Here is a 109,196-nt window from a genome sequence, read left to right as displayed (position 1 = left end):
TAAGAGAATACCTTTTGGAACTTTAATTCCTTAAGCATGCAAACCAAAAGTCTACAATAAAATTTCTTACTTTTTAACCGAATTCTGCCCCATTACCCTGGCTAAGATAATATGTTCCCACCCTACTTACAGATCGCAATTTCTGCAGCTGATTGTGGGCTTTGCTTGCAGTGAAATTCCCCACCCATACGGTGAAATCTTTTCCTGCACCCATCCGGTAAACTCTTTGGTTTTTTGCTCTAGGTGAAGTCTTCTTCTCTAGACTTTTGTCATTGAGGCGCCAGATGTGAATTCCCACATCCCGCGTGTTTAGGGTTCAGGTTCTCGAAGAGGGGCCGCAAACAAATGAAAGAAGAGATGAGACAAGAATCAATAATTTGGAAATATTGGGGGACCAGGCGGGAGCCCAGCTCAAGAGGAAGGACTCCGCTTGGGCTCTGGACTCGCCATCCTTTTATTCAATTTTGAGATACACCTATAGCCCATAGGCAGGAAATTTCCAGTAACAGGCAGACCATCTTATAGGTCAGTAAATAGTGGAAAGATTTACTCTGAGACTATTTGGTCAGGAAATAGCCTGAGCCCCCATTGTCTGCACTAATCAATTGGTGCATAGCTCTTTCGGGATCCTTGTTAACACTTCTCTGAGAGTGAAGACAATGGATGGCTTCCTGAAGTGAGATCAAGTGATACTTGGCTTTCTCTGACTGACTTATTTCACTTGGAATGATGCTCTCTAGGTCCCTCTATGCTATGTGAAAGGGTGAAGATTCTTCCTTTTTTACTGCTGCATAGTATTCCATGGTATAAATGTTCCACAGGTTTCAAAAATATACATATTTTTACTGATTTCAGAGAAGAACGAAAGGGAGGGAGAGAGAGAGAGAAACATCAATGATGAGAGAGAATCATTGATCAACTGCCTCCTGTTCACTCCCTACTTGGAATCAAGCCTGCAACCTTGGCATGTGCCGTCGGCTTGAATCGAACCTGGGACCCTTCAGAGTGCAGGGTGACGCTCTATCCACTGAGCCAAACCGGCTAGGGCTGTGTCACAGCTTTTTAATCCACTCATGTACTGATGGACACTTGGGCTGTTCCCACATCTTTGCTATTGTGAATTGTGCTGCTATGAACATGACGGCATATACATTCTATCTCATTGTTTGAGGTTTCTTACGATATATTCCTAGAAGTGGAATCACTGGGTCAAATGGCAGTTCCATACTAAATTTCTTGAGGAAAGTCCAGACTGATTTCCACAATGGCTTCGCCAGTTTGCATTCCCACCAGCAGTGAACTAGGGTTCCCTTTTTCCCACATCCTCCCCAGCACTTGTCCTTTGTTGATTTGCTGATGGCAGCCATTCTGACAGTGGTGGGGTGATACCTAATTGTTGCTTTAATTTGCATCTCTCTGATGATCAGTCACTTTGAGCATTTTTCATGTGTCTCTGGGCCATCTTATCCACACTGCAGCCCAGGCAGAGCTGACACTTCCAGTGGCATCAGAAGCATATGCTCTTAAGTATGAGTGTCTGTTTAGTGACATTAACTTTGTATAATGGATTCAATGGAGGCAGGTTAGAGACTTGAGCAAACTCCCCAGCTACATATGGCCTGATGGAGAGACATTCCCAAAAGTCCTGAATGAAGAAACAATGCCTGCCATTCCGAAAGAGCTGGTCCTGAAGAAAGATATGCAAAACCAGCAGCTAAAGGAAGCCACGCAGGTGCATGACAAACAAACTTGCCCTGGAAATCACCTCCCCTTAAGGCCCTGGAGGGCCTGAGTATACTTGGTGTGTTCTTGGGGTATTTGCCCCTAAATCCATTCCTGGAGTTCCCTGAGGAAAGAACAGGATCCTGCTCTTGGAGCCTAGGAACTACATTACCCAGAAGGCCACGCATGGAATGCCACCAGGCTGAGCCAATGGAGGCTCAGAAAACGCGGTTTCCTTTGTCCATTTCTGTGGGCGGGACTAGTCCTCCGGGCGGGTTTTGTCTTCTCTCAGGTCTGTCAGGCGGTCAGGAGCTGCTGGTCGCAGGGTCCCTAGGAGAAGGCAGGAGAGGGGTGTTCCCCGCCTCACAGCCCATGGGGGGCGCCTGCAGGGCGCTCACAGCTCACACTTGGGGTTGAAGCTCCCAGTCGCTCCCTGGACCGCGCCGGGCCTCGGACCGGCACCGCCATTCCCTGGGCGGCTGCTGCCCCCGCCGCTCCCGCCCCGCTCGGACCCCAGAGAGCAATGGCGGCGCCCGCGCTGAGGAGCTTCGCTGAGGTGAGTTCCTGTCCCCCGGGCCCTCACCGCCTCCTCACTCCGAACAGGACCGCCCGGGTGCGGGCGCCTGTCCGGTCCTGCAGCTCAGTCCGCGTGGAGGACCGTGAGGAAGGCGGAGGGAGAGAGGAGCGTGGTGGCTTCTGAGGCACAGCCAGTGCAGGGCGGAGAGGACAGGGCTGACTGGCATCTGAGGTTCCCTGAGGGTGTGGGCTGTGAGGATTGGCGGACAGATCAGAGGCTGCAGGGAGGACGTCACAGCCTCATTGGGGCTTTCCCGGCTGTGGGGTCCCTCAGGGGCCGGGGGTGGTCCTGGACCCGGCTGGGAGACAAGCTTCTCTACATGCCATGTGCCAAGTTCATGGGTGAGTCCAGCGAGGTCCAGTGGCATTGGAGCAGGAAGGGAGCAGAGCTGAGGGAGTGAACCTGGGACTGAAGATGGGAAGAGGTTAAAGGTTACCCAGTGGTGTGCACATCTGGAGGAAGTGTGAGCTGATGGTCCCCGGGACCTGGTGTGGGGACTTAAAGGTGAAGCATAAACCCAGGCTTGGCTCTGTCTTGGAGGCATGATCTAGGGGACTGCAGTGGGATTGCTTGGCAGGAAGGTTGGGGCCCTGCAGGCATCGCCCAGACCTTAAATGGCATTGCTCTCTCCCCTCCCCTCCCCCAATCCTTCCCACCCAACCCAGCTGCTCTGCTGAGGGCAATCCCAGTGAGTAATGGGACTGTGATGAGAGAGCAGCCTGCACTGGCATTAGGGCCTGGTGTCCACACTAACCGGGTGCCCTGGAGGAGGTTGAGGGGGGGAAGGTGTGTAAGGAGTAGGAGTGGGGGTTCTCAGAGAGACAGTTCTGGTTTCAATGGTCTCCATTCTGACAGGTTGGCGTGACCTTTGAGGACATTGCCCTGTACTTCTCCAATGAGGAATGGAGCCTCCTTGATGAGGGTCAGAGACAGCTGTACCTGAATGTGATGCTGGAGAACTTTGAACTTGTATCCTCGCTGGGTAAGACCCTCACTCTCACCAGTGACCTGGACTTGGCTTTGTGATTTCCCAGGCCCCATCCCCCAGGGTGTGCTGTGTCCTCCCATGTAGACTGTGGTTCTGCTTGATTTTCCATTTTCCTGGGTAGTTGGTGTCCTGGGGAGGTTTGGTCTGTTTCCACTACTCCCTTCTATTCCTGAAGTCCCAATTCTCCCCGCTGTACTACGTTCACAGGGAAGGACTTGGTAGGGTTGCATGAAGTCTGAGGGATTCCACCTTGATTAGTGAGGAAAGCATCTATAGTAATAAAAGTGTAATGTGCTAATTAGACTGAACAGCCAAACGACCTTCTGGACGAATGACGTCCTTCCAGACAAAGCCACCAAGGCTGAGGCAGAGATTGTTAGGGGTGATCAGGCAGGCAGGCAGGTGAGCAGTTAACATGTTAAGTGCCCAACCTGTTTTGTGGTCTGGAGGGAAAGTATAGTGTCACTCACCAGTGACTGACATGGTGCTTAAACCTTTGTACTCGCTTGCTTTTTCCTCGATTCCTTTATTCTACTCGGGATTTAATTTTTTAAATACCCCAGATTTTACAAAGCGCGGCAGTAGAGTAAAAAACTGGAGTTTCTTTTCCTACAAACTTATTTATTTGATTTTTTTATATTTGAAATTATTGATACATTCAATACAATTCAACATACGAGCTGCTACCGATGCTAACCGTGTCGAGTCACACTCGACATCCGAGTGCAAAAGGTTAATGTGTTAAGGGCGTTCAAGCAGGCAGGCAGAGTGGTTAGGATCCAGTGGTCCTGGATTGGGAGAGATAGCAGGTCATGCTGCGGTCCCCTTTCCCCGTTCATATTTCTGTGCATCTGATCTCTAGTTTTCTATATTCCTGTTAGTCATTTGTATCTATTTTTTAAAATATATTTTATTGATTTTTTTACAGAGAGGAAGGGAGAGCAAGAGAGAGAGTTAGAAACATCAATGAGAGAGAAACATCAATCAGCTGCCTCCTGCACACCCTCCACTGGGAATTTGCCCACAGCCAAGGTACATGCCCCTGACCAGAATAGAATCTGGGACCCTTTAGTCCCCAGGCCGATGCTCTATCCACTGAGCCAAATCAGTTAGGGTTGTATCTATTTTTTGAAGAATTGTCTCTACATACTTATTCTGTTTATTAACTGTATTTTTTGGTGAAAGAGTCTTTTGACTTTCTTGTACATTTTTTAAAATATATTTTATTGATTTTTTACAGAGAGGAAGAGAGAGGGATAGACAGTTAGAAACATCGATGAGAGAGAAACATCGATCAGCTGCCTCTTGCACACCCCCTATTGGGGATGTGCCCACAACCAAGGTACATGCCCTTTGACCGGAATCGAACCTGGGACCCTTGAGTCCGCAGGCCGACGCTCTATCCACTGAGCCAAACCGGTTTCGGCCTACTTTCTTGTACATTTTATATATTAATTGCTTACTACATACAGGAGCACCTATGTTTTTCATGTGCTTAATTGCGTTCTCAGATATTGCTCCCGCACATCTACTTTTCTACACAAAGTCCATGTTTTTGGCATCCCTGTTTCAGCAGGTCTAGTGCCACCATGTTTCTGGCATGCTCAGATGCTTGTTACTAGTGCTTAGCAGTAAAGTGATAATACTGAAGTTATATAGAGTTTGCTTTTGAGACAGAGTTATTGCATTGTTATTAGCCTGCAATATAGTATTCACATATCTTTATTATTTTCTGGGAATTCCAACTATTTGTGTGAATTTCCTTCCATATCAGCATTACGCGCTTTATTGTGCTGAGCAGAACCGAATCCACAATATCTCCAAGTTTTTTCTTCATACGATTTTCAAGTATTTTCTCCCATCCTCTAGATTGCCTTTCATTTTCTTTTGCTTATTGTTGTGCTGGGAAGAAGCTTCTTTTTCTTTATTTGTTGCAGTCTGGACTGTTTATTTCTCTCTTTTTTTTCATTCTTTTATTAAGGTATTATATGTGTACATATCTTACCTTTCCCCCCGCACTCCCATACATGCCCTTACCCCCCAGTGTTTTGCATCCATTGGTTATGCTTATATGCATGCATACAAGTCCTTAGGTTGAACTCTTATCTCCCCTACCTCTCCCTAACCTTCCTGCTATAATTTGACAGTCTGTTTGATGCTTTACTGCCTCTGTATCTATCTTTTTGTTCATCAGTTTATAATGTTCTTTATTATCCATAAACGAGTGAGATCATGTGGTATTTTTCTTTCATTGACTGGCCAATTTCACTTAGCATAATGTTCTCCAGTTCCATCCAGGGTGCTGCAAATGGTAAGCATTCCTTCTTTTTTATGGCAGCATAGTATTCCACTGTGTAGATGTACCATAGTTTTCTGATCCAGTCATCTGCTGACGGGCACCTAGGCTGTTTCCAAATCTTAGCTATTGTAAATTGTGCTGCTATGAACATAGGGGTGCATATATCCTCTCTGATTGGTGTTTCCAGTTTCTTAGGATATATTCCTAGGAGTGGGATTACTGGGTCAAATGGGAGTTCCATTTTTATTTTTTTTGAGGAAACTCCATACTGTTCTCTACAGTGGCTGCATCAGTCTGCATTCCCACCAGCAGTGCATGAGGGTTCCTTTTTCTCTGCATACTCTCTTACACTTGTCGTTTGTTGATTTGTTGATAATAGCCATTCTGACAGGTGTGACATGATACCGCATTGTCGTTTTGATTTGCATCTCTCGCATAATTAGGGACTTTCAGCATGTTTTCAGGTGTCTCTTGGCCTTCCTTCTGTCTTTCGAAAAGATTTTATTTAGGTCCTTTGCCCATTTTTTATTGGATCATTTATCTTCCTTTTATTAAGTTGTATAAATTGCCTGTAGATGTTGGAGATTAAACCTTTATCAGTGATAACATTTGCAAATATGTTCTCCCATACAGTGGGCTTTCTTGTTGTTTTGTTGATCGTTTCTTTTGCCGTACAAAAGCTTTTCATTTTGATGTAGTCCCATTTGTTTATTTTCTCTTTAGCTTCCATTGCTCTAGGAGCAATATCAGTGAAGAAGTTCTTTCGGCATATGTCTGAGATTTTGCTGCCTGTGGATTCCTTTAGTATTTTTATGGTTTCCCGTCTTATGTTTAAGTTCTGTATCCATTTTGAGTTTATTTTTGTGTATGGTGTAAGTTGGTGATCTAGTTTCATTTTTTTGCATATTTCTGACCATTTTTCCCTACACCATTTATTGAAGAGACTGTCTTGACTCCATTGTATGTTCATGCCTCCTTTGTCAAATATTAATTGAGCATAGTGGTTTGAGTCGATATCTGGATTCTCAATTCTATTCCATTGGTCTATATGTCTGTTCTTGTGCCAGTAACAGGCTGTTTTGAGAACAGTTGCTTTGTAATACAGCTTGAAATCTGGTATTGAGATCCCTCCTAATTTATTCTTCTTTCTCAGGATTGCTGTGGCTATTCGGGGTCTTTTTTTATTCTAGATGAATTTTTGGAGAGTTCTTTCTAGGTCTGTGAAATATGCCATTGGTATTTTAATGGGGAGTGCATTGAATCTATAGATTGCTTTGGGTAGTATGGACATTTTAATGATGTTGATTCTACCAATCCATGAACATGGTATGTTCTTCCATCTGTTTACGTCTTCCTCTATCTCTTTTTTCTGTGTCCTGTAGTTTTCTGCGTATAGGTCTTTTACCTCCTTGGTTAAGTTTATTCCTAGGTATCTTAATTTATTTGGTGGTAAATGGGATTGCAATGGTAAATGGGATTGCGTTTTTAGTCTCTCTTTCTGTAAGTTCACTATTGGTGTATAGAAAGGCCATAGATTTTTTGGCGTTAATTTTGTATCCTGCTACATTGTCTAATTCATTTATCAAGTCTGTTAGTTTTTTTATGGAGTCTTTCAGGGTTTTTATGTACAATATCATGTCATCTGCAAATAAGGACAGCTTTACTTCTTCTTTTCCAATTTGGATGCCTTTTATTTCTTCTTCTTGTCTGATCGCAATGGCTAATACTCCCAGTACTATGTCGAACAGGAGTGGTGAGAGTGGGCATCCCTGTCTTGTTCCTGTTCTTAGGGGAAATAGTTTTAGTTTTTGCCCATTGAGTATGATGTTAGCTGTGGGTTTATCATATATAGCTTTTATTATGTTGAGGTATGATCCTTCTATTCCCACCTTGTTGAGAGTTTTTATCAAGAAAGGGTTTTTTGATTTTGTCAAATGCTTTTTCTGCATCAATTGCTATGACTATGTGATTTTTATCTCTCAGTTTGTTTATGTGATGTATCATGTTTATTGATTTGCGGATATTGTACCATCCTTGCATCCCCAGGATAAATCTTACTTGGTCATGGTGTATGATCTTTCTGATGTACTGCTGGATCCGATTTGCTAGAATTTTGTTGAGGATTTTGGCATCTATGTTCATGAGGGATATTGGCCTGTAATTCTCTTTCATTGTGTTGTCTTTATTTGGTTTTAGTATTAGGGTGATGCTGGCTTCATAGAAGGAGTTTGGAAGTGTTCCTTCCTCTTGAATTCTTTGGAATAGTCTGAGGAGGATAGGTTTTAGTTCTTCCTTGAATGTTTGGTAAAACTCCCCTGTGAAGCCTTCTGGCCCCGGGCTTTTGTTTGCCAGAAGCTTTTTGATGACTGCTTCAATTTCTTCCATAGTTATTGGCCTATTGAGCTGTTTAGATTCTTCCTGATTGAGTTTTGGAAAGTTATCTTTTTCTAGGAATATGTCCATTACCTCTAGGTTGTCCAGTTTGTTGGAATAAATTTTTCATAGTATTTTTTAACAATCCTTTGTATTTCTGTGTGGTCTGTTGTTATTTCACCTCTTTCATTTCTGATTTTGTTTATTTGGGTCCTCTCTCTTTGCTTCTTGGTGAGCCCGGCTAGAGGCTCATCAATCTTGTTTATCCTTTCAAAGAACCAGCTCTTGGTTTTGTTGATCTTTTTTTTTTTTTTTTTTTGGCTCTATGTCGTTTATCTCCGTTATGATCTTTATTATTTTCTTCCTTCTGCTTACACTGGGCTTTTGTTATTGCTCTCTTTCTAACTCTTTGAGTTGTAGGGTTAGGTAGTTTATTACCATTGTTTCTTGTTTTTTGCAGTACGCTTGTAGAGCTATGAACTTCCCTCTCAAGACTGCTTTCGCTGTGTCCCATAGATTTTGGATTGTTGTGTTTTCATTGTCATTTGTTGCCATGATTTTTATTTCTTCCTTGATCTCTCTGGTAACCCAGTCATTGTTTAATAGCATGCTGTTTAGTCTCCATGTGTTTGATTTTTGTGGATTGTTTTAATTGTAGTTGATTTCCAGTTTTATGCCACTGTGATCTGAGAAGATGCTTGGTATGATTTCTATCTTATTGAATTTGAAGAGACTTTGCCTATGTCCCAACATATGGTCTGTCTTTGAAAATGACCCATATGCACTTGAGAAGAATGTATATTCTGTGGCTTTGGGGTGAAATGTTCTGAAGATGTCAATTAATTCCACCTGGTCTAATGATTCATTTAGGATTGATGTTTCTTTGCTGATTTTTTGTTTAGAGGATTTGTCCAATGGTGATAATGGGTTATTAAAGTCTCCTACCATGAGTGTATTGCTGTCAATCTCTCCTTGATATCCTCCAGGAGTTTTTTTTATGTATTTGGGTGCTCCTGTATTGGGTGCGTATATGTTTACCAGAGTTATTTCTTCTTGTTGGATTGCTCCCTTTAGTATTACGAAGTGGACTTTCTTATCTCTTGTTATGTCCTTCACTTTGAGATCTAATTTGTCAGATACCCCAGCTTTTTTTGTATTGATACCCCAGCTTTTTTTTCAATTCCATTCGCCTGGAAAACCTTTTTCCATCCCTTCACCCTCAGTCTGTGTGCTTCTTTTTTTCTGAGGTGGGTTTCTTATAGACAGCAGATATATGGGTTTGTGTTCTTATCCAGTCCGTTACCCTGTGTCTTTTGATTGGGGCATTTAAACCATTTACATTTAAAGTTATTATTGATAGGTACTTATTTGTCACCATTTTTATTCTTTACCCCTGTGTTCCTTCTTTACTTCCTTTTTTTTTTTTTTTTTTTTTTTACAGCTGACCCTTTGGCATTTCTTGCATTGCTGGTTTGGTGGTGATAAATTCCCTTAGTCCTTTTTTGTCTGTGAAGCTCCTGATTTCACCTTCAACTTTGATTGATAGCCTTGCTGGGTACAGTATTCTTGGATTCAGACCCTTCCTTTGCATGACTTTGTATATTTCATTCCATTTCCTTCTGGTCTAATGAGTTTCTGTTGAGAAATCAGTTGCTAGTCTGATGGGGGTTCCTTTGTATGTAACTTTCTGTCTCTCTTTGGCCACTTTTAAGATTCTTACTTTGTCGTTGGTTTTTGCCAATTTAATTATAATGTGCCTTGGCGTCGGTCTTTTGGGGTTCATTTTTCTTGGGACTCTGTGAGCTTCTTGGATTTGTGTGGGTTTTTTCTTCCCTATATCAGGGAATTTTTCTGTCATTATTTCTTCAAACAGGTTTTCTATTTTTTGCTCAGTTTCCTCTCCTTCTGGAACTCCTATTATGCGGATGTTGTTTTGTTTTGTGTTGTCCCAACGTTCCCTTAGGCTCTCCTCCTGCTTTTTAAATTTTTTTTCTAGAAGCTGCTCTAATTGGGTATTTTTTCCCACCTTGTCTTCTAGTTCACTGATGCAGTCCTCTGCTTCTTCTAGTCTACTCTTGATGCTTTCTATTGAGTTCTTTACAGCAGCCATGTCATTTTTCATTTCTTCTTGGTTCTTCTTCATTTCCTCTTGGTTCTTACTCATATTGTCGAATTTGTCTTCCATTCTTTTCAGTCATCTTACGACCCTTTCTCTGAATTCTTTCTCTCACATGTTGCTTGCCTCATTTCGTTTACTTCCTTTTCTGGTGATGCCTGCTTTTCTTTCATATGTGGGCTGTTTCTTTGTCTCCCCATGGTCTCTCTTCTCTGGATGTCTGGTTATATAGTTTTCTCTTTCTTCTTATCCCAGGCGAAATCTGACCTTTTCGTGGTGGGGTGTAGAGCTCCTCTGAATCTGTGTGTTTGCGTCAAGTGGGGACCAGTGTTCTCTTAATTCTTTTTCTTCTTTGATCTTCACCTGAATACTGAAAATATTTCATTCCTTTTTTTCTTTTTTAGAGAGAGAAAGAAAAACATCAATTGATTGCCTCCCACATGTGCACCTAATGAGAGCAGGACCGGACCTGCAACCCAGGTACCTGTCCTTGACTGGGAATCGAACCCCTGGCCCTCCAGTGCACAACCCGGCACTCTCACCAGTGAGCCACATTGATTGGGGCTATTTATTGATTCTTTAAATTATTATTTATATATATATTTGCTATATATTTCAGGAAGGAAGAGGAGAGAGAGAGAGAGAAACATAAATGATGATCACTTGCCTTTTGCACGACCCCCACTGGTGATTGAGCCTGCCACCACTGCAGATAGCCTGACATGGAATTGTATTGTGACCTCCTAGTTCATGGATTGATGCTCAATCATTGAACCATGATAGCCATCCTTTATTTATTGATTTTAGAGGCAGGAAGGGAGGCAGACAAAGAGAGAGAGAGAAACATTAATCTGCTGTTCTACACATCTATGCATTCACTGGCTCTCCCCTACATGTGCTCTGATGGGGAATTGAACCTATAATCTTGTTGCATAGAGACCACACATTCACCAGCTGAGACACTTGGCCAGAGTTCTGAATTTTTTTTATTAATTTCAGGGGCTTATAGTGGGATCTTGACAAATTTCCCTATGGAGGGTCATGTCATCTGCTAACATCTCTTATGGTGCATTGGCTTCGTAGTGACAGGTGTAATATCTTTTCTTTCATTTCTTTTTGAACTTATTTGAGGCTTGGTTTTTTGTTTTTTGTTTGTATTTTTGTTTTTCTAGTGGAGCTAAAGGTTTGAAAAGTTTTGTATCTTTTAAAAATATACCTTTTTGATATTCCTTTCTTTTGTCTTGTCTCCCTTTTATTCATGTTTGTTCTAATATTTATTGTTTCATTTCTTTTCAACTTTTGGGTTTATAGTTTCCAGAGGTGCCAGGTTACATTCTTTGAGATCTTTTGTGACAATGATGGCATTTATCCCTATAAAATGTCCTCTTAGATTTACATATTCTGAATGTTATACCTAAGCTTTGGTAGGTTGTCTTGTTATTTACTTTGTCTCTAGACTTTTTTGAGTTCTGTTTTGTGTTTGGCTACCTTGAAATTATTAGGTATTTATTTATTACTAGAGGCCCAGTGCACGGATTTGTTCACTGGTTGAGGATGTTGCTTGCGGAGATTGGCTCACTGTTGGAGGACCGCTCATCCTGGTCAGCCGAGTGGCTGTGGACCCACCCTCTGAGCACCTTCTGAATGAGGAAATTAATCTGAGCTGATATTTTGGGGTGATGTCGTGGGTAAAGGCATGTTCTGTGTCCTTGAGGAACCTGACAGAGAGTTTTGCACCCCAAAGCCACTCAGTTAATGTCCTTGATATGTGAGGCTAGGTCGATGACAACATCGGGGATGTTCAGAGCAGGATCCTCACCTATCAGGACAACCTCCCCAGGGGGTCCACAATTATGTCCCCTCTTGCCATCCACCTATAACAGCTCCCTGCACTCTTTCTAGTACATACCTTAGAGGGCCTGCATCAGCTGGTAGGGTCAGGTCTTAGTCTCAGCTATTTGATGGGTGCAGAGACTCGGCCTCACCCTGGGCCTGCTAACAGCTGCTCCTGCTATGGGAACGCACTGACCACCAGGGGATCTGCCCCCTGGTGGTCAGTGCCCATCATAGCAATGGGTCAACTGATCGTCCTGCTCCTTCCACCATTAGGTCTCAGGGCTTTTACATATATAGATTCCTTTCACATATAGAGGGAGAGAGAGAGAGAGAGAGAGAAACATCTGTGTGAGGGAGAACCATCAACCGGCTGCCTTCTGGACACACCATAACTGGAAATGGAACCCACATATTGATATGTGCCCTGACTGGGTATCAAATACAAGACCCTTGGATACACAGGACGATGTTCCAGCAATCTGTGAGCGACACTGCCCAGGGCATTCTGTGGTTTTTAAAAACAAAAATTTCCAGCGTTTTTTGAAGAACAGGCTACAGAGCAGAAGCACAGTGGCTGCTAGAGGTAACTCTCACCCTTTACTTTACCATATGTATCTTTACATATGTTTGTTCACCCAGTTTCCTGTCATCCTTTCTATTTAGTTCTTCTTTATTTGGTGTTCCATAATTCTTTTTATTTATAGTCTTGTTCCCATACTCTGTGGGGGGTTTTTTGTTCATGGATTTCTGTCTACTTTCTGGGATGGGGAATAGTTCTCTTAGCTCTGATTCTGCCATCTTGCTTATGTCACTCTCAGAGATCTTTTTCCTGTGATCTCATTTGTGCTTTGTTGTCCTACCACAGTGCTGATGATCCATCTTTTCAGTATTTCTTTTAAGATTTGTATCATTGCCTGGCCGGCTTAGCTCAGTGGTTGAACATTGAACTGTGAAACAGAAGGTCACGGGTTTGATTCCCGGTCAGGGGTTGCGGGCCTTATCCCTAGTTGGGGGCATGCAGGAGGCAGACAATCAATGATTCTCTCTCATCATTGATATTTCTATCTCTCTCTCTCCCTTTCTCTGAAATCAATAGAAATATGTTTTAAAAAAGATTTGCATCATTTATTCCACCAAATGGTTCAACTGGGATGTTAGAGGCAGAATCCTTTTTGCATCACAGAAGAAACATGTCTTTATTGATGACAGGGTGGACCTAGAGGAGATCTTTCCTTGGTAAAGGGCTGTGGGGGTGGTTTTCACCCCTGGCCTTTGTTACATTCATAACTAGGAATCTATTTTATTCAACAGTGTTTTGTTATCATTGCCCACTCCTCACCCAATTCTATTACTTCTTGCTTAATATTGACATTTTGCCAAGGACTCAGTTTTAATACTGATAATTCTTTTTTTTTTTTTTTTTTTTTTTAAATATATTTTATTGATTTTTTACAGAGAGGAAGAGAGAGGGATAGAGAGTTAGAAACATCGATGAGAGAGAGAGACATCGATCAGCTGCCTCCTGCACAACCCCCACTGGGGATGTGCCTGCAACCAAGGTACATGCCCTTGACCGGAATCGAACCTGGGACCTTTCAGTCCGAAGGCCGACGCTCTATCCACTGAGCCAAACCGGTTTCGGCTAATACTGATAATTCTATTCAGATTCCCAGCCTATGGATAACCTAATCTCTCTAAACTTTGCACCTCTACCTCTTTCACGCATCTCTCTTTGTTGCAGTCTAATGTTGATCCATGCCTCTAGGACCTTAGAGTACACATGCATTATTATACTGACACTAAACATCTTGTGCTCTAATACAATTGATTTTTATGTGTTTGCGCACACTGAAATTATCCTACACAGACTCACATTAAAGGTCCTAAAGGAAAACATTTTTGGAGGAACAACTAGAACACATTGCCTCTTTTCTTTGTGTCTCATTGTATGCTTCTGTCCCCCCTTGCTGAGATATTCATCATCCACTGACCTTTGGGGCCACATTATGTATAACATCCATTTCCTCAGAGTCTAACTTACTCGTCTTAAAAATCATTCAATGGAATCATATCCAGTTATGATAGATAAACACTTGTGAAGATATTCTGTTTTTATCAGGTCAACATGTACTTCACCAGCGTTTCCTTTTCTTCAGGTTGCTGCTGTGGAGCAGATAATGTGGAGGAACCTACTGAACAGAACGTTTCTGTAAGAATGAAACAGGCAAGGAATCCCAAGGTAGCCTTGTCTACCCAGAAAGACCACCCCTGTGAGAGTTGTGGACTAGTCTTGGGAAACATTTTCCACTTGGTGGAGGAGCAGGGAACACAACACGGACAGTTACTGTTGAGGTGTGGGGCATGTGCACAAGGATTTTATTTCAGTGCACAATTACACCAGCAGTATGTGAGAGAGACTTTCATTAGAGGTGTACAAAGGATCTCACTTGCAAACAGCTGCAATTTCAATGTGTCCCAGAATTGTTTCACATGCGGGGAGGTTGGGCAGGATGTCCTTACTGGGTCAGGACCTCTTCACCTAAAGGCTACTCAGACCAGGGTCAGTCCAAATGCTATTTCAACATGTGGGATGACGTTTCAAAGGAGAAGAAATTATTACATCAGAAAAGAATGTAAGAAAGACATTAGTTGTAACCTCATGTTTATTCAGGAAAAGGATGTCCAAGCAGGAAGTCGTTGTTTTGTGTGCTCTGAATGTGGGAAAGGTTTTACCAGTAGAAATGGCCTCCGTTATCATCTGAGAGTTCACAGTGGAGAAAGACCTTATGAGTGCCGTGAATGTGGGAAATCTTTTCCCAGGAGCACTGACCTTCGTCGTCATCAGAGAGTTCACACAGGAGAAAAGCCTTATCAGTGCAGGGAATGTGGGAAAGCTTTTAGCAATAGTAATAGCCTAGGTGATCATCAAGTTTTGCACACTGGAGAAAGGCCTCATAAGTGTAGTGAATGTGGGAAAGCTTTTGCCAGTAGTAATGGCCTCCATTATCATCAGAGAGTTCATACTGGAGAAAGGCCTTATGAGTGCAGTGAATGTGGGAAATCTTTTACCAAGAGCACTGCACTTCGTCGTCATCAGAGAGTTCACACGGGAGAAAAGCCTTATCAGTGCAGGGAATGTGGGAAATCTTTTGCCAGTAGCACTTCCCTTCATTATCACCAAAATGTTCACACTGGAGAAAGGCCTTATGAGTGTAGTGAATGTGGGAAATCTTTTCCCAGTAGCACTGCCCTTCATTATCACCAAAATGTTCACACTGGAGAAAGACGATATCAGTGCAGTGAATGTGGGAAGTCTTTTACCAATATCAGTAACCTTCGTTTTCATCAGAGAGGTCACACTGGAGAAAAGCCTTATAAATGCAGTGAATGTGGGAAATGTTTTAACAGTAGCACTGTGCTTCATTCGCATCAGAGAATTCACACTGGAGAAAAGCCTTATAAATGCAGTGAATGTGGGAAATCTTTTACAACTAGGAATGGCCTTCGTTATCATCAACATTTTCACTCGGGAAAAAGGCCTTATCAGTGCAGTGAATGTCAGAAATCATTTAACACTAGTAGTGAGCATCGTTGTCATCAGAGAGTTCACACTAGAGAAAAGCCTTACAAATGCAATAAGTGTGGGATATCATTTATCAGTAGCACTGCCCTTCGTCGTCATCAGAGATTTCACACTGGAGAAAAGCCTTATAAATGCAGCGAATGTGGCAAATGTTTTACAAGAATTGATAGCCTTCATTGTCACCAGAGATTTCACAGTGGAGAAAGTCCTTATGAGTGCAATGAATGTGGGAAATCTTTTACCAGGAGCAGTAGCCTCCGTAATCATCAAAGTTTACACACTGGAGAAAGGCCTTATGAGTGCAGTGAATGTGGAAAGACTTTTACCACTAGCACTGAACTTTTTCGTCATCAGAGAGGTCACAATGGAGAAAAGCCTTATAAATGCAGTGAATGTGGGAAATATTTTACAAGGATTGATAGCCTTCTAATTCACCAGAGATTTCACACTGGAGAAAGTCCTTATGAGTGCAGTGAATGTGGGAAATCTTTTACCAGGAACAGTAGCCTCCGTAATCATCAAAGTTTTCACACTCGAGAAAGGCCTTATGAGTGCAATGATTGTGGGAAATCATTTACCACCCGCACTGACCTTTCTCGTCATCAGAGAGTTCACACTGGTGAAAGGCCTTATGAGTGCACTGAATGTGCAAAATCTTTTACCACTAACACTCACCTTCATACTCATCAGAGAGTTCATACAGGAGAAAAGCCTTATAAATGCAATGAATGTGAAAAATCTTTTACCAGTAGCAGTGACCTTCGTTGTCATCAGAGAATTCACACTGGAGAAAAGCCTTATAAATGCAGTGAATGTGGGAAATCTTTTACCAGTAGCACTGTGCTTCATTGTCATCAGAGAATTCACACTGGAGAAAAGCCTTATAAATGTGGTGAATGTAAGAAATATTTTACCTGGAGCACTGCCCTTCATCGTCATCAAAAGGTTCATACTGGAGAAAAGCCTTATCAATGCAGTGAATGTGGGAAATCTTTCAAAAGTAGCAATGGTCTCCAATATCATCAGAGAGTTCACCTAGGAGAAAGCCATTATGAGTACAATTAACGTGAGATATTTCTCAGCCAAATTTCTAAATTTGCTCTGCACATATGAGTCCAAATGTGAGAAATTTCTTAGATGTATAGGAAATGTAGTTTTTTAGTTAGGAATTAAAAATAGTATAAGAAATTTTGTGAAGGCCCTTTTGTCGGGATTGTATCTCATACATTTAATCACCCACATTATGTAAACTCCCCATAAATGTTTTTCCTGTTGTGTTTGTTTTTATGTTGGAACCATATGTATCTATGTTGCACTTTTCTATATACAGAGACATGTTGCCACATTTATAAGATCTATATTTCTGTTGCTGAAGCTATTTCTCCTGAATTACTTATAAGGTCCCTACAGATGGCATCAATCACCATCCTCATGTGGCCAGGGAACCTAAAGCTGTTGTCTAATTTGTTGAAGAAAATTAGGAACACCTAAGCTTTTGATTCTTAATTTTTTTCCCTCTCACCAGTTGGCACGAAGCACTGATTAGTGGTGGCCACAGAAAACATAGTATTGCAGAGGGACTGCCATTCTCAAGGTCAGTCTTTCCCAAGATGCCAGTGATGAATTTATTGAGTACATAAGTTATCAATGCAAGAATTGCCAGTCTCATGTCTCTTTGCTTTGTAAAATAATGAAGGCTTTTTCCTAAGGCTTCTTTTTTTAAAAAAATATATTTTTAAGAGGAAGGGAGAGGGAGAGAGAGATAGAAACATCAATGATGAGAGAGAATCATTGATCAGCTGCCTTCTGCACACCCCCTACTGGGGATAGAGCCCGCAACCTGGGCATGCGCCCTTGGCTGGAATTGAACCCGGGACCTTTCAACTCACAGTCCGACGCTCTATCCACTGGGCCAAACCAGCTAGGGCTTCCTAAGGCTTCTTGAATCTTGGGTATTCTATTTATTCTGTGGGTTATCTTATAAGGAGATCTGGCCTCTTCCAAGCATGATGAGGTGAAAAACTTTTATGGGGTCTCAAACATTCTTTGCTTTTCAGGGAACAATATGGTGAAGAAATTAGCTCAGCATTGTTTGCCAAATTTACATTACTGGCTATATTTTTCTTTGAAATAGTGTGTCCTCTGTAGTCATCATGTGAAGATGGATGTTTGGAGACACAGAGATCACTCCACAGAGGGGTAGCTGTGACAACCTCAAATATGTCTTCTAGCATCATGAATTTTTTTCTTGTTTTCAAGGGATGCCCATACTACAGAGAGGAAGGGAGACGGATAGAGAGCTAGAAACATTGATGAGAGAGAAACATTGACCAGCTGCCTCCTGCACACCCCCTACCGGGGATGTGCCCGAAACCAAGGTACATGCCCTTGACCGGAATCGAACCCGGGACCCCCCAGTCCGCAGGCCGATGCTCTATCCACTGAGCCAAACTGGTTTCGGCATGCCAGTACTCTTGAAGGTAATCTCTTGCCCAGGTCTTGTAGAGGGCCATGTGCCCTAATGCCTACAATTCCATGGGTGATGGTCACTGATTGGAAATCCATCACAAGCCCTGGCTGGTTTGGCTCAGTGGATAGAGCATCAGCCTGCGGACTGAGGAATCCCAGGTTCGATTCCGTTCAAGGGCATGTACCTTGGTTGCTGGCACATCCCCAGTGGGGGGTGTGCAGGAGGCAGCTGATCAATGTTTCTCTCTCGATGTTTCTGACTCTATCCCTCTCCCTTCCTCTCTGTAAAAAATCAATAAAAAATATATTATTAAAAAAAAAAAAAAAGAAATCCATCACAATTAGGGGAAACCCTTTCACTGCAGAAACACTGACCTAATGAGTTTTTCTGGGGATTGCAGCCCATTCAATGGAATGTTCCTCATCTAAATGTTCATCCAGGAATGTTTCTAAGAAAAAGACTACAGGAGCGGGATGTACACAGATGTGAAGATCTCCAGGCATGTTTATCTTCTCTGAACACTGAGGACACAGTCATTGTCATTGAATATAATCGAGAGGTGTTGTAGCCTTATGTATCTTCTCAGATGTTCACCTTAGAGCCATTGTTGAGCTGGCAGAAAAGGAAGAATAAAGGCAAAGGGTGTCTAGTCCAGGGATATGGCTTTTGTGACCCAACTAGCATTCTTGTTGGTTTGGGTGAAAGTTCTTCATTTTTTTTTCTGTCATTTTCTGTCACTGAGGCAAAACTCTCGCCCCGAGGGCATAAGAAAGTGGATTGAATATAGATTTGCCAAACCTATTTTTCCAATATATTTGAACTTACACATTTTTTAATTCTGAACCATTTTTTAAAGCTATAATGAGTAAAATACATGTTTAGTATTTCGTAAATCTTCATGTGTACATGAAACTGAAACCGTCATTATAGTCAAAATACTGACCAAATCTGTTACTGTGTAATCACTTTATGACCTCTTTTAATCTGTCCCTGTTCTTCACAGCTTTCCTTGTACCATAAATTTACATTCCATTCTAATAGAGAAATTTGCTTTTTCTAAGTAGTTTCCTGCTTTAATTTATGTTTCATAAATATTTGGAGTTTCATTAAAGATATATTAGTAATTCATCTTTTTTTTCTCTTAAATGTTCTTACCTTTGAGTATATCACCAATAGCTTACCTATTTTTATGACTATTTGGTTCTTTCTATTAATTTGGTGTAAACATTTCTGTATAATTTTTTATATGGATATCAGTTTTATTTACCTTCGTCAACAATTCAGTGCATAATCTGAGTCATTGAGTATTTGAATGTTTAAATTGACAAAGATTAGCATATTGTGGTCTAAAGGGAATATACTATCATGGATGTTATGGTTCAGTTGTTTGGCTGTGATCCCATGTACAGAAGGGTTGCCGGTTAAATTGCTTGTCATGTCCCTGGGTTGTGGGCTAACTGCCCGGAGTGGGGTATTCAGGAAATGGCTGGCCTATGTTGCACTCTTGCATCGTGTTTCTCTCGCTCACCCTTCTTCTCTCCAAAAATTAATAAAATTGCCCGTCTGGCATGGCTCAGTCATTGAGCTTTAACCTATGAACTAGGTGGTCATGGGTCGATTCCAGGCCTGGGTACATTCATGAGTTGCCTGCCCAAACTGAGTGTGGGGTGTTCAGGAGGCAGCCAGTCAATGCTTCTCTCTCATCATTGGTGCTTCTATCTTCCTTCCTTTCTGAAGTTAGTGTGTGTGTGTGTGTGTGTGTGTGTGTGTGTGTGTGTGTGTAAACTATTCCTTAAAAATAAACTATTCCTTAAAAATCAATAAACTATTCCTTAAAATTCAATAAACTATTCCTTAAAAATAAAAATAAACTGATTTTACCTTTTGGCATTTTCCACCAGTGTATGAGGTATTCACATGCTCCACATCCTAGAGCAGCACTTGCCAACTGGTGGTTCGCGAACCACTGGTGATACTTGAGGCCTGAAAGGTTAGCGACTGCTGTCCTAGAATATATTTTCTTTGGTCAATCATTCTTTATTTAAAAACTAGTGGCCCGATGCACCAAATTATTAATATCCCTGTTTGCCCTTTCTCTATAATAGAAGTATCAGAGGTGAAAGAAAATTAGTCAAGTATGCATGAAAATAATACATAAATTGATTAATAAATAAACAATAACAACATGATATAACAACAGACATGATAGAAAAACAAAGCATGATATAAAAACAATATTGATAAAAACGATGACTGATAAATTAACTAAATTTATGCTAACACTGACGCCAGTTTAAAATGAGGACAAATCAATTCCTGGAATCAACAACCTCTCCTCCGCAGATCCTGTTAATACTTCAGCTTCGATTATGTTAGGTCGCAATCCTTTGATAATAAATCTGGTACCATTACAAAGATCCCATTTACTATTAAGATTTCTCAGTAGCGTGATGTTTGCACCTACTTTCAATTCTAATTTATGACATAGCAATGCCAAAGGAGTAATACTTTGAAGAAATTCGCTGGGAAATTTTTTTTCCCCCCGGCATCATCCATTGAACCTAGTATTGTTGATTACACTGTCATCTCTGAGTCTTTTTTTTCTTTCTTTCTGGGACTTTTATTTCTTTAAAATAATTCGTACAAATGGTTACAGTCACGAACATGATTTTAACCAAAATACTGCTAGCCTACCACGTCAGCAGGACTGCACCACACAGGCCAGACGCAGTGCCTCACACCCCAGGGCAGCGAGGCAGCGTTGAAGGCCGGGCACTGCGTGCTCCCGCCTCCCGCTCTTTCGCGGTGCCGTCTTCATTTGGAACGGGGTTCATGCCAAAATTAGGAAAAACAGCCTTGTTTTTTTTTCTCTAAATTATTCTAAAAATTAGACAAGCGGATAGAAAAAACAATGCACTATGGCGTAGAATGAAAAACGGGAAGGATTCATAGTCCTGAGAAGTTTGCCAACGGCCTTGCACTGCTGACGCCCCTCTGTCTGATGGTGACAGCTAAGCAAACAAATCCTTGGTGATGTTCTAAAGGCTGCACACAGACAAGGACATTCATGATAGAATTAACTGCTAACTTCTTTTGCTTAACGAGGACGCAAAACACGGGGCAGCACGGGCCCTCAGGACGGGACTAGTCAATGGGGAGGCCGGCGCCACCTCCCGCTGCTGAGCGCCCGGACAGTCTCTGGAGTGCCACCACCACCCAAGGGCGCCTGTCCGAGGCCTGGCCACCGGCACCCGGCACCAAGGCTGCAGAGCTCCGCCCGCGCTACAACTGGTCACTCGAATGATCTCTATCCGCCTCGGGCTTGACTGTTTGGCCGGGAGAAGGGGCATGGGGCGGGTGGGACACCAGTGGGACGGACATGACGCTGGGGACAATGCCTTCCACGGCAGCAGGGATGCCGCTGGGAACCACACCCACCACGCCCGGGGGGTACCTGTAGGCGGCCCCGTTGAGCTCGGGGTGCACGATGGCCAGGTCCATGCAGGCCCAGGGGACTTGTTGATGCAGTTCTCCAGGCTGTCGGGACCCGGCCTGTGATGGCTCTCCGGATCTCCCAGGCCTCTTACTCACGCATCTCGATGGACGCCTGCTCGCTGTACCAGGCCCCGTGGAGGGTGCAGATCAGGTTGTGGGCATCCTTCCGGGGGCCCTGGCTGAAGCTGAAGGGCTCCAATTTGTGCACGTCCAGGGCTGCGCCACGGATCCGCCCCTCCAGGGCCTGGGCCAGCGCCGTCTCCACCAGGCCACCCCGGCTGTGTTCACCAGGAAGGCCCCTTGTGGCATCTGCTTGACGGTGAAGTCGTTGACCAGGTGGTGGTTGTGCTCGTTGAGGCCGCAGTGCAGGCTCACGCAGTCGCTGTGGAACAGCAGGTCCTGCAGGGTGCTCACCCTCTGCAGCCCCAGGGCCCGCTCGGTGCCATCCGGCAGGTAGGGGTCGTAGAAGAGCACGTTGAAGCCAAAGGCCTTGGCCCTCAGCGCCACCGCCTGCCTGATGACGACGCGACCTAGTCCGATAATGCCCAAGGTCTCCCCACGGATCTTGGTGGCTCCGGAAGCCACTTCCCGTATCTGCTCCACGACGCTCTGGATGTGAGTGCCTTCCCACAGCGCCTGGTGCAGCCAGGTGGTCCTGCGGTACAGGTTGAGGATGTGGCACATGGTGGAGTCGGCAGTCTCCTCCACGGACGCTGCCGGCACATTACAGACAGCGATGCCTAAGTCCCCAGCCGACTTGATGTCGATGTTGTCAAAGCCGCTGCCAATCCAGACAGTGATCCAGAGGGCTTTGAACTTGTCCAGGTCCTCCCGGGTCAGCATGATGGTGTGGTACGTGAGCGCACCCACCGCCTCGTTCAGCACCTTCTCATGGATCTCCTGGGTGGACTGCGCGTCACAGAAGGCCACCGTGGCCACGTCCTTCAGGATGGGCATCTCCACCCTGTAGTCCCGGCCGTCCAGCAGCGCCACCAGGGGCCCGTTCGTGATCGGGGTTCGGGACGCTTGACATTGCCTAACATGGGCTCGGCTTCCATGACCATGAATTCGACTTTTCAACACGGTTTATCTTCGAATCCCCAGGCAGACCTGCGTCCTGTCACTGGATCCTCATCCCACGTCTTTAATTGTCTCGAACCAAAGCTCTTAGGCTCCGGGTTCACAGCAGCCACTGGTGCCCACGCCAGGCTCAGAGTCTGACGAGCATCAGGCCCTTGTTGAGCTGCCCATTGAAAGGCGCGGGCGGCCGCGGGCCCCATGAGTCCGGCGCGCTCTGCCTCGAGCTGGGCGCCTGGGGCGGCCTGGGCTCCGTCCTCTGCTCACTCGCCTGCGCCCCGGCACCGCCATCCCAGCTGGTGCGGCTCCACCTGGCGGGCGGGTGGGCGGGCGGGGACAGGCACCTCATCTCTGAGTCTTAAAGCAAGATTCGTTCCCCAGCCTTTTTCACCATTTGGGAAAAGTATAGGATACGTCATTGCATCCGATGTAGGAAACAGGATACTGATTTGTTTCATTACTGGCATTCGGATTATTGGGATCTGGTTTACAATGAATGAGCAAGTCCCTTTCAAAAGGCAGTCCTCCATCTTCGTTTCTGAATATGATGGCAACTATGGTTACACGGTGATAATTATATCTACCTGAATCACTATTATGATCGGATTTAATTGCCATTGTTACTTCCATGTCACGCCGCTGCTCTCTTTCAGCTTCAGAATGTCAACAAAAACAACCAAATTCGCAATCGACAATGACAGATGGAAACACACGGTTACAATAGGCACCAGGAGTGATTTATATGTATTGCGCATGCCCGAACCACCTTAGGCTTTTATAGATTTGGAATAAACTTGCCTAATTAGACCTGCTCTCTGATGTAGCTCAACTTTTTACAGCCCAGTGAAGCACCCCAATCTCTCTTACAGGTAATTGTCAGCAACACAGCAGTAAATATCAACACGAAGTACATTATTATTGTAGATCACATAGGGAGAACAAAGGGTAAAATATTTAACTTCAGCAGTGTTTGACTATATTCTGTGCAGAGGAAAAACCTGAAGTCATTTTCAAGGTCCACCAATACTTACTTCTTTTCAGTCGGGTCAAGTTTCTAAGCTTTCTAAATCTACGTTTTCTGGCTAATGAAAAGAAAATAGGATGCCACTGAGTGTGCTACCTACCTACTCCAGGATTTCTGTGAGGATCAAATGAGATGAGGCACAGGAAAACACTTCACAGACATTTGGTTACAATGTAATGTGTTTCCACCTGAGGCTAGTCGTTGCTAGGGAAAGGAAGGCAGGTGTTACTACTGGATGTCATTACCCAGATAGTTTAACACTTAGCATATTGACATCTTATATGGATAGATATATAAATAGATATTCTATAATTTTTTCGTTCTACCTCAATGTTGTTTGTATTTTATGGAGGAATTTATGGGGAGCTATTTCTCAGAAGTCCATTTGTTGAATCTCTATCTTTATTAAAATATCTTATATGTTCTGCCTAAGTTTTGGCAAATTTCTTTACACACACACACACACACACACACACACACACACACACACACTGAGTGGCCAGATTATTTTGATCTCTGAACGCATAATAATCTGGCCACTCAAGTATATATTAGAGGCCTGGTACATGAAATCGTGAATGGGTGGGTTCTAGCCAGCATGGCCAGGGGGAGGGGACATGGGTGGCTGGCCGGTCTGCCTTCTGGTCGAACTCCTATTCAAGGGGACAATTTGCATATTAGCCTTTTATTATATAGGATATACACTGAGTGGCCAGATTATTATGTGTTCAGAGATCATAATAATCTGGCCACTCGGTGTATGTGTGTGTATACACACACACACACACACACACACACACACACACACACATACATCTACACTAATAAACATGCAAAGATGGCGGTTAATTTGCATACGCGGAGGGAGGGAGGAGTAAAGACTGAAGACAGCATAGAAGGAAGAGGGAGGGAAAGCGGAAAGCAAGGCAGCTGCGGGAGGGAAAGCGAGGGCGGGGTGGGCGGTGGAAAAGTGCGGGGCAGCAGCCCAGGGGAAAGCACAGGGCAGCGGTGGCAGGAGGGAAAGCGCAGGGGGGGCGGCTGCTGCGGGAGAGAAAGCATAGGGTGGGGGGCAGAGATGGCAGGAGGGAAGGGAAGCACCTGGCAGCTGTGGGAGGAAAAGCGTGGGGTGGAGGGTCGGGGGCAGAGATGGCAGGGAAAGCACGGGATGGAGGGGGAAGGAGGTGTGGCCGTGGCGGGAGGGAAGCCCGCCGGAAGCCCTGTTCTTGCAGGAATCTTCCTGCAACGGGCCCCTAGCATACCATAGTTTTCTATACTCTCATCAATTGTTGGGCACTTCGTAAAGATTCTTTCCAGATCTTTACTATTGCAAATTGTGCTGCTATGAACAGAGGGGTGCACACCTTCCATTGAAAGTTTCAGGTGTCTTAGGATATATTCCTAAAGGAGAATCACTGGATCATATGGCAGTTCCATACTAAATTTTTTAGGAAAGTCCATATGGATTTCCGTAATGGCTGCACCAGTTTGCATTCCCACCAGCAGTGTACTGGGGTTCCCTTTTTCCCACATCCTCCCCAGCACTTGTCCTTTGTAGATTTGTTGATGGCAGCCGTTCTGACAGTGGTGGGGTGATACCTAATTGTTGCATTAATTTGCATCTCTCTGGTGATCAGTCACTTTGAGCATTTTTCCACATGTCTCTTGGCCATCTTATCCACACTGCAGCCCAGGCACAGCTGACACTTCCAGTGGCATCAGAAGCAGATGCTCTTAAGAATGAGAGTCTGTTTTGTGACATTAACTTTGTATAATGGGCAGGTTAGATCGAGTTAGAGACTTGAGCAACCTCCCCCAGCTACATGTGGCCTGAAGGAGACACATGCTAAAGTCTTGAATGAAGAAACAATGCCTGCCCTTCAGAAAGAGCAGGTCCTAAATAAAGATATGCAAAACCAGCCACGCAGGTGCAGGAGAAACAAACTTGCCCCAGACATCACCTCCCCTGAAGGCGCTAGAGGACCCTGAGTATACTTGGTGTGTTCTTGGGCTATAACCCCCTAAATCCTGTCCTTGAGTCAACTGAGAAACACCTGACCCTGACCTTGGAGCGGAAAAACTACATTACCCACAAGGCCACGCATGGAATGCCACAGGCTCAGCCAATGGGGGCTCAGATAAGGCATTTTGGTTTGAACGCTTCTATAGGGCGGGACCAGTAGTCCTCTTGGCGGGAATTTGTTTTCTGATATTTTTGTCTCAGGCGGTCAGGAGTTCCTGGCCTCAGAGTCTGGTGGAGGAGTGGAGAGTGGTTGTTCCCCGCCTCACAGCCTCTGGTCGGAGCCTCCCGTGGTGCTCACAGCTCACACTGGGGATTGAAGCTCGGAGTCACCGCCCGGACCCACGCCAGGGCCGGGACAGGCACCGCCATTCCTGCAGCGGCTTCTACTCCGGCCGCTCCCCCCCGCTGGGTCCACAGAGAGCAATGGCTGCGCCCGCGCTGAGGAGCTTCGCTGAGGTGAGTTGAGTCCCCCGGCCCTCACCGTCTCCTTTCACAGACACGACAGCCCGGGTGCGGACGCCTGTCACGTCCTGCAGCTCATTCCGCGTGGAGGACCGTGAGGAAGGCGGAGGGGAGAGGAGCGTTGTGGCTTCTGAGGCACAGCCAGTGCAGGGCGGAGAGGACAGGGCTGACTGGCATGTGAGGTTCCCTGAGGGTGTGGGCTGTGAGGATTGGCGGACAGATCAGAGGCTGCAGGGAGGACGTCACAGCCTCATTGGGGCTTTCCCGGCTGTGGGGTCCCTCAGAGGCCGGGGTGGTCCTGGATCCGGCTGGGAGACAAGCTCCCTGTGGATGCCTTGTGCCAAGTTCATGGGTGAGTCCAGCGAGATCCTGTGGCATTGGAGCAGGAAGGGGGCAGAGCTGAGGGAGTGAACCTGGGTCTAAACATGGGAAGGGGTTAAAGATTACCCAGTGGTGTGCACATCTGGAGGAAGTGTGAGCTGATGGTCCCGGGTCCTGGTGTGGGGACCTAAATGTGAAGCATAAACCCAGGCTTGGCTGTGTCTTGGAGGCATGATCTGGGAGACTGAGGTGGAATTGCTTGGCAGGAAGGCTGGGGCCCTGCAGGCATCGCCCAGACCTTAAATGGCATTGCTCTCTCCCCTCCCCTCCCCCAATCCTTCCCACCCAACCCAGCTGCTCTGCTGAGGGCAATCCCAGTGAGTAATGGGACTGTGATGAGAGAGCAGCCTGCACTGGCATTAGGGCCTGGTGTCCACACTAACCGGTGCCCTGGAGGAGGTTGGGGGGGGGGGGGGGGGGAAAGGTGTGTCAGGAGTAGGAGTGAGGGTTCTCAGAGAGAAACTCTGGTGTCAATTGTCTCCATTTTGACAGGTTGGCGTGACCTTTGGGGACATTGCCCTGTACTTCTCCAGGGAGGAATGGAGCCTCCTTGATGAGGGTCAGAGACAGCTGTACCTGAATGTGATGCTGGAGAACTTTGAACTTGTATCCTCCCTGGGTAAGACCCTCACTCTCACAGTGACCTGGACTTGGCTTTGGGATTTCCCAGGCCCCATCCCCCAGGTGTGCTGTGTCCTCCCATGTAGACTGTGGTTCTGCTTGATTTTCCATTTTCCTGGGTAGTTGCTGTCCTGGGGAGGGTGGGTCTGTATTTGCTGCTCCCTTCTATTCCTGAAGTCCCAGTTCTCCCCGCTGTACTAAGTTCACAGGGAAGGACTTGTGGTTGGTAGTGTTGCAGGAAGCCTGAGGGATTCCACCTTGGTTAGTGAGGAAAGCATTTTCTGTATTCCTGTTGGTCATTTGTACCTATTTTTTGAAGAATTGTTTCTATATCCTTATCCTGGTTAATAACTGTATTTTTTTGGTTCAACATTCTTTTGACTACCTTGTATATATTATATATTAATTGCTTACCACATACAGGAACACACATTTTTGCATGTGCTTAAATGCGCTTTGCAGATATTGCTTTCTCACACCCTCTTTTCTAGAAAATCCGTGTTTTTGGCAACCCAGCATTCAGCAGGTCTAGTGCCATCATTTTCTAGTAAGCTCAGATGCTTGTTACTAGTGCTTAGCAATAAAGTATTTTTCATGAAGTTATATCGAGTTTACTTTTGAGACAGTCATTGCATTGTTATTAGCCTGCAGTATGGTATTAACATACTTTTATTATTCACTGGGAACTCTATTTGTGTGAATTTCTGTCTATATCGCAATATTCACTTTATTATGCTGATCAGAACTGAATCCACAATCTCCAATCGATTCCTTCATATAGTTTGCAAGTATTCTGTTCTCTAGATTTCCTTTCATTTCATTTTGTTTGTTTTTTTCTGTTGTGCTGTGAAGACGCTGTTTTTCTTTATTTGTTGCAGTGTGGACTGTTTATTTTTTCTTTTTTTGTGTGGTGATTGTTGTCACATTCAGACAATCCTGTTTAAAATAAAGCTCCAAAACTTTTTCTCTATGTTGTCCTGAGGAGTTTTACGTTTAGCGCTGATATTTAATTCTGTCCTTCAGGTTGAGTTCCAATTTATCAGTGGTGTCCAGTATTGTTGTGTTTACATGTGAGTATTGATTTCAGCAGCACCATTCATTGAAGAAACTATCTTTCCCTTCTTCTGTGTCTTGCAGCTTTGACAAAGATTGCTTGAAAGCATGTGCCTGGGTTTATTTCTATGTTTTCTCTTTTGTTCTGTTTATGTATGTGTCTGTGTTTCTCTAGCAACACACTGTTTGCTTGCTTTCTCTTTGTACTAAATTGAAGTCACGAAGTGTGATGCCACCAGCTTTCTTCTCACTCACAATTGTTTTTTAATTCTTTAATGTTTAAAGTATTATATATCGTCTTACATATATTGAGCAATGGCGGGGGAGAGGGCGGTATCCCTCAGACCAGCCTGCACCCTCTCTAATCTGGGCCCCTTTGGGGGATGTCCGACTGCCAGTTTTAGCCCGAATCCGGGACTGCTGGTTCCAAACCACTCGCCTGCCTTCCTTCCTGATTGCCCCTAACTGCTTCTGCCTGCCAGCCTTATCTCCCTCTAACTACTCCCCTGCCAGCTTGATTGACGCCTAACTGCTCTCCAACGGGCCCGATCACCACCAACTGCCCTCCCTTGCCAGCCTAGTCGACCCCAACTCCCTCCCCTGCAGGCCTGTCACCCCAAATGCCCTCCCCTGCCAGCCCAGTCGTCCCTATGTGCCCTCCCCAGCTGGACTGGTCGCCCCTAATGACACTCCCCTGCAGGCCTGGTTACTACTGCTGCCCACACCTGAATGCCTGATTACCTCTAAATGCCCTCCACTGCTGGCCAGATTGCCCCCAAATGCCCTCCTCTGTGGTTTTGGTCACCCCTAACTGCCCTCCCCTGCCGGCCTGGTCCCTCCTAACTGCCCTCCCCTGTAGACCTGGTTGCCCCCAACTACCCTCCCCTGCAGACCTGGTCGCCCCCAACTGCCCTCCCCTGCGGGCCTGGTCTCCCCCAACTGCCCTCCCCTGCAGGCCTGATCCCCCCAACTGCCCTCCCCTGAAGGCTTGGTCACTCTCAACTGCCCTTCCCTACAGGCCTGGTCCCCCCGAAACTGGTATTTCCTGCAGGCCTGGTCACCTCCAACTGCCCTGCTCTGTGGGCCAATTTAGTTCTGATTGGTGAGTTTATATGCCAGTCAGTTCCAAAAGCTCCGCCTCCTAAGCAGCCATTGGCTCCTCACATTCTCTCAGATTTGGTTCTGATTGGTTGGTTTGTGCCAGTCAGCATCTCTGGGCCTATCAACGGGGCCTGATGAGAAAGGCGGGGCTGATCAGCAGCCCCACTGGAAGCCTGGAGAGAAATGCAGGCAAGGCTGTTGGCCAGGCCAGGAGAGAAAAAGAGGCAAGTTCTGATCAACAGGTGCCACAGAGGCTACGGATTAGACCCTGCCTCTCTCTTTCTGCAGGCCTCTCTCCTGGCCTGATCTGCAGCACCTTAGGCAGTCAGCGCTGGGTTAGGGTGTCAGCAGCAGCGCCAGTCAGTTCTGGGTCGCCTTGGCAACCCAGCATTGACTTCTGATCCGGTCTAACCTTCAGTCATAGGCGGACAATACAACTCCGTGTCTTTATGGTATAGATTATATATGTCTCCTTTTTACCCCATTGAGCACAAATGAGTGAGACCATGTGATATTTATCTTTCTCCGACAGGCTTATTTCGCCTAGCATAATGCTCTTCAGGTCCATCAATGCTGTTCCAAATAGTAACACTTCCTTTTTTACAGCAATGTAGTATTACATTGTGTAGTAGATCTTCCACAGTTTTTTTTTTTTAAATATTTTTATGGATTTTAGAGAGGAAGAGAGAGGGAGAGAGAGATAGAAACATCAATGGTGAGAGATAATCGTTCATCGGCTGCCTCCTGCACTCTCTCTACTGGGGATCGAGCTCACAACCCGGCAAGTGCCGTTGGCCGGAATCGAACCTGGATCCCTTCAGTCTGCAGGCAGATGCTTTATCAACTGAGCCAAACCGGCTAGGGCTGTTTAGTAGTTTGTTTGTTTTTTTTTTTAATATATTTTATTGAATTTTACAGAGAGGAAGGGAGAGGGAGAGTTAGAAACATCGATGAGAGAGAAACATCGATCAGCTGCCTCCTGCACACCCCCCACCGGGTATGTGCCCGAACCAAGGTACATGCCCTTGACCAGAATTGAACCTGGGACCTTTCAGTCTGTAGGCCGACACTCTATCCACTGAGCCAAACAGTTTTCGGCTGTTTAGTAGTTTTTTTTTTTGTTTGTTTTGTTTTATTTAGTAGTTTTTTGATGAAGGCTTTCAGGTTTTCTATGTACAATATTATACCATCTGCAAATAATGACAGTTCTACATCTTCTTTTCAATTTGGATGCCTTCCATTTCTTCTTGTTGTCTGATTTCTATGGCTAGCACTTCCAGTATTATATCAAACAGGAGTGGTGAAAGTTGGCATCCCTGTCTTGTTCCTGTTCTTAGCGAAAATGGTTTTAGTTTTTGCCCATTGAGATTGATGTTGACTGTAGGTTTGTCATATAAGGCTTTTATTATGTTGAGGTATGATCCCTGTATTCTCACTTTGATGAGAGTTTTTAACAAGATAGGGTTTTGGGCCCTAACTAGTTTGTCTCAGTGGATAGAGTATCAGCCTGCGGACTGAAAGGTCCCAGGTTTGATTCCGGTCAAGGGCATGTACCTTGGTTGCAGGCACATCCCCAATAGGAGGTGTGCAGGAGGCAGCTGATTGATGTTTCTCTCTCATTGATGTTTCTAACTCTCTCTCTTTTTTAAAAAAAAAATATTTTATTGATTTTTTACAGAGAGGAAGGGAGAGGGATAGAGAGTTAGAAACATCGATGAGAGAGAAACATCGATCAGCTGCCTCCTGAACACCCCCTACTGGGGATGTGCCCGCAACCAATGTACATGCCCTTAACCGGAATCAAACCTGGGACCCTTCAATCCTCAGGCTGACACTCTATCCACTGACCAAACTGGTTTCGGCTGATGTTTCTAACTCTCTATCCTTCTCCCTTCCTCTCTGTAAAAAAAATCAATAAAATATATATATCTATATTTTTATTTATTTTTTATTTTTTTTTAAAAAGAAAGGGTCTTGGATTTTGTCAAATGCTTATTCTTCATCAATTGATATGATTACGTGATTTTTGTGTTTCAGTTTGTTTATGTGATGTATCATGTTTATTGATTTGCAGATATTGTGCCATCCTTTCATCCCCAGAATAAATCCCACTTGGTCATGGTGTATGACCTTTCTAATGTAATGCTGGATCATATTTGCTAGAATTTTGTTGAGGATTTTAGCATGTAATGGGGTCACTGTGACTACAGTGGGAGAGCTGCTGTGCAGGAGACACCCCTATGGAGCAGGACTTGCTTCAGTTAGGCTTTGGTGCTCATGGGGTCTGCCCCAAGTGACTGTGCGCTTATGGATGTGAAGAGTTGTAAGCTGGTATGGTATCACACTGACCACTCGATATACTGGCTCTTGGGTTTCCAGAGAGTTGTAAAGTCAGCCTCTGTCTGGAGCCATCCAGCAGGATCTACAGAGAGATCTGCAGATTCTCCTCTCTGTATCGGGTATGGAAGTGCCCTGATGAGACCCAGCTGTGAAGCAAGAAGGTTAGTTATGGTGCCTCCTGTTGGCCCTTTATTGATAGGCTTGGGGGTCCCTCACCCAACTACAACTTGTTTGACAGGTTTTAGCCTGAGCAAGGACAGGCCATTCATATACCAAAACTGCTGCACACAGCTTGGGTGGGGTTGTAAATTGGATGGGGAATCACCAGGGCAGAGCAAACAGAAATCCTTATCAGTCAGGCCTGCAAGCCCCTCCATTTGGGAGAAAGCCGCCCCTGAGTTCCTGCCCCGATGCCAGTCAGTCCAGTGTCTCCTCATGTGTGTCTTTTTTTTTTTTTTAATATATTTTATTGATTTTTCACAGAGAGGAAGGGAGAGGAATAGAGAGTTAGAAACATCAATGAGAGAGAAACATCAAACAGCTGCCTCTTGCACACTCCCTACTGGGGATGTGCCTGCAACCAAGGTATATGCCCTTGACCGGAATCGAACCTGGGACCCTTGAGTCCGCAGGCTGATGCTCTATCCACTGAGCCAAACCAGTTAGGGCCTCATGTATGCCTTGACCCGTCCCCCTGCCAAGGCTGGCCTGGCCCTGGAGGTCAGAGGTAGCTGGAGCTTGTAAGTTCAGTTTGTGCTGCTGACAATGTAAGAGGACCAGTTGGGTCTCCTGTAGTCTCTATGTCACTCAGCCCCAGTCCGCACTGGTTTTTACAGCTTGTAGTTCTTACTGCCCACAGGACTTCTTTTCCCAGCTCTGGGATCCTGGGGTGGGCAACTTATGTGGTACTGGGACCCCTTGCTCCTTCAGATGACCTCTGTAGAGATGACCTTCCTCCCAATTAAAAAAGTGGCCCAAATGGGTACCGGACCCGCACCTTCCGTGCCTCCACACCTCCTACCAGTCTCAGTGTACTGTCTTCTTTACTTCTCTAGTCATAAGACTTACATTCAGCCAGCTTTCCAGCGGTTCTGGCTGATGGTTGTTCTGTATTTTCGTTGTAATTTTGATGTAGTTGTGGGAGGCAGTGAGTATAGGCCTTTGCCTACACCGTCATCTTAGATCTGCACTCCTGTAACTTTTCTGAATTAAATTCTTTATTCTTCTTTTATGTTCACCTGAATAGTGAGAATATTTTTTCCATTGATTTATTTTTCTTAGAGAGAGAGAGAAAGGGAGAGGCAGAGAGAGAGAAACATCAATTGGTTGCCTTCCACATGTGCCCCCACTAAGAGGTGGGATTGAACCTGAAACCCACATACCTTACTGGGAATCGAACTCATGACCTTCCAGCGTACATGCAGGCACTCTCAGCACTGAGTGACATGGGCCAGGGCTATTTATTTATTATTTGAATTATATATTTATTTATTTTTAAAATATACTTTATTGATTTAAAAGAGGAAAAGAAAGAGAGAAAGATAGAAACATGAATAGTGTTGACCAGCTTCCTCCTACACACCCCTCACTGGAGATCAGGCCGACCCTCTCTGCCTGTCTCCTGACAAGGAATGGAATTGTGATCTGCTAGGTCATGGGTCAATGCTCAATCACTGAGCCGTACCGGGCAGCCTTTATTTATTGATTTTAGAGACAGGAAGAGAAACAGAAAGAGAGGGAAACATTGATCTGCTGTTCTCCCCATCTAAGCATTTATTGGCTGTCCCCTACATGTGCCCTGATGGGGGATGAAACACAACCATGGTGCATCGGGACCACACACTCAACAAGTGAGCTACCTGGCCAGGGCTCTGCATTTGTTTATTAATTTCAGAAGCACATATGGGATCTTGACAGATTTCTATATCGTGGGTCATGTCATCTCCTAATATCAACATCTTTTCTGATGCTTTGTGGTTCATAGTGGTAGGTGTAATATCTTACCTTTCATTTCTTCTTTCATTTATTCGAGGCTTTTAAAAAATATATATTTTATTTATTTTTTAAAATATATATTTTATTGATTTTTTACAGAGAGGAGAGAGGGAGAGAGTTAGAAACATCGATTAGAGAGAAACATCGATCAGCTGCCTCCTGCACACCCTCTACCGGGGATGTGCCCGCAATCAGGGTACATGCCCTTGACCGGAATAGAACCTGGGACCCTTCAGTCAGCAGGCCAACGCTCTATCCACTGAGCCAAACTGGTCAGAGCTATTTTATTGATTTTTTACGGAGAGGAAGGGAGAAGGATAGAGAGTTAGAAACATCGATCAGCCGTCTCTTGCACACCCCCCACCGGGGGTGTGCCTCCAGCCAAGGCACATACATTCCTTTGACCCAAATCGAACCTGGGACTCTTCAGTCTGCAGGCCGACACTACATCCACTGAGCCAAACCTGCCAGCGCTGAGGCTTATTTTTGCTTTAGTATAGCTCAAGGTTTCCCTATTTCTGTATTTTTTAGAAAAGTACCTGTTAGGTGTTCCTTATTTTGTCTTATCTCGCTTTTATTGATTCTTATTCAAATATTTATTATTTCATTCCTTTGCCACCTTTGGGTTTACTTTCTTGTTTTGTTTCTAGATCCCTGAGATGGCACATTAGTTTTTTTCGCATCTTTTTTCATAATGTAGTCTTTTATCCCTATAAAATTTCCTCTTAAAATTGCATTTTCTGAATTTTATACATGATTTTTGATAGGTTGTGTTATTTACTTTGTCTCTAGGCTTTTTTGAATTCTGTTTTGTGTTTAGATACCTTGAAATTCTTATTTATTTATTTATTATTGTTTTCAGATAGAGAGGAAGAGAGATGGAAAGAGAAAGGTAGATTGAGAAACATTAGTGTGGGGGGAAACATCAAATGGCTGTCTTCTGCACACAAGCTAACTGGAATTGGAACCCACATACTGATATGTGTCTTGACTGGGAATTGAATCCTCAACACTTTGGTACACAGGACAATGCTCCAACCAACTCAGCCATACTGGCTAAGGCATTTCCTGTTTTCGTTTGTTTTTTTTTTGGGGGGGGGGGTTAAAATATTTTAAAATATATTTTTATTGATTTTAGAGAGGAAGGAGAGATAGAAACATCAGTGTTGAGAAAGAATTATTGATCGGCTGCCTCCTACAATCCTCTCACTGGGGACCGAGCCCAGACATGTGCACTTAACCGAAATCGAACCTGGGACCCTTCAGTTCGCAAGCCAACGCTCTATCCAATGAGCCAAACCGGCCACGACCATTCCGTGGTTTTTAAACACAAAAATTTCTAGTATTTTTTGAAGAACAGGCTACTGCCCTGACCGGTTTGGCTCAGTGGATAGAGTGTCAGCCTGCGAACTGAAGGGTCCCAGGTTCGATTCCGGTCAAGGGCATGTACCTTAATTGTGGGCACATCCCCAGTGGGGGATGTGCAGGAGGCAGCTGATCGATGTCTCTCTCTCATCGATGTTTCTAACTCTCTGTCCCTCTCCCTTCCTCTCTGTAAAAAATCAACAAAATATATTGAAAAAAAGAACAGGCTACCATGGTCAGTGACAGCAGAAGCACAGTGGCTGCTGGTGGTAACTCTGACCCTTGTTTTTGACTGTAGGTATCTTCAAATATGTTTGTTCAACCAGTCTTTTCCAGTCATCCTTTCTGTACAGTTTTCCTTTATTTGTGTTCTGCAATACTGTTTGTCTTCATGGTACTCTTACTCCCATTTCCTATGGGGTTTTTGTTCATGGCTAGCTGTCTACTTACACTGAGGTGGGGAAAGATGCTCATATCTCTGATCCTGCCATCTTGCTGGTGTCACTCACATAGGACTTTTGTCTGTGATCTCATTTGTCCTTTGTTGTTCTACCACAGTGTTGACCATCCATCTTTTCTGTTTTTCTTTGAAGATTTGCATCGTTTATTCCATGCAATGGCTCAAATGGGATTTAAGGAGAAGAATCATTTGTGCATCACAGAAGAAACACGACTTTATGAATAACACAGTGGTCCCACAGCCGGTCTTGCCTTGGTGAAGGGTCATTGGGGGAGAATTCTCGGCTGGCCTTTGTTACTCTCATAGCTAGAAACCCATTGTTCTCTTACATTTGCTTATTTCTCACCGAATTATGCTTGTTTGTGCTTCTTGTTGATACTTTGCCAACTACTCAGTTCTAATAGTGATCATTTCTACTCAGATTCTCTGCTCATGGATAACCTTAACCTCTATGGACTTGCACCTCTGCCTCTTTCACAGGTCTCTCTTTACTGCAAACCAACGTTGGTCCGTGCCTGCAGCACCTTGGAAGTGCACATGGGTTATTATATTGATGTTGAACATCATGTGCTCCAATACAATTAATTTTTATGGCTTTGAGCAGACTCACATGGTCAGCATGTAAGGTCCTCAAGGAAGCCGTTTGTGCAAGAACATTGAGTAGAGCCTCACTCTCTTCTTTGTATCTTATCCTTTGCTTCTGTCCCTCTCTTGGTGAGATTTTCATCATCAACTGACTTTTGGGGCCACGTTATTTATAACAGCAATTTTCTCTGTGTCTAACTCACTCATCTTGAAAATCTTTCTATGGAATCATAGAAATGACAGATAAACATTTGTGGTGAAGATATTCTGTTTTCATAAGATCAACATGTCTTCACCAGCATTTCCTTTTGTTCAGGTTGCTGCTGTGGAGCAGAGAATGTGGAGGCACCGACTGAACAGAAGGCTTGTGTAAGAGTGTCACAGGCAAGGAATCTCAAGTTATCCTTGTCTTCCCAGAAGAGCCACCCTTGTGAGAGTTGTGAGCTGGTCTTGGGAAACATTTTCCACGTGTTGGAGGGGCAGGGACAGATACTGTTGAGGTGCGGGGCATGTGCACAATGGTTTTACTTTATAGTAAAATTTCACCAGCAGCCTGTGAGAGAGAAGACTTTCATTAGAGATGTGGACAGGATCTCACGTGCAAACAGCTGCAATTTCAATGTGTCCCAGAATCTTTTCACATGCGGGGAGGTTGGGCAGGGTGTCCTTACTGGGCCAGGACATCTCCACCTAAAGGCTACTCAGACCAGGGACAGTCCAAATGCTATTTCAACACGTGGGATGACGTTTCAAAGGAGAAAAAATTATTACACCAGAAAAGAATGTAACAAAGACATTAGTTGCAACCAAAATTTTATTCCGGAAAAGGATGTCCATGCAGGAAGTTGGTGTTTTGTGTGCTCTGAATATGGAAAATATTTTACCAAAATTTCTAGCTGTCATTATCAACAGCGAAGTCACACTGGAGAAAGACCTTATCAGTGCCTTGAATATGGGGAAGCTGTTAGCAGTGGTAACAGCCTAGGTGATCAGCAAGCTTTGCACACTGGAGAAAGGCCTTATGAGCACAGTGAGTGTGGAAAAACTTTTACCAGTAGCTGTGCCCTCCATTATGATCAGAGAGTGTACACAGGACAAAGGCCTTATGAGTACAATAAGTGTGGGATATCTTTTAACAATAGCAGCAACCTTCATTGTCTTCAGAGAGTTCATACTGGAGAAAAGCCTTATAAATGTAGTGAATGTGGAAAGTGTTATACAAGTAGCACTGATCTCCAATATCATCAGAGAGTGCACTCTGGAGAAAGGCCTTATGAGTGCAGTGAATGTGGAAAATCTTTTAACACTCAGTCTCAACTTCATAATCATCAGAGAGTTCATACAGGAGAAAAGCCTTATAAATGCGGTGACTGTGGGAAATCTTTTATACATAGGCCTTCCCTTCATGATCATCAGAGACTTCATACAGGTGAAAAGCCTTATAAATGCAGTGAATGTGGGAAATCTTTCACCTACAGGTCTGGCCTTCGTTGTCATCAGAGAGTTCATTCAGGAGAAAAGCCTTATAAATGCAGTGAATGTGGAAAATCTTTTGCAAGGATATATGGTCTCCAATATCATCAGAGAATTCACACTGGAGAAAAGCCTTATAAATGTAGTGAATGTGAAATGTCTTTTACAAGTGGCTCAGGTCTCCAATCTCATCAGAGAGTGCACACTGGAGAAAGGCCTTATGAGTGCAATGAATGTGGAAAATCTTTTAAAACTAAGCCTCAACTTTATCATCATCAGAGACTTCATACAGGAGAAAAGCCTTATAAATGCAGTGAATGTGGGAAATCTTTTACACGTACTCGTGGCCTTCGTAAGCATCAGAGACTTCATACAGCTGAAAAGCCTTAAAATGCAGTGAATGTGGGAAATCTTTTAGAAGTGGCACTCATCTCCAATATCCTCAGAGAGGGCACATGAGTGAAAGGCTTTATGAGTGCAATGAATGTGGAAAATCTTTTAACACTCATTCTCAACTTCATAATCATCAGAGAGTTCATACAGGAGAAAAGCCTTATAAAGGCAGTGAATGTGGAAAATCTTTTAAAAGTAGGAGTGGTTTCCATTATCATAAGAGAGTTCACACTGGAGAAAGCCATTATGAGTGCCATTAATGTGCGGTATGTCTCAGGCATATTTCTAAATTCGCTCTCCACATAAGAGTCCAAATGTGAAAAATTTCTTAGATGTGTAGGAAATGAAGTTTCTTAGATAGGACTTAACAATAATACAAGAAAATTTGTGAATCCTAATTTTTCCGAGTTGTATCTCATACATGTACTCACCTATATTATGTAAAGTTTCCGTAAGTGTTTTTGCTGTTGTGTGTGTTTGCTTTTATGTTGGAACACTATGTAATTATGTTGACTTTCTAACATACAGAGATGTCTTGCCAGATCTATGTCACTGCATATTTCTGTTGCTGAAGGTATTTCACCGGAACCACCTATAAGGCCCCTGAAGATGGCATCAATCACCATTCTCATGTGCCCAGGGAAGCTAACTCTGTTTAATTTGTTGAAGAAAATTAGGAATACCTGAGCCCTTAGTTCTTACTTGTTTCCCTGTCATGAGTTGCCATATAGGACTGATTGCTGTTCGCCCCAGTAAACATAATGTTGCAGAGGGACTGCCATTTTTAGGAACACACTTTTATTATTTTCCCCTATTAACCCGTATTGTGTCAGTTTAAGTATGAGGCCAACCAAAGAACCTAGAAAAGAAGAAGGAAATATTATTATTTTTTTAAAAATATATTTTATTGATTTTTTACAGAGAGGAAGAGAGAGGGATAGAGAGTTAGAAAAATCTATGAGAGAGAAACATCGATCAGCTGCCTCTTGCACACCCCTTACTGGGGATGTGCCCGCAACCAAGGTACATGCCCTTGACCGGAATTGAACCTGGGACCTTCCAGTCCACAGGCCAACGCTCTATCCACTGAGCCAAACCGGTTTTGGCAGGAAATACTATTTTGCCTTTACAATGTCATTGCCCTCATCTTTCACAGTCACTCCCCTTAACTCCTTAGAAGAAAGGAATTGGCCTGTGATGCGGGCTGTGGAAGATTTCAGACATGCAGGAAGCCATGCAGAGAGGAAGTTTACTTCACTTTCCAAGAGAGGAAAGGGCCAAGTACTGCTAGTCACTACAGGGTTAGGAAGGAAGTGTGGCTTCTGCTTTTCAGCAGTGGCTGTTGCTCGGGGATCAGGAATGGAGGGGCCTTGGGCTGGGCTGAAGTTGTGTAGCTATGAGGGGCTGTCTTTGAAAGTTACCATTTGTTTGCTTTCCAGGAGACAGTATTCCAGATGTACTGGGGAGGTGTCTTATCAGTATTTTCCCCAAGCCTATGAAATATGTCTAAAGCAAAAGCTATGAGGAGGTCAAAAGAAGCTTGTTAGAAGAGATGGAGGGAAGGAAACTTTCTACTAACTAGAGACCCCTTGGTCCAAAATATCCTGGAGGTGTAATCACAGCAGGAAGGAGGGGTATGTAAGACTGGAGCATTAAGAGGAGCTTATCTTGTTCAGGGGTTTGAACAGAGGGTCTGTTTGAATGAGAGGAGCCAACAATCTTGGGGTTTAATTAACAGGTGCTTATAAATTGTGGAAGGCCACATCAACAAAAAAGAAAGACATTTTCCTTGTCCTTACAAATACCTCCATCCCATTTAGAACCTAAGGCTTTGTTGACCTGAAGAGTGACTCCTTCTAGGAGACCCAGTAAAGGGACACCAGCAATACTGGGGGCATTGTGTTCAGGAGGACGTCAGCAATGGGTCTCGGAGTTAATAAACCACTCATTGAATTTTCTCCTCAACCCACGGGTTTTAACTCCCCAGTACGGACAAAAATGATGGCACACAGTAAACCAAGAAATCTCAGGGAGCCTGGCATGGCATAGCCAATCTTGCAAACTCATAGGCTAAAAATAACCATATAGGATGCTTTGAAATAAAACCTAGTCACTTTGGTAGTAATGTTCTAGCCTTTGGTTATTGTTTTTTTTGTTTGTTTGTTTTTGCAAAGGGCAAATTTTACCATATTGAGCCTGTCTGTTTTCTTTTTGCATCTGGGATAACATACCTTTGGATTTTCAGGGACATTTCAGACTCCTAAGAACACAATCTCCAAACACAGAAGACCACAGAGCCCCAATTATTATTGTTATGGGGTTAAATATTAACTGTTAACTAATTCATAAACTTAAAAAGAAGTTTATGTCTATTTTTTTTCCTTTTTATCCAATCCCAGAGATGTCCCTCCTTTGCTCTGCCCCCCAATTTATCACCAGTGAATGTCATGTAACCCCCTATGTCTTCTTCTTTGAGTCTAATGTATAATGAAGGTGCAAAACTGCCATTCTCCCAAGCATTACTCAAACTGTTGTTATTTTCCTTCCTGGCAAATGTCGTAGACTTGGGTCAAATAATCTTAGAAAACTTCTCCCCAGGTGTGGACATTTCTTACAATATCACCAAAATCAACTGTTTCATGTGAGGCAGGAGAAAGTTACATGGAGGGGTATCAGCATTTCCAGAGTCTCAACTGACCGAAGACAGATTTATAAACACAAATTTAGGGCAGACCCAGAACACAGCGAGCTAGAGCTTTCCCATTGCATTCAGAGAACAGAAGAAAATGCTCAACGCTCAGATGACTTTCTTGTGTGTGTGTGTGTGTGTGTGTGTGTGTGTGTGTGTGTGTGTGTTATATTCACCCGAGGCTGTTTTTCCTTTTTTTTTTTTTTTTTTTTACCCTCTCATTCCTTCCCTTTGAGATTCTTCCCTGGGTTCCATCCTTCCATGTCTCTGAATCCACTCCATTCACTTTATTTTGTTAATTAGATTCCATATATGAGTGAGATCAAGTGATACTTGTCGCCGAAACCGGTTTGGCTCAGTGGATAGAGCGTCGGTCTGCGGACTGAAAGGTCCCAGGTTCGATTCCGGTCAAGGGCATGTACATTGGTTGCGGGCACATCCCCGGTGGGGGGTGTGCAGGAGGCAGCTGGTCGATGTATCTCTCTCATCGATGTTTCTAGCTCTCTATCCCTCTCCCTTTCTCTCTGTGAAAAATCAATAAAATATATTTTAAAAAAAAAAGTGATACTTGTCTTTACTGACTGACTTATTTCACTTGGTATGATGCTCTCCAGGTTCCTCCTTGCTGTCTGAAAGGGTAAAGATTCTTCTTTTTTACTGCTGCATAGAATTCCATGGTATAAATGTTCCACAGGTTTTTAAAAATACATATATTTTTATTGATTTCAGAGAAGAACGAAAGGGAGAAAGAGAGAGAAACATCAATGATGAGAGAGAATCATTGATCAACTGCCTCCTGTGCAGTCCCTACTGGAAATGAAGCCTGCAACCTGGGCATGTGCTGTTGGCCTGAACCAAACCTGGGATCCTTCAGAGTGCAGGGTGACACTCTATCCACTGAGCCAAACCGGGTAGGGCTGTGGCACAGCTTTTTAATCCACTCATCTACTGATGGACACTTGGGCTGTTCCCACATCTTTGCTATTGAAAATTGTGCTGCTATGAAAATAATGGCACATACATTCTATCTCATTGTTTGAGGTTTCTTACAATATATTCCTAGAAGTGGAATCACTGGGTCAAATGGCAGTTCCATACTAAATTTTTTAGGAAAGTCCATACGGATTTCCATAATGGCTGCACCAGTTTGCATTCCCACCAGCAGTGTACTGGGGTTCCCTTTTTCCCACATCCTCCCCTGCACTTGTCCTTTGTTGATTTGCTGATGGCAGCCATTCTGACAGCGGTGGGGTGATACCTAATTGTTGCTTTAATTTGCATCTCTCTGATGATCAGTCACTTTGAGCATTTTTCATGTGTCTCTGGGCCATCTTGTCCACACGGCAGCCCAGGCAGAGCTGACACTGTGGATGGCATCAGAAGCAGATGCTCTTAAGGATGAGGGTCTGTTTTTTGACATTAACTTTGAATAATGGATTCAATGGAGGCAGGTTAGATCGAGTTAGAGACTTGAGCAACCTCCCCCAGCTACATTTGGCCTGAAGGAGACACATGCCTATTGTCCTGAATGAAGAAACAATGCCTGCCCTTCAGAAAGAGCAGGTCCTGAAGAAAGATATGCAAAACCAGCAGCTAAAGGAAGCCAGCAGGTGCAGGAGAAACAAACTTGCCCCAGAAATCACCTCCCCTGAAGGCGCTGGATGCCTGAGTACACTTGGTGTGTTCTTGGGCTATTTGTCCTCAAAACCAATCCTGGAGTCAGCTCTGAAGAAATGCAGAATTCCGGACTTGGAGCCTAGAAACTACATTACCCAGAAGGCCTTGTACGGAATGCCACCAGGCTGAGCCAATGGAGGCTCAGAAAAGACAGTTTCCTTTGTCCATTTCTGTGGGCGGGACTAGTCCTCCGGGCGGGTTTTGTCTTCTGTCAAGTCTGTCAGGCGGTCGGGAGCTCCAGGTCGCAGGGTCCCGAGGAGAAGGCAGGAGAGGGGTGTTCCCCGCCTCACAGCCCATGGGGGGTGCCCGCAGGGCGCTCACAGCCCACACTTGGGGTTGAAGCTCCCAGTCGCTCCCTGGACCGCGCCGGGCCTCGGACCGGCACCGCCATTCCCTGGGCGGCTGCTGCCCCCGCCGCTCCCGCCCCGCTCGGCCCCCAGAGAGCAATGGCGGCGCCCGCGCTGAGGAGCTTCGCTGAGGTGAGTTCCTGTCCCCCGGGCCTCACCGCCTCCTCACACCGAACAGGACCGCCCGGGTGCGGGCGCCTGTCACGTCCTGCAGCTCAGTCCGCGTGGAGGACCGTGAGGAAGGCGGAGGGGAGAGGAGCGTTGTGGCTTCTGAGGCACAGCCAGTGCAGGGCGGAGAGGACAGGGCTGACTGGCATCTGAGGTTCCCTGAGGGTGTGGGCTGTGAGGATTGGCGGACAGATCAGAGGCTGCAGGGAGGACGGCACAGCCTCATTGGGGCTTTCCCGGCTGTGGGGTCCCTCAGGGGCCGGGGGTGGTGCTGGACCCGGCTGGGAGACAAGCTTCTTCTCTACATGCCATGTGCCAAGTTCATGGGTGAGTCCAGCGAGATCCAGTGGCATTGGAGCAGGAAGGGGGCAGAGCTGAGGGAGTGAACCTGGGACTGAAGATGGGAAGAGGTTAAAGGTTACCCAGTGGTGTGCACATCTGGAGGAAGTGTGAGCTGATGGTCCCCGGGACCTGGTGTGGGGACTTAAAGGCGAAGCATAAACCCAGGCTTGGCTGTGTCTTGGAGGCATGATCTAGGGGACTGCAGTGGAATTGCTTGGCAGGAAGGCTGGGGCCCTGCAGGCATCGCCCAGACCTTAAATGGCATTGCTCTCTCCCCTCCCCTCCCCCAATCCTTCCCGCCCAACCCAGCTGCTCTGCTGAGGGCAATCCCAGTGAGTAATGGGACTGTGATGAGAGAGCAGCCTGCACTGGCATTAAGCCCTGGTGTCCACACTAACCGGGTGCCCTGGAGGAGGTTGAGGGGGGGAAGGTGTGTCAGGAGCAGGAGTGGGGCTTCTCAGAAAGGCAGCTCTGGTTTCAGTTGTCTCCATTCTGACAGGTTGGCGTGACCTTTGAGGACATTGCCCTGTACTTCTCCAGGGAGGAATGGAGCCTCCTTGATGAGGGTCAGAGACAGCTGTACCTGAATGTGATGCTGGAGAACTTTGAACTTGTATCCTCGCTGGGTAAGACCCTCACTGTCACCAGTGACCTGGACTTGGCTTTGTGATTTCCCAGGCCTCATCCCCCAGGGTGTGCTGTGTCCTCCCATGTAGACTGTGGTTCTGCTTGATTTTCCAGGTTCCTGGGTAGTTGCTGTCCTGGGGAGGGTGGGTCTGTTTCCCCTGCTCCCTTCTATTTCTGAAGTCCCAGTTCTCCCCGCTGTACTACGTTCACAGGGAAGGACTTGTGATTAGTAATGTTGCAGGAAGCCTGAGGGATTTGACCTTGATTAGTGAGGAAACCATTTTTTATGGCTTTTTTTTTTTAGTACATATTTTTGTAAGAATTATCTCTACATCTTTAACCTGTTCGTTAACTGTATTTTTTGGTTGAAGACTCTTTGGAATATCCTGTATATTTAATATATTAATTGCTTAAGACATACAGGAACACATATTTTTGCATGTGCTCAATTTCAATTTGCAGATATTGCTCCCTCACACTCGCTTTTCTACAAAGTCCATGTTTCTAGGAAGCTGTGATGTTTGTTACTAGTGCTTAGCAAATAAATATTGTTAATGAAGTTATATCAAGTTTGCTTTTGAGACAGAGTCATTGCATTGTTATTAGCCTGCAGTATAGTATGAACATACCTTTATTATTCCCTGGGAACTCCCAACTATTTGTGTGAATTTCTGTCCATATCACAATATTCTCTTTATTGTGCTAATCAGAACCTAATCCACAGTATCTCCAAGGGATTCCTTCATATGATTTGGGATTATTTTCGCTAATCCTCTAGATTGCCTTTCATTTCATTTTGTTTATTGCTGTGTTCTGTGAAGAAGCTTTTCTTCATTTGTTTCAATCTGGACTGTTAGTTTTTTCTGTTTTTTAAAAATATATTTTACTGAATTTTTACAGAGAGGAAGAGAGAGGGATAGAGAGTTAGAAACATCCATGAGAGAGAAACATTGATCAGCTGCCTCTTGCACACCCCCTACTGGGGATGTGCCTGCAACCCAGGTATATGCCCTTGACTGGAATTGAACCTGGGACCCTTCAGTCCACAGTCCTGTGCTCTGTCCACTGAGCCAACCCTGTTATGGATGTTTTTTTCTATTTTGTCTGGTGGTTGGTGTCATACCCAGAAACTCCTGTCCAAAACAAATCTCCAAAACTTTTTCTCTCGTTTGTCCTGAAGAGGGTTAAGTTTTAGGGCTGACATTCAATTCTGTCATGCAGGTTGAGTTACATTTTATCAGCAATGTCCAGTATTGTTGTGTTTACATGTGAGTATTGATTTCAGCAGCACCATTCATTGAAGAAACTATCTTTCCCTTCTTCTGTGCCTTGCAGCTTTGTCAGAGATTACTTGAAAGTATGTGCCTGGGTTTATTTCTGTGTTTTCTGTTCTGTTCTGTTGATGTATGTGTCTGTGTTTCTCCAGCAACACACTGTTTCTTGCTTTCTCTTTGTAATAAGTAGAAGTCAGGAAGTTTATGCCACCAGTTTTGTTTTCATTCAAGATTGCTTTTGCTGTTTGAGTTTTTTAATTCCCTACATTTGAAGATTCTCTTTTCATTTTCTTTGTAAAATACCATAGGAATTATCCTCAGGATTGCATTTAATCGATAAATTGTGTTGTGTACATAGATATTTTCAATATATTTCTTTTTTAAAATTCTTTATTGTTTAAAGTATTACATATTGTATTACATATGTCTCCTTTTCCCCCCCATTGACCACAAATGACTGATATCATGTGATATTTATCTTTCTCTGGCTGGCTTATTTAGCTTAGTAAAATGTTCCCCGGTCCATCCATGCTGTTGGAAATAGTAAGAGGTCCTTCTCTTTTATAGCAGAGTAGTATTCCATTGTGTAGTTGTACCACAGCTTTTTATTTATTTATTTATTTTTATTTTAAAAAAATTTTTAAAATATACTTTATTGATTTTTACAGAGAGGAAGGGAGAGGGACAGAGAGCTAGAAATGTCGATGAGAGAGAAACATCGACCAGCTGCCTCCTGCACACCCCGCACCGGGGATGTGCCCGCAACCAAGGTACATGCCCCCGACCGGAATCGAACCTGGGACCTTCCAGTCCGCAGGCCGACGCTCTATCCACTGAGCCAAACCGGTTTCGGCGTGTACCACAGCTTTTTAATCCACTCATCTGCTGATGGGCACTTAGGTTGTTTCCAAATCTTAGCTATGTTAAATTGTGCAGCTATGAACATAGGGGTGCATATGTCCATTCTGATTGATGTTTCCGATTTCTTTCTTCTTTTTTTTTTTTTTAATATATTTTATTGATTTCTTACAGAGAGGAAGGGAGAGGGATAGAGAGCTAGAAACATCGATGAGAGAGAAACATTGACCAGCTGCCTCCTGCACACCCCCCACTGGGGATGTGCCCGCAACCAAGGTACATGCCCTTGACCGGAATCGAACCTGGGACCTTTCAGTCTGCAGGCTGACGCTCTATCCACTGAGCCATACCAGTTGGGGCAGTATTTCTGATTTGGGGGATATTTTCCTACAAGTGGGATCACTGGGTCAAATGTGAGTTCCATTTTTAATTTTTTGAGGAAACTTTATACTATTTTTTACAGTGGCTGAACCTGTCTGCATTCCCACCTGCCATGCACAAGGGTCTCTTTCTCCACATCCTCGCCAGCACTTGTTTGTTGATTTGTTGACAGGTGTGAGATGGTACCGCATTGTCATTTTGTTTTGTTTTGTTTTTATAATTTTTTAAAATGTATTTTATTGATTTTTTACAGAGAGGAAAGGAGAGGGATAGTTAGAAACATCGATGAGAGAGAAGCATCGATCAGCTGCCTCCTGCACACCCCCTACTGGGGATGTGCCTGCAACCAAGGTACATGCCCTTGACCGGAATCAAACCTGGGACCCTTCAGTCCCCAGGCTGACGCTCTATCCATTGAGCCAAACCAGCTAGGGCAGGCATTGTCATTTGATTTGCATCTCTCAGATGATTAGTGACTTTGAGCATGTTTTCATATGTCTCTTGGCCTTCCGTATGTCCTCTTTCAAAAGTGTCTATTTAATTCCTTTGACCATGTTTTGATTGCATTGTTTATCTTTTTATTAAGATGTCTGAGTTCCCCGTAAATTTTGGAGAGTAAACCCTAATCAGATATAACTTTGGCAAATAAGTTCTCCCATGCTGTGGGCTTTGTTGATGGTTTCTTTGCCTATGCAGAAGCTTTTTATATTGATGTAAGTGCCATTTGTTTATTTTTCCCTTAGTTTGCATTGCCCTAGATGCTGCCTTGGTAAAGACATTGCTAGGACGTATGTCTGATATTTTGCTGCCTGTGGATTCTTCTAAGATTTTTATGGTTTCCCATCTTATGTTTAAGTCCTTTATCCATTTTGAGTTTACTTTTGTATATGTTGTAAGTTGGTGGTCTAGTTTCATTTTTTTGCATGTATCTGTCCATTTTCCCCAACACTGTTTATTGAAGATACTTTTTTTATTTCTTTATTGATTAAGGTATTACATATATGCTCTTATTGCCCCATTGCCCCCCACCCCGCGACTCATGCCCTAACCCCCCTGTTGTCTGTGTCCATTGGTCAGGCTTATATGCATGCATACAAGTCCTTTGGTTGATCTCTTCCCCTTACCCCCACCCTCCCCTACCTTCCCTCTGAGGTTTGATGGTCTGATCGATGTTTCTCTGACTCTGGACCTGTTTTTGTTCATCAGTTTATGTTGTTCATTATATTCCATAAATGAGTGAGATCATGTGTTATTTATCTTTCACTGAGTGGCTTATTTCGCTTAGCATAATGCTCTCCAATTCCATCCATGCTGTTGCAAATGGTAAGAACTCCTTTTTTACTGCAGCGTAGTATTCCATTGTGTAGATGTACCACAGTTTTTTAATACACTCATCTGCTTATGGGCACTTAGGCTGTTTCCAAATCTTAGCTATGGTAAATTGTGCTGCTATGAACATAGGGGTGCATATATCTTTTCTATTTGGTGTTTCTGGATTCTTGGGATATATTCCTAGATGTGGGATCACTGGGTCAAATGGGAGTTCCATTTTTACTTTTTTGGGGAAACTCCATACTGTTCTCCACAGTGGCTGAACCAGTCTGCATTCCCACCAGCAGTGCACGAGGATTCCTTTTTCTCTGTATCCTCGCCAGTACTTGTCGTTTTGTTGATTTGTTGATAACAGCCATTCTGACAGGTGTGAGATGGTACTGCATTGTGGTTTTGATTTGCATCTTTTGAGCATGTTTTCAGGTGTCTCTTGGCCTTCCTTCTATCTTCTTTCAAAAAGTATCTATTTAGGTCCCTTGCTTAATTTTTAATTGGATTGTTTATCTTCCTTTTATTAAGTTGTATGAGTTCCCTGTAAACGCTGGAGATTAAACCCTTATCGGTGATAACATTGACAAATATGTTCTCCCATGCAGTGGGCTTTCTTGTTGTTTTGTTGATGGTTGATCATTTCTTTTGCTGTGGAAAACCTTTTTTTTTTTCTTTTTTCTTTTTTTTTTCTTTTTTTATGTAGTACCATTGGTTTATTTTCTCTTTAGTTTCCATTGCTCTAGGAGCAGTATCAGTGAAGAAATTGCTTCTACATATGTCTGAGATTTTGTTGCCTGTGGATTCCTCTAGTATTTTTATGGTTTCCCATGTTATATTTAAGTTCTTTATCCATTTTGAGTTTATTTTTGTATATGTTGTAAGTTGGTGGTCTAGTTTCATTTTCTTTTGCATGTATCTGTCCAATTTTCTCAACACCATTTATTGAAGAGACTGTCTTGACTCCATTGTATGCTGTTGCCTCCTTTGTCAAATATTGAGCATAATGGCTTGTGTTGATTTCTGGGTTGTGTGTTCTGTTGCATTGTTCTATATGTCTATTGTTGTGCCAGTACCAGGCATTTTTGTAATATGGCTTGGTATCTGGTATTGAGATTCCTCCAACTTTGTTCTTCTTTCTCAAGATTGCTGCAGCTATTCGTTTTTTTTTTTTTTTTTTTTATTCCATACGGGTTTTTGGAGAGTTTGTTCTAGGTCTGTGAAATATGCCGTTGATATTTTAATGGGGAGTGCATTGAATCTATAGATTGCTTTGGGTAGTGTGGACATTTTAATGATGTTGATTCTACCAATTCATGAACATGTTATATTCTTCCATTTGTTTATGTCTTCTATCTCTTTTTTCAACTTCCTGTAGTTTTCAGAGTATAGGTCTTTTACCTCCTTAGTTAAGTTTATTCATAGGTATCCTAATTTTTTTTTTTGCAATGGTAGATAAGATTGTGGGTTTTTTTGGGTTTTGTTTTGTTTTTTCTTTTTTCTCTCTTTCTGTGAGTTGATTACGAGTATATAAAAAAGCCATAGATTTCTGGGTGTTAATTTTGTATCCTGCTACATTGCTGAATGCATTTATTATATTTAGTAGCTTTTTGATGGAGTCTTTATGGTTTTTGTTGCACAATATCATGTCATCTGTGAATAATGATAGTTTTACTTCTTTCCAATCTGGTTGCCTTTCATTTCTTGTTCTTGTCTGATCACTATGGCTAGCACTTCCTGTACTATGTCAAACAGGAGTGGTGAAAGTGGGCGTCCCTGCCTTGTTCCTGTTGTTAGGGAAAATGGTTTTAGTTTTTGCCCATTGAGTCTGATGTTGGTTGTAGGTTTGTCATATAAGGCTTTTATTATGTTGAGGTATGATCGATCCTTTTGCTCCCACTTTGCTGAGAGTTTTTATCAAGAAAGGGTGTTGGGCCGAAACCGGTTTGGCTCAGTGGATAGAGCGTCGGCCAGCGGACTGAAAGGTCCCGTGTTGGATTTCTATCAAGGGCAGGTTCCTTGGTTGTGGGCACATCCCCAGTGGGGGGTGTGCAGGAGGCAGCTGATTGATGTTTCTCTCTCATTGATGTTTCTAATTCTCTCTCTTCCTCTCTGTAAAAAATCAATGAAATATACAAAAAAAGAAAAGAAAGGGTGTTGTGTTTTGTCAAATGCTTTTTCTGCATCAATTGATATGATTATGTGATTTTTGCTTTCACTTTGTTTATGTGGTGTATCATGTGATTTTTGGTAGTGTACCATCCTTGCATCCCCAGAATAAATCCCATTTGGTCATGGTGTATGACCTTTCTAATGTAATGCTGGAATTGATTTGCCCAAATTTTATTGAGGATTTTAGCATCTATCCGGGCCATTGTGACCTAGTAGGAGAGCTGCAGTGTAGGACTCTCTTTTGTGGGGCTTTGGTGCTCAGTGAGTCTGCCCCTTGAGTGTGTCGCTTATGGATGTGAAGTGTTGTAAGCTGCAATGGTATGACATTCAGCACTGGGTACACTGGCTCTAGGGTCTTTAGGGAGATATAAAGTCAGCCCCTGCCTGGAACCACCCAGCAGGATCCACAGAGCATTCTGCAGATTCTCCTCTCTGTATCGTGTTTGGATTGCCCCGATGAGGCCCAGCAGTAAAGCAAGGAAGGCTAGTGCTGGTGCCAGGTCTTGGGCCTTTTATTGATAGTTGGGGCTCCCTGACCCAACTGCAACTTGTTTGAAAGGTTTTACCTGAGCAAGGACAGGCCATGCATATACAAAAGCTGCTGCACACAGCTTGGGTGGGGTTGTAATAAAATGGGTGAGGTGTCAGGGAATCACTAGGGCGGAGCAAACAGAAATGACTGTGATTCAGGCCTGGGACTCTTGAGGTTCCAGCATAGGACCAATGATCTGTGAGAGAACCTCCATCTGGGAGGAACCGCCCTTGAGTTCCTGCCCCAATTCCAGTCAATCTAGTTTCTCCTTGTTGGTATCTGGGACCCTGCTGAGCCTAGCCTGGCACTGGAGCTTGGAGGAAGCGGGAACTTGTAACTTCAGTTCCTGGTGCTGGCATTACAAGAAGAGCAGCTGGATCTCCTGCAGCCTCTGTGTTACTGAGCCCCAATCCGCACTGGTTTTTACAGCCAGTAGTTCTCACTGCCCACAGGACTTCTTTCTCCAGCTCTGGGATCCTGGTCTGGGCTTCTTGTGTGGTACTGGGACCCCTTGCTCCTCCAGGTGACCTCTGCAGAGACTACCTCCCTCCCAATTAAAAAAGTGGCCCACATGGGTACAGGACCAGCATCTTCAGTGCCTCCGCACCTCCTACCAGTCTCAGTGTGCTGTCTTCTTTACTTCTCTAGTCAGTCCTAAGACTTCCATTCATCCAGTTGTCTAGCAATTCTGGCTGATGGTTGTTCTGTATTTTAGTTGTAATTTTGATGTGGTTGTGGGAGGCAGCGAGTATAGGCTTTTGCCTACACCGCCATTTTGAATCTCTTCTCCGGTAACTTTTCTGAATTCAATTCTTTATTCTTCTTTTATCTTCACCTGAATAATGAGAATATTTTTTCCATTGATTTATTTTTTTTTTCTGAGAGAGAGAAAGGGAGAGGGGGAGAGAGGGAGAGAGAGAGAGAGAGAGAGAGAGAGAGAGAGAGAGAGAGAGAGAGGAGAGAGAGAGAGAGACCAATTGGTTGCCTCCCACATGTGCCCTTGCTGGAGAGGGTGTCGAACCTGAAACCCACATACCTGCCCCTGACTGGGAAACAGATCCATGAGCTTCCAGTATATAGGGAGGCACTCTCAGTAGTGATTGACACAGACCAGGGCAATTTATTTATTCTTTCAGTTATTTATTTATTTTAAAAATATATTTTATTGATTTCAGAGAGGAAGGGAAGGAGAGAGAGATAGAAACATGAATAATGAGAGAGAGTCATTTATCATTGCTTCTTGCGTGCCCCGTAAGGGATATTGGGCCGGCAACCTGTGCATGTCCCCTGGCAAGGAATGTAATTGTGATCTCCTAAGTCATGTGCCAATGCTCAATCACTGAGCCATACTGGGCAGCCTTTATTTATTTATTTTAGAGGCAGGAAGGGAGACAGAGAAATAGAGGGAAACATTGATCTGCTGTTCTCCCCATCTAAGCATTTATTGGCTGTCCCCTACATGTGCCCTGGTGAGCAATCAAACTGATAACCATGATGCATCAGGACCACACACTCAACAAGATAGTTACCTGGCCAGGGCTCCAAATTTGTTTATTAATTTCAGAAGCTCATATGGGATCTTGACAAATTTCTCTAATGGAGGGTTATCTCATCTCCTAATAGCATCTCTTATGATGTTTTACAGTTCATAGTGTCAGTTGTAATGTCTTACCTTTTATTTCTTTGAGGTTTGTTTGTTTGGTTTTGTAATTTTGCTTCAGGCTAGCTCAAGATTTGCCAATTTTTGTATTTTTTAGAAAAGTACCTGTTAGGTATTATTTTATTTTGTCTTGTCTCACTTTTATTGATGCTTATTCAAATATTTATTGTTTCATTACTTTGCCATCTTTGGGTTTACTTTCTTGTTTTATCTCCACATTTCTGAGATGGAAGGTTAGATTTTTTGAGATCTTTTTTCATAATGCAGGCATTTATCCCTATAAAATTTCCTCTTAAAATTGCATTTTCTCAATTTTATACATGATTTTTGGTAGGTTGTCTTTTCATTTACTTTGTCTTTAGACTTTTTTGAGTTTGTTTTGTGTTTGGCTACCATGATATTCTTATCTATTTATTTATGATTGGTCTCAGATAGAGTGGACGAGAGATGGAGAGAGAGACAGTGAGCGGGGGGCGGGGAGAAACATCAATGTGAGGGAGAAACATCTATCAGCTGCCTTCTGCACACAAGCTAACTGGAAATGGAACCCACATACTGATATGTGCCTTGACTGGGAAATGAATCCTCGACCCTTTGGTACACGGGACGATGCTCCCACCAACTTAGCTATACTGGCCAAGGCATTCTGTGGTTTCTAAACACAAAAATTTCCAGTATTTTTGGAAGAAAAGTCTACTATGGTCAATGATAACAGAAGCACAATGGCTGCTGGACGTAACTCTGACCCTTGTTTTTGACTGCAGGTATCTTCAAATATGTTTGTTCCCCCAGTCTTTCCAGTAATCCTTTCTGTACAGTTCTCCTTTATTTGTGTCTGTAATCCTGTTTCTCTTCATGGTACTCTTATTCCCATTTCCTATGGCGTTTTTGTTCATGAATAGCTGTCTACTTCCACTGGGATGGGGAAGGTGCTCATATCTCTGATCCTGCCATCTTGCTGATGTCACTCACATAGGTCTTTTGTCTGTGATCTCATTTGTCCTTTGTTGTTCTACAACAGTGTTGACCATCCATCGTTTCTGTTTTTCTTTGAAGATTTGCATCATTTATCCCATGCAATGGCTCAAATGGAATTTTAAGGGAAAGAATCATTTGTGCATCACAGAAGAAACACAACTTTATGAATTGCACTGAGGACCCACAGGCAGTCTTGCCTTGGTGAAGGGTCATTGTGGGGAGGAAATATTTGGTAAAATATTTCCCACACCCAGAGTACACAAAACATTGACTTCCAACATGGATATCCTTTTCCTGAATAAATGTGTGGAGGCAACTGATGTCTTTCGTACATGCTTTTCTGGTGTAACAATTTCTTCGCCTTTGAAACGTCATCCCACGTGTCGAAATAGCATTAGGACTGTCCCTGGTCTTTCATTAGAAGTGTAAAAAGAATCTCACTTGCAAACAGCTGGCCTTTGTTACATTCATAGCTAGAAACCTAGTGTTTTGTTATAGTTGCCCATTCCTTACCCAATTATGTTTTTTTGTGCTTATTGTTGATACTTTGCCAATTACTCAGTTCTAATAGTGATCATATCTACTCAATTTTCCATCCCACAGATAACCTTAACCTCTCTGGACTTTGTACCTCTGCCTCTTTCATAAGTCTCTCTTTACTGCACTCCAACGTTCGTACATACCTGCAGCACCTTGCAGTGCACTCTCATTATTATATTGACGTTGAACTTCATGTTCTCTAATACAATTACTTTTTATGGCTTTGAACAACTTTACATTATTCTACACAGACTCACATGGTCAGCATGTAAGGTCCTAAAGGAAGCCGTTTGTGCAGGAACAATGAGTAGAGCCTTCTTCTCTTCTTTGTGTCCCATCCTGTGCTTCTGTCCCTCTCTTGGTGAGCTTTTCATCATCGACTGACCTTTGGTGCCACGTAATGTATAGCATCCATTTCCTCAGAGTTTACTTCACTTGTCTTAAAAATTTTTGTATTGAATCAGGCCTAGTCAGGACAGATAAACATTTGTTAAGAAGATATTCTGTTTTTGTAAGGTCAATATGTCCTTCACCAATGTTTCCTTTTGTTCAGGTTGCTTTTGTGGAACAGAGACAGTGGAGACATCGATGGAAGAGAAGGTTTCTGTAAGAGTGTCACAGGCAAGGAATCCCAAGTTAGTCTTGTCTTCCCAGAAGAACCAACCCTGTGAGAGTTGTGGGCCAGTCTTGGGAAACATTTTCAACTTGATGGAAGAGCAGGGAACCCAACATGGACAGATACTGTTGAGGTGTGGGGCATGTGCAAAATGGTCTTATTTCAGTCCAAAATTTCACCAGCAGCATGAGAAAGAGACTTTCATTAGAAGTGTAAAAAGAATCTCACTTGGAAACAGCTGTAGTCTCTATATGTCCCAGAATCATTTCACATGCAGGGAGGTTGGGCAGGGTGTCCTTACCGGGTCAGGACATCTCCACCTAAAGGCTACTCAGATCAGGGACAGTCCTAATGCTATTTCGACACGTGGGATGACGTTTCAAAGGCGAAGAAATTGTTACACCAGAAAAGCATGTACGAAAGACATTAGTTGCCTCCACACTTTTATTCAGGAAAAGGATATCCATGTTGGAAGTCAATGTTTTGTGTACTCTGGGTGTGGAAAATATTTTACCAAATTTTCTAGCTCGCATTATCAACAGCGACATGACACTGGAGAAAGGCCATATCAGTGCAGTGAATTTGGGAAATCTTTTTGCAGTAGTAACAGCCTAGATGATCACCAAGCTTCGCCCACTGGAAAAGGTCCTTATGAGCACAGTGAATGTGGAAAAGCTTTTACCAGTAGCTGTGCCCTCCATTATGATCAGAAAGTTCACACAGGAGAAAGGCCTTATGAGTACAATGAATGTGGGAAATCTTTACCTGATAGCAGTAAGCTTCATTGTCATGAGAAGGTACTTTGTGATCATCAGAGAGTTCATACGGGAGAAAAGCCTTATAAATGCAGTGAATGTGGGAAATCTTTTATCACTACCACTAAACTTCGTGATCATCAGAGAGTTCATACAGGAGAAAAGCCTTATAAATGCAGTGACTGTGGAACGTCTTTTACCTGGAGCAGTGATCTTCGTCGTCATCAGAGAGTTCATACAGGGGAAAATACTTATAAATGCAGTGACTGTGGAAAGTCTTTTACAAGAAGCACTCGTCTCAAATATCATCAGAGAGTTCACACAGGAGAAAAGCCTTATCAATGCAGTGAATGTGGGAAATGTTTTACCTGTAGTACTAACCTTCATAGTCATCAGAGAGTTCACACTGCAGAAAAGCCTTATAAATGCAGTGAATGTGGGAAATCTTTTACCTGGATGGCTAGCCTTCGTACTCATCAGAGAGTTCACATTGGAGAACAGCCTTATAAATGCAGTGAATGTGGGAAATCTTTTATCACTACCACTAAACTTCGTTATCATCAGAGAGTTCATACGGGAGAAAAGCCTTATAAATGCAGTGAATGTGGGAAATCTTTTACCACTAACACCAATCTTCGTAAGCATCAGAGATTTCATACAGGAGAAAAGCCTTATAAATGCAGTGACTGTGGAATGTCTTTTACCTGGAGCAGTGATCTTTGTCGTCATCAGAAAGTTCATACAGGAGAAAAGCTTTATCAATGCAGTGAATGTGGGAAATGTTTTACCTGTAGTACTAGCCTTCATACTCATCAGAGAGTTCACACTGGAGAAAAGCCTTATAAATGCAGTGAATGTGGGGAATCTTTTACCTGGAGCTCTACCCTTCGCACTCATCAGAGAGTTCACATTGGAGAACAGCCTTATAAATGCAGTGAATGTGGGAAATCTTTTATCACTACCACTCAACTTCATGATCATGAGAGAGTTCATACGGGAGAAAAGCCTTATAAATGCAGTGAATGTGGGAAATCTTTTACCACTAACACCAATCTTCGTAGTCATCAGAGAGTTCACACAGGAGAAAAGCCTTATAAATGCAGTGATTGTGGAACGTCTTTTACCTGGAGCACTGGTCTTCGTCGTCATCAGAAAGTTCACACAGGAGAAAAGCCTTATCAATGCAGTGAATGTGGAAAATGTTTTACCTGTAGTACTAACTGTTATACTCATCAGAGAGCTCACATTGGAGAACAGCCTGTTAAATGCAGTGAATGTGGGAAATCTTTTCCAAGTAGCAACAGTCTTCAGTATCATCAGAGAGCTCAAAATGGAGAAAGGCGTTATGAGTGCAATTAATGTGCGATATCTCTCAGTCTAATTTGTAAATTACCTCTGCACAAGAGTCTGGATGTGAAAAGGTTCTTAGACGTGTAGGAAATGTATTTTGTTAGTTAGGATTTAACAATTGTATAAGATAATCAGTGAAGTCTCATTAGTCTGAGTTATATCTCGTACATTTAATCACCTACATTATGTAACGTTCCGGCAACTGTTTTTGCTGTTCTGTTTGTTTCTTTTAATTTTGGAACACTATGTATCTACGTTGCACTTTCTAACATACAGAGATGTCCTGCCAGATCTATGTCACTGCATATTTCTGTCGCTGAAGGTATTTCTCCTGGTCCACAGGAGATGGCATCAATCACCATCCTTACGTGCCCAGGGAAGCTAACTCTGTTGTCTAATTTGTTGAAGAAAATTAGGAATACCTGAGCCCTTAGCTCTTACTTGTTTCCCTGTCAAAGTTGTCACATAGGACTGATTACTGTTGGCGCCAGTAAATATAATGGTGGAGAGTAATTGCCATTTTGAGGGACACACTTTCCCTAGTTGCTAATGATGAATTTATTGAGTGCCTAAGTCATCAACTGGAGAACTGCCAGTCTCAGATCTCGTTCTTTGCAAAATAATGACGGCTTTTTCCTAAGATTTCTTTAATGTTGGGTGTTCTACAGACTCTTTGGGTTAATTTATAAGAAGATCTGGGCTCTCCAAGCATGATGAGGTGAAAAACATTTATGGGGTCTCAAAAATTTTTCCCTTGAGGGAAGACTATGGTGCAGAAATTAGCTCAGCAATTTTAGCCAAATTTATAACTTTCCTGTAATTTTCTTGAAAACACTGTGGACTCTAGTCCTCATGTGAAGATGGATGCTTTGAGACACAGAGATCACTCCAAAGAGGGGGTAGCTGTGACAACCTCAAGTATGTCTCCTAGAAGGGTGAATTTTTTTCATGTTTTCAAGGGATGCTAAGACATTTGAAGGGAACCTCCTGCCCAGGTCTTGCAGAGGGCAATGTGCCCCAGTGCCTTCAATTCCATGGATGATGGTCACTGGTTGGAAAACCATTGCAGTGAGGGGAACCTCTTTCACTGCAGAAACACTGACCTAATTGTTGTGGGACCAGACTGTAGCCCATTAGATGGAATGGTCTTCATCTAAACCTGCACCCAGAAATTTTTTTGATGAAAAGACTACAGGAGCGGTGTGTGCACAGATCTGAGGGACTCCAGGCATGTTTATCTTCTGTGGAGTGGTCATTGTCATTGAATATAATGAAGAGGTTTTGTGGGTTCCTGTAGCTTCTCAGATGTTCTCATCAGAGTCATTGGTGCTCTGGCAGCAGAACAAAGATGAAGATAAAGACTGTCTTTTGACCAGAGATGTGGCTTTGTGACCCAGTCAGCATTCCAGTGGGTTTGGGTGAAAGTTCTTCATTGCTTGTTACATTTTCTGTCACTGAAGGCATAAGTATGGAGATTGAATATAGAGTTGCCAAACCTGTTGTTCCGAAATAGGTGAACGTACATTTCATCTTGAACCATTTTTAACAGCTGTAATGAGAAAATTTCATGTGTTCAGTATAGTGTTTCATAAATAACCACATTGTCATGAAAGTGAAACCATCATTATACTCACAGTACTGACCATATCTGCCAATGTGTAGTTGCTTTATGACCGTTTAATCTGTTTCTGTTCCTCACAGCTTTCCTAGTAACCATGGATTTACATTCCATTTTAATAGAGAACTTTGCTTTTTCTAAATATTTTTCTGCTTAAATTTATATTTCACCCTAACCAGTTTGACTCAGTGGATAGAGCGTTGGCCTGTGGACTCAAAGGTCCCAGGTTTGATTCTGGTCAAGGGCATGTACCTTGGTTGCAGGCACATCCCCAGTAGGGAGTGTGTAGGAGGCAGCTGATCGATGTTTCTCTCTCATCGATGTTTCTAAGTTTCTATCCCTCTCCCTTCCTCTCTGTAAAAAATCAATAAAACCAATTTATATTTCATAAATTCTTGGAGATTTATTAAAGATATATTAGCAACTCATCTTTTTTTTTGATAGATAATATTCTTTTTGTTGTTGTTAATTAATCCTCACTCGTGGATAACATTCCATTTATTTATTTATTTTGAGAGTGGAAGAGAGAGGGAAAGACAGAGAGAAACATCAATGTCAGGGAAACACATGGATTGGTTGCCTCCTGCATGAGCCGTTATCATGCCCCAGGCCATGCATAACCAAGGTATGTGCCTTTGACCGGAATCGAATCCGGAACCCTTTGGTCCGCAGTCCTATGCTCTATCCATAGCCAAACTGGCTGGATATTCTTATCTTAGAATACATCACCTTCATGTCCATTTTAATAAATATTTGGTTATTTCTAATAAAGCTGGTACAAACATTCCTGTATAATTCTTTATATGGATATAAATGTTATTTACCTTTGTCACAATTTCAGGACATAATCTGAGCTTTTGGATGGATGAATGTTTAAATTTACCGAGATTAGCAAATTGTGATCTAAATAGAATATACCAGCAGGGCCGGTGTGGCTCAGTGCTTGGGCATCATCTCGTACAGCACAGGTTGTGGATTTGATTGCTGGTGGGGATATGTGCCTGGCTTGTGGGCTAGATCCACAGATTTGGGTGTACGCTAGGTGGCTGGCTGATATGCTACTCTTCCATCAATGTTTCCCTCTTCTCTCTCTAAAAATTAGTAAAGTATCCTTTAAAAGTAAAATATAAAGCTTAACTGATTGTACTTTTCTTTTTTGCATTTTTTCAGCAGTGTATGAAGGATTCACATTCTCCATATCCTAGAGAATATTTTATTTGGGCAATTATTATTTATTTAAACATTTTTTGGTAAGTTTATCGTGCTACCTCACTGTTTGATTATATTTTTTCTAGAAATTTATGTTTCGTTGTTTCTCAGATGTATATTTGCTGTGTCTGTATCTTTGTTAAAACCACTGATCATATGTCCTGCCTAATGTGCTATGAGTTTTGGCAATTTTCTTTAACAAAAAGACAATGGAATAACAAAGATGGATGTTGGAATTTCACTCATTTTGTGCCTTTTTTTGATTTAGGGAATAAATATTTTTTTGGATTGGAATAATGTGTTTTAATATTTTATATCTTTAAAAATATGTATTTTTAGAGCTTTTCAAAAGGTAAAAGATTATGCAATATGTAGAGAAACTAGAGTATGAGAATTTTTTAAAAAATTTTTTTATTAATTTCAGAGAGGAAGGGAGAGGGAGAGATAGAAACATCAATGAGAGAGAAGCATTGATAGGCTACCTCCTGCATGCTGCTACTGGGAATGGATCCCTCAACCTAGGCATGTGCCCTGACCAGAAATCGAATGGGGGATCTTTCTGTGCATGTGCTGATGCTTAACCACTGAGCCCACCAGCTGGGAATTTTGTAGTTTTTAAATGCTGTGCACAGTGCAGTGAGCACTTTTAAATTTAACCCGCACTACTAACATTCTCCACCACCTTCAGAAGAGCAGCCTTAGGAAACATTCTCAGGACAGGAACCCTTCATTGCCCCAGTGCCAACAAGCACCTTTGTTTTTAAGGGCTTTTGAGAAAGAACTGGGGCCTTTCTGAACCCGCTGACCCACCTGCAGGGAGGCAGTGCTGTGGGCACTAAGGTCTCCATGTTGGGCCTCCAACCTGGAGTCTCCAGGAGACTCACTACAGCTCCCTGCAGCTCAGTTGGTTAATGTGACATGAAGGTGATCACCATACTTCCCTAGGACTCTGAGGATCAATAAAAGTGCGAAACAGTACTTGCCTGTGGCAGCATTCCAGGGTTTCCTTTTTGAGCATTTTATTTTCTAATTCTCACAAAACCCTGGGAAGTCTGAACTAATAACGAACTGTTGGGAACATCCTCAATTACAGAAATGAAGATGATTTTCCAAATTTACTTAACAAACAGTGCCGGGCAGAACTGCAGACCCTGAGCGATGGGTGAGTGATGACTGACACACGTTTATGTGGAAGAGAGGGCTAAGGGTCTGCCTGGCCATAGGAGCCAAACAGCCCCGTTCGCCTGCCTCCTTAGGCTTTTATTGTAACAACAGCTGAACTAAAATTAACTATTAGAGACTATCAGTCCGGTAAGCATCCTTGAGAAGATCCATGCATCTGCAGTGTCCTTTAAGCGAGGACATCTCAAGACTAAGCATAAAGGTTTTGGTAAACACCTGGGGGCTCTCACGTACACAGACTGCTTACCCACACCTCCCCCTATTTTGTTTTGCTGGATGTAGAAGACAGAGGGAGGCGGCGAACTTTCTGCTTGGAATGTCAGGGTCCTTCCTCAGAGTGCTTTTACTTCTCAAGTTCTGATTTTGTAGACTATAAGAAAAACAAAAAGAAAGAAAAAAGAATTATGACACCAATGGTTAGTCCTATTAAGAAGACAGGTGCTTGCTGAAACCGGTTTGGCTCAATGGATAGAGTGTCAGTCTGCGGACTGAAAGGTCCCAGGTTCGATTCGGGTCAAGGGCATGTACCTTGGTTGTGGGCACATCCCCAATAGGGGCTGTGCAGGAGGCAGCTGGTCGATGTTTCTCTCTCATCGATGTTTCTAGCTCTCTGTCCCTCTCCCTTCCTCTCTGTGGAAAATCAATAAAATATAATTTAAAAAAAAGAAAAAAGAAGAAGACAGGTGCTTGCCAGCAGTAAATCCTAGCAAGTGTAGGGAACAGGTTTATAACAGGGAAGAGGATAGGGTGAGAAATGTAGCTACATGCAGACCTGGGGGCCTGTAGACATGAGCTATTATTATTAGTTACCAGGCAATGAGACGATGAGATGATGTTTTGACTTCTGGTGGGTTGGTCTGACACTGCTTATTGGTTCTGCTTGAATCACCTCCCTAATTACTTCGCACAGGCCTTGAAACTTTAAGAAAAAATTAACCCTCTACTCACATATGGAAATCTTAACTCTTTATTCACATAAGTATATGTGTTCTAAGATTTAAAATATTATGATTAGCCCTATCCGGTTTGGCTCAGTGGATAGAGTGTCATGCTGTGAACTGAAAGGTCCTAGGTTTGATTCCGGTCAAGGGCACATACCTGGGTTGTGGGCTCATCCCCAGAGAGGGACTTGCAGGAGGCAGCCAGTCCATGAATCTCTCCCATTGTGGATGCTTCTATCTCTGTCTCCCTCTTCCTTCCTCTCTGAAATCAATAAAAATATATTTAAAAAATAAATAAATAAAATATATTATTTTTTATTTTTTTACTCCCCTCTCCTTGCCCCTATGATTATTTTTTTAGATTAATTCAAGTGATCTGTAAGATATATTAATCAGTATACTTGCAATTTTCTTTTTTAAATTTAAAGATTTCTCTTTATAACCCTTTTATGACTTTCACAAACATTCTAACAACTTTCTCTTTTTTAAAATATATTTTATTGATTTCTTTATAGAAAGGAAGGGAGAGGGATAGAGAGTTAGAAACATCGATGAGAGAAAAACATCAATCAGCTGCTTCCTGCACACCTCCCACTGGGGATGTGCCCACAACCAAGGCACATGCCCCTGACTGGAATCGAACCTGGGACCCTTCAGTCCGCAGGTCGACACTCTTATCCACTGAGCCAAACCAGCCAGTTTTTTTCTGAAACTGCTTCCTGCTGACAATTGCTTGGAGCCCAGAGATCCTTGTTCTCTGTCAGTAGGACGATGAGGTCTGGCCATAGAAGGAGATGGCAATGGTGCCTAGAGGTGGTATTCCCTGGGTGCAAGTGGGGCTTGTAACCTGGTGGAGACAAAGTGTGCTATAAAATTTAGTGTAGGTGGCCCTAACCGGTTTGGCTCAGTGGATAGAGCATTGGCCTGCAGACTGAAGGGTCCCAGGTTTGATTCCGGTCAAGGGCATGTACCTTGGTTGTGGGCACATCCCCAGTAGGGGGTATGCAGGAGGCAGCTGATCGATGTCTCTCTCTCATCGATATTCCTGACTCTCTGTCCCTCTCCCTTCCTCTCTGTAAAAAATCAATCAAATATGTTTAAAAAAATAAAAATAAAATAAAATTTAGTGTGGGTGGGCTCAAGATGGCGGCGTAGATAAACATCTAAACTGCTGCTGTCCACAACAATTTCAAAACTACAACTAAAAGACGAAACGTTTATCACCCAGAACCACGGGAAAGCTGGCTGAGTGGAAGCTCTACAACTAGACGGAGCACTCAGGGCACAAACGCTGAAAAACTGAGGTACGGGGGCGCACGCGCGATATGGGCTGGTGCCGGAGCCTGGGTGGCAGCGTGCGTTGCTTTCTTCAACCCGAAGAAGAGACAAGCACCAGTCTCTCTGAAATCCAGTTTCCTGGGGGAAGCTGGACTGTCTGCCATCAGGTCGGAAAGTGAGGGTGGCTTGCTTGCAGAGCTGCAAGCAAGAATAATTGTATGCTGTGCTGGGGTGCGAGACGCGGGACGCAGGTCGGAGAGGCAGAGAGGGCTCTGCCAGCCATCGCTGTTTGCCGCGCCCTAGCAGAGTGACGCCCTGAGACTCCGCCCCGCACAACCTACAAACACACCCAAGCTCCAAGCAGCGGCTTTTGCATATGAAAGGCCTTCTCTAGTGCAGTTTAACCTAGCAAACATGCAACCCCGTACAGACAGCTCCAAAGCCTCCAAGCTCCAAGCAGGGAGGAGAGGACTGTGGTTCTCGCTGTAGCGCCTGCAGGGTGGCCTCAGACAGTAGCTGAACTGCACCCCATTGGAGATCCAGAAGCCAGTGTACCTAGTGGTCAGTGTGAGACACCAGATTTCAACTCCTCACATCCATAAGTGACACATTCGGGAGGCAGACTCAGTGAGCACCAAAGCCCCACTGAAACAAGGCCTGTTCCATAAGCGTGTTCAGGTTGCTGCTGTGGAGCAGAGAATGTGGAGGCACCAAAAAAACAGAATGTTTCTGTAAGAGTGTCACAGGCAAGGAATCTGAAGTTAGCCTTGTCTTCCCAGAAGAACCACCCCTGTGAGAGCTGTGTTGCTGCCCATATTTTCCTCAGAAATACTGTGGATTCTAGTCCTCATGTGAAGGTGGATACTTGGAGACACAGAGATTACTTCAAAGAGGCGGTAGCTGTCACAACCTCAAGTTTGTGTTGGAGCAGCATGAATTTTTTCTTTAAAAAAATGTATTTTATTGATTTTTTTACAGAGAGGAAGGGAGAGGGATAGAGAGCTAGAAACATCGATGAGAACAAAACATCGCTCAGTTACCCCCTGCGCACACCCTACTGGGGATATGCCCGCAATCAAGGTACATGCCCCTGACTGGAATCGAACCTGGGACCCTTCAGTCCAAAGGCCGACGCTCTATCCACTGAGCCAAACCGGTCAGGGCCATGTTAAATTTTTTTATGAAAGTTCATACTGATTTCCATAATGGCTACACCACTTTGCATTCCCAGCAGTAGTGTACTCCGGTTTCCTTTTTCCCACATCCTCACCAGCACTTGTCCTTTGTTGATTTGTTGGTGGCAGCCATTCTGACAGTGGTGGGGTGATACCGAATTGTTGCTTTAACTTACATCTCTCTGGTGATCAGTGACTTTCAGCATTTTTTCACATGTCTCTTGGCCATCTTATCCACACTGCAGCCCAGTCAGAGCTGATACTTTGGATGGCATCAGAAGCAGATGCTTTAAGTATGAGTGTCTGTTTTTTGACATTAACTTTGTTTAATGGATTCAGTGGAGACAGTTTAGATCGAGTTAAACAAGAGTTAGACAATTGAGAAACCACTGCAAGCTACATTTGGCCTGAAGGAGACACTTGCCAAAGGTCCTGAATGAAGAAACAAAGCCTGCCATTCAGGAAGAGCAGGTCTTGAAAGATATGCAAAACCAGCAGCTAAAGGAAGCCAGCAGGTGCAGGAGAAACAAACTTGCCCTGGAAATCACCTCCCGTGAAGGCTCTAGAGGACACTTAGTTTACTTGGTGTTTTCTTGGGCTATCAGCTCCTTAATCCACTCTCATAACTCCCTCCTGGCCTTGGAGCCTACGAACTACAATACCCAGAAGGCCACGCATGGAATGCCACGAGGCTGAGCCAATGGGGGCTCATAAAAGGCATTTCCGGTTGTCCGCTGCTGTAGGGCGGGATCGGTAGTCCTCCTGGAGATCTATTCCGTCCGCAGACGTTTGTCTGCGGCGGCCAGGTTTCCCTAGTCGCGGCGTCCGGTGGAGAAGGTGGAGAGTGGTGTTCCCCGCCTCACAGCCTCTGGTCGGAGCCTCCCGTGGTGCTCACAGCTCACACTGGGGATTGAAGCTCGGAGTCGCCGCCCGGACCCACGCCAGGGCCGGGACAGAGACCGCCATTCCTGCAGCGGCTTCTACTCCGGCCGCTCCCGCCCCGCTCGGCCCACAGAGTACAATGGCGGCGCCCGCGCTGAGGAGCTTCGCTGAGGTGAGTTCCGGTCCCCCAGCCCCTCACCGCCTCCTCACACCGAACAGGACAGCCTGGGTGAGGCATCTGTCAGGTCCTGCAGCTCAGTTTTGCGTGGAGGACCGTGAGGAAGGCAGAGGGGAGAGAGGAGCGTTGTTTCTTCTGAGGCACAGCCAGTGCAGGGCAGGGTGTGTGACAGAAAACTGAAGAACCAAGAAACACTTAGAGAGATGGAGTTCCATTTATTATTAGTACGCGCAGGCCCAGAGGAAAATGTGTCTCAAATTCTGGACCCCAACAATGAGGAACTGTCCCTATGTATATGTTTTTACTTTCTTTTTAAAAAATATTTTAAAAAATATATTTTATTGATTTTTTACAGGGAGGAAGGGGGAGGGATAGAGAGTTAGAATCATCGATGAGAGAGAAACATTGATCAGCTGCCTCCTGCACACTCCCCATTGGGGACTTGCCTGCAACCAAGGTACATGCCCTTGACCAGAATCGAACCTGGGACTCTTCAGTCAGCAGGCAGTTCTCTATCCAGTGAGCCAAACCGGTTTGGGCTGTTTTTACCTTCTTTATCTCCCAAATATGGGGTGTATCCGGTCCCCTTTGCAAGTTCTTAAGGAGCCCCTATGTGCTGGGGACTTAAGAAATCAACCAAAGGCCTGGCCTGGTGCCAGCACTGATAACTTCGTCCTGGAAAAGTTTAATGGCCTCTCTGAAGTGGGAATAGTCTTATTTTCCTTATTATTTAAGCAAGCAAGCATTTCCAGAAGCCAAATAGCAAGGTTAAAATTTCCAACAGCAGTTTTTATATAAGATGGATGCTTCAAGTGGACAGGGGTGACTTGCATCTGAGGTTCCCTGAGGGTGTGGGCTGTGAGGATTGGCGGACAGATCAGAGGCTGCAGGGAGGACGTCACAGCCTCATTGGGGCTTTCCCGGCTGTGGGGTCCATCATGGGCCGGGGGTGGTCCTGGATCCGGCTGGAAGACAAGCTTCTCTACATGCCATGTGCCAAGTTCATGGGTGAGTCCAGCGAGATCCAGTGGCATTGGAGCAGGAAGGGGGCAGAGCTGAGGGAGTGAACCTGGGACTGAAGATGGGAAGAGGTTAAAGATTACCCAGTGGTGTGCACATCTGGAGGAAGTGTGAGCTGATGGTCCCTGGGACCTGGTGTGGGGACTTAAAGGCGAAGCATAAACCCAGGCTTGGCTGTGTCTTGGAGGCATGATCTAGGGGACTGCAGTGGAATTGCTTGGCAGGAAGGCTGGGGCCCTGCAGGCATCCCCAGAGCTTAAATGGCATTGCTCTCTCCCCTCCCCTCCCCCAATCCTTCCCACCCAACCCAGCTGCTCTGCTGAGGGCAATCCCAGTGAGTAATGGGACTGTGATGAGAGAGCAGCCTGCACTGGCATTAGGGCCTGCTGTCCACACTAACCGGGTGCCCTGGAGGAGGTTGAGGGGGGGGAGGTGTGTAAGGAGTAGGAGTGGGGGTTCTCAGGGAGACAGCTCTGGTTTCCAATGATCTCCATTCTGACAGGTTGGAGTCACCTTTGAGGACATTGCCCTGTACTTCTCCAGGAAGGAATGGAACCTCCTTGATGAGGGTCAGAGACAGCTGTACCTGAATGTGATGCTGGAGAACTTTGAACTTGTATCCTCCCTGGGTAAGACCCTCACTCACACCACTGACCTGGGCTTGGGTTTGCGATTTCCCAGGCCCCATCCCCCAGGGTGTGCTGTGTCCTCCCATGTAGACTCTGGTTCTGCTTGATTTTCCAATGTGCTGGGTAGCTGCTCTTCTGGGGAGGGTTGGTCTGTATCCGCTGCTCCCTTCTATTCCTGAAGTCCCAGTTCTCCCCGCTGTTCTACGTTCACAGGGAAGGACTTGTGGTTGGTAGTGTTGCAGGAAGCCTGAGGGATTCCACCTTGATCAGTGGGGAAAGCATTTTCTGTATTCCTGTTGGTCACTTGTACCTATTTTTTGAATAATTGTCTCTACATCCTTGTCCTGGTTTGTAACTATTTTTTGGTTAAAGATTCTTTTGACTACCTTGTATATTTTATATATTAATTGTTATGACCTACAGGAGCACATATTGTTGCATGTGCTTAATTGTCCTTTGCAGATATTGTTCCCCCACACCCGCTTTTCTACAAATTCCATGGATTTGGCAACCCAGCGCTCAGCAAGTCTAGTGCCACCTTGTTTCTAAGAAGCTCAGATGGTTGTTACTAGTGCTTTGCAATGAAGTGTTTTTAATGAAATTCTATAGAGTTTGCTTTTCAGACAGTCATTGCATTGTTATTAGCCTGCAGTATGGTATTAACATACTTTTATTATTCCCTGGGAACTGCAACTATTTGTGTGAATTTCTTTCCATATTGCAATATTTGCTTTATTGTGCTGATCAGAACTGAATCCACAATCTCTCCAAGTGATTCCTTCATATGATTTGCAAGTATTTTCTTCTGTTCTTTAGATTTCATTTCATTTTGTTTATTGCTGTTGTGCTGAGAATAAGCTTTTTTTCTTTATTTGTTGCATCTGGACTGTTTGTTTTTTCTTTTTTGTGTGGTGGTTGGTGTCACATTCAGAAAATCCTGTCCAAAAAAACTTCCAAAACTTTTTCTCTAGATTGTCCTGAGGAGGTTTCAGTTTTAGGGCTGACATTCAATTCTGTCATGCAGGTTGAGTTACATTTTATCAGTGGTGACCAGTATTGTTGTATTTACATGTAAGTATTTATTTCAACAGCACCATTCATTGAAGAAACTATCTTTCCCTTCTTCTATGTCTTGCATCTTTGTCAAATATTACTTGAAAGGATGTGCCTGATTTTATTTCTGTGTTTTCTGTTCTTTTCTGTTGATGTATGTGTCTGTTTCTCCAGCAACACACCCTTTGCTTGCTTTCTCTTTGTACTAAAATGAAGTCAGGAAGTGTGATGCCACCATCTTTGTTTTTGCTATTCCTCATTTTTAGTTCCATATATTTCAAGATTCTCTTTTCATTTCTTTGAAAAATACCGTAGGAATTATCCTCAGGATTGCATTTAATCTGTAGATTGTGTTGTGTACTATGTATATTTTCAAAAATTTTTAAAATTGTTTATTTTTTAAAGTATTATATTTGTATTGCATATGTCTCCTCTTTCCCCTATGACCACAAATGAGTGAGATCATGTGATATTTCTTGTTCTCCCACTGGGTTATTTCCCTTAGCATAATGCTATCCAGGTCCATCCATGCTGTTACAAATAGTAAGAGTTCCTTCTTTTTTACAGCAGTGTAATATTCCATTGTGTAGATCTACCACAGTTTGTTCTTTTTTTAAAGTATATTTTTATTGATTTCAGAGAGGAAGGGAGAGGGAGAGATAGATAGAAACATCAATGATGAGACAGAATCATTGATTGTCTGCCTCCTGTACGCCCCTTACTGGGGATCGAGCCCTCAACCCAGGCATGTGCCCTTGGCTGGAATCAAACCTGGGACCCTTCTGTAAATTGTGCTGTTATGAAGATAGCGGTGCATATGTCCTTTCTGATTTCTTTTAAAAAAATATATATTTCTTTATTGATTTCAGAGAGAGGAAGGGAGAGAGACAGAAACATCAATGATGACAGAGAATCATTTATCGGCTGCCTCCTGCACGCTCCCTACTGGAGATCGAGCCCACAACCCAACATGTGCCTTTGGCCTGCATTGACTTGGGACCCTTCAGTCTGCAGGCCAATGCTCTATCCACTTAGCCAAGCCAGCTAAGGCTGTTTGTCATTTCTTGGGATATATTCCTGGGAGTGGGATTACTGGGTCAAATGGGAGTTCCATTTTTAATGTTTGTGGAAGCTCTGTAATATATTACACAGTGACTGCACCAGTCTATTCCCACCAGCCATGCCCAGGAGTTTCTTTTTGTCCCAATCTTTGCCAGCACTTCTCGTTTGTGGATTAGTTGATGATAGCCATCCTGACAGCTGTGAGATGATATTTCATTGTTGTGATTTGCATGTCTTTGATGATTAATGACTTTGAGCATGTTTCCATATATGTCTCGGGCTTCTGTGTGTGCAGTTTCAAAAAGTGTCTTTTTAAGGCCTTTGCCCATTTTTTGATTAGATTTTTTATCTTGTTTTTGTTAAGATGTATGAGTTCCCTTTCAGTTTTGTAGAGAACACTCTTACCAAACATAACATTGGCAAATATGTTCTCCCATGCAGTAGGCTTTCTTGTTGTTTTGGTGATGATTTCTTTTGCTGTGCAGAAGCTTTTTATTTTGATGTAGTGCCTCTTGTTTATTTTTTTACTTAGTTTCCATTACCCTAGATTAGGTATCGGTAAAGATATATGTCTGATATATTGCTGTCTGTAGATTCTTCTGAGATTTTAATGGTATCCTGACTTATGTCTAAGTCCTTTGTCCATTTTGAGTTTATTTTTGTGTATGGTATAAGTTGGTGGTGTCCTTTCACTTTTCTGCATATACCTGTCCAATTTTCCCAACACCATTTATTGAAGAGACTGTGTTGACTCCGTTGTATACTGTTGCCTCCTTTGTCAAATATTGAGCATAATGGCTTCGGTCGCTTTCTGGGTTCTCGATTCTGTTGCATTGTTCTATCTGTGTGTTGTTGTGCCAGAACCAGGCATTTTTGTAATATAGCTTGGTATCTGGTATTATGATCCCTTCAACTTTGTTCTTCTTTATCGAGATTGGTGCGGCTATTCGATTTTTGTTGTTTTTTTAAAAATATTTTTTATTGATTTTTTACAGAGAGGAAGAGAGAGGGATAGAGAGTTAGAAACATTGATGATAGAGAAACATCGATCAGCTGCCTCCTGCACAACCCCCACTGGGGATGTGCCCGCAGTCAAGGTACATGCCCTTGACCGGAATCGAACCTGAGACCCTTCAGACCGCAGGCCAACGCTTCATCCACTGAGCTAAACCGGCTTCGGCTGTTTTGTTTTTACCTACGAATTTTTGGAGAGTTTATTATAGTTCTCTCAAATATTCCATTGGTATCTTCATGGGAATTGCATTGAATCTATAGATTGCTTTGGGTAGTATGGACATTTTAATGATGATTATTCTACCAATCCATGAATATGGGGATTATTTATTTATTTATTTATTATGTCTTCTATCTCTTTATTCAACTTCCTGTAGTTTTCGGAGTAAGTTAACTTTAAATTTCAAAGTTAGTTAAGTTATTCCTAGATATCTTAATATTTTTGTTGATGTGGTAGGTAGGATTGTTTGTTTGTTAGTCTTTCCGTGACTTCATTATTGGTGTGTAAAAAAGTCATATATTTCTGGGTGTTAATTTTGTATCCTGCTACATTGGTGAATGTATTTATTATATTTAGTAGTTTTTTGACGAAGTCTTTAGGGTTTTCTATGTACAATATTATGTCATCTGTGAATAATGACAGTTTTATTTCTTCTTTTGCAATTTGGATGCCTTCCATTTCTTCTTGTCTGTTCGCTATGGCTAGCACTTCCAGTATTATATCAAACAGGAGTGGTGAAAGTGGGCTTCCCTGTGTTGTTCCTGTTCTTAGGGAAAATGGTTTTAGTTTTTGCCCATTGAGTCTGATGTTGGCTGTAGGTTTGTCATGTAAGGCTTTTATTATGTTGAGGTATGATCCCTATACTCTGACTTTGCTGAGAGTTTTAATCAAGAAAGAGTATTGGATTTTGTCAAATGCTTTTTCCTCATTGATTGATATGATTATGTCTTTTTTAGCCTTTCAGTTTATTTATATGATGTATCATATTTATTGATTTGCAGATATTGTACCATCCTTTCATCTCCGGAATAAATCCCACTTGGTCATGGTGTATGAACTTTCTAATGTAATGCTGGGTCCCATTTGCCAGAATTATATTGAGGATGTTAGCATGTGCAGGGGTCACTGAGACTGCAGTGTGAGAGCTGCTGTGCAGGAGACACCCCCTTGGAGCAGGTCTTGCTTCAGTGGGGCTTTGTTGCTCAGTGAGTCTGCCTTTTGAGTGTGTCGCTTATGGGTGTGAAGAGTTGTAAGCTGGTATGGTGTAACACTGACCACTGGGTACACTGGCTCTTGGGTCTCCAGGGAGATGTAAAGTCAGCTACTGCCTGGGCCACCCAGCAGGATCTACAGAGGGATCTGCAGATTCTCCTCTTTGTATTGGGTTTGGATTTCCCTGATGAGGCCTAGCTGTGAATCAAGGAAGGTTACTGCTGGTGCCAAGTCTAGGGCCTTTTATTGACAGGTTTGGGGCTCCCTGACCCAACTGCAAGTATTTGACAGGTTTTAGCCTGAGCAAGGACAGGACATTCATACACAAAAGCTGCTGCACACAGCTTGGGTGGAGTTGTAAATTGGGAGGGGTGAGGTGCCAGGCAATCACCAGGGTAGAGCAAACAGACATGGTTGTCAGTCTGACCTGTGACCTGGGATGTCCCAGCATAGGTATAGTGACCTCTGCCAGCATCTCCGTCTGGGAGAAAGCTGCCCCCCTGAGTTCCTGCCCCAATGCCAGTCATTCCAGTGTCTCCTCATATGTGTCTTATTCCACCCCTCCCCGCAAGGCTGGCCTGGCCCTGGAGGTCAGAGGAATCTGGAGCTTGTAAGTTCAGTTTGTACTACTGACAATGTAAGAGGAGCAGCTGGGTCCCCTGTAACCTCTCTTTTACTGGGCCCCAGTCCGCACTGGTTTTTACAGCTTTTAATTCTTACTGCCAGTAGGGACTTTTTCCCCCATCTCCTGGACCCTGGAATCTGCATCATATCTAGTATGGGACCCCTTGCTCCACTGGATGATCTCTGTATGGACTACCTTTCTCCCAAATAAAAAAGTGGTGCATATGGGTACCAGACCAGCACCTTCCTTGCCTCCATACCGCCTACCAGTATCAGTGTGCTGTCTTCTTTACTTCTCTATTCGTAAGACTTCCATTCAGTTAGCTGTCCAGCAGTTCTGGGTCATGGTTGTCCTGTATTTTAGCTTTAATTTTGATGTGGTTGTGGGAATTAAAAATTTTTTTTGCCTACACTGCTATCTTGGATCTACACTCCCATAACTTTTCTGAATTCAATTCTTTATTCTTATTTTTTTTAAAACTGAATAGTGAGAATATTTCTTCCATTGATTTTTTTTTCTTATAGAAAAAAGAGAGAGGTGAGGCAGAGAGAGAGAGAGAGAGAGAGAGACAGACACACACACACACACACACACACACACACACACACATACACACACACATCAATTGGTTGCCTCCCACATATGCCCCCACTAAGTGGGATGATTGAACCTGAAAGCCACGTACCTGGCCCTTACTGGGAATGGAACCCATGACCTTCCAGTGTACACGCAGGCACTCTCAGCACTGAGCGACACAGGCCAGGGCTCTTTATTTCTCGTTTAAATTGTTTATTTATTTTTATAATATATTTTATTGAATTCAGAAAGAAAGAGAAGGAGAGAGAGATAGAAATATGAATAATGAGCCCTAACCGGTTTGTCTCAGTGGATAGAACGTTGGCCTGTGGACTGAAGGGTCCCAAGTTCAATTACGGACAAGGGCATGTACCTTGGTTGCAGATACATCCCCAGTACCTTGGTTGTAGGCACATCCCTGTGTGGAGGAGGCAGCTGGTAGATGTTTCTCATCGATGTTTCTAACTCTCTATCCCTCTCCCTTCCTTTCTGTAAAAATCTATAAAATATATTAAAATTTAAAAATAAACATAAAAAAGAAATATGAATAATGAGAGAGAGTCATTGACCAGCTGCTTCCTGCACACCCCCCACTGGAGATTGGGCTGGCAACCTGTGCATGCCCCCTGACAAGGAATGGATATATGATCTGCTATGTCATGGGTTGATGCTCAATCACTGAGCCGTACTGGGCAACCTTTATTTATTGATTTTTAGAGACAGGAAGGGAGACAGAGAAAGAGGGAAACATTGATGTGCTGTTCTCCCCATCTAAGCATTCATTGGCTGTCCCCTACATGTGCCCTGATGGGGGATCAAACCCACAACCGTGGTGCATCAGGGCTCTGAATTTGTTTATTAATTTCAGAAGCTCATATGGGATCTTGGCAAATTTCTCTATGAAGGGTCATGTCGTCTCCTAACATCAACATCACTTATGCTTTGTAGTTCATTATGTGAGGTGTAATGTCTTATCTTTCATTTCTTTTTTCATTTACTTGACGCTTGTTTTTGTTTATTTGTTTTTTTGCTTTAGTCTAGCTCAAGGTTTGCCAATTTTTGTATTTTTAAGAAAAGTACCTGTTATGCCAAAACCGGTTTGGCTTAGTGGATAGAGAGCATCAGCCTGTGGACTGAAGGGTTCCAGGTTCGATTCCAGTTAAGGGCATGTACCTTGGTTGCGGGCACATCCCCAGTGGGGGGTGTGCAGGAGGCAGCTGATCGATGTTTTTCTCTCATCGATGTTTGTAGCTCTCTATCCCTCTCCCTTCCTCTCTGTAAAAAAGTAATAAAATATATATTTTTAAAAATAATCCTACCTAATAAAAAGGTAATATGCAAATAACCATCACTCCGCTATGCCCACGATTGGGCGGCGGGAGGCTGGCGGGCCCCCCCCCTCCCCGCGCCTCTCAACAGCCGGATTGGCGGCTGCTGAGGGGGGCTGCCTCGGACACCCCGGACACCCGGCTGTCCGCGCCGGCTCCAGGCCAAAAGCCTCTGCCGGAGGCTTTTGGCCTGGTGCACGCATGTGCACCCGGATCCCCTGCCGTGCTCCCCTTCATCAGCGCCTCAAGCCCCAGCAGCAGCGGCAGCAGCTGGGGATGAGCTGGTGATCCCAACAGCCTGGCAGCTCAGTGGTGGCGGCGGAGGCAGCATTGGGCCTGGGGACTAGCGAACAGGCAGAAGATGGCCCTGATCGCAGGAGGCTAGGCCTAGGGACCCTACCCGCACGATTTAATCATGCGCTGGGCCTCTAGTAAAAACAATAAAAAAAAAGAAAAAGAAAAGTACCTGTTAGGTGTTCTTTATATTATCTTACCACCCTTCTATTGATGCTTGTTCAAAAATTTATTATTTCATTCCTTTGCCACCTTTGGGTTTACTTTCTTGTTTTATTGAGATTTCTGAGATGACAGGTTAGGTTTTTTCACATCTTTTTTCATAATGTAGACATTTATCCCTATAAAATTTTCTCCTAGAATTGGATTTTCTGAATTTATACATAATTTTTGATAGATTGTGTTGTTCTTTACTTTGTCTCTAAAGTTTTCTGAGTTCTATTTTGCATTTAGCTATTTTGAAATTCTTATTTGTTTATGTATTATTGGTTTCAGAGAGAGAGTGGGGGGAGAGAGGGAGAGAGAGAAAGAAATATTCGGGTAAGGGAGAAAAATCAATTGGCTGCCTTTTTCACAAAAGCTAATTGGAAGTGGAATCCACATACTGATATGTGCCTTGGCTGGGAATTGAATCCTTGACACTTTGGTACTCAGGACAATGCTCCAATCAACTAAGCCATACCTGCGAAGGAATTCTGTGGTTTGTAAACACAAAATTTTTTTTAAAATATATTTTATTGATTTTGTACAGAGAGGAAGGGAGAGGGAAAGGGAGTCAGAAATATCGATGAGAGAGAAACATCGATCAGCTGCCTCCTGCACACCCCCTACTGGGGATGTGCCTGCAACCAAGGTACATGCCCTTGACCGGAATCGAACCTGGGACCCTTCAGTCCGAAGGCCAACGCTCTATCCACTGAGCCAAACCGGTCTCGGCTGTAAACACAAAATTTTTGAAGAAGAGTCCACTAGGGTCAATGATAGCAGAAGGACCGTAGCTTGTGGAGGTATCTCTGAATCCTTTTTTTTTTACTGTAGGTATCTTCAAATATCTTTGTTTACCCAGTCTTTTTTAACATTCCTTGTATACAATTCTCTTTTCTTTGTGTTCTGTAATCCTGTTTGTTTTCATGGTACACTTTTTCCCATTTCCTGTGCGATGCTTTGGTCATGGATAGCTGTCTCCTTACACTGGGATGGGGGAAGATGCTCATATGTGTGATCCTGCAAGCTTGCTGATGTCACTCACATAGGTCTTTTGTCCGTGATTTCATTTGTCATTTGTTGTTCTACCACAGTGTTGCCCATCCAACTGTTCTGTTTTTCTTTGGAGATTTGCATCGTTTATCCCATGTAATGGCTCAAATGGGTTTAAGGGGAAGAATCATTTGTACATCACAGAAGAAACAGGACTTTATGAATGGCACATTTGTCCCACTGGCAGCCTTGCCTTGGTGAACTGTCACTGGGGAGGAATTCTTGGCTGGCCTTTGTTACATTATTAGATAGAAACCCAGTGTTTTCTTACAGTTGCCCATTTGTCAGGGCCAGCCTGACAGGTGAACCTGTCTGAGGTAGGGAGGTGGGATTTGAGAAAAGAAAGAAAGACAGGACAGTGGGATCGGGAGGAGTCTGCAGGTAGTCATCGACCAACTGTACCTCTGCAAGCCATCGAGCTACTGCAGCTACTTTATTAACAGTGTAATGCTTTTTATACATAACACACTAAGCAGGGGATCAATCAAGAGGAAAACATTCTTTGTTCTTCTAAAATCACTACTGGAGGGATAAGTTGAAGGACAAGTTCTTGTTACAATAAATCTCACTAATTGGATACATATTTCTTGGTAAGCCATGAAAGTAGCTCTTATCCTACTGATAGCAGTCATATAAACAAACCTGGGAAAGCTTTGTAGGTAGGGGCTGCTCTCATTTTACTGATTAATTGCCATCCAAACAGGCCTGGGAAATCTGTGTGGGGGTAAGGGACTGAGCCTTGCTAGTACCTTCAGGTGCAAGGACCATGTCAGCTTATACCCGGTCTCCAACACCCATTCCTCACCCAATTATGCCTGTTTGTGGTTATTGATACTTTGCCAACTACTGAGTTCTAATAGCGATCATTTCTACTGGGATTCCTAGTAACCTTAACTTTGGACTTTGTACCTCTGCATCTTTCACAAGTCTGTCTTTAAATTAACCTTGGTCCATGCCTGCAGCACTTTGGAGGGCACACATGTTATTAAATTGACATTGAGCCCTGACTGGTTTGGCTCAGTGGATAGAGCGTCGGCCTGCGGACTGAAGGGTCCCAGGTCTGATTCCGGTCAGGGGCATGCATGTACCTTGGTTGCGGGCACGTCCCCAGTGGGAAGTGTGCAGGAGGCAGCTGATTGATGTTTCTAACTCTCTGTCCCTCTCCCTTTCTCTCTGTAAAAAAATCAATAAAATATATATTTTTAAAAAATTAAAAAAATAAATTGACATTGAACATCATGTGCTCTAATACAATTCATTTTTATGGCTTTGAGCAGCGTTAAATTATTCTACACAGACTCACATGGTCAGCATGTAAGGTCCTAAAGGAAGGCGTTAGTACAGCCTTCCTCTCTTCTTTGTATCCATCCCATCCTGTGTTTCTCTCCCTCTCTTGGTAAGCTTTTCATCATCGAATGACTTTTGGGCCACATTATGCATAACAGCAATTTCCTCAGAATATACCTCACTTGTCTTAATTTTTCTTTGGAATCAAGCCTAGTCATGACAGAAACATTTGTGGTGAAGATATTCTGTTTTCTTAAAGTCAACATGTACTTCACCTTCCTTTCGTCTTGTTCAGGTTGCTGCTGTGGAGCAGAGAATGTGGAGGAACCAACAAAACGGAAGGTTTCAGTAAGAGTGTCACAGGCAAGGAATCCAAAGGTAGCCTTGTCTTCCCAGAAGAGCCACCCCTGTGAGAGTTGTGGGCTCGCCTTGGGAAACATTTTCCATGTGGTGGAGCTTCAGGGAACAGAGCTCGGAGAGATACTGTTGAGTTGCGGGGCATGTGCAAAACGGTTTTACTTCCGTGTAAAAGTTGACCAACAGCATGTGAGAGAGAAGACTTTCATTAGAGGTGTGAACAGGATCTCATGTGCAAACAGCTGCAAATTCAATGTGTCCCAGAATCATTTCACATGCGGGGAAGTTGCGCAGGGTGTCCTTACTGGGTCCGCACATCTCCCCCTATCGGCTACTCAGACCGGGGACAGTCGAAATGCTATTTCAACACATGAGATGACCTTTCAAAGGAGAAAAAATTATTACACCGGAAAAGAATGTAAGACAGACATTAGTTGCACCCACATGTTTATTCAGGAAAAAGGTATCCATGTTGGAAGTCGATGTTTTGAGTGCTCTGAATGTGGGAAATCTTTTCCAACTCACTCTCGCCTTCATTATCATCAGAGAGTTCATACAGGAGAAAAGCCTTATAAATGCAGTGAATGTGGAAAATCTTTCACCACTAACTACAACCTTCATAGTCACCAGAGCATTCACACAGGAGAAAAGCCTTATCAATGCAGTGAATGTAGGAAAACTTTTACCACTAACAGCCTCCTTCGTCGTCATAAGAGAGTTCACACAGGAGAAAAGCCTTATCAATGCGGTGAATGTAGGAAAACTTTTACCACTAACAGCCACCTTCATACTCATGAGAGAATTCACACTGGAGAAAAGCCTTATAAATGCAGTGAATGTGGGAAAACTTTTACACAAACCACTGGTCTCCAATATCATCAGAGAGTTCACACAGGAGAAAAGCCTTATAAATGTAGTGTGTGTGAGAAAGCTTTTACTACTAGCACTCACCTTCATAGTCATCAGAGAGTTCATACAGGAGAAAAGCCTTATAAGTGCGGTGAATGTGGGAAATCTTTTACAAACTGCTCTGGTCTCCAAAATCATCAGAGTGTTCACACTAGAGAAAAGCCTTATAAATGCAGTGATGGTGGGAAATCTTTTACTTGCAGTAGTTACCTTCATTGTCATCAGAGAATTCACTCTGGAGAAAAGCTTTATAAGTGCAGTGAATGTTCGAAATCTTTTACTAGTAGAACTGGACTCCAATATCATCAGAGAGTTCACACAGGAGAAAAGCCTTATAAGTGCAGTGAATGTTCGAAATCTTTTACCAGTAGAACTGGACTCCAATATCATCAGAGAGTTCACACAGGAGAAAAACCTTATAAATGCAGTGAATGTGGGAAATCTTTTACCTGTAGCACTGCGCTTCATTGTCATCAGAAGGTTCACACAGGAGAAAAGCCTTATAAATGCAGTGAATGTGGTAAGTCTTTTACAAGGAGCATTCTTCTTCAATATCATCAGAGAATTCACACAGGAGAAAAGCCTTATAAATGCATCGAATGTGGGAAATCTTTTACATTGAGAGTTGCCCTCTCTCGTCACCAGAGTGTTCACACTGGAGATAAGCCTTGTAAATGCAGTGAATGTGGAAAGTCTTTTAGAGGTCACACTGCTCTCCAAATTCATCAGAGAGTTCACACAGGAGAAAAGCCTTATCAATGCGGTGAATGTGGGAAAAGTTTTACACAAATGAGTGGTCTCCAATATCATCAGAGAAGTCACACAGGAGAAAAACCTTATAAATGCAGGGAATGTGGAAAATCTTTTACAACTAATTCTTACCTTCATAAACATCAGAGAATTCACACTGGATAAAAGCCTTCTAAATGCAGTGAATGTGGGACATATTTTATAAGCAGCAATGGTTTTCGATATCATCAGAGAGTTCACACTGAAGAAAGCTGTTAAGAGTGCAAGGAATGTGAGGTATCTCTAAACTTAATTTGCAAATTTGCTCTACACAAAAAAGTCCAAATGTGAAAAATTTCTTGTATGTGTAGGAAATGTAGTTTCTTAATTAAGACTTAACAATTGTATATGAAAATATGTGAAGTCCCAGTCTGAATTATATCTCATACATTTAATCACCTACATTATGTAACTTCTCCCAACTGTTTTTGTTATTATGTTTGTTAGTATTTATGTTGGAACCATATGTATTAATGTTGTACTTTCCAACATACAGAGATGTCGTGCCCGCTGTATGTAATTGCATATTTCTGTTACTGAAGGTATTTCAACTGAACCACTTACAAGGTCCCTTCAGATGGCCTCAATCACCATCTTCATGTGCCCAGGGAAGATACCTCTGTTGTCTAATTTGATGAAGAAAATTCGGAATACCTGAGCCCTTGATTCTTACTTGTTTCCTTATCTAAAGTAGCCATATAGGAATGAATACTGTTGGCCGCAGTGGACATAATGTTGCAGAACTGCCATATTTGTGTGCCTAAGTCATCAACGGGAGAACTGCCAGTCTTAGGTCTCTTTCTTTGAAAAATAATGAAGGGTTTTTCCAAAGCCTGCTTTAATGTTGGGTGTTGTATTGACTTTATGGGTTAGTTTTCAAGAAGATCTGGGCTCTCCAAGCACGGTGATGTGAAAAAATTTTATGCGGTCTCAAACATTTTTTGCCCTTGGGGGAAGACTATGGTGCAGAAATTAGCTCAGCAGTTTTTGCCAAATTTACGTTGCTGCCCATAAATTCCCAGGAAACACTGTGGAGTCTCTAGTCCTCATGTGAAGATGAATGCTTTGAGACACAGAGATCACTCCAAAGAAGGGGTAGCTGTGACAACCTCAAGTATTTCTTCAAGCAGCATGAATTTTTTTTCTTATTTTCAAGGGAGCCAAGATATTTGGAGGGAACCTTCTGCCCAGGTGTTTCAGAGGACCATGTGCCCTAATGCCTTCAATTCTATGGGTGATGGTCACTGGTTGGAGGACCATAGCAGTGAGGGGAAACCCTTTCACTGCAGAAACACTGACCTAATTCTTATTGGATGAGACTGTAGCCCAGTAGATGGAATGGTCTTCATCTAAACCTGCACCCAGAAATTTTTTTGTTGAAAAGATGATAAGAGCTGTTTGTATACAGATGAGGGACTCCAGGCTTGTTTATCTTTTGTGGAGCGGTCATTGGCATCCTCTCTAATAAAATGGTAATATGCAAATTAACCATCACTCCGCTACATAAGCCACACCCACCAGCCAAGCCACGCCCACCAGCCAATCAGGGCGAGTATGCAAATTAACCCCAATCCAAGATGGCTACAGCCACAGAGAGCAAGGTATCCCAGGTAACAGAGGAAGCCAAGCTTTCCATAGCCGTTGCAGGCCTAAGCCTCCACTCAAGCTACAAAGTTTCAATTATAGAAGGTAAACAAATTCAAACAAATGGCAACAGAATGGAGCTTGAGAGAGCAGGCCAGGGTTGCCGGCGACAACAGGGGAAGCAAAGCTTTCCGCACACCCTGGCTGGGCTCACCCGCTTAAGGCTACAAAGTTTCAATTGTAGAAGGTGAATTAACTGCCGCAGAAATGGCTGCCGCCCTGGAGGGAGCAGCAGGCTTGGCTCCGCTCCAGGCTACAAAGTTTCAATTGTAGAAGGAAAATAAATTCCAGATACCAGGGCCTCCCCTTGGGTTGCCAGGGGGCGTGTCCGGCCTGCAAACCACCACAGGCCCCTCGCTCAGGCCGCCCCACACCCCAAGGGAACCCCCACCCTTATCTGTGACACCCTTCAGGGCAAACCAGCTGGCCCCCACCCGTGCACCAGGCCTCTATCCTATCTAATAAGAGTAATATACAGATTGATCATCACTGCAACACACAATATAGCTGCCCCCATGTGGACACAAGATGGCCACTACAAGATGGCCAGCAGGAGAGGGCAGTTGGGAGGCACCTGGCCTGCGAGGGAGGGCAGTTGTGAGGGACCAGGCCTGCAAGGGAGGGCAGTTGAGAGGGACCAGGCTTGCAAGGGAGGGCAGTTGGAGGTGATCAACCCTGCAGGAGAGGGCAGTTAGGGGTGACCAGGCTGGCAGAGGAGGGAAGTTGGGGGCAAACAGGCTGGCAGGGGAGCAGTTCAGCATCAACCAGGCTGGCAGCGGAGTGGTTAGGGGGTGATCAGGCTGGCAGGCAGAAGCGGTTAGGGGCAATCAGGAAGGCAGGCAGGCAAGCAGTTGGGAGCCAGCAGTCCTGGATTGTGAGAGGGATGTCCGACTGCCCGTTTAGGCCCAATCCCACCAGGATCGGGCCTAAACGGGCAGTCGGACATCCCTCCAGGAGTCCCAGATTGGAGAGGGTACAGGCTGGGCTGAGGGACAACCCCTCGCCGTGCACAAATTTTGTGCACCGGGCTTCTAGTTGATTATAATCAGGAGGTTTTGTGGCTTTCTGTATCCTCCGATATGTTCCCATCAGAGCCATTGGTGCTCTGGCAGCAAAACTAAGAGGAAAAGTAAGGGTGTCTTTAAGCCTGAGATGTAGCTTTTGTGACCCAATCAGCATTCCAGTGGGTTTGGGTGAAAGTTTTTCATGGTTTGTTACATTTTCTGTCACTGAGATGAGACTTGCTCAGAGGGCATAAGTATGTGAATTGAATATTTCATCCAAAATAGATGAAAGTATATTTCTTTTATCTTGAACCATTCTTTTAACAGCTGTTTTGTTAAGTATAGTGTTTCATAAATCTTGAGATGTCCATAAAACTGACCATCATTACACTCAATACTGATCATATCTGTGACTGTGTAGTTGCTTCATGACTTCCTTTACTCTGCTGTTCTTCACAGCTTTCCAAGTAACCATGGATTTGCTTTCCATTTTAATAAAGAACTTGGCTTTTTCTAATTTTTTTCAGCTTTAATTATGATTTTATAAATTCTTAGAGATTTTTAAAAGATATATTAGTAACTCATCTTTTTGTTGCTTTTTTTGATAGACATTCTTTTTGTTATTGTTGTTAACACTCACCCAAGGATATTTTCCCATTCACTTTTTTTAGAGAGTGGAAAAGAGAGGGAAAGACAGAGAGAAATATTGATGTGAAGGAAACACATGGATTGGTGGCCTCCTGCATCAGCTATGACCATGGTTTCGGCTGGGAAGGTGTCTTCAACCAAAATACGTGTCTTTGACTGGAATCTATCCCAGGAGCCTTTGGTCTGCAGGCCTACGCTCTATCCAGAACCAAACTGGCTAGGGCTCTGGTAAATATTCATATCTTTGAATATATCACCATCATGTCCATTTGAATAAATATTTGGTTATTGCTAATAAAGGTGGTACAAACATTACTGTATAATTTGTGTTTGTTTGTTTTTATTGATTTATTAGAGGTCTGGTGCACAAAATTCATGCATTGGGGAGTGTGTCCTCAGCCAGCCCAGCCTGCACCCTATCCAATCTGGAACCCCTAAAGGGATGTCTGACTGCCAGTTTAGGCACAATCCAGGTAGGATCGGGCCTAAACGGGCAGTTGGACATCCATCTCACAAGCCAAGACTGCTGGTTTTCAACTACTTGCCTGCTTGCCTTCCTGATTTTCCCTAACCGCTTCTGCCTGCTAGCCTGGTCACCTCCTAACCACTCCCCTGACAGCCTGCTTGATGCCTAACTGTACCCCTGCCAGCCTGATTGATCCCTAACTGTCCTCCCCTGAAGGCCTGGTCACCCCTAACTGCCTTACCCTGCAGGCCTAGTCTCCCCCCCCCCCCAACTGCTCTCCCCTGCAGGACTGGGTACCTCCCCAATTGCCCTTCGCTGCAGGCCCGGTCGCCCCCAACTTCTCTCCTCTGCCAGCCTGATCACCCCTGACTGCCCTCGACTGCAGGCTTCATCGCCCCCAACTGCCCTCCCTTGCAGGCCTGGCCCCTCTCAACTGCCCTCCCTGCTGGTCATCTTCTGGTGGCCATCTTGTGCCCACATGGAGGCAGCCATCTTGTATGTTGGAGTGATGGTCAATTTACATATCACTGTTTTATTAGATAGAATTTATTTTAAATACATATTTTATTGATTTTTTACAGAGAGGAAGGGAAAAGGATAGAGAGTTAGAAACATCGATGAGAGGGAAACATGGATCAGCTACCTCCTGCACACCCCCCACTGGGGTCTTCCCACAACCAAGGTACATGCCCTTGACTATAATCGAACCTGGGACCCCGCAGTCCATAGGCAGACACTCTATCCACTGAGCCAAACCAGTTAGGACTCTGTATAATTCTTTATATGTATATAAGTGTTATTTACCTTTGTGAGTTGACATTTCCCGAGTGCTCCCGGACTGCAGGAGGACACAGCCCGGACTGAGGAATCCCCCTGAGTGCCTGAATTTTGTTCACTAAGCTTCTAAGTTTATACATGTAAACTAGGAAGTCATGATTCCATTCACAGTCAGGGAGGATGCCTGTACCCCGGGTCGATCCGCAGTGTTGAGCATACAAGAGGCAGCTGAGAAATGATTCTTTCTCGGCATTGATTTTTTTTTCTCTCTTTCTCTCCATCTCCTTTGAACTCCAGCCTCTCCCTGCAGAGACACACCCAGGCCAGACACTTCTCACTCTCTGATGCCCACAAGCACCATTGTCTTTGGGTGCATTTTAATAAGAAAACCTATCTAATAAAAGAGAAACATGTAAATTGACTGTACTTCCGCTACACCCACCAGCCAATCAGTGAGTATGCAAATTATCCCAACTAAGATGATGGCGGCCAGGGTGCTGGAGCAAAGAGGAGGCTTGGGTTGTCCCCGGCGATGGAGGAAGAAAAGCTTCCCGCCCACCTTGGCCAGCCCTGGCCTCTGCTCAAGGCTATAAAGTTTCAATTATAGAAGATCAATAAATCCCAGACACCTGTTCCAGCTGGCCCTGGCCTCTGTACAAGGAGGCACTGAAAAAAAGAAAAAGGAAAAGGAGGGGCTGGGAGCTTGGGTTGCCTGTCTGGGACACTTAACAATTTCCATTTCTAAGCCTCTCCCGGGACAGGTAATACAGTTTAGTTCCATGCAGAAAAACCCTCTAAAGAGAGGCTGTGATTTGATGTGGCTGCCCTCTTTGGTAGTAAGCAGTGGAGAGAGAACACAGGAAGATGTTGGTTGTGCTGGGCACCTTTCCTGGACACCTGACTTTATCTGGGTCGGGGAGGGCCGATTGGGAGCGGAGAAGATGGTGGTTATGGTGGGCACCTCTCCTCGACACCTGATTGACGGTCCAGACCGTGATCAGTTTTCTTCCTGATCACTTGTCATTCAGGTTCCTGGTCTATGATGACTGGAGAGTGTTTACTTAGAGTTACTGCAGGTCACACTTCAGTGATCAGGAGGTGGGGGGGCGGCGGGGGGCTTATCAGGGGTGAGGGCAGCCAGGGGGAGGGGTTGACGGCAGTGTGCTTCATACCCTCTGGTCATTCTGGTCATTCTGCTGTTTGTTTGGCTTTATTTATATATAGATTTTTGCTTACTATTTCAAAGAAAGCAATCTTACATATGTTACATGCAATAAACATTAATATCTCCAGAATATTGAGTACTGGTCGTTTGTTGATTTATAGAGGCAATTTTCTTTAACAAAAAGACAGTGGAGTGCTTGCTTCAGCAGCACATATACTAAAATGGGAACGATACAGAGAAGATTAGCATGGCCCCTGTGCAAGGATGACACACATATTCGTGAAGCATTCCATATTTTTTATATGAAAATATTTTGAAAAAGACATTGGAAAAACAAAGATGGATATTGGAATTTTACTCATTTTGTACTTTTTTCTTTAGGAAATGAAGTTTTTTTGTATTGAAAAAATATGTTTTAATATATTTTATTTTTAATATTTTAGTTGATCTTTATGTCATTTTTATTGATTTCATAGAGCAAGGGAGAGGGAGAGAGAGTGAGAAAAATGAATGAAGATAGCCCAGCCAGCATGGCTTAGTGGTTCCACATGGACCTATGATCCAGGAGTTCACAGTTCCATTCCCAATCAGGGCACATACCTGCGCCCCAGGGTAAATGCCCTAGTATGGGGAATGCAGGAGGCAGGTGGTCAATGATTCTCTCTTATTATTGACTAGAGGCCCGGTGCACGAAATTTGAGCATGGGGGGCGGGGCATGTCCCTCAGCCCAGCCTGCACCCTATCCAATCTGGGACCCCTCGAGGGATGTCCAACTGCCCATTATGCCTGATCCCGGTAGGATCGGGCCTAAACGGGCAGTTGGACATTCCTCTCAGAAGCCAGGACTGTTGGCTCCCAACTGCTCGCCTGCCTGCCTTCCTGATTGCCCCTAACCGCTTCTGCCTGCCAGCTTGATCCCCCCAACCTCTTGCCTGCCAGCCTGATTGATGCTTAACTGCTCCCCTGCCAGCCTGTTTGCCCCTACTTGCCCTCCCCTGCAGGCCTGTTCACCCCTAAATGCCCTCCGCTGCAAGACTTGTCCCCCGCAACTGCTCTCCCTTGCAGGCCTGGGTCCCTCCCAACTGCCCTTCCCTCTAGGCCTGGTCGCCCCCAATTTCCCTCCTGTGCCGGCCTGGTCACCCCTAACTGCCCTCGACTATAGGCTTGGTCACCCCAACTGCCCTCCCTTGCAGGCCTGGTTCCTCACAACTGCCCTCCCCTGCTGACTTGATCACCCCCAACTGCTCACCCTTGCAGGCCTGGTCCCTCAAAACTGCCCTCCCCTGCTGGCCCTCTAGTATCCACATGGGGGCAGGATCTTAACCATTGGAATGATGGTCAATCTGCATATTACTCTTTTATTAGATAGGATCAAGGTCTGGTGCATGGGTGGGGGCCAGCTGTTTTGCCCTGAAGGGTGTCCCAGATCAGGGTGGGGGTTCCCTTGGGGCAAGTGGCAGCCTGGGTGAAGGGCCTGTGTTGTTTTGCAAACAGGACACGCCCCCCCCCCCCCCCCCCCAGCAACCCAAGTAGAGGCCCTGGTATCTGGGATTTATTTATCTTCTACAACTGAAACTTTGTAGCCTGGAGTGAAGCCAAGCCTCCTGCTCACTCCCTGGCCGCAACCATTTCTGTTGGGATGTACTTGTCTTCTATAATTGAAACTTTGTAGCCTTAAGCGCAGGCCAAGGCAGGCCAGGGCTGCAGAAAGCTTGGCTTCCTCTATCGCTGGGGGCAACCCTAGCATCTTGCTCTCTTCAGCTATGTGCCTGCTGCCATTTTTGTTCGGATGTATTTATCTTCTATAATTGAAACTTTGTAGCATTGATTAGAGGCCTGGGCCGGCCAGGGTGTGCGGAAAGCTTGGCTTCCTCCATTGCCGGGGAAACCCGAGCCTCCCTCCTGCTCTCTCTGTGGCCGCAGCCATCTTGGTTGGGGTTAATTTGCATACTCACTCCCGATTGGCTTGTGGGCATAGTGGAGGTATGGTCAATTTGCATATTACTCTTTTTATTAGATAGGATGTTTCTCTCTCTCTCACTGTCCTGGTACCCCAGCCTCTGCCTGCAAAGACATTCCCAGACACTTCTCACACACCCAATAACCACAATGACCATTGTGTTTGGGTGCATTTTAGTGAGAAATGGGACCTATAAGAAGCCACTGACTCTGCTGCAGGGAGGCAGGTGCTGTGGGCACTCAGGTCTCATTGTGGTGCCCACCTGGGAATCTCCAACAGACTCAAGTAATCTCACTGAATCTCATTTGGATCTATGTGACATGCAGATGATTGATGACCCTTACTTTGTTGCCAGGATTCCAGGGTTAGATTTTTGAGCATTTTCTCTTTTAATTCTCACAACAACTGGGCAAGAAGGAGAAAATTAATGGAGGGTTATCATCATTTCCAGAGACACATCAGACTGAAGACAGATTTATAAATACAATTTAGAGCAGACCCAGAACACGGCAAGCTAGAGCTTTCCCATTGCTTTCAGAGAACAGAAGGAAATGCTCAAGGCTTAGGTAACTTGGTTTTAACTGTGTGAGTGTGTGCTTAATCATGACCCAAGGATGTTTTTTCTTTTTATTTTACCCTCCCCCGCCTTCCCTTCTGACATTCCACACTCCATTCCAAGCTTCCATGTCTCTGAATTGATTCCATTTTCCAGGTTTGTTGTTGTTGTTGTTGTTGTTGTTAGATTCCATATATGAGTGAGATGAAGTGATATTGTGTTTCTCTGACTGACTTATTTCACTTAGAATGATGCTCTCCAAGTCCCTCCATGCTGTGTGAAAGGGTAAAAGTTTCTGCTTTTTTTGGTGCTGCATACTATTCCATCATATATGTGTACCACAGTTTTCTATCCACTCATCTATTGATGGGCAATTGGGCAGTTTCCAGATTTTTGCTATTGTAAATTATGCTGCTATGAACAGAAGGGTGCATACATTCAATCTGATTGTTTGAGGTTTCTTCAGATATATTTCCAAAAGTAGAATCCATGGGTAAAATGTCAGTTCCATATTAAATTTCTTTTATGAAAGTTCATACTGATTTGCACAACGGCTGCACCAGTTTGCATTCCCACCAGCAGTGTACTCGGGTTCCCTTTTTCCCACATCCTCCCCAGCACTTGTCCTTTGTTGATTTGCTGATGGCAGCCATTCTGACAGTGGTGGGGTGATACCTAATTGTTGCTTTAATTTGCATCTCTCTGGTGATCAGTCACTTGGAGCATTTTTAACTTGTTTCTTGCCCATCTCATCCACACTGCAGCCCCGGCAGAGGTGACACTTTGGATGGCATCAGAAGCAGATGCTCTAAGTATGAGTGTAACTTTGTACAATGGATTCAGTGGAGGCAGGTTAGATGGAGTTAGAGACTTGAGCAACCTCTGCAAGCTACAGTTGCCCTGAAGGAGACACAGCGAAAAGTCCTGAATGAAGAAACAATGCCTGCCCTTCAGAAAGAGCAGGTCCTGAAGAAAGATATGCAAAACCAGCCACAGCAGGTGCAGGAGAAACAAACTTGCCCCAGACATCACCTCCCCTGAAGGCGCTAGAGGACACTTAGTATACTTGGTGTGTTCTTGGGCTATATACCCCCAAATCCATTCCTGGATTCAGATGTGGAAATACAGGATCATGTCCTTGTAGCTTAGGAACTACATTACCCAGAAGGCCACGCATGAAATGCGAGCAGGCTGAGCCAATGGGGGCTCAGAGAAGGCGTTTCCGTTTCGTTATTTGGGAGGGCCTGACGGTAGCCTCCTGGTGGCATTATCAGTTCCCAGATTTTTGTCTGAGGTGGTCAGCTTTTCCCAGTCTCCGCTCCTGTGGGGAAGGTGGAGAGTGGTGTTCCCCGCGTCACAGCCCATGACGGAGCCTCCCGTGGTGCTCACAGCTCACACGTGGGATTGAAGCTGGGAGTCACCGCCCGGACCCACGCCAGGGCCGGGACAGGCACCGCCATTCCTGCAGCGGCTTCTACTCCCGCCGCTCCCGCCCCGCTCGGCCCACAGAGAGCAATGGCGGCGCCCGCGCTGAGGAGCTTCGCTGAGGTGAGTTCCAGTCCCCCAGGCCTCACTTCCTCCATCACAGACACCACAGCCTGAGGGGCATCTGTCACGTCCTGCAGCTCAGTCCGCGTGGAGGACCGTGAGGAAGGCGGAGGGGAGAGAGGAGCGTTGTGGCTTCTGAGGCACAGCCAGTGCGGGGCGGAGAGGACAGGGCTGACTGGCATCTGAGGTTCCCTGAGGGTGTGGGCTGTGAGGACTGGCGGACAGATCAGAGGCTGCAGGGAGGACGTCACAGACTCATTGGGGCTTTCCCGGCTGTGGGGTCCCTCAGAGGCCTGGGGTGGTCCTGGACCCGGCTGGGAGACAAGCTTCTCTACATGCCATGTGCCAGGTTCATGGGTGAGTCCAGCGAGGTCCAGTGGCATTGGAGCAGGAAGGGGGCAGAGCTGAGGGAGTGAACCTGGGACTGAAGATGGGAAGAGGTTAAAGATTACCCAGTGGTGTGCACATCTGGAGGAAGTGTGAGCTGATGGTCCCCGGGACCTGGTGTGGGGACTTAAAGGCGAAGCATAAACCCAGGCTTGGCTGTGTCTTGGAGGCATGATCTAGGAGACTGCAGTGGAATTGCTTGGCAGGAAGGCTGAGGCCCTGCAGGCATCCCCAGAGTTTAAATGGCATTGCCCTCTCCCCTCCCCTCCCCCAATCCTTCCCACCCAACCCAGCTGCTCTGCTGAGGGCAATCCCAGTGAGTAATGGGACTGTGATGAGAGAGCAGCCTGCACTGGCATTAGGGCCTGGTGTCCACACTAACCGGGTGCCCTGGAGGAGGTTGAGGGTGGGGTGGGGGTGGAAGGTGTGTCAGGAGTAGGAGTGGGGGTTCTCAGAGAGACAGCTCTGGTTTCAATTGTCTCCATTCTGACAGGTTGGCGTGACCTTTGAGGACATTGCCCTGTACTTCTCCAGGGAGGAATGGAGCCTCCTTGATGAGGATCAGAGACAGCTGTACCTGAATGTGATGCTGGAGAACTTTGAACTTGTATCCTCCCTGGGTAAGACCCTAACTCAAAATGACCTGGCCTTGGTTTTCCGATTTCCCAGGCCTCATCCCCCAGGTGTGCTGTGTCCTCCCATGTAGACTGTGGTTCTGCTTGATTTTCCAGTTTCCTGGGTAGTTGCTGTCCTGGGGAGGGTGGGTCTGTTTCCGCTGCTCCCTTCTATTCCTGAAGTCCCAGTTCTCCCCGCTGTACTACGTTCACAGGGAAGGACTTGTGGTTGGTAGTGTTGCAGGAAGCATGAGTGATCCCACTTTTTTTCTGGGAGGAAAACATTTTCTATATTCCTGTTGGTCATTTGTACCTATTTTTTTTGAAGAATTGTTTCTACATCCTTATCCTGGTTAATAACTCTATGTTTTGGTCAAACATTCTGTTGACCGCCTTGTATATTTTATATATTAAATGCTTATAACATACAGGAACACATATTTTTGCATTTGTTAATTGCACTTCTCAGATATTGCTCCCCCACACCTACTTTTCTACAAAGTCCATGTTTTTGCAACCTTGGGTTCTGCAGTTCTAGTAGCACCATGTTTCTGGCAAGCTCAGATGCTTGTTACTGGTGCTTAGGATAATATATTTATAATGAAGCGATATTGAGTTTGCTTTTATTACAGAGTCATTGCATTGTTATTAGCCTGCACTATGGTATTAACATACCTTTATTATTCCCTGGGAACTGCAACTATTTATGGAATTTCTTTCCATATTGCAATATTTATTTTATTGTGCTGATCAGAACTGAATCCACAATCTTTCCAAGCGATTCCTTCATATGATTTGCAAGTATTTTCTTCTGTTCTTTAGATTTCCTTTCATTTCCTTTTGGTTATTGCTGTTATGCTGTGAATAAGCTTTTTTCCTTTATTTGTTGCATCTGGACTGTTTGTTTTTTCTATTTTGAGTGGTGGTTGGTGTCACATTCAGAAAATCCTGTCCAATACAAACTTCCAAAACTTTTTCCCTAGATTGTCCTGAGGAGTTTTCAGTGTTAGGGCTGACATTCAATTCTGTCATGCAGGTTGAGTTACATTTTATTAGCAATGTCCAGTATTGTTGTGTTTACATGTGAGTAGTGATTTCAACAGCACCATTCATTGAAGAAACTATCTTTCCCTTCTTCTATGTCTTGCAGCTTTGACAAAGATTACTTGAAAGAATGTGCCTGGGTTTATTTCTGTGTTTTCTGTTTTCTTCTGTTGATGTATGTGTCTGTGTTTCTCCAGCAACACACCGTTTGCTTGCTTTCTCTTTGTACTAAATTGAAGTCAGGAAGTGTGATGCCACCAACTTTGTTCTCACTCACAATTGTTTTTGCTGTTCTCATGTTTTAGTTCCATATATTTCAAGATTCTCTTTTCATTTCTTTGAAAAATACCATAGGAATTATCCTCAGGATTGCATTTAAGCTGTAGATTGTGTTGTGTACTATATATATTTTTCAGATACTTTTAAAAATTCTTTATTGTTTAAAGTATTATATATGTATTACATATGTCTCCTCTTTCCCCCATTGACCACAGATGAGTGAGATCATGTGATATTTGTCGTTCTCCGACTGGCTTATTTCGCTTAGCATAATGCTCTCCAGGTCCCTCCATGCTGTTGCAAATAGTAAGTGTTCCTTCTTTGTTACAGCAGTATAATATTCCATTGTGTAGATCTACCATCGTTTTGTGTTTTTTTTTTAAATATATTTTTATTGATTTCAGAGAGGAAGGGAGAGGGAGAGAACGAGAGAGAAACATCAATGAAGAGAGAGAAATATTGATCAGCTGCCTCCTGTACTCCCCACACTGGGGATTGAGCCTGCAACCCAGGCATGTGCCCTTCACCGGAATCGAACTCAGGACCATTCAGTCCACAGGCCAACGCTCTATACACTCAGACAAACTGGCTAGGGCCACAGTTTTGGGTTTTTTAAAAATATATTTTATTGATTTTAGAGAGGAAGGGAGAGGGAGAGATAGATGGAAACATCAATGATGAGAGAGAATCATTGATCGGCTGCCTCCTGCACGCCCCTACTGGAGATCGAGCCCACAACCCAACATGTGCCCTTGGCCTGCATCGACTTGGGACCCTTCAGTCTGCAGGCCAATGCTGTATCCACTTAGCCAAGCCAGCTAGGGCTGTTTGTCATTTCTTGGGATATATTCCTGGGAGTGGGATTACTGGGTGAAATAGGAGTTCCATTTTTAATTTTTGCGGAAGCTCTGTAATATATTACACAGTGACTGCACCAGTCTATTCCCACCAGCCATGCCCAGGAGTTCCTTTTTGTCCCAATCTTTGCCAGCACTTGTAGTTTGTAGATTAGTTGATGATAGCCATCATGACAGCTGTGAGATATTTCATTGTCGTTGTGATTTGCATCTCTTTGATGATTAATGACTTTGAGCATGTTTCCACATATGTCTCGGGCTTCTGTATGTCCACTTTTGAAAAATGTCTATTTAAGGCCTTTCCCCATTTTTTATTGGATTTTTTATCTTGTTTTTGTTAAAATGTATGAGTTCCCGCCGAAACCGGTTTCGCTCAGTGGATAGAGCGTCGGCCTGCGGACTCAAAGGTCCCGGGTTCGATTCCGGTCAAGGGCATGTACCTTGGTTGCGGGCACATCCCCAGTAGGGGGTGTGCAAGAGGCAGCTGATCGATGTTTCTCTCTCATCTATGTTTCTAACTCTCTATCCCTCTCTCTTCCTCTCTGTAAAAAATCAATAAAATATATTTAAAAAAAAATGTATGAGTTCCCTGTCAAGTTTGTAGAGAACACCCTTTTTTTTTATTATTGATTTTTTACAGAGAGGAAGGGAGAGGGATAGAGAGCTAGAAACACCCTTGAGAGAGAAACATGGACGAGCTGCCTCCTGCACACCCTCTACCAGGGATGTGTACGCAACCAAAGTACATGCCCTTGACCGGAATTGAACCTGGGACCTTTTAGTCCTCACACCAATGCTCTTTCCACTGTGCTAAACCGGTTTCGGGTGTAGAGAACACTCTTATCAGACATAACATTGGCAAATATGTTCTCCCATGCAGTAGTCTTTTTTGTTGTTTTGTTGATGGTTTCTTTTGTTGTGCAGAAGCTTTTTATTTTGATGTAGTGCCAATTACCTGAGAAGACAAAATCCCTCCAAGAGGATTACTGGTCCCGTCCTACAGAAGCAGATAAAGGGAAATGCCTTTTCTGAGCCCCCATTGGCTCAGCCTGGTGACATTCCATGCGTTGCGTTGTGGGTAATGTAGTTTCTAAGCTCCAAAGCCAGGGTCTGGTATGTCTCATTTGACTCAAGGACAGCATTTAGGGGCAAATAGCTGAAGAACACACCAAGGATACTAAGGGTCCTCTAGCGCCACCAGTGGAGGTGATGTCTGGGGCAAGGTTGTTTCTGGTGCACTTTCCTGGCTGGTTTTGCATATCTTTCTTACAGGACCTGCTCTTTCTGAATGATAGGCATTGTTTCTTCATTCTGTAGCTTGCAGAGGTTGCTCAAGTCTCTAACAGGCTCTAACCTGCCTCCAGTGAATTCATTATACAATGGATTTTGAATTTCCATTGCCCTAGGTGCTGTATCAGTAAAAGCAGTGCTAGGATATAGTTCTGATATATTGCTGCCTGTGGATTCTTCTAAGATTTTTATGGTATCCCGTCTTACGTTTAAGTCCTTTGTCCATTTTGAGTTTATTTTTGTGTATGGTATAAGTTGGTGGTCTCATTTCACTTTTCTGCATGTACCTGTCCAATTTTCCCAACACCATTTATTGAAGAGACTGTGTTCACTCCGTTGTATACTGTTGCCTCCTTTGTCAAATATTGAGCATAATGGCTTTGGTCGCTTTCTGGGTTCTTGATTCTGTTGCCTTGTTCTGTATCTATGTTGTTTGTCAATACCAGGCATTATTGTAATATATTTTGATATCTGCTATTATGACCCCTTCAACTTGGTTCTTCTTTTTCACGATTGGTGCTGCTATTAGTTTTTTGTTTAGTTTTGTTTTTTTATTCCTTATAAATTTTTGGAGAGTTTATTATAGGTCTCTGAAATATTCCATTGGTATCTTCATGGGCATTGCATTGAATCTGTAGATTGCTGTGGGTATTATGGACATTTTAATGATGATTATTCTACCAATCCATGAATACGGGAAATTTTTCTAGTTTTATTATGTCTTCTTCTATCTCTTTTTTCAACTTCCTGTACTTTTCAGAGTAAATTAACTTTAAATTTCAAAGTTAGTTAAGTTATTCCTAGATATCTTAATATTTTTGTTGCAGTGGTAGATAGGATTGTTTGCTTTTTTGTTTGTTTGCTACTTTTCTGTGTTTTCATTATTGGTGTGTAAAAAGCCATATATTTCTTGGTGTTAATTTTGTATCCTGCTACATTGGTGAATGTATTTATTATATTTAGTAGTTTTTTGACGAAGTCTTTAGGGTTTTTTATGTACAATATCATGTCATCTGTCAATAATGACAGTTTTATTTCTACTTTTGCAATTTGGATGCCTTTCATTTCTTCTTGTCTGTTCGCTATGGCTAGCACTTCCAGTATTATATCAAACAGGAGTGGTGAAAGTGGGCTTCCCTGTGCTGTTCCTGTTAGTAGGGAATATGGTTTTAGTTTTTGCCCATTGAGACTGATGTTGGCTGTAAGTTTGTCATGTAAGGCTTTTATTATGTTGAGTTATGATCCCTGTACTCTCACTTTGCTGAGAGTTTTAATCAAGAAAGGGTGTTGGATTTTGTCAAATGCTTTTTCTGCATTGATTGATATGATTATGTCTTTTTTGCCTTTCAGTTTATTTATATGATGTATCATATTTATTGATTTGCAGATATTGTACCACCCTTTCATCCCCGGAATAAATCCCACTTGGTCATGGTGTATGATCTTTCTAATGTAATGCTGGATCCCATTTGCCAGAATTATGTTGAGGATGTTAGCATGTGCAGGGGTCACTGAGACTACAGTGGGAGAGCTGCTGTGAAGGAGACACCCCCTTGGAGCAGGACTTGCTTCAGTGGGGTTTTGTTGCTCAGTGAGTCTGCCGTTTGAGTGTGTCGCTTAGGGGTGTGAAGAGTTGTAAGCTGGTATGGTGTAACACTGACCATTGGGTACACTGGCTCTTGGGTCTCCAGGGAGGTGTAAAGTCAGCCACTGCCTGGGCCACCCAGCAGGATCTACAGAGGGATCTGCAGATTCTCCTCTTTGTATTGGGTTTGGATTTCCCTGATGAGGCCTAGCTGTGAATCAAGGAAGGTTACTGCTAGTGCCGAGTCTCTGGAATTTTATTGACAGGTATGGGGCTCCCTGACCCAACTGCCACTTGTTTGACAGGTTTTAGCCTGAGCAAGGACAGGACATTCATATACCAAAGCTGCTTCATGCAGCTTGGGTGGAGTTGTAAATTGGGAGGGGTGAGGTGCCAGGCAATCACCAGGGCAGAGCAAACAAATGGTTGTCAGTCTGACCTGTGACCTGGGATGTCCCAGCATAGGTATAGTGACCTCTGCCAGCACCTCCGTCTGGGAGAAAGGTGCCCCCTGAGTTCCTGCCCCGATGCCAGTCAGTCCAGTGTCTCCTCATATGTGTCTTGATCTACCCGCTCCCTATGGCTTTTTTATGAAGTCTTTAGGGCCTTGCCCTGAAGGTCAGAGGAATCTGGAGCTTGTAAGTTCAATTTGTGCTGCTGACAATGTAAGAGGAGCAGCTGAGTCTCCTGTAGCCTCTGTTGTATTCGGCCCCAGTCCGCACTGGTTTTTACAGCTTGTAGTTCTTACTTCCAGTAGGGACTTTTTCCCCCAGCTCTGGGACTCTGGGCTGTGCATCTTATGTGGTAGGGGACCCCTTGTTCGACCGGATAATCTCTGTATGGACTACCTTTCTTCCAAATAAAAAAGTGGGCCATATGTGTACCGGACCAGCACCTGCCGTGCCTGCGCACCTCATACCAGTCTCAGTGTGCTGTCCTCTTTACTTCTCTAGTCGTAAGACTTCCATTCAGCCAGCTGTCCAGCGGTTCTGGCTGATGGTTGTTCTGTATTTTAGTTGTGATTTTGATTTGGTTGTGGGAGGCAGCAAGTACCAGTACTGGTCAACCTTTATTTATTGATTTTTAGAGACAGGAAGGGAGACAGAGAAAGAGGGTAACATTGATCTGCTGTTCTCCCCATCTAAGCATTTATTTGCTGTCCCCTACATGTGCCCTGATGGGGGATCAAACCCACAACTGTGGTGCATCAGGACCACACACTCAACAAGTGAGCCACCTGGCCAGGGCTCTGAATTTGTTTATTAATTTCAGAAGCTCATATGGGAAGTTGACAAATTTGTCTATGGAGGGTCATGTCGTCTGCTAAAGTCAACATCTCTTATGATGCTTTGTGCTTCATAGTGTCAAGTGTAATGTCATCTTTCATTTCTTTTTTCATTTACTTGAGGCTTGTTTTTGTGTTTTGACTTAGTCTAGCTCAAGGTTTGCCCATTTTTCTACTTTTTAGAAATTACCTTTTAGTTATTCTTTATATTGTCTTATCTACCTTTTGTTGATGCTTGTTCAAATATTTATTATTTCATTAATTTGCCACCTTTGGGTTTACTTTCTTGTTTTGTTTCGAGATTCCTGAGATGACATGTTAGATTTTTTCACATATTTTTTATTAATGTAGTCATTAACCCTATAAAATTTCCTCTTAGAATTACATTTTCTGAATTTTATACATGATTTTTGATAGGTTGTGTTGTTATTTACATTGTCTCCAGAGTTTCTTGAATTCTTTTTTGCATTTGGCTATGTTGAAATTATTATTTTATTATTTATTGGTTTCAGATAGAGAGGAGGAGACAGAGAGAGAGAGAGAGAGAGATCATTGTGAGGGAGAAAAAGCAATCAGCTGCCTTTTTCACACAAGCTAACTGTAAGTGGAACCCACATACTGATGCTGGGAATTGAATCCTTGATCCTTTGGTACGCCGGACGATGCTCCAATCAAGTAAGCCATACCTGCGAAGGCATTCTGTGGTTTGTAAACACAAAATTTCCCAGTATTTTTTGAAGAAGAGGCCACTAGGGTTAATGGTAGCAGAAGCACAGTGGCTTGTGGAGGTATCTCTGACTCTTTTTTCTTTTTTTTTTACTGTAGGTATCTTCAAATATCTTTGTTTAACCAGTCTTTTTTTAACGTTCCTTCAATAGAATTCTCTTTTATTTGTGTTCTGTAATCCTGTTCGTTTTCATGGTACTCTTATTCCCATTTCCTGTGGGATGCTTTGGTCATGGATAGCTGTCTACTTACACTGGGATGGGGGAGGATGCTCATATTTCTGATCCTGCCATCTTGCTGATGTCACTCAAATAGGTTTTTGTCTGTGATCTCATTTGTCCTTTGTTGGTCTACCATAATTTTGACCATCCAACTGTTCTGTTTTTCTTTGAAGATTTGCATCATTTATCCCATGTAATGGCTCAAGTGGGTTTAAGGGGAAGTATCATTTGTGCATCAAGAAGTACGACTTTATGAATGACACAGTGGTCCCACAGGCAGTCTTGCCTTGGTGAAGGGTCACTGGGAGGAATTCATGGCTGGCCATTGTTATATTCATAGCGCGAAATCCAGTATTTTCTTACAGTTGCCCATTCCATACCCAATTATGCCCGTTTCTGGTTATTGATACTTTGCCAACTACTGAGGTCTAATAGCGATAATTTTTACTGGGATTCCTAGTAACCTTAACTTAGGACTTTGTACCTCTGCCTCTTTCACAAGTCTCTCTTTACTGCAAACCAACATTGGTCCATGCCTGCAGCACCTTGGAGTGACCACATGTTATGAAATTGATGTTAAACATCACGTGCTGTAATACAATTACTTTTTATGGCTTTGAGCAGCTATAAATTTTTCTACACAGACTCACATGGTCAGCATGTAAGATCCTAAAGGAATCCGTTTGTGCAGGAACAATGAGTAGAGCCTTATTCTCTTCTTTGTATCCCATCCTGTTCTTCTGTCCCTCTCTTGGTGAGCTTTTCATCATCGACTGACTTTTGGGGCCACATTATGTATAAGAGCAATTTCCTCAGAGTATACCTAAGTTGTCTTAACAATGTTTCTTTGGAATCAGGCCTAGTCATGACAGAAACATTTGTGGTGAAGATACTCTGTTTTCATAAGGTCTACATGTACTTCACCTTCCTTTCCTCTTGTTCAGGTTGCTGCTGTGGAGCAGAGAAGGTGGAGGCACCAACAAAACAGAAGGTTTCAGTAAGAGTGTCACAGGCAAGGAATCCCAAGTTAGCCTTGTCTTCCCAGAAGAGCCACCCCTGTGACAGTTGTGGGCTAGTCTTTGGAAACATTTTCCATGTGATGGAGCTTCAGGGAACACAGCATGGACAGATACTGTTGAGGTGCGGGGCATGTGCAAAATGGTTTTACTTCCGTGTAAAAGTTGACCAACAGCATGTGAGAGAGAAGACTTTCATTAGATGTATGGACAGGATCTCACGTGCAAACAGTTGCAATTTCAATGTGCCCCAGAATCGTTTCACATGCGGGGAGGTTGGGCAGGATGTCCTTACCGAATCAGGACATCTCCACCTAAAGACTACTCTCGCCAGGGACAGTCCAAATGCTATTTCAACACATGGGATGACGTTTCAAAGGAGCAAAAATTATTACACCAGAAAAGAATGTAAGAAAGACATTATTTGCACCCACATGTTTATTCAGAAAATAGGTGTCCATGTTGAAAATCCATATTTTGAGTGCTCTGAATGTGGGAAATCCTTTCCAACTCATTCTCACCTTCATTATCATCAGAGAATTCATACAGTAGAAAAGCCTTATAAATGCAGTGAATGTGGAAAATCTTTTAACAGAAACAGCTATCTTCGTAGACATCAGAGAGTTCACAGTGGAGAAAAGCCTTATAAATGCAGTGAGTGTGAGAAAACTTTTAGCACTAGCACTCACCTTCGTAGTCATCAGATAGTTCATACAGGAGAAAAGCCTTATAAGTGCAGTGAATGTGGGAAATCTTTTACAAGTCGTGCTGGTTTCCAGTATCATCAGAGAGTTCACAATGGAGAAAAGCATTTTAAGTGCAGTGATTGTGGGAAATCTTTTACCAGCAGCAGTGGCCTTCATTGTCATCAGATAATTCACACTGGAGAAAAGCCTTATAAGTGCAGTGAATGTTGGAAATCTTTTACCAGTAGAAATGGTCTCCAATATCATCAGAGAGTTCACACAGGAGAAAAGCCTTATAAGTGCAGTGAATGTGGGAAATCTTTTACCAGTAGAACTTTGCTTCATCGTCATCAGAAGGTTCACACAGGAGAAAAGCCTTATAAATGCAGTGAATGTGGTAAATCTTTTACAAGGAGCATTCTTCTTCAATATCATCAGAGAATTCACACAGGAGAAAAGCCTTATAAATGCAGTGTATGTGGAAAATCTTTTAACACTGTCAGCCACCTTTGTAGTCATCATAGAGTTCACAGTGGAGAAAAGCCTTATCAATGTAGTGAGTGTGAGAAAGTTTTTACCACTAGCACTCACCTTCGTAGTCATCTGATAGTTCATACAGGAGAAAAGCCTTATAAGTGCAGTGAATGTGGGAGATCTTTTACAAGTTGTGCTGGTCTCCAGTATCATCAGAGAGTTCACAATGGAGAAAAGCCTTATAAATGCAGTGATTGTGGGAAATCTTTTACCCGCAGTAGTGACCTTCATTACCATCAGAGAATTCACACTGGAGAAAAGCCTTATAAGTGCAGTGACTGTTCAAAATCGTTTACCAGTAGAAATGGCCTCCAATATCATCAGAGAGTTCACACAGGAGAAAAACCTTATAAATGCATCGAATGTGGGAAATCTTTTACCAGCAGCAGTGACCTTCATTGTCATCAGAGAATTCACACTGGAGAAAAGCCTTATAACTGCAGTGACTGTTCAAAATCTTTTACCAGTAGAAATGGTCTCCAATATCATCAAAGAGTTCACACAGGAGAAAAGCCTTATAAATGCATCAAATGTGGGAAATGTTTTATCAGTAGCACTGCACTTCATTATCATCAGAGAATTCACACAGGTGAAAAGCCTTATAAATGCAGTGAATGTGGGAAATCTTTTACCTGGAGCACTGTCCTTCGTCGTCATCAGAGAGTTCATACAGTAGAAAATCCTTATAAATGCAGTCAAAGTGGAAAGTCTTTTATAAGTGCCACTCCTCTCCAAGTTGATCAGAGTTCACACAGGTGAAAAGCCTTATAAATGCAGTGAATGTGGAAAATCTTTTAACACTAAAACTAACCTTCATAAACATCAGAGAATTCACACAAGTGGCAATGGTCTTTGATATCATCAGAGAGTTCACACTGCAGAAAGCTGATAAGAGTGCAATTAATGTGAGATATGGCTCAACTTAATTTGCAAATTTGCTCTACACAGAAAAGTCCAAATGTGAAAAATTTCTTGTTTGTGTAAGAAATGTAGTTTCTTCGTTAGAACTTAACAATTATATAAGAAAATATGTGAGGTCGCAGTCTATATTATATCTCATACATTTAATCACCTACATTATGTAACTTCCCCCAACTGTTTTTGTTATTGTGTTTGTTAGTATTTATGTTGGAACCATATGTATCAATGTTGCACTTTTCAACATACAGAGATGTCTTGCCAGCTTTATGTAATTGCCTATTTCTGTTGCTGAAGGTATTTCAACTGAACCACTTATAAGGTCCCTTCAGATGGCCTCAATCACCATCCTCATGTGCCCAGGGAAGCTACCTCTGTCGTCTAATTTGATGAAGAAAATTAGGAATACCTGAGCCCTTAATTCTTACTTGTTTCCTAGTTATAATTTTCCACGTAGGAATGAATACTGTTGGCCGCAGTGGACATAATGTTGCAGAACTGCCATATTTAGGGACACACTTTCCCTAGATGCTAATGATGAGTTTATTGAGTGCCTAAGTCATCAACGGGAGAACTGCCAGTCTCAGGTCTGTTTCTTTGCAAAAGAATGTAGGCTTTTTCTTAAGACTTCTTCAATGTTGGGTGTTGTATTGACTTTATGGTTAGTTTACAAGGAGATCTGGGCTCTCCAAGCATGTTGATGTGAAAAACTTATATGTGGTCTCAAACATTTTTGCCCTTGGGGGAAGACTATGGTGCAGAAATTAGCTTAGCAATTTCTGCCAAATTCACATTGCCTGCCCATAATTTCCCAGGAAACACTGTCGAGTCTCTAGTCCTCATGTGAAGATGAATGCTTTGAGACACAGAGATCACTCCAAAGAGGGGGTAGCTGTGACAACCTCAAGTATTTCTGCAAGCAGCATGAATTTTTTTCTTGTATTCAAGGGATGCTAAGACATTTGGAGGGAACCTTCTGCCCAGATGTTGCAGAGGGCCATGTGCCCTGATGCCTTTAATTCTATGGGTGATGGTTACTGGTTGGCAGACCATAGCAGTGAGGGGAAACCCTTTCACTGCAGGAACACTGACATAATTCTTGTTGGATGAGACTGTAGCCTAGTAGATGGAATGGTCTTCATCTAAACATGCACCCAGAAATTTTTTTGTTGAAAAGGTAAGAGCTGTGTGTATACAGATGAGGGACTCCAGGCTTGTTTATCTTTTGTGGAGCGGTCATTGGCATTGATTATAATCAAGAGGTTTTGTGGCTTCCTGTATCCTCCGAGATGTTCCCATCAGAGCCATTTGTGCTCTGGCAGCAAAACTAAGAGGAAAGTAAGGGTGTCTTTAGGCTGGAGATGTGGCTTTTGTGACCCAGTCAGCATTCCAGTGGGTTTGGGTGAAAGTTCTCCATTGTTTGTTACATTTCTGTCACCGAGATGAAACTTGCCCAGAGGGCTTAACTGTGTGAATTGAATAGAGAGTTGCCAAGCCTATTCCAAAATAGGTGAACGTACATTTATTTTATCTTGAACCATTCTTTTAACAGCCTTAATGAGTAAATTGCATGTGTTAAGTGTAGTGTTTCATAAATCTTGACATGTGCATGAAACTGAAACCATCATTACACTCAATACTGATCATATCTATGACTGTGTAGTTGCTTCATGACCTTGTTTAATCTGTTTGCTGCTCTTCACAGCTAATCATAGATTTCCTTTCTATTTTAATAAAGAACTTGGCTTTTTCTAAGTATTTTTCAGCTTTCATTGTTATTTCATAAACTAGAGGCCCGGTGCATGAAATTCGTGCACGGAGGGGGGTTGTTCCTCAGCCCAGCCTGTACCCTCTCCAATATGGGACCCCTTGAGGGATGTCCGACTGCCCTCTCACAATCCAGGACTGCTGGCTCCCAACTGCTTGCCTGCCTGCCTTCCTGATTGCCACTAACCGCTTCTGCCTGCCAGCCTGATCACCCCCTAACCACTCTGCTACCAGCCTGTTTTCCCCCAACTTCCCTCCTCTGCCAGCCTGGTCACCCCTAACTGCCCTCTCCTGCAGGGTTGATCACCTCCAACTGCCCTCCCTTGCAGGCCTGGTCCCTCTCAACTGCCCTCCCTTGTAGGCCTGGTCCTTCTCAACTGCCTTCCCTTGCAGGCCGGGTGCCTCCCAACTGCCCTCTCCATCTTGTGGTGGCCATCTTATGTCCACATGGGGGCAGGATCGTTGACCACATGGGGGCAGCTATATTGTGTGTTGCAGTGATGATCAATCTGCATATTACTCTTTTATTAGATAGGCTAGAGGCCTGGTACAGGGGTGGGAGCCAGCTGGTTTGCCCTGAAGGGCGTCCCAGATCAGGTGGGGGTTCCCTTGGGGTGTGGGGCGGCCTGAGCGAGGGGCCTGTGGTGGTTTGCAGGCTGGCCACGCCCCCTGGCGACCCATCGGTGGCCCTGGTATCTGGAATTTATTTTCCTTCTACAATTGAAACTTTGTAGCCTGGAGCGGAGCCAAGCCTGGGGCTCCCTCCGAGGCCGGCAGCCATTTGTGTTGGGGTTATAATTGAAACTTTGTTGCCTTAAGCGGTTGGGCCCGGCCAGGGTGTGCGGAAAGCTTTGCTTCCCCTGTTGCCGGCGGCAACCCTGGCCTGCTCTCTCAAGCTCCATTCTGCCGCCATTCTGTTTGAATTTGTTTACCTTCTACAATTGAAACTTTGTAGCTTGAGTGTAGGCTTAGGCCTGGCGAGAGCAGGCGGAAAGCTTGGCTTCCTCTGTTACCTAGGAAACCTTGCTCTCTGTGGCTGTAGCCATGTTGGTTTGGATTGATTTGCATAGTCACTCTGATTGGATGGTGGGCGTGGCTTGTGGGTGTGTCAGAGGTATGGTCAATTTGCATATTTGTCTATTATTAGATAGGATTCTTGGAGATTTTTAAAAGATATATTAGTAACTCATCTTTTTTTTTTTTTTTTTGGATAGATATTTTTTTGTTGTTAATCCTCACCCGAGGATATTTTTCCATTGATTTTTAGGGAGAGGGAAAGACAGGGAGAAAAATTGATGTGAAGGAAACGGATCGATTGGTTGCCTCCTGCATCAGCTGTGACCATGGCTCGCCCTGGGAAGGAGTCTTTAACCAGGATCTGGCTGGTGGCGGGGGGCACTTGGAGGTGAGCAGGCCAGCAGGCAGAGTGGTTAGGGGCAATCAGGCAGGCATGCAGGCACGTGAGCAGCTGGATTCAGCAGTCCCAGATTGGGAGAGTAATGTCCAACTTCCAGTTTAGGCCCTATCCCTGTAAACCGTCAGTAGGACATCCTTCAAGAGATCCCAGATTGGAGAGGGTTCAGGCCGGGCTGAATCTCAGAGAGACAGCTCTTGTCTTGAATCTGACAGGTTGGCGTGACCTTTGAGGACATTGCCCTGTACTTCTCCAGGGAGGAATGGAGCCACCTTGAAGAGGGTCAGAGACAGCTGTACCTGAATGTGATGCTGGAGAACTTTGAACTTCTATCCTCCCTGGGTAAGACATTCACTCTCACCAGTGACCTGGACTTGGCTTTGCAATTTACCAGGCCCCATTTTCCAGGTTGTGCTCTGTCCTCCCATGTAGACTGTGGTTCTGCTTGATTTTTTAGTTTCCTGGGTAGTTGCTGTCCTGGGAGGGTTGGTCTGTTTCCACTGCTCCCCCCCTCTTTTTTTTTTATTAAAATATATTTTATTGATATTTTTACAGAGAGGACGGGAGAAGGATAGAGAGCTAGAAACATCCATGAGTGAGAAACATTGACCAGCTGCCTCCTGCAGACCCCCTACCGGGGATGTGCCCGCAACCAATGTACATGCCCTTGAGCGGAATCGAACCTGGGACCTTTCAGCCTGCAGACCGACGCTCTATCCACTGAGCCAAACCGGTTTCGGCTCCACTGCTCCCTTTTATTCCTGAAATCCCCATTCTCCCCGCTGTACTACGTTCACAGGGAAGGACTTGAGGTTGGTAGTGTTGCAGGAATCCTGAGATATTCCACCTTGATCAGTGAGGAAAGCATTTTCTATATTCCTATCAGTCATGTGTATGTACTTTTTGTAGAATTGTCTCTACATTCTGTCCTGTTTATTAACTGTATTTTTTGGTTAAAGATTCTTTTTATTACCTTGTAGATTTTATATATTAATTGCTTATTATGTACAGAACATATATTTTTGCATGTGGTTAATTGTGCTTCTCAGATACTGCTCACCCTGACCGGCTTCTATGAAGTCTGCCAGGGTTCTTTTCCCAGCCTTACAAAGGGTTTGGCATTCTGGAGAAAGGGGCTGCGCATAGATGATTAAAGAGTCCAAGGATGAAAGATGATTTTGAAAGGCATTGGGGGTCAGAGGATCTTCAGCTGAAGGAGGTAAAGACTCTTACCTTGACCAAGGACCCGTGCTTTTATTCAACACAGTTTGTCCTAAGGCACGGTGGAGATAATACATTTCAAAGGGTAGGGTATCAAAGGATATTGTCAGATTGTGAAATAGCCTACAGATGTTAAGGTGTTTGGCCAATAGGAGGCAATAAAATGCCCTGAACTGTCTGTCAGTTAACAATCCTATTCAGGTTTGGGGGAAGTGCCGTTTAACTGTTTCAACAGGTAAAGTACATATGTGGCTCACCCTTGTTGAGCCGCCCAAGCTTCAACAACCTTTTGGTGAAACTCTTGTAATTATTACATTCTGGAATTGGTTTCCAGCAGAAGTTTATGTTTTTGACAACAGTGCAGTCAGCAGGTCTAGTGGCACCGTTTTTCTAGCAAGCTCAGATGCTTGTTACTAGTGCTTAGCAATTAAGTATTTTTAATGAAGTTATATAGCGTTTGCTTTTGAGACAGAATAATTGCATTATTTGCCTGCAGTATAGTATTTACATACCTTTGTTATTCCTTGGGAAATCTAACTATTTGTGTGAATTTTTGTGTATATCGCAATATTCTCTTTATTGTGCTGATCAGAGCCAAATTCACAATCTCTCCAAGTGATTTCCTCTTTGGATTTGGGAGTATTTTCTTCCATTCTGTAGATTTCCTTTCATTTCATTTTGTTTGTTGCTAATGTGTTGTGAAGAATCTTTTTCTCTTTATTTCTTGCAATCTGGACTGTTTGTGTTTTCTATTTTGTGTGGTGGTTGGTGTCACATTCAGGACATCCTGTCCAAATCAAACCTCCAAAACTTTTTCTCTAGTTTGTCGTGAGTAGTATTAATTTTTAGCACTGACATTTCAATTCTGTCATGAAGGTTGAGTTCAGTTTTATCAGCAGTGTCTAATAGTGTTGTTTTTATATGTGAGTATTGATTTTGAGCAGCACCATTTATTGAACTATATCCACAGTACAGAACACAATCTACAGATTAAATGCAATGCTGAGGATAATTTTTATGGTATTTTACGAAGAATGAAAAGAGAATCTTGAAATGTATGGAATTAAAAACTCAAACAGCAAAACAAACTTGAGCAAGAACAAAGCTGGTGGCATCACACTTCCTGACTTCAATTTATTACAAAGAGAAAGCAAGCAAACAGTGTGTTGTTGGAGAAACACAGACACATACATCAATAGAACAGAACAGAAAACACAGAAATTAACCCAGGCACATACTTTTAATCTCTGACAAAGCTGCAAGACACAGAGGAAATATACTTCAGTATATTTCTTTTTATAAATTCTTTATTGATTAATGTATTACATATTTTATTACATATGTCTTCTCTTTCCCCCATTGACCACAAATGAGTGACATCATGTGATATTTATCTTTCTCTGACTGGCTTATATCGCTTAGCATAATGCTCTCCGGTCTGTCCATGCTGTTTCAAATGGTAAGAATTCCTTCTTTTTTACAACACCGTAATATTTGATTGTGTAGATGTACCACAGTTTTTAATCCATTGATCTGCTGATGGGAACTTAGGCTATTTCCAAATCTTAGCTATTGTAAATTGAGCTGCTATGAATATAGGGATGCATATATCCTTTCTGATTGGTATTTCTGGTTTCTTGGGATATAGTCTTAGAAGTGCGATAGTGTGATGTCCTTAATGAATCAGGACCTCTCCCCCTAAAGGCTACTCAGACCAAGGACAGTCCAAATGCTATTGCAATGCATGGGGTGACATTTCAAAGGAGAAGATATTCTTATACCAGAAAAGAATGTAAGAAAGACATTAGTTGCACCCACACGTTTATTCAGGAAAAGGGTGTCCATGTAGGAAGTCTGTTTTGTGTGCTCTGATTGTGGAAAATATTTTACCAAATTTCCTAGTTTTTATTATCAACAGCGAGGTCACACTGGAGAAAGACCTTATCAGTGCAGTGAATATGGGAAAGATTTCAGCAGTAGTAACAGAAGAGATGATCACCAAGCTTTGCTAACTGGAGAAAGGCCTTATGAGCACAGTGAATGTGGAAAAGCTTTTACCAGTAGCAGTGCCCTCCATTATGATCAGAGAGTTCACTCAGTGGAAAGGCCTTATGAGTACAATGAGTGTGGGAAATATTTTACTGATAACAGCAACCTTCATTGTTAACAGAGAGGTCACACTGGAGAAAAGCCTTATAAATGTAGTGAATGTGGGAAAGCTTACACTAGTAGCACTAAACTTTGTCGACATCAGAGAGTGCACACCGGAGAAAGGCCTTATCACTGCAGTGAATGTGGAAAGTCTTTTATCACTAGCACTGAACTTCGTTGTCATCAGCGAGTTCACACTGGAGAAAGGCCCTATGAGTGCAGTGAATTTGGAAAAGCTTTTACAACTAACTCACCTACATAATCATTAGAGAGTTCATTTAGGAGAAAAGGCTTATAAATGCAGTGAATGTGGAAAGTCTTGTACAAGTAGCAATGGTCTCCAATATCATCAGAGAGGTCACACAGGAGAAAGGGCTTATCAATGCAGTGAATGTGGGAAGACTTTTACCGCTAACACCCACCTTCGTGGTCATCAGAGAGTTCACACTGGAGAAAAGCCTTATAAATGCAGTGAGTGTGGGAAATCTTTTACAAGTAACACTGGTCCAATATCATCAGGGAGTTCACACTGGAGAAAAGCCTTATAAATGCATTGAATGTGGGAAATCTTTTACCAGTATCACTGTGCTTCATTGTCTTCAGATAATTTACACAGAAGAAAAGCCTTTTACATGCGGTGAATGGGGGAAATATTTTACCTGGAGCACTGCCCTTTTTCATCATCAGAATGTTCATACTAGAGAAAAGCCTTATAAATGCAGTCCATGTGGAAAACCTTTTAAAAGTAGCAATGGTCTTCAATATCATCAGAGCCTTCACATAGGAGAAAACCGTTATGAGTGCAATTAACAAAAGATATTTCTCAGCCAAATTTCTAAATTTGCTCTCCACATATTTGTGAGAAATTTCTTAGATGTAGTTGTTTAATTAGGACTTAAAAATAGTATAAGAAATTTTGTGAAGGCCCTTTTGTCTGAATTGTATCTCATACAATTAAACACCCACATTATGTAAATTCCCCATAGGTTTTTGCTGTTGTGTTTGTCTTTATGTTGGAACTTAATGTATCTATGTTGCACATTCCAATATACAGAGACGTGTTGCCACATTTATAAGATCTATGTCACTGAGAATTTCTGTTGCTGAAGGTATTTCCCCTGATCCACCTATAAGGCCCCTACAGATGGCATCAATCACCATCTCACGTGCCCAGGGAATCTAATTCTGTTGTCTAATTTGTTGAAGAAAATTAGGAACACCTGAGCCCTTGTTTCTTAGTGGTTTTCCCTTTCACCAGTTGGCATTTAGGAGTGATTAGTGTTGGCCCAGGAAACATAGTATTGCAGAGGGACTGCCATGCTCAAGGTCACTCTTCCCTACATGCCAGTGATGAATTTATTGAGTGCATAAGTCATCAATGCAAGAATTACTAGTCTCATGTCTCTTTGGTTTTTAAAATAATGAAGGCTTATTCCTAAGGCTTCTTGAATCTTGAGTGTTCTATTTATTCTGTGGGTTAGCTTATAAGGAGATCTGGGCTCTCCAGGCATGATGAGGTGAACAACTCTTATGGGGTCTCAAACATTCTTTGCTTTTCAGGGAACAATATGGTGCAGAAATGAGCTCAGCAGTGTTTGCCAAATTGACATTGCTGCCCATATTTTCCTAGGAAACACTGTGGCCTCTGTAGTCCTCATGTGCAGGTGGGTGCTTTGGGACACAGAGATCACTCCAAAGAGGAGGTAGCTGTGACAACCTCAAGTATGTTTTCCAGCAGCGTGAATCTTTTCTTGTTTTCAAGAGATGCCCTTACACTTGAAGGTAATCTCTTCCCCAGGACTTCCAGAGGGCCATGTGCCCTAATGCCTACAATTCCATGGGCGATGGTCACTGGTGGAGGACTATTGCTGTTAGGGGAAACCCTTTCACTGCAGAAACACTGACCTAATGAGATTTGGAGGAGACTGCAGCCCCTTAGATGGAGTGTTCCTCATCTAAACTTGCATCTAGGAATGTTTCTGAGAAAAAGACTACAGGAGCGGATGATCCCAGATGTGAGGATCTCCAGGCATGTTTATCTTCTGTGGACACAGTCGTTGTCATTGAACATAATCAAGAGGTTTTGTGGCTTTCTGTACCCTCACATGTTCACCTCAGAGCCATTGTTGAGCTGGCAGAAAAGGAAGGACAAAGGCAAACGAGTGTCTATAGTCCAGAGGTGTGTCTTTTGTGACCCAGCCAGCATTCTTGTTGGTTTGGGTGAAAGTTCTTCATTGTTTTTTGTGTGGCGGGCTGGCACAGCCATGGCATACTCAGCCCCAGGGCGCCTTATGTGCCATGCCAGCTCAGCCAGGTTCAGTGACCCTGAGTGGGGGTGGCTGAAAGGCTTGGAAAAGACAGACAAGAGAATTAAAGCTGGGTCTCGGTGGGACGCTGATCCTCTGATGGAGAGACAACGCCGACGCCCACAAGCAGATGCCACGAGGCAAAGTAAGGGCGTGGTCAAGATGTTTACAGCATTCTCGTGGGTTTTGATCCTACTCAGTTGCATGCACCTGGTCAAGCTTTGTTTTCTTGCAGCCTATATCACTTAGGCATGTGGGGCCACGTGTTCGGACTATAGGTTCAAACTTACAACTACAGCTGTTGACTATAATTTTGCTGGGATGGCTCTGCCCTCCAGGCTGGGACTGGCACATGACCACGAGAGGACTGTGCCCTCTCATTAGTCCCAGGCTTGAACCTGTCCAAACACTGTAGCAGTGTCCACAACCCACATATCCCCCTTTTTTTTCTGTTTTTAAACACGCCTATTTACATTATCAAAAAACTCTAAACAAATTATTCAGCATAATTAAAACGTCAAAACAAACTTCTGTGCCCTCTCATCAGTCCAAGACTTGAACCTGTCCAAACACTAGCTGCGCCCCACAGTTTCTTACATTTTCTGTCACTGAGGCAAAACTGTCACCCTGAGGCATAAGAAGGTGGGTTGAACATAGATTTGACAAACCTATCTTTCCAATATATTTGAACTTATACATTGTTAAATTTTCAACCATTTTTTAAAATCTTATAATGATGCCGAAACCGGTTTGGCTCAGTGGATAGAGCGTCGGCCTGCGGGCTCAAGGGTCCCAGGTTCGATTCCGGTCAAGGGCATGTACCTTGGTTGCGGGCACATCCCCAGTAGGGGGTGTGCAAGAGGCAGCTGATTGATGTTTCTCTGTCATCAATGTTTCTAACTCTCTATCCCCCTCTCTTCCTCTCTGTAAAAAATCAATAAAATATATTTTTAAAAAATCTTATAATGAGTAAAATAAGTTTTAGTATAGTATTTTGTAAATCTTCATGTGTGCATGAAACTGAAACCATCATTATATTCATAATACTGATTATATCTGTCACTGTAATTGTTTCATGACCTTTTTCGATCTATCCCTGTTTTTCATAGCTTTCCTAATAACCATGAATTTTCAGTCCCCTTTCATGTTCCGAGT

The 109,196-nt window shown here is 43.7% G+C and overlaps 5 protein-coding genes and 1 pseudogene across 11 annotated transcripts; 5 read left to right on the top strand and 1 right to left on the bottom strand.

Annotated features, from left to right (window-relative positions):
* The first annotated feature begins 2,005 nt into the window (after positions 1–2,005).
* On the top strand, positions 2,006–18,015 carry LOC307116291 (uncharacterized protein). Of its 2 annotated transcripts, XM_079800111.1 has the most exons (3): positions 2,006–2,278; positions 3,155–3,281; positions 14,068–18,015. In XM_079800111.1, exons 1-3 carry the CDS (start codon positions 2,246–2,248, stop codon positions 16,557–16,559), a joined length of 2,652 nt encoding a protein of 883 aa, XP_079656237.1. In that variant the 5' UTR covers positions 2,006–2,245; the 3' UTR covers positions 16,560–18,015. The 2 variants fall into 2 exon arrangements, with proteins under 2 accessions (XP_079656237.1, XP_079656238.1); XM_079800112.1 differs by lacking the exons at positions 2,006–2,278; positions 3,155–3,281 and adding an exon at positions 9,449–10,555.
* A 3-nt stretch (positions 18,016–18,018) lies between these two features.
* On the bottom strand, positions 18,019–23,892 carry LOC307116292 (C-terminal-binding protein 1-like; annotated as a pseudogene). Its single transcript has one exon. The product of its transcript is annotated as a C-terminal-binding protein 1-like (transcript).
* A 1,896-nt stretch (positions 23,893–25,788) lies between these two features.
* Positions 25,789–61,441, top strand: LOC307116574 (uncharacterized protein). 3 transcript variants are annotated; one of them, XM_079800654.1, is made up of 3 exons: positions 25,789–26,036; positions 43,532–43,658; positions 53,928–61,441. In XM_079800654.1, the coding sequence occupies exons 1-3, from the start codon at positions 26,004–26,006 to the stop codon at positions 56,102–56,104; spliced, it is 2,337 nt and encodes a 778-aa protein (XP_079656780.1). In that variant the 5' UTR covers positions 25,789–26,003; the 3' UTR covers positions 56,105–61,441. The 3 variants fall into 3 exon arrangements, with proteins under 3 accessions (XP_079656780.1, XP_079656779.1, XP_079656781.1); XM_079800653.1 differs by lacking the exon at positions 25,789–26,036 and adding an exon at positions 42,326–42,654; XM_079800655.1 differs by lacking the exons at positions 25,789–26,036; positions 43,532–43,658 and adding an exon at positions 42,328–42,654.
* LOC307092427 (uncharacterized protein) lies at positions 26,595–40,647 on the top strand (the record flags this gene model as incomplete). Its single annotated transcript, XM_079759725.1, has 3 exons — positions 26,595–26,612; positions 26,916–27,042; positions 36,260–40,647. The coding sequence occupies 3 exons, from the start codon at positions 26,595–26,597 to the stop codon at positions 37,804–37,806; spliced, it is 1,692 nt and encodes a 563-aa protein (XP_079615851.1). The 3' UTR covers positions 37,807–40,647.
* A 2,732-nt stretch (positions 61,442–64,173) lies between the features above and the next one.
* On the top strand, positions 64,174–81,929 carry LOC307116580 (zinc finger protein 547-like). 2 transcript variants are annotated; one of them, XM_079800671.1, is made up of 4 exons: positions 64,174–64,552; positions 66,081–66,207; positions 76,212–76,294; positions 81,291–81,929. In XM_079800671.1, the coding sequence occupies exons 1-4, from the start codon at positions 64,520–64,522 to the stop codon at positions 81,327–81,329; spliced, it is 282 nt and encodes a 93-aa protein (XP_079656797.1). In that variant the 5' UTR covers positions 64,174–64,519; the 3' UTR covers positions 81,330–81,929. The 2 variants fall into 2 exon arrangements, with proteins under 2 accessions (XP_079656797.1, XP_079656796.1); XM_079800670.1 differs by lacking the exon at positions 81,291–81,929 and having other exon boundaries at positions 76,212–80,294.
* A 5,540-nt stretch (positions 81,930–87,469) lies between these two features.
* LOC307116579 (uncharacterized protein) lies at positions 87,470–101,605 on the top strand. 2 transcript variants are annotated; one of them, XM_079800668.1, is made up of 3 exons: positions 87,470–87,740; positions 88,621–88,747; positions 96,973–101,605. In XM_079800668.1, the coding sequence occupies exons 1-3, from the start codon at positions 87,708–87,710 to the stop codon at positions 99,021–99,023; spliced, it is 2,211 nt and encodes a 736-aa protein (XP_079656794.1). In that variant the 5' UTR covers positions 87,470–87,707; the 3' UTR covers positions 99,024–101,605. The 2 variants fall into 2 exon arrangements, with proteins under 2 accessions (XP_079656794.1, XP_079656795.1); XM_079800669.1 differs by lacking the exon at positions 87,470–87,740 and adding an exon at positions 90,280–90,370 and having other exon boundaries at positions 88,647–88,747.
* The last annotated feature ends 7,591 nt before the right edge of the window (positions 101,606–109,196 follow it).

Source organism: Cnephaeus nilssonii (genome assembly GCF_951640355.1).
Source record: "Cnephaeus nilssonii genome assembly, chromosome: 20".
NCBI lineage: Eukaryota > Metazoa > Chordata > Mammalia > Chiroptera > Vespertilionidae > Cnephaeus > Cnephaeus nilssonii.
Note: the sequence above shows the minus strand (reverse complement) of the source record. Positions and strands in the feature narration are given on the sequence as shown.

Bases quoted from the DNA above. Each gene is read 5' to 3' on its own strand.
- LOC307116291 (XM_079800111.1), top strand. From the start codon at position 2,246: ATGGCGGCGCCCGCGCTGAGGAGCTTCGCTGAG. The intron at 2,279-3,154 runs GTGAGTTCCTGT...CCATTCTGACAG, and splicing joins CGCTGAGGAGCTTCGCTGAG to GTTGGCGTGACCTTTGAGGA. The intron at 3,282-14,067 runs GTAAGACCCTCA...CCTTTTCTTCAG, and splicing joins TGAACTTGTATCCTCGCTGG to GTTGCTGCTGTGGAGCAGAT.
- LOC307116574 (XM_079800654.1), top strand. From the start codon at position 26,004: ATGGCTGCGCCCGCGCTGAGGAGCTTCGCTGAG. The intron at 26,037-43,531 runs GTGAGTTGAGTC...CCATTCTGACAG, and splicing joins CGCTGAGGAGCTTCGCTGAG to GTTGGCGTGACCTTTGAGGA. The intron at 43,659-53,927 runs GTAAGACCCTCA...CCTTTTGTTCAG, and splicing joins TGAACTTGTATCCTCGCTGG to GTTGCTTTTGTGGAACAGAG.
- LOC307116580 (XM_079800670.1), top strand. From the start codon at position 64,520: ATGGCGGCGCCCGCGCTGAGGAGCTTCGCTGAG. The intron at 64,553-66,080 runs GTGAGTTCCGGT...CCATTCTGACAG, and splicing joins CGCTGAGGAGCTTCGCTGAG to GTTGGAGTCACCTTTGAGGA. The intron at 66,208-76,211 runs GTAAGACCCTCA...CGTCTTGTTCAG, and splicing joins TGAACTTGTATCCTCCCTGG to GTTGCTGCTGTGGAGCAGAG.
- LOC307116579 (XM_079800668.1), top strand. From the start codon at position 87,708: ATGGCGGCGCCCGCGCTGAGGAGCTTCGCTGAG. The intron at 87,741-88,620 runs GTGAGTTCCAGT...CCATTCTGACAG, and splicing joins CGCTGAGGAGCTTCGCTGAG to GTTGGCGTGACCTTTGAGGA. The intron at 88,748-96,972 runs GTAAGACCCTAA...CCTCTTGTTCAG, and splicing joins TGAACTTGTATCCTCCCTGG to GTTGCTGCTGTGGAGCAGAG.